General features: G+C 43.4%; 2 protein-coding genes across 5 annotated transcripts; one reads left to right on the top strand and one right to left on the bottom strand.

Annotated features, from left to right (window-relative positions):
• The first annotated feature begins 22723 nt into the window (after positions 1-22723).
• On the top strand, positions 22724-108960 carry SLC44A3 (solute carrier family 44 member 3). 4 transcript variants are annotated; one of them, XM_027536444.1, is made up of 15 exons: positions 22724-22830; positions 23286-23393; positions 26844-26986; positions 29451-29587; positions 30499-30592; positions 49709-49869; positions 51697-51786; positions 53608-53732; positions 57486-57672; positions 67617-67782; positions 79324-79480; positions 83247-83333; positions 104920-105057; positions 107418-107654; positions 108769-108960. In XM_027536444.1, exons 1-15 carry the CDS (start codon positions 22804-22806, stop codon positions 108862-108864), a joined length of 1953 nt encoding a protein of 650 aa, XP_027392245.1. In that variant the 5' UTR covers positions 22724-22803; the 3' UTR covers positions 108865-108960. The 4 variants fall into 4 exon arrangements, with proteins under 4 accessions (XP_027392245.1, XP_027392246.1, XP_027392247.1 ...); XM_027536445.1 differs by having other exon boundaries at positions 83250-83333; positions 108769-108949; XM_027536446.1 differs by lacking the exon at positions 22724-22830 and adding an exon at positions 22968-23078.
• A 1871-nt stretch (positions 108961-110831) lies between these two features.
• Positions 110832-141753, bottom strand: CNN3 (calponin 3). The gene is made up of 7 exons (XM_027536448.1): positions 140950-141753; positions 117397-117518; positions 117111-117177; positions 116183-116320; positions 115698-115814; positions 113460-113606; positions 110832-111941 (listed from the first exon to the last, which is right to left on the bottom strand). The coding sequence occupies exons 1-7, from the start codon at positions 141004-141006 to the stop codon at positions 111600-111602; spliced, it is 990 nt and encodes a 329-aa protein (XP_027392249.1). The 5' UTR covers positions 141007-141753; the 3' UTR covers positions 110832-111599.
• Between the last annotated feature and the right edge of the window lie 2426 nt (positions 141754-144179).

Here is a 144179-nt window from a genome sequence, read left to right as displayed (position 1 = left end):
CTGGAGGGACAAGGTGTGGGAAGGCTGGCTTTCTTGGGCTTTCAAGAGCTGGAACCTCAGTAGTCAGCCCCACAGACCACTTGCAACACACTAGCTTGGTTTCCATAGCTCTAACTTGAGCAGACTGCATTAGAAATGTAAAGAAACCTCTGTCCTACTGCAAAGCACACGACTGTCCACTGTGCCACAGTACCATTTTCCTAGATTCTCTATGTATGTTATTATGTGATATTTATTTTTCTCTTTCTGACTTACGTTACTCTGTGTAACAGACACTAGGTTCATCCCTCTTACTAGAACTGACTCAAATTTGTTCCCTTTTATGGCTGAGTAATATTCTATTGTGTATATGTACCACGGCTTCTTTATCCCATTCAATTGATGGATACCTAGGTTGCTTCCATGTCCTAGCTATTGTAAGTAGTGCTGCAATGAACATTGGGGTATATGTGTCTTTTTCGATGATGGTTTTCTCAGGGTATGTGCCCAGTAGTGGGATTGCTGAGTCATATGGTAGTTTTATTTCTAGTTTTTAAAGAAATCTCCATAGCAGCTGCATCAATTTACATTCCCAACTGTGCAAGAGGGTTCCCTTTTCTCCACATCCTCTCCAGTATTTATTTGTAGATTTTTTGATGATGGTCATTCTGACTGGTGTGAGGTGATACCTCATTGTAGTTTTGATTTGCATTTCTCTAATAATGAGCAACAATTGCACTCATGTCACATGCTAGTAAAGTAATACTCAAAATTCTCCAAGCCAGGCTTCAAGAGTACATGAACTGTGAACTTCCAGATGTTCAAGCTGGTTTTAGGAAAGGCAGAGGGACCAGAGATCAAATTGCCAACCTCTGCTGGATCATTGAAAAAGCAAGAGAGTCCCAGAAAAACATCCATTTCTGCTTTATTGACTATGCCAAAGCCTTTGACTGTGTGGATCACAATAAACTGTGGAAAATTCTGAAAGAGATTGGAAGACCAGACCACCTGACCTGCCTCTTCAAAAACCTGTATGCAGATCAGGAAGCAACAGTTAGAACTGGACATGGGAACAACAGACTGGTTCCAAATAGGAAAAGGAGTACGTCAAGGCTGTATATTGTCACCCTGTTTATTTAACTTATATGCAGAGTACATCATGAGAAACGCTGGGCTGGATGAAGCACAAGCTGGAATCAAGATTGCCAGGAGAAATATCAATAACCTCAGATATGCAGATGACACCACCCTTATGGCAGAAAGTGAAGAAGAACTAAAGAGCCTCTTGATGAAAGTGAAAGAGGAGAGTGAAAAAGTTGGCTTAAAGCTCAACATTCAGAAAACTAAGATCATGGCATCCAGTCCCATCACTTCATGGGAAATAGATGGGGAAACAGTGGAAATAGTGGCTGACTTTATTTTTCTGGGCTCCAAAATCACTGCAGATGGTGGCTGTAGCCATGAAATTAAAAGACACTTACTCCTTGGAAGAAAAGTTATGACCAACCTAGACAGCATATTAAAAAGCAGAGATATTACTTTGCCAACAAAGATTCATCTAGTCAAACTATGGTTTTTCCAGTAGTCATGTATGGATGTGAGAGTTGGACTAGAAAGAAAGCTGAGCACTGAAGAATTGATGCTTTTGAACTGTGGTGTTGGAGAAGACTCTTGAGAGTCCCCTGGACTGCAAGGAGGCCCAACCAGTTCATCCTAAAGGAAATCAGTCCTGAGTGTTCATTGCAAGGACTGATGCTGAAGCTGAAACTCCAATACTTTGGCCACCTGATACGAAGAGCTGACTCATTTGAAAAGACCCTGATGCTGGGAAAGATTAAAGGCAGGAAGAAAAGGGGACGACAGAGGATGAGATGGTTGGCTGGCATCACCAACTCAATGGACATGAGTTTGGGTAAACTCCGCAAGTTGGTGATGGACAGGGAGGTCTGGCATGCTGCAGTCCATGGGGTCTCAAAGAGCCGGACATGACTGAGTGACTGAACTGAACTGAATAAAGAGTGATGTTGAGCACTTTTTTCATGTATTTGTTGGCCATCTGTATGTCTTCCTTGGAGAAATGTCTTTTAGGTCTTCTGCCCAGTTTTTGATTGAGTTGTTTGTTTTTCTGATATTGAGCTTCATAAGCTGCTTGCATATTTTGGAGATTAATTCTTTGTCAGTTGCTTCATTTGCAATTATTTTCTCCCATTCTGAGGGTTGTCTTTTCATCTTGTTTATGGTTTCCTCTGCTGTGCAAAAGTTTTTAATTATGTCCCATTTGTTTATTTTTGTTATTTCCTTTACTCTTGCTGCAATATATGTCATAGAGTCTTCTGCCTATGTTTTCCTATAAGAGTTTTGTAGTTTCTGGTCTTACATTTAGGTCTTTAATCAATTTTGAGTTTATTTTTGTGTGTGGTGTTAGGAAGTGTTCTAATTTCATTCTTTTTATATGTAGCTGTCCAGTTTCCCCAACATCATTTATTAAAGAAACTGTCTTTCCTCCATTGTATATTCTTGCTTCCTTTGTCAAAGATAAGGTGCCCATAAGTGGGTGGGTTTATCTCTGGGATTTCTATCTTGCTCCATTGGTCTATATTTCTGTTTTTGTGCCAGTACCATACCATCTGATGACTTTAGCTTTGTAGTTGTAGTAAATCTGAAGTTAGGAAGGTTGATTCCTCCAGGTCCATTCTTCTTTCTCAAGATAGCTTTGGCTACTTGAGCGGGGTCTTTTGTATTTCCATACATACTGTGAATTTTTTTGTTCTAGTTCTTTGAAAAAATGCCATTGGTAATTCGATAGGATTGCATTGAATATGTAGATTTCTTTGGGTAGTATAGTCATTTTCATAATATTGAGTCTTCCAGTCCAAAAACATGATATATCTCTCAATTTCTGAGAGATATATCATATTCTTGTATGTATCTCTGTTTATATACAAGATGATATGTTTGTATCATCTCTGATTTCTTTCATGAGTGTCATAGTTTTCTATATATAGGTCTTTTGTCTTCTTGGGATTCCGTGGTGGCTCAGATGGTAAAGCATCTGCCCGCAATTCAGGAGACCCAGGTTCGATTGCTGTTGGGAAGATCCCCTGGAGAAGGAAATGGCAACCCACTTCAGTACTCTTGGGAAATTCCATGGATGGAGGAGCCTAGTGGGCTATAGTCCATGGGGTTGCAAAGAGTTGGACACGACTGAGTGACTTCACTTTTTCTTTGTCTTCTTAGGTAGGTTTATTCCTAGGTGTTTAATTCTTTTGTTGTAGTAGTAAATGAGATTGATTCTTTAATTTCTCTTTCTGATTTTTCATTGTCAGCGTATCAGAATGCAAGGGATTTCTGTGTATTGATTTTGTATCCTGTGACTTAATTCATTGATTAGTTCCAGTAGTTGTTCGATAGTATCTTCAGGGTAGAAACATATGTTTTTAATGGTATTATTTATAAATTCATATGATCATAAAATTTCCACTGTCTTCCAGGTATTATAGTTATTTGCATGTCTAGGTTAGGGTATGGGGATTTAAATTTAATTAAACAGTGACTCTTAGAAATGACATGTGCTTAATAGTCAGAACTCTTGCAATTGAACAAAACTGTTTAAAAAGTTAATCATATTTATTTGTTTAAATGCCTGTGGAGTAAATTTTGAAATAAGTATCAAGTTCAATGGAATATTAACCCAAGTGCAGTTTTATAAGGTAACAGTCTAGGTATCTTGTGAACAGCACCATCGCACAAACCTCTACTAGAACTATCTACAACACTTATTCTCAGCCTTGGCTATGAATTTTGATACCTGAGCTCAATCTCTAGAGATTATTTAGCACAGCAATTAATACAAGAATATAATTTTTTAATTCTAATATGCACTATAAGTTGAGAAATAGTGAATTATAGTTTACTCTGTTCAAAAACATGATTTTCCAAAATGTCAGCCTCTTGAGTAATTGAAGAAGTCAAGATAGAAACAATAGCTTACCATTATCTGAGATTACCAGACAGGCAAACACTAAAAAGAATGCTAGTATCGAAGCATTGAATAGTGTTTTTTTCAAACTGTTGTTACTACTCATTCATGGATCATGTAATTAACTTAATGAATCATGTCTGGCACTTAAGATAATTTTTAAAAGGAAAGGAAAGAGAGGAGAGAAAAAGAGGTCATTGCATCTAGTGAAGAAAATAGAAAACTTAATATGTGACTATTGAATCACTACATAAAAGGCTTTTCTTACACTCTCCTGTACTGTTAAGGGGGAATTTAAATGTGCACAACATTTCTTGAGGGCCTTCTGGCAACAGGGGTTTAAAGCCTTGAAAATTTTCACTTTGACCTACATGTTCCTTATCTATGAACTTGTCCTAGTGAAATACTCTCTCAAATGTACTTGTATGTGGGAATGTACATTCCTTTGCTGTTTACAGTAGGGAAAAATTTTTTAAATACCCAACCATATGGATTATGATTGAATACATTATGAGTTACCCATGTAATAAAATACAATGCCTCTATTAAAAATAACTGACTGTGGATTTATCTCTACTGATTTGGAATGATGTTCAGTTACATTAGAAAGAAAAAGCAGATTACAAGGTTAGGCACTGTATAACCCCACTGCGGTTAGTATGTATTTATAAAGATATTGGAGAGAGAGGTTAAATGCACACACTCAGAGCTAGACTGCCTGGCTTCCACATCCTGGCTCTACCGCATCCTAGTTGCATGGACAAGAAGCTCAACTTCACCAATGAAATGTAGATAATTATTGTACCTACTTCACTGAGAATGAGCCTAGTTAATAATTCTCCAAGCAGTGCCAAGCACTTGTTAATCACTCAAGGAATGTGAGCTCTATCTATACCAGGGAAAGAATGAAGAAACTCATGTTCTAAGTCCTAACTAACACTAGGATCACTAATGAACTTCATTCATTAATTTACACATTTTGTATACTTGAAATTTTTAATCAGAAAAGACAATTCATGGCATAAAATTAAAAGCATATAATTTTATCTTTGGATTCTACAATGTCTTTAATTTGATGACTTCAGACTAAAAGATGATAAGTATAACTAATATAGTAATGACAGTAACAACATGTTTCAATCAGATTTTGCTTACTTCTTTAAAGAAATGAGGTTTGAGTGATTTCATGCCCAATCAGGCAAAGAATTCTGCTCTGGAATTTCATTTTCCTGATTTTGGAATTTCTGTAACTTCTGTGACTGGTACCAAGAAATCTGCTTCTGCACTCCCTTCTCTACAGGTGCTCTGCTTTCTCTCATTTTATCAGTCCAAGCAAGGCCATGACAGGAATCCACACTAAATTGCCCCCTTATACAGCCCCCAGAGCTACTCCTCTGTCCCAAAAGCATACCTTAGGCAATTGCATTTTAGTGAAACAAAGATGACATCATGCCCAAAGAAAACAGCGCAAACTTAGCTGTCCTTGCGTTGATCCGTGAGTTATGAACACGGACCTTATATGGCATTGTGTGTGGGTGGGGAGATTCATTAGGAGAGAAAACCGGGAATTAACCAAAACAAATGGGAAAAAAAAAGAGAGAGATTTAGAAATTATCCATTGTTTCATCATTCAAAATCTACAGTGAACATACTAATATATTTCCTTCCAGGCATTTTCTTCATAAGTTTTCATAGGTTGCTGCAGTTATATTACAGACACAATTTAGTAAACTGCTTTTTCCTCTTGGTTTTATATCAAAAGCATTTACCATGATACCATGCAGTTTTCAAAAACAATGCCTGCATAAAGTTTTCTTGAGTGAAAAATTTAACCATGTCTTTTTTTAATGGCATTCAGATTCTTTTCAAGTTTTAGCTACTATAGAGAGAACTATGAAAAATTTTGTGAAGGAGCTTTTTATGTATACAAAATTGTTCAGCTTTTTTCCACATGTGCAGTCAAAAAGTGAAATTACTGTGTCAAAGTTAATGAGTATTTTAAGTCTTAGGATAGATGTTGGCATATTGCAGTTGACCTTATGTCTAATTACTCTCCTACATTGGAGGTGGCAGGATAAATTTACACAACTATTAAAGAAGGCACTGAAAATATAGATTACTAATTTATATGCAGCCTTGTTCCAAAGAGGATTTAAACCGTTTACAAAAGCAAACACATCTAATCAAGTATTTTTTAAAAGCGGGAGAGTGAGATAGAAGGGTAAAAATAAGAAAAGTAACAACCAGCATTTATTGAATACTTATTGTGATCAGGCACTGTATTAGGTCCATCACATATAATCTTATTTAATTCTCACAGCAAAGAGGAAGGTAATAATATGCCCACTCTACAGATAAGAAAACTGAGGCCTGGAAAGTTAGTAACTTGCCCCAGACCAGTAAGGCACAGAGTAGTTACTTTAAACTCCAAAATTTGAGCTCTTACACAATACTTCATTTAGGGCTACACAGAGATATCTTTATTAGGGGTGCTGCTGCTACTGCTAAGTCGCTTCAGTCGTGTCCGACTCTGTGCGACCCCATAGACGGCAGCCCACCAGGCTGTGCCGTCCCTGGGATTCTCCAGGCAAGAACACTGGAGTGGCTTGCCATTTCCTTCTCCAATGCATGAAAGTGAAAAGTGAAAGTGAAGTCGCTCAGTCGTGTCCGACTCTTAGCGACCCCATGGACTGCAGCCTACCAGGCTCCTCCGTCCACGGGATTTTCCAGGCAAGAGTACTGGAGTGGGTTGCCATTGCCTTCAAGCCAAAATAAAAGTCTGCTATCCAGGGGTCTATGCAGACAAGGAGACAGGAGACATTAGAAAATTCATAGTGTTCAAAAGACAAACACAAATCAATTTCTTCTAAGTGTGAACATACCTGTTATATCACCCTTTCTCCAGCAATGGATTGTTTTATTTTTAAAAGCATATATTTAAAGACTTCCCAGGTGGTACAGTGGATGGGAATCAGCCCACCAAGTCAGGAGACATGGGTTTGATCCCTGATCAGGGAAGATCCCACAGGCCAGTGGAGCAACTAAGTCCATGTACCACAAAGTTGTTCAGTCGTGTCCGACTCTGCGATCCTGTGGACTGTAGCCTACCAGGCTCCTCCGTCCATGGGATTGTCCAGGCAAGAATACTGGAGTGGGTTGCCATTTCATTCTCCAGGGGATCTTCCCGACCCAGGGATCGAACCCAGGTCTCCCACACTGCAGGCAGTCGCTTTAACCTCTGAGCCACCAGGGAAGCCCCACAACTACTGAAGCCATCATGCCTACAGCCTCTGCTCCACAGCAACTGGAGAAGCCACCACAATGAGAAGCTCATGCACTGCAACTAGAATTAGCCCCCGCTCTCCACAACCAGAGCAACAAAGAGCCAGTGCAATCAACAATTAATAAATTAATTTTTAAAATGCATATACTTAAAATGTTCACATCAGTGAATGGTCTATCCCTGCCGATTTTAATATCAAGATGTGGCATTTTTCCATATGTGTGCTTATTTCTACATTTCCATGTCTTCTGCTGTGAATTGGGTAATTTCTTTTTCCTTTTTTTCTCTACAGTCTTTATGATCATACCTTAGAATAAGGATACCAGGTTCTTTGCAGCAAATATGACAATTTATTTAATTTCTAACTCTGAAATTTTATATTACATTCTGTAGTCAAATATTTTTCATTATGATTTTCTTTCTACCACTTAGAAACAGTCTTTCATCTATTAGAAGTCTGACAAATATTAAAACTTACATCAATAAAGTTGTTCTGCAATATAGTATCTGTTTAATTTATCAAGAATGTATTTGGGGTCATGGTGTGAGGTGAGAACTTATACTCTTTATTTATGACTATTATTTATTTATTACATATATTCATTTATGTGCAGCCTTGTTCCAACAAGGATTAATTTTATTTATTATTATTTATTCCTTCTCTTTGTACTGCATATTGAATTCATGCACACATAACATGCACCATTGTTAGGCCATAGATTCTGCTCCAGGAACTGTATCCTTCCATCCCATTACTATTTCTGTGCTACCCTCTGATGATACCAGTGCTCCCTTAAGAAGGCAGTCTCATCCTCCCCCTTATCTTTAGAATATGAGGTGGTCTTGTCTGAATATATTTTTAGATCAATTTTGAGACTTTAAATTTGCCAAGACTTCTCCCCCACAGAAAATCCTACTGGGTTCAACTTGAAAATGCATCAAGCCTATGAATTATTTTTGCAAACAGTCTCATCTCCACAGTGGTTCCTTTTTTTCAACACGTGGGGGCCTTCCCTTTCTTCCATCCTGCTTTGCCTTGCTCAGTAAAACTGGTGCTTTGATCGCTGTCACATCTGGTCTCCTTCTTCCACCCCACTTCAGTTTCACTCCACGTTCTCCTGTTTCCTCATGCACATCCAAACATAACACAATAGGACTTTCATTTACTACAGATGAGAAATCCTGGATCAGGTCTCATTTACTTAAACAATTAGCTAACAATGTGTTGCCTAAGAGGCATGAGCTATACTAGAAGCGTAGCATTCTCTAAGCCATTTGTTTTTAATCTTATGAATAACCACTCAGAACAGGAGAGTCGTAAGTTCTTTTTAAAGTTACTTGGCTCCATCTTCGAGGTGGAATTCCAATTATTTGGAGTGAAGACATTTGGAGTCCCCAGAGCCGGGACAAGAATGAGGCAGGTGCGGTGCCCATGATGCAAAATTCAACATTTCTGGAGGTGCCTCCCTCTCCTCACCCTTGTCCTGGTTCCACCCCAGAAGTCCAGGTGCTGCGTGCCAGGTAGTGATGGCCTGCACCTGGGAGAGAAGACCACCCCCATAGCACTGCCAGGGGCCTGCAGGGGTGGGCCCGTCACCATCTGTGAAGAGCTCTTAGTCCTGCTTGACAGATGGCCCCCATCTTTGCTTATCCAGGTCACTTTTGCATTTTGATAGCAAACAAACAAACAAACAAACACTAGATCAGTGTGACAGCCTGACACCTACAGGAATGCTCTTACAGGGTCCATGACCATTTGTCTGAACCACTTTATAGGTCAATGGAGTTGTGATCTGCACTCTGGCCTTTGCCACCCTTAACTGTCCAGAACCACCACTCACTTGGAAGAACCAAATAATCCTTGAACACAGGAACGAGAGCCAGTTAAAAACCCAAGAAGAGTTGGAGATAAGCAGAGGAAATCAACTATGATCAAATGCACTGTAAAATGGACATCAGGAGGCTACATATATATGAGGCCTGATTCCATAGTCTTGGTATGCTATTCAAACACAACAAAATAGCTTTTGTTTGGGGCAAGGGGAAATTTATTTAACAATCTTAGCTATGCAGGACACATTCTCATTAATTAGAAAAGGCTCTAAAGTCTGAGATAAAATTCAGAATTAGAGAGGAAAGGAAAGAGAAAAGAGAAGATGGAAGAGGATGTCAGAGAGCAGAAAGCTACCAGGAGGGGCAAGAGGCTCACACAGTGAGAAGATCCTGGGACGGGGAGAGGGTCACGGCAGGACGAGGTGCCAGGCAAAAAGGGCAGGGCCACTCAGTTCAGTTCAGTTCAGTCGCATCTGACTCTTTGTGACCCCATGAACCACAGCACGCCAGGCCTCCCAGTCCATCATTAACTCCCGGAGTTCACCCAAACTCATGTCCATTGAGTTGGTGATGCCAGCCAACCATCTCATCCTCTGTCATCCCCTTCTCCTCCCACCTTCAATCTTTCCCAGCATCAGGGTCTTTTCAAATGAGTCAGCTCTTTGCATCAGGTGGCCAAAGTACTGGAGTTTCAGCTTCAACATCAGTCTTTCCAATGAACACCCAGGACCTATCTCCTTTAGGATGGACTGATTGGATCGCCTTGCAGTTCAAGGGACTCTCAAGAGTCTTCTCCAACACCACAGTTCAAAAGCATCAATTCTTCAGTGCTCAGCTTTCTTTCTAGTCCAACTCTCACATCCACACATGACCACTGGGAAAACCATAGCCTTGACTAGACAAACCTTTGTTGGCAAAGTAATGTCTTTGCTTTTTAATATGCTGTCTAGGTTGGTCATAACTTTCCTTCCAAGGAGTAAGCGTCTTTTAATTTCATAGCTGCAGTCACCATCTGCAGTGATTTTGAAGCCCAGAAAAATAAAGTCAGCCACTGTTTCCACTGTTTCCCCATCTATTTCCCATGAAGTGATGGGACCAGATGCCATGATCTTCGTTTTCAGAATGTTGAGTTTTAAGCCAACTCTTTCACTCTCCTCTTTCACTTTCATCAAGAGGTTGTTTAGTTCTTCTTCACTTTCTGCCATGAAGGTGGTATCATCTGCATATCTGAGGTTATTGATATTTCTCCTGGCAATCTTGATTCCAGCTTGTGCTTCCTCCAGCCCAGTGTTTCTCATGATATACTCTGCATGTAAGTTAAATAAACAGGGTGACAATATACAGCCTTGACGAACTCCTTTTCCTATTGGGAACCAGTCTGTTGTTCCATGTCCAGTTCTAACTGTTGCTTCCTGACCTGCATACAGATTTCTCAAGAGGCAGGTCAGATGGTCTGGTATTCCTATCTCTTTCAGAATTTTCCACAGTTTATTTTACAGTCAAAGGCTTTGGCATAGTCAAGAAAGCAGAAATAGATGTTTTTCTGGAAATTTCTTGCTTTTTCAATGATCCAGCGGACATTGGCAATTTGACCTCTGGTTCCTCTGCCTTTTCTAAAACCAGCTTGAACATCTGGAAGCTCATGGCAGGGCCACTCATTGCAGGGTAACCACACCAACCACACATATTGCTCACAAAGAGCCCCCAGGTGACCTCGCAGTACAATAATTTATGTACTCTTGCCTGGAGAATTCCATGGACAGAGGAGCTGGGCAGGCTACAGTCCATGGGGTCACAAAGAGTCAGACATGACTGAGAAACTAACACTCATGCAGCAATGACCTTCTGTCTGCAAGAAAGTTGAGACACACATGCCCCTGCTTGAAGGAGTCACGCTACTTTTTTTCAGTATACCATTTGTCTGTAAAATAGGAGGCTATTGAAGTAAGTAGAGATGTCAAGTCATACAAGAGACAGCAATCTACCTTCTCCCACACTCCAGGCTGTCATAAGCTCTGTGATGTGACAGCTATGCTCTCTGGCAGCCAACATTGACCCGCATCTCCAGAAGCTCTTGGCCAGGAGCACCCCCAGGATGCCTCATCCAGCCCTGTGTGTGGCTCACCCAGCTGTGACCTTGTCTTCTGTCATGTTACTTGAAAACCTCTTTGACCCATAGTAGTTGATCAAATGTGCAGAAGAGTGTGCTCGACCTGCCACACACATATGTATGTGTGTATACACGTCTACAGATAAGCAGAGAGCTGTATATTCAAGGTTTGGGGTACGCTGAGTTGCCTTCAGTGAAAACAGCAGAGGAGAAGAATGTTAAGTTCAGCAGGTAATCTGGTATTTGGAGGCACCCTGTAAGTCTGACCAACAACTTCATGAAGGGCAGCAGGAAGAACACCCATCCGACAGGTCCTGACGGAGGGAACGGACAGCCAGGGAGGCCCTCCTCACAGGAAGTTTGTTGTGTGTGGAGAGCTGGTCCAGCTGGGTCTCCCAGTTCCAAATACCATGTGCTCTATTCTGTGTGTTCAGTGTACAGACAAGGGAAACCTGTGCCTGGGACCAAGAGGTCATCAGCATGTATTTGCTGAATAAATAATTCCCATCAGGCATGTTAAAGTAGTGTTGACACTTAAAAAAGTTAAACTTCAGTTACCTAGACCTGTCATTCACCAATCCAGAATTATCCTTTTCTATTTCACACAATAGAGATGATACCTTATCACTGTCATGCCAACCCATTCACTTTTTAAAAATGGGTTATAGGTTTTTATCGAGAAATAATTGACATATAACACTGCCTAAGTTTAAGGTGTGCAACGTGCTGATTTGATTCATTTATATATTGCAGTATGATTACATTAGCTAACAACTCTGTCGAGTCACAAAATTATTTCTTTTAGGGGATAAGAATATTTAAAACCTAGCCTCTTAGCAACTTTGGAATATATAATGGCACCCCACTCCAGTATTCTTGCCTGGAAAATCCCATGGACGGAGGAGCCTGGTAGGCTACAGTCCATGGGGTTGCAAAGCGTCAGACATGACTGAGAGACTTCACTCACTCATAATCACTATGCTGTGCATTAGATCCCCAGGATCTATTCATCTTCTAGTTGCAAGTTCATGACCTATTTAAGTGTGATTGGCTTGTGAAAGATGAGCCACACATGGGGAAACAGAAAAAAACAGAGCTGCCCTTTCGTTTTGTTTTCCCAATACCCAGCAGACAAATTACAATCACATATCACTCAAGTACTACAGAAATTAAGCTAAGTTAGTACGATTCCAACACTAGTCTGTTGGAAATCATACTCTAGGTCAGAGCTATATTTTTATCTCCCTACAAACAATATGGAGAACTCAGGTATATATATATAGGCTATGCCATGCAACATGTGGGATCTTAGTTCCCCAACCAGGAACTGAATCTGCACTTCTTGCATTGGAAGTACAAACTCATAACCACTGGACCACCAGGGAGGTCCCAGGAACTTGTTTTAAAGACATATTATGCGCCCTACCTCCGAAGATTTTTAATTTAGTGGGTCTGGGTGGGCCCAGGAACTCCTCATTTGTTTAACAAACATCCCAGGGGATTCTGTTCTGGGAGCCACTGGAGATGATAAAGCAATGCCACCTGGGTTGAGTACCAAACAGTGGTCCAATACCCACAGTCCCCAAGTCCATTAGCTAATTCAAGGAATAGCACAGGTACACTCTCCTCAGTTGCTATAAAATAACAGAAGTCTGTTTCACATTTCATTGTTAACCTCGGCTTTTCAAAATTACATAATACTCGATGGAGGTTGGGGCTTCCCTAGTAGCTCAGATGGTAAAGCATCCATCTGCAATGCAGGAGACCCAGGTTCAATCCCTGGATCAGGAAGATCCCCTGGAGGAGGAAATGGCAACCCACTGTAGTATTCTCGCCTGAAGAATTCCATGCACACAGGAGCCTGGTGGGCTGCAGTCCATGGGGTCACAAAGAGTCGGAAACAATTGAACGACTAACACACACAGATGGAGGTTACTGAAACTGTCTTGAGCCAAGATATTTGGTAGGCATACAGTAACAATTTTTCAAATTAGCCACTGATATCACGATTTTAAAGATGAGGAAATAGGTTTACAGAAGATAAGAAATTTACCCAAGATAACATAGTGAGTAAGTGTCCAAGCTGGATTTCAAACTCCTAAGTCTGTCCAACCCCAAAGAAAAAGTTATTCCAGACAACTAAATAATGCATCATTTTCAATTCTTCTGTAAGAACTCATGTCCAGTGATTTCGGATATTCTTTACAGGTGATTCATTCATTCCAGTTTCATAGGCTCATAACATACTAAATGTCTTCCATTCTAAGAAAATATTAAGATTTAATAAGAAGAAACATCGTTTGAATAACAGTTTTCAGCGGCATAAAACTCTACAGTAAATCCGTACATTGAGTGTAAGAAGCCTCACAATTTTGGAAATGTGAAAATGCAAAACTAAATAACAACGAGGAAGAGAGGGTAGAATCTGTGGGGGAAAAAAAAACATACTACAATTTATGGCTAGTTTACTATGCAGCCTCTGGCTTACAGCGCCACCTGCTGTAAAAAAGTGGCAACTGCATGGGCCCTCAATGTCCACACTGGTCTGAGGGTTGTTATCTCTTTATCACCTCGTTTCTAACAGTAAGTGCCAGTATCAGATATAATATGTGGCTGTGGAACAAAGGTGAAAATAAGAATAAAAATAAAATTTTAAAGGAGGAAAACTAAAGAGAATGGAAAGAAAAAAGGAAACGAAAGTAGGGAGGCTGTGCCTCCTCACGAATCACTGTGTCATTAGTATCTCTTTTCTTATGCATCAGGTATTCTGCATGTTTGATCTCCAATCTATTTGATTTCTGATCTTACACCGTCTTGCCTTTTTCTTTTCTCAGTCTTTTCAAAGAACAAGCTTTGTTTTTATTGACCATCTCTATTACATTTTCATTTCTACTTCACTTATTTCTGCTCATCTTTGTCATTTGCTTCCTTCTACTTACTTTGGGTTCTTACTTTCCACACCTCTGCCATGTAATTTTAAAGTACAGAATTCCAAAGTGGAAGGAGATAAGACCTGGCCCTCCCCTCTCATTTTATAAAGAGGCCCAGAGGGAACGGGCATTTGCCTAAAATCCTCCAGCTGGGAACAGAGCTTCCACACTCTCCATTCACTGCTTCTCTTCTCACACCACCACTCTCCTTCCTTCTCTCTCTCCTCTCCCATACCTCTCCCTCAGCCCAGAAGAGAAAAAGATAAGATTTTTGGATTGATAAAATTCAGAAGAAATTGATAAATATCTTCCTCAAAAGAGTCGCATGTAAGAACTTAAAAATCAGAGCACATCTGTGTTGGTGGGTTTCCTGTTGTTATAACACAGCGCGTTCAGTTCAAAGGGTGTGTGCGTGCTCAGTCATGTCTGACCCTTTCCAACCCCACGGACCCTTTCCAACCCCATGACCCTTTCCAACCATGGAGCTCCCCAGGCTCCTAGAATACTGGAGTAGGTCACCATTTCCTTCTCCAGGGGATCTTCCTTACCCAGGGTTGAACCTGAGTCTCCTACAGCTCCTGCATTGGCAGGTGGATTCTTTACCACTGAGCCACCAGGGAAGCCCAATCCAAGGGGAGGGCTGCTGATTGAATAAGAAGACGGAAATGTCACAAGTAATCAAACACAGCACAATTTTATAAAACAAAATTCAATCTGCCTTCTAGAAGTTTATGCTGTATTTATAAAAATTCTGATACTTAGATTATTTGGAAAGAAGCAAAAATTGATGGTATCTTAATGAATCGGGTATCAGTGTCAAAATGCAAAGGTAGTCTTACATTCCAGGTTAAACAGATGAGCACTTCTAGCCATAAAACGTATTGAATTGTGGGTAAAAACACTGGTCCTGTAGGGTTAAAAGGGAGCTGAGGTTTTACTTCTGGGCTCACGTCCTGCTACCCCTGGAACTTCAGAAGCCCTGGTGGCCTCGAGGGCCAGGTATCTTCCTCCCTCTGCCAAGATCTTGGATAAGAAAGACTATGAGGTTAGTCATTTACATCTAGTAAGGCGATATTGCTCAAGTGCCCTCTCTAGGACTGTTTGTATTTGAAGTTCTCCTTCAGTGTGAGTTTTCTTGTCTAAGAAATATGAGGTAGCTTTGATCAAGGACGTAGGTATGGGGGGACAAGGGGTTTCCAGGTGCTCAGAAATAATTCCATCCAAGACCCTGAATATTTCAACACAAGTTTGCCATGTCCTCCAAAAATGTGTAGTCCCCAAAAGCACTTCCCAAAGTAGCATTAGAGTTGTTAACACACATACACACACGCACAGTGTGGTCTAGTCTCTAATATACTGGTACACAGTGTGATGCTCTGAGAGGGATATGGAGAATAATACTTCTAAAACATATTCAACCATGAGACATCTTCTTCAAGTAGCATCTGGAGGTCTGTAATGAGTTAAATAATGTCACTGCTCCCCCCAAAATAAAGATGCCTCAACCTGGAACCTCAGAATGTGACTTTACTTGGAATGAAGATAATTATGACATCAATCTTGAGATAAGATCATCCTGGATTGATTAGGGTGGGCCTTGAATCCAATGATGAGTGTCCTGTCAAGAGACAGAAAAAAAGACGCATGGCAACCCAGAAAATAAGGCCACATGAACACGGAGGCAGAGGTTGGAAAGATACAGCCACAAGCCAAGGGACGCTGAAGTCCAGAAGCTGAAAGGAAGGGCTCTCCCCTGCCAGGGCCTTTGGAGTGAGTATGGCCTAGCCAAAGCCTCGACTTCAGGCTTCTAGCCTCCATAACTGTGAGAGAATAAACTTCTGTTGTTTTAAGCCACCAAATGTGTGGTAATTTATTGCAGCAGCCTGGGGAAGTAACACAAGGCCTAACATTCCTCCAGAACATGCAAGAGGAATCAGTTCATAGACTTCCTTCTGCTCAGTCTCCAGCCCCATCAAAGAACCATTCTGAAGGCTTTCTGACGGTATTGCCATTAGAACTCGTTATTCACTGTAAGACAGAAAAAGAAGAAAATGGTTTCTGAAGACATACGTGGACATAATAGGCTTTGGCAAGAGGTATCCTAGAGACAGGAACAACTGCTTGGTAAGAGGAAGTAGGAAGTGTCTCAAAGTCATTCATGGGAAGGCTCTGCCTTGCACAAAAGCAGAAAACTGGGAGGTGAGAGATCTGATTAATATACAAATAACATTATAATTGGACTAAGTGAAAGTCAACAAATGAGAGCAGTCAGCCCCCAGCAGCACAAGCATTTTATCTTCCACAACATTTGAGAACCCTGGGATCTGATCCTTCTGCTCTTTCATATTACAGTCAGAAAGTCTGTGCTGAAATTGATTGTTATGAAGAACCAGTCTCAATTTTAAAACCAAGCATGAAAAAAAATTTTTATGAGTGAAAAAAGTTCCGAACAACTCTATATCATATACCACCATTTTTGTAACATCCCCTAAAAAGCAAAGTAAATTATACAAAGGAACAGGACAATGTGAAGTGAGTATGCTCAAGCAAGAGACTGATAAAATTCAGAGAAACAGTTACCTCTGAGATTGAAGGTTTGGCAGGGGTTGTGTTCAAGGAGGAAGAGCACAGTAATATTCTAACTCTGAGATTGGCTGGTGGGCTCAGAGTGTTCATGTTAACGTGCATTATAACTCATATATGTGACATATATAACATATGTGTTATATACAACTTTATTATGCAATACTTGATACATTTGAAAGAATATATTAACCTAAAATATAAGGGCTTCCTGGTGGCTCAGATGGTAAAGAATCTGCCTGCAATGTGGGAGACCTGGGTTCGATCCCTGGGTCGGGAAGATCCCCTAGAGAAGGGAATGGCTACCCACTCCAGTATTCTTGCCTGGCGAATTCCATGAACAGAGGAGCCTGGTGGGCTACAGTCCATAGTGTTGAAAAGAGTCAGACATGACTGAGCGACTAACACACACAAAATATATATAGCCTTTTACAAGAAAAAAATCAAACTGAAAGCCCCTCAGGGCTTGAGGACAACTGTGTTCCAAAGACCACATTTAGGGGGAAACCTGGCGGCTTGGCGGTCTCCATGGCTCACTTCCCCATAAGAGTTTTCTCACTTGATTCTTGCTGTCTCCACCAAGCCCGGCCGCAAACTTGTCACTCTTGCTCCCAGCTCTTCAGAGATACAAGGATAAAACCAGCCTCTCTTCCTTCCAGTCCTCAGAGCAGAGCAGGCAGGGGAGCATTCTCCAAAAGCTGTCCTAAGTGAGGGTGAATGGGAATGACAGAAGCATAGCAGGACAAGCAACAGCGTGCTGCAGCAAGCCCAGCCCCACACAGTCTGCCCTTAGTCACCACACCCCCTCTGCTTCCCTCCTTCTCTGGCTGGCACCCCTCCTTCAGTCTTGCTACACTGTTTGGGGTTGTCTGTGCAGGCCCATGCATCCAGCCTCTGTCGCTGCTGTGTCCTCTGCCTAGAATGCCCTCCTCACCTTTCCCCGCCTTGCCATATCTCGTTCATCCTTCGCCTCTCCATGCAGGCAGCCTTTTTCAGGAAGGCTTCAGGTAACGTCAACTGGGTGAAGAACCCTTATCATTTGTCTCATATCTCATCACCAACCCCAAGTGAGCATGACCTTGAAGGGGCAAATCTTCCTGCTTGGTGTCTGCACACCTGGAGTTGACCAAGTCCTGGTACAAAGCAAATGCTCAGTCAATCCTTGTTGAAAGGAGATGTGCTAAAATTAGTCAAGATCCCAGAGACCAGATGTCAGTGCAAAGCTCTCAAGGAGAAAAGAAAGACTTTTCTGAGCCTCCAACTTTTTTATCCTGAAACTACTTCAATCCAGCTCCAAAGGGCTGGGACTCCTTTACACACATACCTTTCTTGGCTCCCTTCCCCAATCCCCTTCCCAGCCCCCTGGCCAAATGGCCTTTTGCAACCCCCTTATCTAACAAGGGCATCTTGAATGATTCCCAGACAAACTAAAAAACCAAAGTTCAAACCCAAGACCCCCCGTATCCATCTTATTTCTGGCTTCTAATCTGAGGGATGTCTTCACAACTGATAGGAGAGGCAAGATGAAGAATGATCTGGACCCTCAAGCCTGAGTTGATGGTCACGGTCCCTCTGGAGCCTCTACTAACTGTCTCTTTAATTGAAGTGAAGTGAAAGTCGCTCAGTTGTGTCTGACTCTTTGCGACTCCATGCATTATATAGTCCATGGAATTCTCTAGGCCAGAATACTGGAATGGGTAGCCTTTCTCTTCTCCAGGGGATCGTCCCAACCCAGGGATCGAATCCAGGTCTCCCGCACTGCAGGCCTCTCTAAGGTGAGCCCTAAGTCCTAGAAAAGAAATTTCGTTATCATAGTCTAACACCACAGTATTTTAACAATAGGGTGTCAGACTATGGTTTAAAGGACGCTGGGAACTCGGCCACAGGAGCTGGTGAGGAGAGGGAGGAAGCTTGAGAAAGAGGAATGAAGGGTGGGAAACCAGACCTTTCCCCGGTGCTGGCCCCCAAGCACAGGATCACTAAGACACACCAGCTGAAGCTTAGCTCAAGCCTTAGTCGGCACCTGGAGACCTGACCTAAAGGGTCTCCTTTCAGGTCAGACACCTGAAAGTAAAGCAGGCTACTTGAGAGCTTCCAGTTGCATCTCTGGCTGACTGGGCAAGGAGCAAGAGCCCAGCATCTGTGGAGAGCAGCTAGAAGTTCAGGCAGGTGCCAAAGCCTTTGATAAGAAGCAGAATATCAGGAAAGACAATCATGAGAAACCTAGGATTAGATGGGTGAAGAGGCAGCGTGAGGGAGGGGATACATAGATTCACACAGAAGAGGAGAAAATGCTATGCCCAAAGTGCTACAGAAAAACTGGGGGTCCAAATGGAGTCGAAGAGGAGACTGAGGGGCAGGGGAGCCATGAGAGCTGGCACCTTGGCTATACTAATAGGTTGTGTCTGGAGATATAACTGTCTTAAAGGTCCAGCAGGGGATGTTGCTCCTGAGGAATGGAAGGGGTCAGGCTGAGCCTCGGGGCGAGGCAGTAGGGAGTTAAAATGGAGAGAAGGCAAGTATGTTCAAAAACAGGTACATGCATATAGTACATGTTAGAAGCTTCCTAACTGGAGGCTAGGATGTGGTGTGTGTGTGCACGTGTGTGTGTGTCAGTGTATAACATATAAAAGTAGAGAAAATAATGAACCTCCATCCATGGAGACTTCCCCCAACTTCTGCACAACTGCTGGTCAATCATCTTCCCCCCACACCTCCACCCACTGCCCTCTGCCCTGAATTTTTAGAAGCAAATCCCAGATATTGTATCATTTTGTTAAAGTTTCAGTATGTAAATCTACGAGATAAGGACTTCCCTTTTTTTATATAATTTTATTTATTCTTGGTTGCACTGGGTCTTCATTGCCACATGCGAGCCTTTCTCTAGTTGTGGCGGGTGGGGGCTACTCTCTGGTTGCAGTGCACAGGCTTCTCATTGGGGCGGCTTCTCTTGTTGCAGAGCACAGGCTCAATAGTTGTGGCGAAAGGGCTTAGTTGTTCCGCCACATATCGGATCTTCCTGGACCAGGGATCAAACCCCATGTCTCTGGCTTTGGCAGGTAGATCCTTTACCACTGAACCACCAGGGAAGCCCAGGACTTTCCTTTATGAATTAACCCCAATGACACCATCGACATCATCAGATCCCCAAATTCCTTAACAGAAATACAAGTTACCAAATATCCAATCAGGATTCACATTTCCCAGATGATCTTCCGAATGGTTGTCTTTCCTTTTATTTTTCCAGTTAGTTTAATCTGGGTCTAAATAATGTCCATACATCATTAGTTAAAATATTCCCCAAGTCTCTTTTAATTTACAGGTTTTCCTTCCCTGTCTTGTTTCTGAAAATTATTTTGCTGCTGCTGCTATTGTTGTTAAAACACTAGGTTGTGTGTATGCAGGAGGTCCCATTCTTGGTTTTGCTGATGGTATCCCTGTGGTGTCATCTGACTTGTTTTCTCTGTTCCCTATATTTCTTATGAATTATAGATTCACGCGAACTCCTCTGACACAACTCTTTCACAGGTGCAGTGTGTTCTTCACTGAGAGGATGCTGATGTCGGGTTGTACCTTTTTTTGTTTCAGAAAACTGTGAGGTCCTAAATTCTATCATTCCTTTGGCACTTAAAAGCCAGAATACTTCTATAAAGAGAAACCTCCTTCATCCGTTACATGATTACCCTGATGAATGGTTCAGGTAGAAGAGACAGGATATGTGCTTGATTCTTTCATTTACCAGTTTTTGATAATGAGTTAGTTCCCTAGAATCTTCTAAAGGCAATCAATGAGGCTTTATTTTTGTTGAGTATTACTGTGAATTTATGAACATGAATATATTTGATGTATTTTAAGGATAGGATGTTTGTAAGATCTTTAAGGTCTGGTATAAGACGGGCCTTTCAATGCAGGCAGCCTGATTAGACTGGCAGGTTTGTCCTTTAACAGTTGAGGATGGGTGGACCCAGCAGGGGGCAGGTTTGAAGTGAGCTGTGAATGGCACAGTCCTGTGAGCAACCAGTTGACTGATGTATGGTTCTGAGGAGAAGCTGTAATTCTGATGAGAATTACTTGAGTAGTCAATCTATTGCTCCAAAAAGTGGATTTTTAAGAAATTCCTAAAACAATAAAAATATTTGGCTTGAGACTTGCCCTTTAAATCTGAGGTTTATTTCCTTCTTTACACCTTGAAATTTATTCCCATTGTCTTCAAATATTTCTTCCCCTCTGTTTTTATATCATTCCCTTTCTATTCTAGTTCTATTCTTGATATTAATTAGAAATTTTAAAAATAGCTGCCTTATTTGCTGGCAAACTGCTGAAACTACTCTTTCCAATCACTGATTCCTCTTCAGCTACATCTGCTGCCGCTGCTGCTGCTAAGTCGCTTCAGTCGTGTCCGACTCTGTGGGACCCCATAGACGACAGCCCACCAGGCTCCCCCGTCCCTGGGATTCTCCAAGCAAGAACACTGGAGTGGGTTGCCATTTCCTCCTCCATCAGCTACATCTAGTCTATGGTTTATCCATATTATTGATAAAGAATATTCATTCTATTATCATATTCTTCATGTTTAATGTTTCTATTCATTTTAGTTTCATGATTTTTTCCTGACCTATATTGCTATTGTCATTCTCACTTTCTTAAATATATTTATCATGCTTATTTAAAAATCTTGGTCCATCCGTTTTAATTATTCAATTATTATTCAATTATTCAATGTATTTCAGATGGCATACATTGTCCAACTGTTGTCATTTTATGGTGGTGTACCATAGACTACCATATGGTAGTCTAGTTATTTGGCCTGTGAATTCATGTCCTCTTGGAATTTCAGCTCCTCTGATAAACAGGTATCCAGAAGGCCCAGGACTTAGGAGTGGGAGGCCGCTGATGAGCCCAGAACCAAAGTCTCAGGCACAGGAGAGCCACTGTGTGTCCCTCCCACTCCCTGGCTACACCAGATCACGCCCCAGCCAGGTTTCTGCCCTCAGGGAGAAGCAGGGCTGAAAAGAAACCCTAACCTGGCAGCCCTGGGTGTGTGCGTGGGGGGAGGAGAGAGTGAAAGGGGGGCAGAGGCCCACCTTCAGTGTTTAATGTCCCACCCCAACAGCACTTCTGTGTTGGTCAGCTATTCCCAGGGAGGACTCCCACCAGTGGCTTCTGAGTTGTTACCATTTCTTCTGTGAAGAGCGATCACTGGGACAGAGCGGCGAAAGCAGAACCTGAAGTCTGGTTCATCCCACCTAACTTTGTGGCGTCTCCTCCTGCCACCCACCTTCTACATGTTCACAGACTAAGGCAATCCTTAGATTCCCCAGCCTTTTAATTTCTTTTTTACTTCCCAGAACCTGCGGTTCCTCCAGCTGCTTTAGTTTCTCCACGCGTCGTGGGAGAGCAGCCCTGGGCCGCATCCTGGTGTTAAGAGAACCACCGTGACAACCCCTCGAGTCTCGGGGTTCAGCTCTCCTAGCTCTACAGTTTGCTGTCTGTGTGTCCCCGAGCAAATTACATGGCTACTGTCCGTGCCTCGTTTTGCCTCATCTGTAGATTGGGGCAATGGTAGTTTCTGCCTGGTTGACTCTTTAACAGTGCCTTTGAAAGCGGTTAGAACAGAACCCGGTACAGGGCAAGGGCACTCACCTGTTAGCTATGTAGATGTAATTCGGCATTCCACCGTGGCCCGCCCTCTGCAATGGTTTCCTGAGACTTTTCTTGCTCTCTGCGTAGCCGCAAGCTAATCAGGCCCCAGCGGGGGCGCGCGCAGGGTCGTGGCGGGGCCAGCGGGGCCCTCACACTTCAGCGGGCTACACGGGCAAGTCGGGAGTCGCACCGCGCGGTGGTTTAGGCGAGCGGCGAAGAGCCCCGGCCTCGGGGGAGGTGCGAGGGGACTCGCGAGGACCGCCGGGTGCACCCGAGCGGCTCCGGGTGCGCGCGGGGGCCGGGGGCCGCTCAGGATGGCGCACAGGGCGAAGTCCGTGGCGCCCGGAGGCTGCCGCGGGGCGGCGCTGCGCCCCTTCTCGCCGGTCAGCCGCCGGGCCCCGAGCCGGCCGGCCGCGGGCTCAGCGAGGGCTCCCAGTGCGCGGCCCCCGGCGCGAAGGGCAACATGCAGTGCCTCGGAGCGGAGCACCTGGTAAGGCCCGCACCTGGCCCCAGGGGAGGGATCGCGCGCGGGGAAGGCTCGGGCCCCTCCACGCACCTGCCCCGCGGGGACGCTTCCGCCTCCCGGGATCCCGCGGACCGACCTCCCGCCCCTGTGCCGCCGCGTTCCGGGGGCACCTAGCGGGGTAGACCTCGGACCCACTCGGCTGCTGGGGCGGAGGCTCGGGAGAGGCTGGCCTCCAGGCGCCAACTTGGGGCTGCCTCTAGGTGCGCCTCCAGGTAAGGACTCGGCGGCTGGGAACTTATCCGCTCCGCACACAGCAGGTGTTGCAAAGGCTTCGCGAACGCTTCAGGCGGCCACGTTTTAAAAAAAAAAAAAAGTTACTTTGAACAGTCTTCGAGTAAGTTTGGGCTCATTTTCTAGCTCGGGACCTAAATATATGATTATCCTCTTTTCCTAAACACTCTTCCTTCTTTTTCTGGAAGGATTCCGCAGAAAGAATCCCCACGCAAAGACAGTGGCGACCTCAGATTTATAGGAAATGCACAGATACGGCATGGTTGTTCCTGTTCTTTCTCTTCTGGACTGGTTTGGTAAGTGTGGGTGCCTGGCAGGGAAGAGGCCAGAGTGTGGGGTGTGTGTGTGTGTGTGTGTGTCCCGAAATAGCTGTGCCCCAAATATAAATCGCGTCCCTGGGCGGGGGTGAAGTGAGGTGGGGGTGAGGGTTCCAGGTGGTACCAGGTAACAGGTTGTGTCGCGGCTAGAGACGTTTGCCACAGAGCAAACAGCAGTTCTCAGAAGTACCAGTCAGGTATCTCTTAACCTTTTAGGCTCAGTAGATTGGAGAGGTGGGCTTATTACTATGGGCCACTTCTAACACAAGACGCCATTAGGAAATGAGAACCACCGTCTGCAGTGGGATTGCCATTCAATAGGCCTCTTAGTACCAGCCCACTGAGGGGGAAGTTCTTTTACCATCTGGTCTCAGTCCCCCGAATAAAATGTTCCTCTCACAAAGGGATATCCAGGTAAGCCTAGAAATAAATTCCTCTTACTTTAGCTGAGTGTAACATGCTCTTGGAATGTTGTGTTTAGCAGCTAATAGGTAAACAAGCCTTTGCTATAAACCCTCTAGTTGGATAGGTAATAAGGTTTTTGCCCACTCTAGTTACCAGGTGTGTGTGATTGCTGATAGACCTTCCATTTTAGTTCTGGAAGAGTCTCTTGGAAGCTGAACCTTGATGCTTTTATAACTTATTTTACAGTTGTATGTAACAGCAGAAAAAGGCTCACTCGAGTTCTTAAAAGATCATGTTCATGAAATCATCCATTTCAGATGGAGGCATGCTGTTTCTTCATGGTAAATGATTTTAAAGCCTGACGGTGGCTACCACGTAATTACCTTTGTTGAAAAGACTTAAATTTGAATAAACCCTAAAATATGAATCTCTTTCCAAGCTAGAAAGGCATTTACTCACTTGACTTACCGACTGGTTTCACACAGATAGGTGAATAATAGGCACAGTGGAAGGCTGGACCTTAAAGGCATAATCAAATGTTCTGTGTTGCCTCTATAATGACCCTTGGAGCTCTTCTCTAGGAGTTGGGAAAAACTATAACACCTCCTCTTAAACTTTCCACAGATGCTGGTGTTTCTTTCTGGGTCTGCTGTTGTATAAATGCAGGGAGCAGCTGTTCTGCCAGTTCCTGGCTACTTTGAACTTGGACTGTTAATGATCTTCCCTAGCCTCTCCACAGCTCAAACCCAGTGCCTAACTATCAAACCTTCAGCCAGCAGTTGTCTGGGGAAAGGATTTATAGATGGCCCATCACAGCCCAGAGAACTAAGAACCATCCGAGAGGTGGCACAAAGCTGGAAATGGCTTCAAATTTACATATCATTTGCAAAATAAATCTGAAAACTTCAATGTACCCATGTTCTCTTTGCTATATTAAATTTGAGTAATGATAGTTCTTCCTTAGGTGACTAGCTTTTATATCTTTTGCAATATTTTTTTAAACCACAGCCAAGAGGGCAAGGATGTTATTCTGCCTCTGCCGTTCGGCTTTCTGGTCTTTGTTATGACATCCTGACCAGGAACACAGCCCATGCTGGGTGGAATTATTGATGGTGCTGTCCTGAGCTGGGGCTGAACAAAGGAGGTTTGGGGTGAGGGACCAGAATTATGAACCGGGACAGTCTATTGCAAACAGAATGAGTGCCAGCCTTTCTTTATATGTGCATAGACAGAACAGAACCCGCTCAGTTCTGGGCCATCTCTGCCTGTGCTCCCTCCCCAGTGTCCTCTCCCACCTTGCCTTTTCTTACTCTTCCACCAAGACTCCTTTTTCCATATCTTCCCACAATTGACTGAAACCTCCTTGATAGCTCCACCGTAATTGGTATACCCACCTACTGTTTGGAATTGCAATTGTGTGTTTGAAGTTGAAAGAAAATTTTAATGGTTTAATGTGGTAGTGTGACAGGGACTCAGGATTATCCAAACCTCCCTCCAGCCACCAGCCCCTCCCACCAAAAAAACCCTTCGCCTCCTGGGCAGGAGCTCCCCTTTATTATTAGACCTCTGCTGATCTGGGTGGAAGACCAGGACCCCTGTCCTCGCTCTAAGTCTAAAACCAATCAGAATCTGACCACACTCCGAAAGGAAGAGCAGGAAGGGGACCAACTGAGGACTCGGTCAGCCGACAGTGCCAGCCACAGGGGCACACACCCACCCCCCACCTGAAGCCTGAGAGTAAAGGCTGAGGGACCTGTCCGCGTGCACAGGTGACGCACTCGTCCTGGAGTCTGACCTCAAGGTTGAGGAGGTGCTGGTAGAACAGGTGTGGCAGAGGCCCTCCTTCCCTGGGACATCAGAAGGTTCTCAGCCCTGAGCCCTGCCCATCTTCTAGGCTGAGTTCCCTGGGGGCTCGATTTTGTTTCCATACCCCTTAGTGGGCACTTTAAGACTGTTATTTTGATTCCTGAATTAGTAATGAATGTAAAGTATCTGACACGTAATTGACTTTGGGAATATGTACTTTTGGAACATCTGGTACCACAGTTATTTTTTCCAAATATTGAATGGTATTTTCTGTATTACAGATTGAGAAATTTATGGTACTAAGCTTATATTATGGGAAGATACAGATTCAATCTGAGTAGAGGGCCCATCAATGCATATTAAGGGACTAGTCACTTGAGCTGAAATTTTAAATATTCCACATTCATTACAAAATTGGACAAAAGTGACTACAGATTGCATGATGTTCTTGTCCAGCAAAATTCCTGAGATTCCTTCTGTATTTTAAGCACTTATGCCAAAGCACCATTCTCTCACTTGTTACAGACAGTATTTTGGTATTTTTCAACTGTGTTGCTTCTACCCCTGAAGATCAGAGTCCCCTAAATACAAGATAAAAATCAAAGTGGAAGAGGAAGTAGGAGGAGAGAGAGGTGGAAGGGAGGAAAGGTGCATGGCTGGATAGAACCTCAGGGAAAGAAGCAGAGCCCCAGTGCCTTAGATAAAACAAGGGGCAAACGTTTGAGTTATCCTGGTGATCTTAGGCAAAAAGAGAAAATGACAGACTCTTGGGGAAGAAGGGGAGAAGGCAGAGAGGAATCTGCTTCAGAGTTTTAGAATAGTGTCCCTCCGTAACCTGTTAAAGCAAGTACTAGAGAAGCAGCACCCTCATCGGCGGTCCTCAACCTTATTGGCACCAGGAACTGGTTTCATGGAAAACAGTGTTTCCACGGACAGGGATGGAGATGGTTAGGGGATGATGCAAGCATAGTATATTTATTGTGCACCTTATTTCTCTTATTACATCAGCTCCGTCACAGGTCATCAGGCATTAGATCATGGAGGCTGGGGACCCCTAATTGATCTGACTTGCTGGTGTCACTGCTGAAGGAGGGAAGTGCATTCGTGCTGGGGAGATTTGATTTTACCAGGTTCCATTTTATATCAGCATTCAAGGATGTGGGGGGCTGCTTTCCAGCCCTTTGGCCAGGCTTTCACGTGCCACTTGGGTTTTGCCAGGTGTTCATCATGGGCTACTCAGTGGCGGCTGGAGCCACAGGAAGACTCCTCTTCGGCTACGACAGCTTTGGGAATGTGTGTGGCAAGAAGAACTCCCCAGTAGAAGGGGCTCCTCTTTCAGGGCAGGATATGACTCAAAAAAAGTAAGTGTTGAAGTAAGTCCTCAACCTACAGAGGGGCTAGGTTTCACAACTTCGTATAAATTAGTCATTTTGAGCCTGGAAACTGTTTTCCTGCTCAAAACTCTATCAACCCAACTCATAAAAGGAAATTTTGAAGTGGTAGTAAGGACACAGGTTTTAGTACCAGCCAGTCCCAAGTTCAAATTCAATCCTTGCTGCTTTTCAGCTGTGTGACCTTGAGCAGGGTACTTAACTTCTCTGAGCTGAATTTTTAGCTTTTAAAACCAGTTATTATACCTATCTCATAAGGCTGTTTTCAGGATCCACTGAGACACTGTATGAGCTAAGGCTTAATAAGTGTTAATTGTCACTATTATTATCCATTATGTGTGTGTGTGTGTGTGTGTGTGCTTAGTCATGCAGTCGTGTCTAACTCTTTGCAGCCCCATGAACTGTAATCCACAAGGCTCATCTGTTCGTGGAGTTTTCCAGGCAAGAATACTGGAGCAGGTTGCCATTTCCTCTTCCAGGGGATCTTCCCAACCCAGGGATTGAACTTGCATCTCTTAAAGTCTGCTGCATTGGAAGGCAGATTCTTTAGCACTAGCACCACCTAGGAAGCATTATTATCTACAATGTATCAGAATCATGTTACTAACTATACACCAAACACAGTATTGTTTCTATGTGGAATACCTCTCAGTCCCACCTGGGGATGCTGAGAACCTGTGTCCCACTCCCTCCCCAGCCTACACGCTCAGCTGTGTGGCTCTGTGGTGCCTACTCTTATACCCCAGACTCCAAAAGGGAAACCAAAAGGGGAGAGAAGAGACAGGAATCCCCCAAGGGGAGAGAAATCCCTGGCCTTGATTTTCTAAGATGGGTAAGGCCTTATAATAACTTCAAGACTTGATAATCAAAAGCAGCTCCTAGGAAAGACATCTTAAGTGTGTAAGGTCCTGGGTATAAGTTTGGAGTCACCAAATACAGATCCCAGAGCAGGCCTCTTCTACCCCTGAATGTTGCTTTCGAGTAAGGGGCTTTGGATTGCTGGAAATGGATTGCCCCGGGGCCATTTCCCCCCACATTTGTGGGTGTCATTCACAAAGAACACAGGGAGGATGGGGCTTCCCAGATACACCTGTGCTTCTCTTTGGACACTATTCATAGTGCAGTGCTGGAAATAGTCATCCTCTTTGAAATGAAAAGTATATATTTTATTAATAGCCAAAAGGTAGAAGCAACCAAGTGTCCAGCAGATGAATAGTAAACAAAATGTATGTACATATAATGGGATATTTTTTAGCCTTTTTAAGGAAAGAAATTCTGACACATGCTACAACATAGATAAATCTTGAGGATATTATGATAAGTGACATAAGTCAATCGCAAAAAGATAAATATTTTGATTGCACTTATATGAGCTGTCTAGAGTAGTCACATTCATAGAGACTGAAAGTATAATGGTGGTTGCCAAGATTTGGGGATGATGAATTATTATTAGTGGGTACAGAGCTTATTTTACAAGATGAAAAGATTCTTGTGGGACGGTGGGTGGGGTGGGTGGTAGTGATGGTTGTACAACAATGTGAATGTAGTTCATGCCACTGCACACATAAAATCTTTAAGATGGTAAAATTTCATGTGTATTTTACTGCAATTTTTAAAACTTAATAAAATAAGTAGAATAAAGTGTATAGTTATCATACACTTGAGAAATCTGCTCCCCCATCTCCTGTTACACCACCCCCCCAACCCCAGTTGAGGGAAAAGAAGCTTCTGGGAACCCTTCTCCAGGTCTCTATGCTGGGGGGACTGCCTACAGGGCTCTTGACCTGACATTGCTCTGATCTCAGCAGCCCGGATAAGTGTAGGGCATGGGTCTGGGAGCTGCCGCTGCCTGCCCTCACGTGACCTCGTTAATGGCAACAAGCAGTTTTGTTCTTGTGCCCAGTGGCTGGGCAGCTGCAGCAGGAAGGGTCTCGAGTTTCCTGGCTCAAACTGGGAGGCGGGGGAGGGGTAAGCCTTTAATTCACAGCCTCGGCCTCCTCCTCTCCCCTTCTCACTTCCCTGGGTTGAGCTGTTCTCTGAGATATAGTTGAATACACTATGCTTTCTGTGGACGTCACAAGTCATTCATGCACTGGCCTCACCTAGCAAAGCCGGGGTAGTGTTATCAGTCCTTTCTGTTTCTCAGCGACTTCCTCGGAGAATGCCCTAGTGTTATCAGCATCCCAGAAAATGCTGAATCTGAAAGAGGGAAGTTTTGTTAACATTTGAATACAGCTCCCAAACTGTACAACTCCATAGATGACCCCAGGTGGGCATAATACTTGTTAAATTATGCAGGAAGTATTTGATGATGAAAGTTGGCCTTAATTATTCCCATGTTTGATAGCGTGTGGGTATCATTTAAGTCCCACAATTAAACTCAACGACAGGAAATGCTCTACGACATTCTCCTTCTGTTTCATCTACCTCCTAGGCACGTGTTTTTTATGAATTCCTGCAACCTGGAAGTCAAGGATGTGAGGCTCAGTTCCACCGTTCTCTGTGTATCCAGTTGTCCTGAAGAGCAGCTTGATACCCTGGAAGAGGTCCAGCTCTTTGCAAACACCAGTGGTGGGTACCAAAGGATGGGGCCTCTATTCCCCCTAAGGCTGGGGATCGTGGCAGGGTAACCTGTATAGACATAGATGAGATCATCTGCCTTGCCTCTGCTTCTCTGCGAAGTGGGAAATTGTCCTTCCTTGTGGGTGCCTCTCCTTGTGTAGAAAGGGCCATAAACATTTTCTCCTGAGCTTAATTGCATTCAGGTTTATCTGGAATTCATCTGAAACCCTAGCTGTTCTCTGCTCACTGCCAGGGTCTGGTCTGCTGTTGAAAGTGGGAGGAAACAGCAGACATTGAGGGCCTGAAGGCAGGGTCAGACGGAGGTCAGAGAAGTGCGCTTGGCAGGTCGAGTCCTAGAGAGGCACCCACAGGCTTCAGGTTGAATTGCCGACAAGTATGTTCTTTCATTAAAATATTTGGGCTGTGGGTAGTTTCACTGACCAGTGGGACAGTTGTACGTTGTTGCAAAAGCACTTATGTAACTTGCTCTGAGCCTGCTTTTCAGATTTATATTTTAAGGATTAAACAAGCAAAGGGAAGTAAGAAATTCGAGGCAGCCCACTGCAAATTTCATCTGCCTGAGAAGTGGGGTGCCAGATTTTTAAAAATTATTTGCAAGACTGGGTTAAAAATATCAAGCCTATATAATAAATCATCTTCAAATCATTTTGTTACCAATCATTTTATAACTTTTGAATTTGGCATTTTGGGGAGAGGAAAGGAGAGAACCTGATTTGATCTTAACTGGATGCTTATTGTTTTTGTCTCTAGGACACCCAGAGACCTGTTTTCTAAATCTGAGTGGTTTATTCTATCTTTTCCAAAGTTGGGTAAAATGACTATGGTTTCTTTACTAGCTCCCCTAAAGAGATAAGTACAATGTAGGAAAATGGTATAGGCTGTGTGTTTTCTGCTTCCAGGGTCCTTCCTGTGTGTTTATAATTTGAATTCCTTCAACTACACCCAGATTCCAAATGCAGACTTGCTGTGCCCCAGGCTACCAGTTCCCCCAAGGTAAGAGCTTTCAAACGTTTTCCTTATCCATTAACAAAACTTATTGGGTACTTGGTGAGAGTCTCTTACTCTTCTCCATAAGAAGCAGGCCTTGGGGGGCAAGGCCAGATGGTCAACACACCTTTTTTCTCAGTGAGAATAGAAAACAGGTCCTTCTCGAGAACATCACTCAGCAAGCTGCTTTCACAGTCTTATTCATCCCTATCGACTAGGGCAATCCCTGGCACAGAGGAGGGCTCCTGTAATTAAAGCTCTCAGGGTGAAGCAGTAGTTGCCCTGCCGTGATTAATGGCTCACATGTGAGCCATGGAGAAGGCTGAGGGGGGAAATGCAATTAATTACCACCACCACCATCGGGATGCTGAGAGGTACTGAAGGAGGACTTGGGTTTATTTTGCATTACCATTCTTTTGAAAATTATATGTTTACAGTGAATGAGACCTTTGTGCAAAATCCCTTCAAGATAATCACAATTTAAGTAGAACCAAGGCATTATGCCAGCTCCCTCGGATAATGTTCATCAATTGTGGTCAGGATTCCCGGTAAGAAATGTATTACATCACAACTCCAGTATACACATATCTTCATACATACTGATGTATATGGAAACAAACAAAGTCTCACAAAACAAGACTTCTTCCTTACTAATAGTTCCTAGTCTGTTTCAGTTTTTTAAAAAGTAATATATTTTATAATCTTCTAACAGCTTGAAAAATGCTGAGATAGCAGGTTCTAAGACAAATGAGTAGATTTTAACCGAACAGGGGGAAGAATATAGGTAACCGTCCTTGTGTCCTTTTCCAAAATACTTTGTGTTATAAGGAATTGAAAGAGGAGAGAATTATTTCCAGAGGAGAATACCTGTAATACCTTATTTTTAAAAATCTGATTTCTTATTAGATGTCATAAACATATCTCAATGAAACATAACTAAATCCAGAAAAAACTAACATATTCCAGTAACTCAAACAAAAATGATTTAATATATGGAGAGAAGGTTTTTTTCAACTTTATACCCTTTGCCCACATCTCCCCTTCCACCCCCACCCTGTGGGTACTGCATTCTGTTCTCTGCTTCTGTGAGATAAACTATTTTAAATTCCACATATAAATGAGGTCATGCAGTGTTTGTCTTTTGAGAAGGATTTTTTAAAGAACACTATTTGTGTTCTGGGCCTGAAGAAGGAATTGAAAGCGAATAGAATATTTAAGGCTGTAATTTAACCATAGTTGAATAAAGCCTCCTCCTACTATCAATGGGATGATTACTGTAATTCCCTGGGAAGCTTATATCTTGATATTGGTGATAATAACAAACATTTATTGAGTCTGATGCTTGCCCAAAAATTACCATATACTTTTCTAAGCTCTTAACCTGTGTTAATGTACTGGGACCTCATAAAACTTGTGTGTTGTAGATATTTCCATCCCTATTTTATGGCTGAGAAAGCTGTTGCAGAGGCAGGTTGAAGTTATACAAGTGGAAGAGCTGGCATTCAAACCCAGACTGCATCCACATTGGTTCCTGTAACTCTAAGCAAACAGGTCTTTGTTGGTTGTATTTTGTCTGGCAAATAGCCTAAAGGGCTCACAGCAAGCTGGGGAGGGGATGGCGGGGTTGGTCCTGTACCTGTGTCCCCGGAACACCATCTTTTCTACGTCCCAAGCCAGTCTTAGTCCTTTCACCCCTTAAGTGCAGACCTTTCCAACGCTTAGCTTTTCAAGTGAAGACAAAACTGCTGATGACTGGTTTTTCTTGGATGGAGTTAGGGAGATAAAAAGTAGCCTTGAGGGCTCCATTTCCTTTTCCTACACAAGCAAGTAGTTGTTTTAAGATGGAAATTATCATATTTTATCATGGAAGAGCAGTGCCAAGAGTGAAAAGCTTGAAAACATGAGAAGTGTGACCATACAGCCAAAGAACGTTTTCTAAATACTTCTCTCTGACTAAACCAATTGTTTCTTCTTTCTGGGTTGATCATGTGAGGTATAACATACCCTTTTAGAGCAATGACTGAGTATTGAGAAGGTTTGTATACCTAGGAACAAGCTGCTAAGAGCAGTGAAAAAATACTGCAGATAACAAGCAAGCATATCTTTTTCCTTTTGGTGTCCAATGTAATATTGTATTTTGAGTCCCCACCCCCCATTAGATTTTAGATTTAAAATCTAAAAGGCTTGGGTTTTTCCCTCTAGTAAATTCTATTTCTAGCCTCTCACATAGGAGCCTGTGCATGTCACTGCATTGTTTGCTTGAATAAATTCCATGTATAGGGTCATCTAAATACACAATCAGCTTTCTAGATAGTTCCCTGTGTATTTGAGTGGCTTTCCTGGTTGGGGAGGAAAAACAGAAGCAGGGAAAAAACCAGCGTTTGTGGACCAATAGACACACCCCCTGCCCCAGCCAATGACGTACTCATTAATATGCATCTGGCTGGTCCGCAACCTACCAGGGATGATCCACACTTTACATGCCTCCCTCCATCATTCTCAGAACTAAGATGGAATCAGCATAGGGCAATTAAATGCCTAAAAAGCACAATAGTTAACAAGCCACGTTGTCAAAATTAGGGTCTTATGGAGAATTCTGTTTGGGGAAAAACAAATAAAATGACATGAAATCTTTATCTGATCTTATTTTTTGAAAACACTAAATAAAAATTCAGAAAGCATTTTCTTTCAAAACAATTCAGATTCTTTGGTGTTAAGACTGTTTAGTAACAGAAAAGAAAAAAATTCAAAATTTAAACACTGGAAAGCAGGAGTTAAAATTTATATGTGGTAAGATATACATACTGCTATATATGCCCTAGGTCCCAAGGGTTGCAAAGAGTCAGATGTGACTTAGCAAATGAAGAACAATGTGGTAAGAAAATTAATTGAAAAACAACAAATGATAAGAACTGAGGTAGCAGGGAACAAGATTAATATACTGAAATCTGTAGCATTCATATGTTTTTTGAGAAGTCTGCTTTTATCACAGCAAGAAAAAGTATATACAAAAAAATGCCTAGAAATTAACAAGACCGTATAAGAACCACAGGATGAAAGCTTACATGTGTTTCTGAGGTACAAAGTAATCTTGAACAAATAGGAAGATAGAATGGCTTCTTGATGGTATGGCTCAACTTGATAAAAATGTTACTTCCCTCTACAGTATTTAAGATGTTATTTCTAAGTTGAAAAATACAGGTTTATCATTGATTAAAATAAATATAATAGAATTTTTTCAGTAGCTAGATAAGCTGATTTGAATGTCTGTAAGGAAAAAAATTCTCTTAAATGACCATGAAAAATCTGAAGAAAACAATGAAGGAAAACCAGTCCTTCCAGTTTTTAAAACATAATGTTTAATAATTGAAATACTGTGGTACTAGTTCATACGTAGAAAGGTCAGTGAAAGATATTATATAATCCAAGAATAGGAATTCTTACAAGAATTTAGTACATGATAAAAAATGGCATCTCAAATCAGTGACAGAAACTTGGACTATTCAACAAGTGGTATTGGGACAGCTGGGTAGGAATCCAGAGGGAAAAACTGGATCTATACCTCATGGCTTATATGGATAAATTCCAAATAGATTAAAGATCATAACTTACAAAGTGAAATCAGGAAGTACTAGAAGACAGGGGAGAATTCTCTTATAACCTGGAAGTAAAGAAGGCTTCTCACTATGACTTAAAATTCAGGAGACATAAAACTAAAAAGTCAGTAAATTTGGCTACATTAAAAAGAAACATTTCTGCATGACAAAATAGTAGAAGCAAAATTAACAGGCAGATAAGTTACAATTCATATAAAAAAAGATTGATCTCTAATTTATGAAAGGTCTTACTAATCAACTTTTAAAACACCAGTATCACAATATAAAACTGAAAATGAGAATATGAATAGATGCTTCAAAGAAAAGTGCTGGTGCTGCTAAGTCGCTTCAGTCGTGTCCGACTCTGTGCGACCCCATAGACGGCAGCCCACCAGGCTCCCCGTCCCTGGGATTCTCCAGGCAAGAACACTGGAGTGGGCTGCCATTTCCTTTTCCAATACATGAAAGTGAAAAGTGAAAGGGAAGTGGCTCAGTCGTGTCCGACTCCCAGCGACCCCATGGACTGTAGCCCACCAGGCTCCTCCATTCATGGGATTTTCCAGGCAAGAGTACTAGAGTGGGGTGCCATTGCCTTGCAGTATTTTTTAAAGATACTAAAAAAGACTGAACCTCCATTATGATAGGGAAAATTCCATTTAAGACTCTGATGTTTTCACCTCATAGACTCAGTTCAGTTGCTTAGTCATGTCTGACTCTTTGTGACACCATGGACTGCTGCACACCAGGCTTAGACTGGCAACAGGTTTTTGTTTTTGTTTTTAAAAAAGCACCCTTTGCAAAAGGGTAGGGAAATAGGCACTTTTATACAATCCTGAAGCAGGATTCTAAGGAGGGTAATTCATCAGTATTCATCAGTCATTAATGTATAATACACACATTCATTAATATGGTTGATTTACAGTATTGTGTTAGTTTCAGGTGTACAGCATAGTGATTCCGTTGTTTTTTTTTTCTGATTATAGCTTATTTCAAAATATTGAAAATAATGACTGGTATAATATAGTAAATTCTTGTTGCTTATCTATTTTATGTGGAGTAGTTTTTATCTGTTAACCCCATACTCCCTCCCTCTTCCCTTTGGTAGTCACAAGTTTGTTTTCTATGTCTGTGCATCTGTTTCTGTTTTGTATACAGATTCACCTGCATTACTTTTTAGATTCTGCATTATAAATGATATAATATTTGTTTTTATCTGCCTGGCTTACTTTACTAAATATAACGTTCTCTGAGCCTCTCCATGTTGCTGCAAATGGGAATATTTCATTCTTTCTCATGATTGAATAATATTCCATTATATGCATATACAACATTATCCATTCATCTATTGATGGACATGGGTTGCTTCCATGACTTGGTTATTATAAATAGTGCTGCTATGAACACTGAAGTGCCTCTGTCTTTTCAAATTAGAGTTTTCATTTTTTTATGGCATGTACCCAGGAGTGGTATTGCTGGATCATATGATAGCACTGTTTCTAGTTTTTTAAAGGAATCTCCATACTGTGTTCTCTAGAGGCTGCACCAATTTATATTTCCACCAATGGTTTACAAAGTGGTGTAAAAGGAACATAAGTGCTCCCCTGTTGGGTGTATATATATATCAATGAGTATAATATCCTCTTCTTGTATTGATCCCCTTTTCATCATTTAATGCTCTTCTTTATCTTCCTTTATGGCCTTTATTTTACCTCTTCTTTCCTCTTGTTTTCATTTGCATTAAATTTTTCCATACCCTCACTTTCAGTATGTGTGTGCCTTTTGCCCTGAAGTGAACCTCTTGTAGGCAGCATATTGTAGATTCTTGTTTCTTTTATCCAGTCTACCATGCTGTGTCTTTTGTTTGGAGCCTTTGGCCCATTGACATGTAAAGTAATAATTGATAAGTATGTACTTACTGCCATTTTTAACCATCTTTTTCAAGTTCCTTTAATTTTGTGTTTATTATTTGTAAATATTTACTTATTTTTTTGGCTGTCCTGGGTCCTGGTTGTAGAATGCGGAATCTTTGAACTTTGTCGCAGCATATGGGATCTTTTAGTTTCAGCATGTGAAATCTAGTTCCCTGACCAGGGATCAAACCCGGGCCGCCTGCACTGGGAGTGCAGTCTTAGCCACTGGACCAACAGGGGAGTTGCCTTCCTGCCATTTTAATCTTTGTTTTCTAGTTGTTTTGTAGTTCCTCTTTGCTTTTTTCTTCTTTTTATTTTTCCTTTTGTGATTTGATGAATCTCTGTTGTAGTATGTTTGAATTCCTTTCCTTTTGTTTTTTGTGAACATAGTCTATATTTTTGATTTATGGTTGCCATGAAGTTCAAGCATATTAACTCACGACTGTATCTACTCGTTTTAAACTAGCAATCATTAAGGTCAAACACATTGTAAAAGATTTACATTTTTATACTCCTTTCCCTCACGTTGTGTTTTCTTGATGTTGTATTTTGTATCTTCATGTTTATCGTTTTACTATTTGTGCTTTGCTTAGTCATTTAGTTGTATCCGACTCTTTGCAGCCCCATGAACTGTAGTGTGCCAGTCTCCTCTATCCATGGGATTCTCCAGTGGGTTGCCATGCCCTCCTCTAGGGGATCTTCCCCACCCAGGAATCGAACCAAGGTCTCCTGTATTGCAGGCAGATTCTTCATCAGTTAAGCTATCAGGGAAGCCCTCTTTTACTATTTAATGTAGTTATAATTTTTTTTTACATTTTTTAATTGTTGTTTAGTCTATATACTGGCTATGTATAAGTCTATGTATTTAAGTGATCTTCAATCCTTTTATGATTAGCCTTTCCTATTATAATTTTTCCCTTTCCTATAGATTCTTGCTACCTTTCTGTTTAGAGAAGACTCTTCAATATTTCTTTCAGGGTAGGTTTAATATTGCTGAATTCTTTTTGCTTTTGCAAATTCTTTTTGCTTTTGTCTGGGAAATTCTTTATCTCTCCTTCTAAGTGATGATCATGTTGGATAGAGCATCCTAGGTTCCAAGTTTTTTCCTTTTAGGATTTTGAATTTATCTTGCCACTCCCTTCTGGCCTGCCGTTTCTATAGAGAAATCAACTGATAGCTTAAAGGAGATTCCCTTGTAACTGACTCTTTGTTTTTCTCTCACTACCTTTGGAATCCTCTTTATCTTTAACATTTGCCATCTTAATTATGAGATGTCTTGGTGTGAATATGCATGGGTTCTTATTGTTTGGGACCCTCTGGGCTTCCTATACCTGAATATATGTTCCCTTCTTTAGGTTTGGGAATTTTTCAGCTATAATTTCTTCAAATACATTTTCAACAACCCACCACCTTCTCCTTCTGGAATGTCTATTTTGTGTAGGTTGGCACATTTCACATTATCCCATAGGTATTGTATGTTGCTTTCATTTGTTTTCATTTGTATGTCCACCTGCTGTTCTAACTGGATGATTGCCATCATGCTATCTTCCAGATCACTTATTTATTCTTCTATAACATTTATTCTGCTATTAATTACCTCTAGGTTGGTTTTTATCTTGGCAGTTGAATTGTCCTTTTTTGATCAGTTCATCTTTATAGTTTCTAGTTCCTTGTTTGGAGAAGGCAATGGCACCCCACTCCAGTACTCTTGCCTGGAAAATCCCATGGATGGAGGAGCCTGGTAGGCTGTAGTCCATGGGGTCGCTAAGAGTCGGGCACGACTGAGCGACTTCACTTTCATGCATTGGAGAAGGAACTGGCAACCCACTCCATTGTTCTTGCCTAGAGAATCCCAGGGACAGAGGAGCCTAGTGGGCTGCTGTCCATGGGGTCGCACAGAGTCGGACACGACTGAAGCGACTTAGCAGCAGCAGCAGCAGCAGCAGCAGTTCCTTGTTACAATGATCTCTGTTTCTGTCAATAATCTTTCTTAATTCAGTTAGCATTTTTATGCCACCTTTTTGAACTTGGGGTCTAGTGGATTAGAAAGGCCTGTTTAATTATTCATTATTTGTTCTTTCGGGGGATTTCTCTTGTTCATTTAATTGGGAGTAGTTCCGCTGCCTTTTTATTCTATTTAACTTTCTTTTTCTTTATAAATTTAGGAGAAACAATTATCTACTATGGTCTTGAAGAGAAGTTTTTATGTGGGGGCATCCCTGTGTAGCCTCTGCATGTCCAATGTCTTTGGTGTAAGTTGCTGGTTTCCATATGGCTGCCAGCCAGGTCTTTCCTCAGAGTTTGCTGGTCATTTTGCCCTTCATGGGGAGGGTTGTTTCTAGAACCTGTGCAGGATATGAGGTGGGGCTTCCCTTTTGCTCCGTGGCTGCTGTCACTCTGTTAGGAGCAGTGTCAGCTCCTCAGCTGTTGAATTAGAAACCCTAAAGGTCAGGATCAGTGAGGCTGCATTGCCCTTGAGAGTGTGCCCCTGCCCCTACGGAGGTGATTGCTGAAGCAAGTGCGGCCTCTGTGGTCACAAAGGACCTACGGGCCCCCTGGCTCTGCTTGGAAGCAGCCCAAGGTCACATCCCTCTCTCTGTTGTGTTCGTCCCAGATCTAATGCAAGGCTGTGGCGTGGAGTGGGCTGGGGCTAGGGGTCGGATGTTGTGGCTGCACAAGTTTATGTGGCTGGCGCCGCCCCCCCCGCCAGGATCTATGCTGCCTCTGTGCCAGTCTTCTCCAGGACCTGTCTGCCCCAGATCCAGGGCGAGGCTGTGGTGTGATGTGGGCGAAGCTGAGGAGCTCTCACTGGGAGAGGACTTGCTACTTCTGAATGCACTGACAATGGTCATCGCTGCCCCACCCAGACCACATTCCAGGCCCTCTGGACTCTTTCTGTGTAGCTAGATGAGTCCCAGGGCCTGTCTGCCCAGCCCTTGGCCTCTATGTACTTTTGTGGCACCTCCCTGTGCTCACCCTGCCAATGGCCAATGTGGTTGCACTCGCCCCATGCATGACTAGACAGTATCCTGCGTGGCTTCACCTGGATCACACCACAGGTGCTCTGGTCTGTTTCTGCATAGTTGAACTGAATCTGTGCCCTGATCTCGCACCAGGCTGTGGTTTGGAGTGAGCAGGGCCAGGGTGTTTGCCCTTTCTGAGTGCGGCGAGGTGGCAGCCACCAGTGCATGGCTCTCTCCACCCTGATTGTCAGCAAGCCAGCATGCACACACTCTGTGCAAGTGGAATCTAGGCTTCTCTAGTCCTTCTGTCTGTCTCTGCAGATTTTCTAGCAGTCAAGGGGGCTAGTCTCCTCCACACAGGAGTCCAGGATGTTGATGCCCAGATTGTGGCTTGACAGCTTGCTTTTCAGGGGCACAGGTCCCAATGCGATGCCTTTTTGTCCCAGCCAGTTACATGGAACCACTTTTTCTTGCAGGTTTGGTTGTATAGGAGTTCTTCTGCTGGTTTCCAGTTAGTTTTCTAAGAGAATTGTTCCACATGTAGATGTATTTTTGATGTGTTTGTGGGGGTGGGATGTGTTCCACATTCTCTTGATCCCACTCCCTACTTCTCACAGGGGACTATCTAGCCATTTTGAAGCTACATACTACAGCTGATTATAAGAGGACCTAGGATCAGTGATTCTCCAGTAGCAATAAACATACCCAATGTCCAGAGCTTTGTTTCTAAGTACTGTTCTCCAGAAGGTCTGATTTTAGGCCTTGAATGAGAGAAATACCAGATAAGCCTGGCATCATCTTGTCAAATTAGAAAGTAAGGAAGTGCTTAAGGGGAAAAAAAGGGATTGGCCATGTCAAAAGGACACAGGGGCCAACCTGAAATACCTCCCAGTGGACAAAGATGGAACAATTTGAGCAACTGACTAAATAACAATCATACTGGATTATAACCCAAAGAATATATATCCATGAGTCCATACTTACGTAAATAAGAGACTAAGTAATAAAGGGGAGGAAAGGGATAAATCTTTACAGAGGGATCTCTGATAATGTGTGTTGATATTCATCCTCCAGGATGTGGAAGTTAATTTCCTTCCTCTTGAGAGCAGGCTGGACTCACTTTTAAGAACAGAGTGTAGAAAGAGAAAAAATACTCACATTCCAGTGGAGAAATCTGGCAGGGCCCAGCCACCTTAACTGAGTGATTGTGGTCTAATTCAGCAGTGAAGTCAGGCTGCTGCCATGTCCCCAATGTAGTCCTCTGAGAGCACCCCCCCTCGGTGACGTTCTTCCCCTAAACCCGTTCAGCTCAGTTGTGTCTGACTCTCTGTGACCACATGGACTGCAGCACACCAGGCCTCCCCATCCATCACCAACTCTCGGAGTTTACTCAAACTCATGTCCATTGAGTTGGTGATGCCATCCAACCATCTCATCCTCTGTCATCCCCTTCTCTTCCCGTCTTCAATCTTTCCCAGCATCAGGGTCTTTTCCAATGAGTCAGCTTTTCACATCAGGTGGCCAAAGTATTGGAGTTACAGCTTTAACATCAGTCCTTCCAATGAATATTCAAGACAGATTTCCTTTAGGATAGACTGGTTGGATCTCCTTACAGTCCAGGGGACTCTCAAGAGTCTTCTCCAACACCACAGTTGAAAAATACCAATTCTTTGGCACTCAGCTTTCTTTATACTCCCAACTCTCAAATCCATATATGACTACTGGAAAAATCATAGCCTTGACTAGATGGACCTTTGTTGCAAAGTAATGTCTCTGCTTTCTAATATGCTGTCTAGGTTGGTCATAACTTTTCTTCCAAGGAGGAAGTGTCTTTTAATTTCGTGGCTGCAGTCACCATCTGCAGTGATTTTGGAGCCCCAAAAAATAAAGTCAGCCACTGTTTCCACTGTTTCCCTATCTATTTGCCATGAAATGATGGGACCGGCTGCCATGATATTAGTTTTCTGAATGCTAAGCTTTAAGTTAACTTTTCACTCCTCTCTTTCATTTTTATCAAGAGGCTTTTTAGTTCTTCGCTTTCTGCCATAAGGGTGGTGTCATTTGCATATCTGAGGTTATTGACATTTCTCCTGGCAATCTTGATTCCAGCTTGTGCTTCTTCCACCCCAGCATTTCTCATGATATACTCTGCATATAAGTAAAATAAGCATGGTGACAATATACAGCCTGACATACTCCTGTCCCAATTTGAAACTAGTCTGTTGTTCCATGTCCAGTTCTGACTGTTGCTTCCTGACCTGCATACAGATTTCTCAAGAGGCAGGTCAGGTGGCCTGGTATTCCCATCTCTTGAATTTCCACAGTTTGTTTTGATCCACACAGTCAAAGGCTTTGACATAGTCAATAAAGCAGAAATAGATGTTTGCTATTCTTTGGAACTCTGTATTCAGATGCTTATATCTTTCCTTTTCTCCTTTGCTTTTCACTTCTCTTCTTTTCAAAGCTATTTGTAAGGCCTCCCCAGACAGCCATTTTGCTTTTTTGCACTTCTTTTTCTTGGGGATGGTCTTGATCCCTGTCTCCTGTACAATGTCACAAACCTCATTCCATAGTTCATCAGGCACTCTATCTATCAGATCTAGGCCCTTAAATCTATTTCTCACTTCCACTGTATAATCATAAAGGATTTGATTTAGGTCATACCTGAATGGTCTAGTGGTTTTCCCTACTTTCTTCAATTTAAATCTGAATTTGACAATAAGGAGTTCATGATCTGAGTCACAGTCAGCTCCTGGTCTTGTTTTTGCTGACTGTATAGAGCTTCTCCATCTTTGACTGCAAAGAATATAATCAGTCTGATTTTGGCGTTGACCATCTGATGATGTCCTTGTGTAGAGTCTTCTCTTGTGTTGTTGGAAGAGGGACTTTGTTATGACCAGTGTGTTCTCTTGAAAAAACTATTAGCCTTCGCCCTGCTTCATTCCGTATTCCAAGGCCAAATTTGCCTGTTAGTCCAGGTGTTTCTTGATTCCTACTTTTGCATTCCAGACTCCTATAATGAAAAGGACATCTTTTTTGGGTGTTAGTTCTAGAAGGTCTTGTGGTCTTCATAGAACCATTCAACTTCAGCTTCTTCAGCATTACTGGTTGCAGCATAGACTTGGATTACCGTGATATTGAATGGTTTGCCTTGGAAATGAACAGAGATCATTCTGTCGTTTGGGAGATTGCATCCAAGTACTGCATTTCAGACTCTCTTGTTGACTATGATGGCTACTCCATTTCTTCTAAGGGATTCTTGCCCACAATAGTAGATATAATGGTCATCTGAGTTAAATTCCCCCATTCCAGTCCATTTTTGCTCGCTGATTCCTAACATGTCGATGTTCACTCTTGCCATCTCCTGTTTGACCACTTCCAATTTGCCTTGATTCATGGACCTGACATTCCAGGTTCCTATGCAATATTGCTCTTTACAGCATCAGACCTTGCTTCCATCATCAGTTGCATCCACAGCTGGGTGTTGTTTTTGCTTTGGCTCTGTCTCTTTATTCTTTCTGGAGTTATTTCTCCACTGATCTCCAGTAGCATACTGGGCACCTACCGACCTGGGGAGTTCCTCTGTCAGTATCCTATCTTTTTGCCTTTTCATACTGTTCATGGGGTTCTCAAGGCAAGAATACTGAGGTAGTTTGCCATTCCCTTCTCCAGTGGACCACTTTCTGTCAGACCTCTCCACCACGACCCATCCGTCTTGGGTGGCCCTACATAGCGTGGCTCATAGTTTCATTGAGTTAGACAAGGCTGTGGTCCATGTGATTAGATTGGTTGGTTTTCTGTGATTGTGGTTTTCAGTGTTTCTGCCTTCTGATGGAGAAGGATAAGAGGCTTATGGAAGCTTCCATAAGCCTGACTGAGGGGGAAACTGAGTCTTATTCTGATGGGCAGGGCCATGCTCAGTAAATCTTTAATCCAATTTTCTGTAGCTGTGTTCCTCTCTGCTATTTACCTGGGGCCCAACCATGGTGGAAATAATGAAGATAATGGTGACCTCCTTCGAAAGATCCCATGCATGTACTGCTACACTCAGTGCTCCCAACCCTATACCAGGCCACCTCCCTAAACCTGTAACTGCATCTAATCATGAGAGAACATGAGGGTCATTCTTCAGCTTGCAGGACATTTTATAAAATACCTGACCATGAATCTTCAAAAGTGTCAAGGTAATGACAAATAGGGAAAAACTAAGAAATTGTCCCGGACCAAGGGAGACACAACAAATAAATGCACTGTGGTAGGGTGGTGGTGAGGAGATACCCCTCGTCCAAGGTAAGGAGCAATGGCTGTGCTTCGCTGGAGCAGCCGTAAAGAGATACCCTACACCCAAGGTAAGAGAAACCCAAGTAAGATGGTAGGTGTTGCAAGAGGGCATCAGAGGGCAGACACACTGAAACCATACTCACAAAAAACTAGTCAATCTAATCACACTAGGACCACAGCCATGTCTAACTCAATGAAACTAAGCCATGCCTGTGGGGCAACCCAAGATGGGCGAGTCATAGTGGAGAGATCTGACAAAATGTGGTTCACTGGAGAAGGGAATGTCAAACGACCTCAGTATTCTTGCCTTGAGAACCCCATGAACAGTATGAAAAGGCAAAATGATAGGATACTGACAGAGGAACTCCCCAGGTCAGTAGGTGCCCAATATGCTACTGGAGATCAGTGGAGAAATAACTCCAGAAAGAATAAAGAGACAGAGCCAAAGCAAAAACAACACCCAGCTGTGGATGTGACTGGTGGTAGAAGCAAGGTCCAATGCTGTAAAGAGCAATATTGCATAGGAACCTGGAATGTCAGGTCCATGAATCAAGGCAAATTGGAAGTGGTCAAACAGGAGATGGCAAGAGTGAACGTCGACATTCTAGGAATCAGAGAGCTAAAATGGACTGGAATGGGTGAATTTAACTCAGATGACCATTATATCTACTACTGCGGGCAGGAATCACTCAGAAGAAATGGAGTAGCCATCTGGTCAACAAAAGAGTCCGAAATGCAGTACTTGGATGCAATCTCAAAAATGACAGAATGATCTCTGTTCATTTCCAAAGCAAACCATTCAATATCACAGTAATCCAAGTCTATGCCCCAACCAGTAACACTGAAGAAGCTGAAGTTGAACGGTTCTATGAAGACCACAAGACCTTCTAGAACTAACACCCAAAAAAGATGTCCTTTTCATTATAGGGGACTGGAATGCAAAAGTAGGAAGTCAAGAAACACCTGGAGTAACAGGCAAATTTGGCCTTGGAATACGGAATGAAGCAGGGCAAAGACAAGTTTTGCCAAGAAAATGCACTGGTCATAACAAACACCCTCTTCCAACAACACAAGAGAAGACTCTACACGTGGACATCACCAGATGGTCAACACCAAAATCAGATTGATTATATTCTTTGCAGCCAAAGATGGAGAAGCTCTATACAGTCAGCAAAAGCAAGACCGGGAGCTGACTATGGCTCAGACCATGAACTCCTTATTGCCAAATTCAGACTGAAATTGAAGAAAGTAGGGAAAACCACTAGACCATTCAGGTATGACCTAAATCAAATCCCTTATGATTATACAGTGGAAGTGAGAAATAGATTTAAGGGCCTAGATCTGATAGATAGAGTGCCTGATGAACTATGGAATGAGGTTAGTGACATTGTACAGGAGACAGGGATCAAGACCATCCCCATGGAAAAGAAGTGCAAAAAAGCAAAATGGCTGTCTGGGGAGGCCTTACAAATAGCTTTGAAAAGCAGAGAAGCAAAAAGCAAAGGAGAAAAGGAAAGATATAAGCATCTAAATGCAGAGTTCCAAAGAATAGCAAGAAGAGATAAGAAAGCCTTTTTCAGTGATCAATGCAAAGAAATAGAGGAAAACAACAGAATGGGAAAGACTAGAGATCTCTTCAAGAAAATCAGAGATACCAAAGGAACATTTCATGCAAAGATGGGCTCGATAAAGGACAGAAATGGTATGGACCTAACAGAAGCAGAAGATATTAAGAAGAGATGGCAAGAATACACAGAAGAGCTGTACAAAAAAGATCTTCACGACCCAGATAATCACAATGGTGTGATCACTGACCTAGAGCCAGACATCCTGGAATGTGAAGTCAAGTGGGCCTTAGGAAGCATCACTACAAACAAAGCTAGTGGAGGTGATAGAATTCCAATTGAGCTATTCCAAATCCTGAAAGATGATGCTGTGAAAGTGCTGCACTCAATATGCCAGCACATTTGGAAAACTCAGCAGTGGCCACAGGACTGGAAATGGTCAGTTTTCATTCCAATCCCAAAGAAAGGCAATGCCAAAGAACGCTCAAACTACCGCACAATTGCACTCATCTCACGTGCTAGTAAAGTAATGCTCAAAATTCTCCAAGCCAGGCTTCAGCAATATGTGAACCGTGAACTTCCTGATGTTCAAGGTGGTTTTAGAAAAGGCAGAGGAACCAGAGATCAAATTGCCAACATCCACTGGATCATGGAAAAAGCAAGAGAGTTCCAGAAAAACATCTGTTTCTGTTTTATTGAGTATGCCAAAGCCTTTGACTGTGTGGATCACAATAAACTGGAAAATTCTTCAAGAGATGGGAATACCAGACCACCTGACCTGCCTCTTGAGAAATTTGTATGCAGGTCAGGAAGCAACAGTTAGAACTGGACATGGAACAACAGACTTGTTCCAAATAGGAAAAGGAGCTCGTCAAGGCTGTATATTGTCACCCTGCTTATTTAACTTATATGCAGAGTACATCATGAGAAACGCTGGACTGGAAGAAACACAAGCTGGAATCAAGATTGCCAGGAGAAATATCAATAACCTCAGATATGCAGACGACACCACCCTTATGGCAGAAAGTGAAGAGGAACTCAAAAGCCTCTTGATGAAAGTGAAAGTGGAGAGTGAAAAAGTTGGCTTAAAGCTCAACGTTCAGAAAACAAAGATCATGGCATCCAGTCCCATCACTTCATGGGAAATAGATGGGGAAACAGTGGAAACAGTGTCAGACTTTATTTTGGGGGGCTCCAAAATCACTGCAGATGGTGACTGCAGCCATGAAATTAACAGATGCTTACTCCTTGAAAGGAAAGTTATGACCAACCTAGATAGCATATTCAAAAGCAGAGACATTACTTTGCCAACAAAGGTTCGTCTAGTCAAGGCTATGGTTTTTCCTGTGGTCATGTATGGATGTGAGAGTTGGACTGGGAAGAAGGCTGAGCACCGAAGAATTGATGCTTTTGAACTGTGATGTTGGAGAAGACTCTTGAGAGTCCCTTGGACTGCAAGGAGATCCAACCAGTCCATTCTGAAGGAGATCAGCCCTGGGATTTCTTTGGAAGGAATGCTGCTAAAGCTGAAACTCCAGTACTTTGGCCACCTCATGCGAAGGGTTGACTCATTGGAAAAGACTCTGATGCTGGGAGGGATTGGGGGCAAGAGGAGAAGGGGACGACACAGGATGAGATGGCTGGGTGGCATCACTGACTCGATGGATGTGAGTCTGGGTGAACTCTGGGAGTCGGTAATGGACAGGGAGGCCTGGCGTGCTTCGATTCATGGGGTCGCAAAGAGTCGAACATGACTGAGCGACTGATCTGATCTGATGCTGGAACAGAAAAAGTAATTGGTGGAAAATGGTGATCCAAATAAAGGCTGTGGTTTAGTATATAATGTAGTACCAGCATTGATTTCTTAATTTTCACAAATGTACTGTGGTTATGTTGGATGTTACACAAGGTGGAGGTGAGGGAAGGTATGTGGGAGCTCTCTGTACCTTTTTTGTGATTTTTCAGTAATGCTAAAGATATTCCAGAATGAAAGTTTCTATTTTAAAATGCTTTACTGTTCTCCAGCCTCAAATACTCTTATAATGTGTTGTTATTGTTTAGTCATTGAGTCGTGTCCAACTCTTTTGCGACCCCATGGACTGTAGCTTGCCAGGCTCCACTGACCATGGAATTCTTCAGCCAAGAATACTGGAGTTGGTTGCAGTTTCCTTCTCTAGGAGATTTTCCTGACCCAGGGATCAAACCTGAGTCCCCTGCCTTAGCAGGCAGATTCTTTACCACTGAGCCACCAGGAAAGCCCCTTATAATGTGTAGGTAAAAGATTTATGAGAGTAACAGTTTTATTTCCTACCTCTTTTTTGAAAATCCCAGCTTGGTGGGGTCTGGTATCTCATTTAGGGATGTAATTTTTACTATTTTTGACACTCAGCTGCAGACTGCTATTTAAATTTCCTGTTATGTTCATATATGCTAACAAATATCTCTATGGTGATGTACAAGAAACTAAAACCTAATGGCCTGTGGACAAATGTACTTCAGTGGCTCAAGGAGAAGAAAGAGCAATTTCTTACGGTTTATTCTGATATACTTCTGGAATCTGAGCCATGTCAATGTATCACATCTGTAAAATTTTTAATTTAAAAAAATGGCTTGGTTGTATTACTCTTGAATCAATATTTGATGACTCAGGAACTGTTTTTCTACTCTTGTGCCTCCTGAGAAAGATCCTTCTGTATGTTCTATGTTGAGATTCATTGGGTGTTTTGAAGCCATTTTTCCTTCATAATGCTGTAATGTCATTTGCATTTAGGTTCCCTGCCGGGGTCCTGCCCCGGCTGATCCAGGGTATTCGAAGCGGGGACGGCGTCGGCGACCTATTTATTTAAATATTTTATCAAAGATATAAAGAGTAATAGAATAAGGATAGCTCAGTAGGAAAATTCAGTGGAGAAAAGAGGCTGAGTAGCTTGGTTTACACGGGAGACCAAAAAAACTTCAAGACAAGAAGTTTGCACCACTTACGTAGGCCGCAGGCGTCCTTCCGTTCTCCCGAAGGAGAGGAGACACTGAGGCCTCCCCGGTTGGATCTTAGAAGCCCAGGCATAATTAGTAAGCATGGTGGGTTCCGTGCTCCAGATGGAGACTCAGCCAGAGTGAAAGAGAGAGAGACATGGGGAGACCAGTATTTCGAGAAACTGATCCCAATTCTTTATTTTCCATGGTCTACTTTTATACACTGAGATGTTATGCAAAAGTCACGTGGGGTCAGCAGTCCTGACTTTTATCAAAGTCAGGTGCTTCATACAAATATATACAGAGGTCTTAGGGGTGTTACATCATCTTCTGGCCAGGGGGGCCTGCTGACAATTTATGACCCTCTCCTTGTGACAACGGTCAGTCAACCAGGACACTTATTTCTCCAGGGGTGATTATTTTTAAAACAGACACCACCCAAATAGAGTTACATTCCTATAGGGTGAGGGTGTAGTGGGTTTTAGTTAAGGAAAGAATTTACTTAGCCTAAGGTATAACGTGATTAATATCAAAGGTTAATACTTATTTCTTCTATATATTCATTAATGTGTGTAAGGGCAGGGGATGTGGAGACTTAGCAACAAACATTGGCTCAACAAATGAAAAACCCTTCACCAATACAATTTCTAATCAGCCCATTATACTTATACTAATAGTTTTCTAACTTTTCTAAGGAACCTGTTTTTAGAAGGTTTAAAGCATCTCATGTCTCTCATGGTTGGGAGGCTGTGAGCAATCACATGTGGCCGAACAAGCCTGTCAGGCAGGCTAGAGAACCTTCAGAGGAGTTTGTAGGTTAAAACACTCTTATCACGCCCAGGAATTATTATTAACTGGAGCTCTAGGTTAACTCCTTCTCCGAAAGAGGTCGTGGGGTACAGCCCCCCTTAAAGTCAGAGATATAGGTGAGAGCACAAAGTAGTAAAATAGGCAGGCTCTGGTAATGGGGGTAGATGCTCGAGGAGTTCCAGGGGGACTCCTGAGGCTCGATCCCGCCTTTGCGTATGTCAAGCCTCCTTCCTCATGACCTTTGTCACGGGCGGAGTACCTCACTCTGGCCCCCAACAGTTCCCCTTGCTTCATCTTCACACATTTCACAAAATATTCGGTAACTGCCTAATACTTTAGCAATTTGTCAGATAATTAGGGACTTCATGGGTTGGGATTATTTCCACTCTTTGGGGCCCACAGAAGGAAAGAAGAGCGCGATGCTGTGAAGATATTTGTGGGTACATTAAATTCATTAGGAGGAACATTCCTGGGCATTTTTCCATTTCAGGAAGGGCTCTAAAAGAGGTCAGCTTTCTCAACTACCTAAGACAGGTACCACCCACAGTTTCACTCATATATTTATCACTCATTTCTAAAGCACTCATTCTGTTCATAACAAAACTCTCAAGCTTTATATGTCTTCATAAAGAGGATAGAAATAAAGCTTGTGGTTTCATTAGTACACCTTCTGACTGAGCCAGTCTTTAGCTGTAAAAGTTCCCTAAAGAAATGTGATTCTTGTGTTGGAGTTGGTTGTTGTTATCCAGGAAGGGCCAAGATATGAGACTCAGCAATGTCACTCCCCGAGTTTAGGCTTTGGGTGTCTGTGGGTCCCTATAATCAGTTTCCCAGCCAGGCATTAGCTAAACACTGACAGCACAGATGCTTGGCTTTGTAAGGTGTACATTGCAAACAGGGCTTTAACCTTCTTTTTATTACTTTAGATCTTATACATTTTGGTTGCTGAGAATTTTAAATAAGTATCTTTTTTAAGATAAATGAAATCAACATCTTTGCCACTTATTCTATCTTTTCTTTTTAGCAAGTCTTTTCCCTTGTTTAATCGATGCATCCCTCAAACTCCTGAGTGTTATTCTCTGTTTGCATCTGTTCTGATCAATGATGTGGACTCCCTCCATCGAATTCTAAGTGGAATAATGTCAGGAAGAGACACAGTCCTCGGCCTCTGTATCCTCGCCTTTGGTAATTTTTCATTAATTTTTCTTCAGTGACTATTTATACCAAAATTTCTAGCACTTATGTGTGCTGTACAATGAAAAACTTCACTTCATGTCTTTTCTTTGTAGATATTGTCAGTGTTTCAAGTTCAAGTGGGGGAGGGGTAGTAAGACTGGGAAAAGGCCAGCTGATCCTGCCTAGAGGCCTCACTAGGTGGAGGTTGCCTTAGACATTGATGATGTTCCAGGGTCTGCTCCTCAGCTCTGCCTGAAGATGGATGTGCAGAGCACATTGCCACTTTGTGAACTGGCCATGGAAAGTGCCAGAAATGCAGGTCCAGCAAGTGTGGACATTCTGTAGCGCCTCTTCCTGCAGGCAAGCCAGGTCAGAGCCTACTGAGGAGGAGAAGGAGGGTGTGTCCATTATGTTAGCGCCAGAGGACACTGAGCCGGTGGACCCAGCTCCTCCTAGGAACAGGCTTGCTGGGTTGCAGGCAAGTCAAGGCTTTGCGCCGGATCCTGCCTTTTCCGGGTCTTTCTGGAAGCAGCCACTTCTCCACTCCTGATGGTTTAACTTCCCTTTTGCTATTTTAGCTTGATGAGTCCTTTTAGGAGTCAGCCTTCTCTTTGAATGAGTTAATACTCTCTGTTGCTCTAGGCAATAGTAGTTAGTGGCCTGTTATTTACCCCTGTCGTTTACAATGGCTGCCTCCCAACCTTGGAAGGTTGAAAGAAGCTCTTTGATCATCCATTAACATCATGTTTCCAGTCTATAAATTGAGGTTTCCATAATTTCATTACCCAAAGGTTACTAATTCCTGAGTGCTTGGGGATGCTTAACTAGCCACCATTGTGTAACTTCCAGACTTCTTATGACCCACATGCGCCAGGCATTGTGCTTATTGTTAACTCTTTAAACTTCGTCAGAATCCTGTCACCATTTGTATGAGAGGAAACTGAGGCCTAGAGAGGTCTGAGGCTTGACCAAGGTTACACATCTAGTGGAGGTGGCAGAGCTGGGACTCGGCCCAGATCTGTCTGATTTCAAACCCATGATCTTAATCACTACACTGAAATACCTATATGTAATCTTGAATTCTGGTTTGGAAAAAAAGTAAAATAGTATCTATAAATTCACTGAAGTTCCCTGGTGACTCTGATGGTAAAGAATCTGCCTGCAATACAGGAGACCCAGGTTTAATCCCTGGGTTGGGAGGATACCCTGGAGAAGTATTTTTGCCTAGGAAATCCCATGGACAGAGGAGCCTGGTGGGCTACAGTCCATAGGTCACAGAGTCAGACAGAACTGAGTGGCTAACAGTTTCATTTTCAATAAATTCATAAGCTTAAAAAACCCCAAAGTGGAAACAGATATGCAAAATTTTATACATATATCTTATCATATAATTATCTTAAATTTTTCATTTTTAAAGACATTCATCTTTCATATTTAGTGAGGATATCTGAGAACACAAAATTAGAACTCTTAAGTTATGAAATCAAAAGAGTTAATTTTAATAAAAAAATTTTAGATGTTTCATTTGGACATAAAAGAAAAAAAGAGTTTAGGGTATTTGGGAATAATACCTGCTTTGAAAACATTTTTATAATTCAAGAAGCATGCTAGCGCTTTCAGGACATGGCTTACTGTCACAGGCTGAACTTGTACGTGCTTCAGAGGGTGGCCTGGGTATGTCTTGTTTTTCTGTTTGATAGAGGTCCAAGATATTTTGAGATTGAAGAAAGTCCTCAGCCTTCACTCTTTCAGAAGGTTTAGTCATTCCAGCCCCATCGTCATCACCTTCATGCCTTGATTGTCGTTAGAATTTGTATGTTTTGCTTAATTTTCTAGCCTTGTCTTTGGCCATGATGTTCACCTTCCGCTTCATCACCACCCTTCTGGTTCACATTTTCATTGCACTGATTGTTTTGGGATTGTTGTGTAAGTATTTCCACTTGATTGGTTTCTTCTTGATCAAATGAAAAACCTTTCTGTTACATGTAGAACTTAAAAGCTGGCATTTTTGAGCTACATGGGATCTTAGAGAAGCTCTTGTCCATCCCCCTCATTTTATGTAAGAGGAAATACAGGCCCAAAGAGGACAGGGAGGACTGCAGGACTGCTTCTGTCTCACAGCTAACAGCAAAGTTCCTGCCTGGCCTGCCATCTCTTCTGCACTCTCAGATGAGCCAGCCCAGTGAGTGATACTGGTTTTATCCATTATAAGCCAATTCTAGTGCCTGTTGCTAAGTTGCTTCAGTCATGTCCAACTCTGTGTGACCCCAGAGATGGCAGCCCACCAGGCTCCCCTGTCCCTGGGATTCTCCAGGCAAGAACACTGGAGTGGGTTGCCAGTGCCTGTTGGAAGCCCTTTAAAGAATTTTTTCTGAATTTTCATATCCCCCATTGGCACGTAGGGGCCCATATTGCCCTGCAAAGGCTCAGGCCAGTCTGAAGAGACACAGCCCTTGAGCTGGGCAGGGTACCAGAGACATGTCCCATGCCCACTGTTTTCCTTTTCAGTGCTGCACCCTGGGTCCATCCAGTTGTCAGGGAAGAAGATCTGAGGGACAGGCGCAGGCAGGAAGATCAAGGCAGCAGTATAGTATCCTGGTATAGGATATTTTAATTTTTATTAATTGGTATGACCAAATAAATACTTGGCATGACCATAGTGTTTCATCTTCTGAACAATCAGTTCTGTCCTCAGCACCTCCCAGCCCTGCAGCTCACAGGTGCCTGGCGTGCCTGTGCTGGAGGACATGCAGGACGGCTTGTGAGGGATGCCCTTTCCCACCTACAAGTGGTAAAGATGCCCTCCCTGAAGCCACTGTGGAGGTGGTGCAGGTGTCACCAGGTCCCTAAATGCAGAGCGTTTGTGATGTTAGGACATCTGCCAGTTTTGTAGGTGTCAAGCCAGTATCCATATAGTCAAAGGTATGGTCATTCCAGTACAGATGTGAGAGTTGAGCCATAAGGAAGGCTGAGTGCCAAAGAATGGATGCTTTTGAATTATGATGCTGGAGAAGACTCTTGAAAGTCCCTTGGACAGCAAGGAGATCAAACCAGTCAGTCCTAAAGGAAATTCACTCTGACTATTCTTTATAAAGACTGATGCTAAAATTGAAACTCAATATTTTTGCCACCTGATATGAAGAGCCAACTCATTGGGAAAAGACCCTAATGCTGGGAAAGACTGAAGGCAAAAGGAGAAGGGGGCAACAGAGGATGAGATGTTTAGATAGCATCACAGACTCAGTGGACATGAATTTGAGCAAACTCCTTTGAGATAGTGGAAGCCAGAGGAACCTGGCATGCTGAAGTTAATGGGGTCACAAAGAGTCGGACATGACTTGGCAATGGAACAAGAGCAAGGCCGATATCCAGGCTCCTCTGGAGTTGTCACCCGCAGAGCTGGTTTGGAAATTTTAGCCTTTGGACTCTAATGTTCCTCTCACCATCCTGTCTGTAAGGTTTCCTCCAATGCTCACACCCAGCCCCACCTGTGGGCTAGGCTCACAGGACACACCTGTGTTTTGGAGTCACCTTCCTACATCTCCCAGAGATCCACAGCCACCCTAGGCCTGGCAGCTCCTCGATGGACCGCCATGGCCCTGCCTAGCTGCTTCAGAGGGTTGGTCATTGCCTGTAAAGCCCAAGGGATTTGGGACCCACTGCCTGAGCAGGGCCACCCAGTGTCAGGGGGCAGGGTGGTTACCTCGTGGCATGTGTGCTGAGTTCCACTGCTGTTTCGCTTTCCAGTTGTCTGCAGTGTCTTGTGGTGGCTGTACTATGACTATACCAATGACCTCAGCATAGAACTGGACACAGAAAGGGAAAATATGAAGTGTCTGCTGGGATTTGCTATTGTATCTACAGTAATCACGGTAAGAAGCACTCTTCTAGCAGTAGATCAGGTAGCCTGCCAGAACTCTGAAGTCCAAACAGTTGCATTTTAACCCCAAACAATGAGCATTTGTTTTTTTTTTCACTGCAGAAGGTGCGTACGTAGTAATGTAGTGAGTGTACATACACATTTAGTGCCTTCACATTTCATTTGAGATACCTGTGTAGGAATGCACTGCAGCCTCAAAAAGTGAAAAAACAATCTTACCTCTTTCCAAGTTATTTCTGCCATCTCAGCAGTTGATTCGTTACCCTTGCTGATCCGTCACCCTTGCTATAGTGGGACTGCTTTCACCCCCAGGCAGCTGTAGGGTGAACACTACTGTGTGGAGAGGGAGGCAGACTTGTAACAGTTCCTACTTCCTGGTTTGAGAAGAGCCCCGCCACCTCCTCCAGCCAGTGGATGCTTTGCTCCCAAAGGCGTGACAGTTCCCACTGCCCTTGAACACAGAGAGCCCTTTGTCTCCAAACCTGCCGGCCACTAGGTTCATCTGGTTTGCAGGGAGCCTGCTGCCTCCCCAGTGAATTCTCTGGCTGAGAGCGGGCAAACAGAATATTGAGCCTGGAGATATAGGTTGTTGGGGGAGGATGGTTGGCAACTGAGAATCATTCAGGCCACTTCCTGGATGCCGATCGTGGTGCTGACATCACAGGCCTGGACAGGCCCTGGGGTTGGCTTCAGGCGGCCCATGGGCATCCTTTAGTGTGTTGCTTCCTAAGCATTATGTCATGGAGGCATGACGGGGGGGTGTTTCAAATGCCCATTAAATGTTTCAGCAACTCAGTTCTCATAAGAGCCTCAAACTCTCTCACTGACTCAGCTCTCTCCTTTAAGGAAATACTTGAGTTCTCATATATGACACAGGCCTCACATTTTCTCTTCTCTAGGGAAGGAAATGGCAACCCACTCCAGTGTTCTTGCCAGGAGAATCCCAGGGACGGGGGAGCCTGGTGGGCTGCCGTCTATGGGGTCGCACAGAGTCAGACACGACTGAAGCAACTTAGCAGTAGCAGCAGCAGGGAGGTGTCAGGTTTGTGTTCCTCACATGAACTGCATCTCAGGGAGCAAGTATCCGATACAGCAAAGCTCCTGGTTTGTCCTGGGTCCAGGCCCATGGCTGAGCCGGGGCCTGGACAGGAGGCTGGAGAAGAAAGGGCTCCCACACCCCAGGCCAGGTGCTGGGCTGTCGGGCACAAGAGGCAGGGAGAAGCAGGGCTGGGAGCCAGGGGCGCTCACCTCCTTCCACTTCCCCCACGACCATTATCCTTCCCAGCCCTCCATAGGGCTCCCTTTGTCTTCTCACACTGAACCATCAGTGGCCGTCAGATGCCAGGTCAGGGGATTCTCTTCATTGAGTGTAAGGATAGAGGCAGCGGAGGCTGCGAGAGGAGAGGGAGGAACCGCACCACAGCTCACACACCATTCATTGACACGTGTGTCACTGCTACTTCATTTCTGCCAGGTACCAGTTTCTGGTGAGCTTGTTCTGATAAGATCCCTAGGACTCTCTGTCACCATCACCATTTCTGAGCACCTGTTTTGCACAGGGCCCTGCCCTAGACAATGGAGCTGGCCAGAAAAAACACACAGCCAGCACACACCCCACCATAAGATGAACTACAAAGCCAGCAAGGCCATGACGTGATGCACAGGGCAAGATTCCCGCCGTGAGGAGAGCTGCCTAGGAATATCATTTCAGTGGTTTCAATATACCCAGTAGCAGCAAGAAGAAAAGGGGATGAATGGCATTGGCTGCCCACCTCAGGGTGTCAGCCTAGGGCCGCAGGCTGAGATGCAGCAGTTTGCAGCCTAGAGCCCAGAAAGGGGAGTAGAGGCTTGACCCCTGTGGTGACTTAGCTCTGCTGCCCACCCCACACCCCAGCACTGTCCCCAGTGGGTAACGCTGATCTCCCTGAGACTAGGGAATAATGGGATAGTTAACTCTTCAGTTCTGGTCAGTACCCTCGTGGTGTACTTTGAACATGAGGAGAGTCTTTTATATACACACACACATATTTAAGTTGAAAAGCACACACATATTAAATACACACATTTTAGCATTCCATTCAGGAGCTACCAGCCACTCAGGAGATCCCAGTTTATTTGCCTAAAGATTCTATCATCTTGCTTCATTAAAATTTTTAGTAAAAAACGAAGTCCCTCTTCCTTGTTGATTGTGCTAGGCATTGAGGACACAGAAATGGAAATTCCTACTCAGCTTTCACAAGTCTCACGTCTCCTCCAGGCATCTCTCCCTGGGTCCTCAGGCCAGTCCCCACAGCTGGGTCACAGCTGGGCCCTTCAGGCCCCGGGAGCAGTTTTGCACATTTTATCCCTCTGTCCCTTGAGTTCCCTCCACTTGACTATGAGATCCACATGGGCAGCAACACCCGAGTCCAGCGGGAAGAGGAATGGCATCTTGGGCTCCAGGAGTGGTGTGCTGGGTCACGTGGACAAGAGAGGAGCCTGTAGGATGTTCCCTTGTTAGGAAGGGACCGGACCGGGGAGGTCCTGATTTGCGGTGGTGATGATTTCAGTCTTTATCCAGGAGCTCTGGGGAAAGGTCGAAGGATTCTGATCTGGGAGATGACATCCTTGACTGCACGTTTTACAAAGATCCCTTTAGCTTGTGTTGGAGCAGGGATGAGGTCAGGAGTAGGGGGTTAAGGGAATTAAAAGCAGAAGGTAATGAGGAGGTTATTAGGGGTCTAGGAGAGAGAAGATGAGATTTGAGCTGTGGCATCAACGTGGGGAGGAGAGAATAGACTGGGAGCTCTGCCAGCAAACTGAGATTGTGCTATGGCTGTCGCTTTGCCAGCCCTTGACAGTAAGGGATGGCCCTGCCCTCAAGAAGCTTGACGTCAAGTAATGTGCCACGCAGGCAATAAACATCCACAGCAGAGGGTGCTGAGTGCTACAGTAGGGGAGGATGGAAGCCCGCAAGAGAGGAACCTAACTTTTTCTTGGAGAGTGCAGAAAAATTAGGACTGCTGGAGTAGGGAATATGGGGAAATAGATTTTTGTGTGAAGATGATGGAGTCAGTTCTGGACACGTTGAGTTTGGCACACTGGAGGATGCCCACTGCCTGGTCAGTAACTGATGTGCTTACTCATCCATCATGTAGAGAAAGGTGAGGTTGGAGATTTTTGTTTTAAATTGACAGCATTGCATAGCTTGTAGGATCTTAGTTCCCTGATCAGGGATTGAACCTGTGCCCTCTGCAGTGGGGGCATGGCGTTCTAACCAGGGAACTCCCTGGAGGTTTTTAATTGAAAGTTTCAAGCATCTAAGAAGGATGCTATAACCACAAAAGAGCAGGAAGGACTACCCAAAAGATCCCAAGGAGCAGCAACTGAAGAAGAAGGAGACCCAAAGGAAAGAGCGTTGTTCTGTGGTCCCTTGCCCTTCTGCAGTCCTTCAGCATTCTCTGGCATGTGAGGTGCTATTGGGAAAAAGAAATAGTTCCCTGATGCCAAAGGACCTTATTCTCTCTCTCTCTGACCAGACTGCAAGCTCATTTAGGGCAGAGGCTCTATCGTGTCCACTGTTGTAGCAGCAGAATCTAGCATGAATATCAGCACATAGTAGATGCTCAATTAGTACTTGAGACCATGTCTATTCCATTATAATAAAAGTAGGAAGAACTGTTTGCTGAGATGTCAGTAAAATATTAGGGTTTAAGTTCGTCTCAGTTCTTCATTATTTTGAATAATTTAATCCCTTTTTCATCAGGCAGTTCTACTCATCTTGATTTATGTCCTCAGAAAGAGGATCAAATTGACAGTTGAACTTCTCCAAGTCACCAATAAAGCCATCAGCAGCTCTCCCTTCCTGCTGTTCCAGCCGCTGTGGACGTTTGCCATCCTCATTTTCTTCTGGGTCCTCTGGGTGGCTGTGCTCCTGAGCCTGGGGACTGCAGGTAAGGGCCGTGGGGATGGGGTCCACGATGCTGGAGTCAGGCACAGAGGCCCCAGCATTCTGGAACCACTGGCCTGTTTTTGTAGGGACCAGACTTCCCATGCAGCTCAAGGCCTCTGGTGGCAGCCGTGATAGTGTTTGAGGCTCTGTCATGGGGGGATGCAGGAAATTCTTTTCCCTCTACTGTATCAATATGTGAAAAAAAAAAGACCCTTCTGAAATGTTGTTGCTATCTCAGAAGAACCAGTTTAAGTTTAACAGGAGTGCACACAGACCTATGCATTGCCTTGCTCCTGAGAAGACAAGGCTGTTTCATTTGGGGGCAGCCGTGCACAGTTTAAAAATAAAAGGTTCTGTTACCAAGAAAAGATGAAAGAACAGAAATCATGAGACAGTTGGAAGTCTCAACTGGGGCAACATTGAACAATCACGTTCTAGCTCATTTCCTCGATGCAGTCTTAGTCCTGGTTGGATAGGAAGGCAGTGGCCTCGGTGCCTGCAGGAAAGTGAACGCTTGTTGAAAATTTCCTGAATTCTGAGCTCTGTACTAGGTGCTTCCTTGTGTTCTCTTCTTTAAGCTTCGCAACCCCCTTTTTATGCCAGTGTTGTTATGTTCGAGTTATAGGCAAGAACACTGAGGTTCTAGTAAGTAATTTGCTGAAGGCCATCCAGCTAGCTGACACCAGCGCTCTAGAACAGCTCTAGCTCTAGAACCTGAGCTCTTTCCACTGCCTCACATGTCGCTGTGTCTCAGATACGGGGCTAGGAAATCAAACTAGGCCTCCTGAGCTTTGTCCGTTCAAGTCGAAGCAGTGTTGTGACCACAAAGACTGGCTGGCAGATGCGGGCTACGCCCATACTGTGGTGTTTGCAGCCTGTGACTAGAGGGCAACGTGGCAGGCTAGGGGCTGAAGCCAGAGCGGGCTGGGAGTGAGGTGTGGCAGGGGGTGGCAGGACTTGACGCCCTGGGTGGTAGACTGTGGTGCTGAGCCCTCGTCCTCCAGAACCACAGGGACGAGGTGGGGCCTTGGGAAGCATGACTTGGGACCAGGGAGGGACTTCCTCCTCCAGCCTCCAGGGCACAGTTGCCCACTCTGCTGTCATTATGGGCTGTGAGTCTGGGTGGAGGGAATTGTCTCTGTGGTTTGGAGCAGGACACATTCTTCAGTTCTTTCTTTAATGCACAAATGTTAGGTGAGGGCTGTGGGGCAGGGTCCTGGCAAGGCACTGGGGAAGAGAGGTGGCCTCTGCCCACAGTGAGGATGGCAAAGGTAGAGGAACATCACTAGAGGAGAAATTTGGGGAGCTGTGAGAGTACCATGGCGAGGCTCCAGCCGACTTGGTGAGACAGGGAAGGCTTCTCAGAGGATGGGCTGGAAATCACCAGATGATCAGAAAGTACGGAAAGAAGCAAAGGGGTTTAGTGCGGTCATGTCCAAGCATAGGAGAGAACCTGGTCATAGAGGACAGGCGAGAGCTGGTCCTGAGAGTTGGGGGCCCAGTCGGAAAGGAACATGCCCCAAGGCCAATTCTGGCAGGGGGTGACTTGATCTGCTAGCAGGGTGCCCCTCCAGTTCTCCTTCGTAGGCCCCAGTTGGGTCCAAGGCCTGGGAAGCATTAAACAGCCTGGGCCCCAGGGCTGAGAAGAGGGTGGGGACAGTGGGCTGCTCTGTAGGGTAGAAGGCAGCATGTTGGAAAGTTATGTATTAAAGCATGGCCATTTTGGAAGGAGATAAATGAGCAAAAGTGAGATGAATTGAAGAGCAGGAGGGACTTCCCTGGTGGTCTAGTGGCTGAGACTCTGCTCCCAAGGCAGGGGCCAGGGTTTAATCCCTAGTTGGGGAGCTAGACCCCACATGACCACAACCAAGAGTTTGCGTGCTGTAGTTACAAGATCCCGCAACCAAGACCAGACCAAATAAATAAAAATAAATATGAAGGGCAAGAAAGGAAACTGGGTGCCCAGGACGTGCTGCAGGAATCTGTGAGCAGGTCGATACCAGGCTTCCAGGAGGCCTGGCGTTGACAGAGCTCCTGCCTTCCCTTCTCCCCAGGGTTGGGCAGCATAGAAACCAGGCCACCTGCCTCTCCTTTCCACTCACCTGTGGGCCAGCGTGGTACACAGAGGTCCCTTTGTCTTCAAAGGCCTTTTCATGCAGTGCCAGGATGACAAGCCCCAGGCCTGGGCGGGTCATCTGCTGCTGTTTGGATCCTCAGCAGATGCCCATGTGATAGGCGGGTGAGGGACGCCCGCACAGCACCTGTCTCATTTCACTTTCCCTCAGCAGATGCCCAGGTGGGGGGTGGTGAGGGACGCCCGCGCAGCACCTGTCTCATCTCATGTCCCCTCAGGCAGTCACAGAGCCCTCAGCCCCTTCTCCAGTCTCCGCCCAAGGTCCCCAGTGTTGTGGGGGTGTCCTCAGTGGTACCTACTATGAGATTTTTATTGTGTCACATGACTGAATAGTTAATACTTTATTGTGTAAAACAGAAAAAATGCATAAAAAGTCAACTTAGGTTGATAAGTTTTTGCCATTTTTTGCTGAGCTGTTTATCTAGTGACTGTTAATAAGTCCCTTAACTAGTTGACAAACTTGGGCTTGTTTGGGGATTCCTTCAGTGGAGCAGAAGAAATGACAGGCCCCCCAGAAATGACAGTAATTAGTCAGTTGGGACTTGTATGCTACCAGCAATGTGACAGTGATTACTAGAATCCAGTGGAAGAAGTAGCTACAGGAACACAGTAATAGTAGGTGCGGTTGGCAGGTTGGAAAGAGCCCAGATGACCTGATGGCCCTCAGTTATCATTAGGTGGTCAGGAAGCCTCAGAGTTGAAACAGTAGAAGAAAGGGGCCTGTTTGGGCTGGGGGTGGCTTTCTCTCCCAGTGGTACTACAGTCAGAAGAGATCTGTCATCACAGGAATGTGCCTAGCGTGCTGAAAGGCAAAGGACTGCTTGGAAAGGAAGAAGCAGGGTCAGCTAGAGGGACTCCCGTCAAGGGACCTGGGATCTAGGCTGGCTCTGGCCTTCCTTGAATGTTAATCTGGGCTTCCTTTTTCCCATTTTTGCAGTAGATAAATTGTGCTTTCCCCAGGCTGCCTCATAAAGAAGTTAGGAGGCTGAGATGGGACCTGAGCTTTGCTTTGCAAATAGGGGGCTTGTATGTGTTTCTTATATTAGGAACTAATGTCAACCAAGGAATGTCTAGTACTAACTTCAGGTTTGTGGTTTGTTCTCTGCCTGGCATATTTGAGAACACAGTCTAAAAGAAAACTGTCCTCTTTTTAGGTTATCAGAGATCTAGAAGATAATTGAAGTTATTTCACAAAAGCTTCCTAGTAGCCCAGCCCTGTCCTAGGAACAGGGGGAAGAGAGGTAGCTCTGGAGAGATTTGAAACAGCTCCTGCTTTTCCGAAGTTTATGTACCCGTGGGGAAGTGTGAAGGGAGACAGCCTCCATGAACATCTAGTTGTCTTTGCACATGCTGTGATCTTAGTCTAGAATCCTCTCCCCTTCCTAAGCCTCACCCCAACTTTCTGCCCATCACTGCTTGGAAAACGAGTCATTATTCAAGATTTGTTTTGAGTAATATATTTCTTGGAACTATCCCTGGCGGCTCAGACGGTAAAGAATCTGCCTGCAATGCAGGAGACCTGGGTTCAATACCTGGGTCAGAAAGATCCCCTGGAGAAGGAAATGGCAACCCACTGCAGTATTCTTGCCTGGATAATTCCATGGACAGAGAAGCCTGGCGGGCTACAGTCCATGGGGTTGCAAAGAGTTGGACATAACTGAGTGATTAATACTTTCACTTTCAATATATTTCTTGGAAACTCTCTTATAAATTGCCTAAGCATGCTGAGCTATTTCTTCTTTTTTTTTCTTACATTTTGTATATGCTTCATTCTTTTAAGAACTATTCATTGAATGCCTATTGGGAACTAGAGATACAGCAGTGAACCAGACACAGGGAATGGGGAAAGGAGCATAAATGTGCTATGTCAGGCGATGACAAAGCCTCTAAACAATCACACAAGATAATGACTTGTGTGCTGTCCCCCCTCAGGAGAATGAGCATCTGGAGGGCAGGGACTGTGTCTTTTTCTTTCTGTCTCTAAGGTCCCTGCACAGCCCTCGAGTGAGTTCAGCGTGTGCCGAGTCAGGGAGTGAATTCACATCCATGTTGTATTGAGTGTGATGTATACACAGAAAGACCTAGGTAAGCTCCAGGCATGATGGCCATGCGATTTTCTTCTCTTTTTCCCTGATCCCCGTGCTGTCAGAGCAGAAGCTGAGCCAGTGGGAGGCACAGGCAGGCTGGGTGTCAGCAGGACACCAAGCCAGTTGGCTGGAAGAGGCCAAGTGCACAGAATGTGGTAGAACATCGGACTGTTTTAAGTTGGGCCTGCATCATTTGGGAGATTATCCCAATCAGCTGCACTGCCTTCCTTGAGAAACTGCCATTCACACTAATCATTAGTAACATGTCAGTCTTTCAAACTGCTTTAAAACTTGCTTGTAATACCCAAATTTACAGCTAGCTGCATGATGCATTTCCTCCAGGTTATGACGATGATCTCTAGGAAGACTTCCTGAAAGTTGTCTCAAATCTCTTTGATTGGATGTATTATTTGAGGAAGATTGGTTCATTCATTCAAGCAGTCGTTCATTGAACAAGTATTTATCGAACATTTACTATATCAGATCCTGTTATAGATGCTGGAGATACAGCTTTTCTTCCAGTTTGAAGGCTACAGGGAGATAAGCATTAAATAAAATGAGTAAGTGAATTTTATGGTATATTCAAATTTGATAGGTGGTAAGGAAAAAAATAGAGCAGAGAAGAATAATAAATGCTTGTGTTGTACTGTGTGTGCTCAATCATGTCTGACTCTTTTGCAACCCCATGGACTGTAGCCTGCCAGTCTCCTTTGTCCATGGAATTTTCCAGGCAAAAATACGAGCGTGGGTTGCCATTTCCTACTCCAGAATAAATGCTTAAGGAGCCCCAATTAACCTGTTCTACTTTTTGCCATAACACTTATCAGATTAACTTATCATAACACTTTAAATCAGATTCGAGACAAGTTTACCTTCAAGCCCCTAAAGCTTAAACTTCAGGGTCTTTCATTTGCAAGGACTCTTGCAAGGTTCAGTACCTAACTACCTAACTTTGTATTCTTCATCTTATCAAGGGACCCTCAAACTGTGTAAAATTCAGACATCTTAAATGTATTCTAGCATTTATTATATTTCCATAGTATATTTTTAAAACAAGAAATGCTTGAGGAGGGGGCTCCAATTTTTAATTTAATGATTGGGGAAGGCCTTATTGAGAAGATAATTGTGAGCAAAGATTTGAAGGAGGTGAGGGCGGAGCCCTGAGACTATGTGAAGGAAGGGGAAGTGTTCTAGGCAAAGGGGCCAGCAAAGGCAGCGGCTCTGGGGACACAGGAGGGCCGCTCCCCAGAGTAGGGTGGTTGAGGGGGAGCATGGTTCAGGCTGGGGTCAGAGGGTCAGATACTGGGCCTCGTGGGCCATTACAGAACTTTGTTTCTGAGACAGGAAGTCATTGCAGCATTTTAAGCAGCAGAGTGGCGTGGTCTGACTCACATTTTCATGGCAGTGATTCAAGGAGGAGGTGTTAGTGACTTAGAACAGGGTTGTAATGGTGGAAATGCCGTGACATACAGGTTCTGTGTCTATTTTGAAGAATTTCCTAATATTACATTAAGGATGTGAAAGAGGAGTTGGGGATGACACTGAGGTTTTTTAGCTTGAGCAACTGGAAGATGAGATGGCCATCAGCTGAGACAGGACAGGACTTTGAGTGGAACATCTTCCAGGAAGAGCAAAAATTCATTTTTAGTTGTGTTTATTGAAATATCTTTTAGACATCCAGGTGGACATGTCGGGCAGGGAGTTAATGGTTTGAGTCTGAAGTTTCTGGAGAGGCCCAGCTAGAGGTCTACATTTGGGAATTGGGGAATACATGAATAGTGTTTAAAGCCATGAGATTTGAATGAGTGCAGATAGAAAAGAAATCCAAGGACTGTGCTTTGGGCCATGTAAATGTTAAGAGGTCTTGGAGATGAGGAAGAAAAAGGAAAGGAAATTGAAAGGGAGCAACCAATGAGCAGGAGAATAATGTGCTGAACGGAACTGGGGTGAAATGTTGAATGTGTCATAAGCTGCTGATCAGATAAGAGCTAAGGATTGACCATTGAAGTTAGCAGCATGGAAGTGAAACAGAACCGTTTCAGAGCAGTGTGGGGGAGTGGATCACAATTAGAGCGGGTTTAAGAGAAAGAGAAAAAGAATTGGAAAGAGTAAGAGACAACCTCGAGAAATTTGGCTGTGAAGAGGAACAGAGAAGTAGGAAGGAAGCTGGAGGAGTAAAGGGAGTTCAAAAGTAGGGGGTTTTAAGATAGGAAATTATTAAAAATGATTCAGTAAAGAAGAATATTTTAAGGAAGCAAGAAAGAGAGGGAAATTTTCTGAAGTGGTATCTTCAAGCAGATGAGAAAGGGGATCTAGTGCAGGGGCTCCCCTTAGAACCACGGACACTTTATTGTATTAAGGTGGGGTGTCCAGTTATGGACACACGCAGCTGAGGGGTAGAGATGGGGTAGATGCTCCCAGAGACTTTCCCATGGCTTCAGTTTTCTCAGAGAAACCAAAAATGAGGTCACTGACTGAGCATGAGGATAGGAAAAAAACTCTTAGACGATTGGAGGAGCAATTATAAACAGTCCAGAAGAAGGGGAGGTGAATAAACTAATGTAGCAGCATGTGAGTTCCTGATATTCACTCTGACTGTATCTTCTTTCTGATTTTTTTTTTGCTTGCCTTTTTTCATTTTTTTCCCGTAATAGCTGACGTCCAGCATAAATCTAGAATACTGAATAAATATTTCTTAACTTCACAACTGAAATCATATCTACTTATACCTCAATTACAGCTAAGCAACTGCCTGTTTAATCCTTATAACAGCTATACGTATGGCATTTAGAGCCACGAGACTGGTTGGAATCAACAAGGAAATGAAAAGTAGGTATTAGTATCTTCAGATTTTAAAAGGCCCTGCAACCTCATAACCTGCCTGAGGTTGTTCAGCTGTTAGGAGACAGAAGAGATATATGAATTTCAGTCTGTGTGACTCAGACTCTGTAACCCCTGCTCCGAGTTCATCTTGTCTTCCCTCTTCATGTTTACAGTTAGAGAACGGAGGCCCAGGTGGCTTATCACAAATGTCAAGGCCGAGATTGGACCAGGCCTTCATCCTGTTCAGTGCCCTTTTCACTACCATTCCAGATCAAATCTCATCTTGGGATCCAGTTCCCTAGCATCTGTTAGCTACACATGGTGGTAACAGTATTGTAATGTGTTAGTATTAACAAAGCAACTGATACTTTGATGAGAGGCTCTTGCCTGCACTAACCTAGCTATCCAGGAGAGGGCAGTCGTGTGTGCATAAACACATCTGCCCCACCCACAGTCGTGTTCTAAGCTTCTCCCTGAAGCCAGAGCTCCTTCACAGATTCTTCACAGAACGTTTGCTTAAAGCTGTGGTTATCAAGCAGCAGTTTGTTTACAGACATTTGGGTTGTCTTAACTGGAGGAGGGGAGGGAAGATGCTTCTGGCATCTAATGGGTAGAGGCCAAGAAAGCTGCTTAATGTCCTGCAATGCATAGGGCAACTCCCCCACTTCGCACCCCTAACACTCATGTGATCCAAAATGCCAATTGCTATGTTGAGAGGTTGAAAAACCCTGCCCTAAAGGAAAGTCTGTAAATAGCCTGGTTATTACTGAACCAGAAGAATAAATAGTTGATGGTTTCAGTAAAGATGGTCAAAAACAGTCAAGTGGTTAGTGAATAATATCTTTACCCATTGTGCTTCTTTGAGGAATGCCAGCAGTGTGGTGGCCTGTATGGGTCCTGATGTATCCCTTTTAGCCATCCTCTACTTGCTGACTGCTGCCATCAGTGTGCCAAGCTGGGGTGTGTGTGAATGTGCCATTGGCAGCCCCACGGAGACACAATCCCTCCTTAGCACCCAAGGCCTTTGTATTTACTTGCCTTTTGTCTGTTGAGGAAATCATCTCTCCTCTTCTTTGGAAACTTCATCCATCCCCAAATCACGTGTGATATGGTAGTCCTGTGCTTGCAAACGCCAGTGTGTCCCCGTCACTGGTGACCCCATGCTTGTTGACTGGGCCCATCACTTCTGCTGTTCCAGAAGCGGCTCTCCAAGTCTCCACTCACCTGATCTACTACATACGTGTGCCTGTCAGTCATGAGGGGCCACCTCCTTTGGGACTGGGAATGCTTTTCTAAAACACATCCATTTTGGAAATGCGTAAGCATTTATTAGCGCCTTACCTGAAATAGAGATTGCCTCCAAGCCAGAATGAATCCAGTGTTCAATAAAATATTAACTTCTGTCTGAACCAAGCTGATCTAGTATTTCTCACAATGTGACTCTTGTTCGGCAGAACACAGAGCAGGAGTTACTAAGAGCAGCCTTCATCTGTGGAATCAGTTTCTTCTACAGCATGATTATCTTTCCCACCTCCTTTGCCCAGACCCTATTGTGAATGTCTAAAGACACGAATTATGAACCTGAGAGCAATTTATAGCTATGAAAGGAAATATTAGTATGAAACTCTCTTTAAATGTTCTTCAAGTTGTAGGTTTTGCCAGAGACTAAAGTGCATCTTCTTTCTTGCAGTTTGTTTAAAACATACAGCAGGGAACTTCCTTGGTGGTCCAGTGTTTAAGACTGCCTTCCAGTGCCGGGGGTATGGGTTCAATCCCTGATTGGGGAGCTAAGATCCCATATGCCTCACAGCCAAAAACCCAAAGCGTAAAACAGAAGCAATATTGGAACAAATTCAATAAAGGTTTTTTAAATGGTCCATATAAAAAAATCTAATAATAATAAAATGAAACAGAGCAGAGAACATCTAGAAATCAAGTATAGTTGCAGAACTGAAATTTGGTATGGAATTGAGTTGAATTGCAGAGCCAGTTCAAGGGCTTCTTTAGATGAGAGCAAATAAAGCGGGACATAGTCAGTGACTGGCAGAGCATTGCTGGGGTGATCGCACTGGCCTCAGTTTAATATAATATTGTGCTCCTGAAATTTAAGTAATAATCGTCTTCACTTGTGGACTGATATTTCTATGGGCCAGTACTCACCAGGTAATCCCATTCTACTCTTTCTTGAATGACCATCAGGAAATGAGTATTACAGATAAGGATACTAACACTCCAAGAGGCCAAATAACTTGCCCCAGGCTACCCAAAAAAGGATAAAGCTGACATCTGAATCTAGGAGATTAACACTTAGGCCCACTAGCCATTTTAAATGTACTAGGAGAGTTTGCTCTTGAAATCTGAAATTAATCCTTTTGAACAAATGAAGATTCTTGTCTTTATTGAGTCTAAATTTTTGGTGAAGCATGATTCTATAACATAGGGTTCTATAACACAGCTTTCATCAACATAAGTTTTGTTTGCATCACAGAGTGTTGTGATAGAAAAACCATGGGTTTTAGAGTCCACTGTGTCCAGGTTTATATTCTCCCTCCGCTAATTATGAGCAGTGAGACTTTGCAAAAGTTACTTGACTCTTCCAAACCTGTTTTCATATCTGCAAAGTGGGGTGGCCGTTAGAAGATAGATCAAGTGTCATCTTATACAAGTTGCCTACCAGTTATCATAATTATCACTATTAATATTATTCATAAGTTAAATGTGGGTTCTCAATTTTAGTTTTGCTATGAAGATCTTAAGTTATGGTGGGAACTTCAAACTTGACGTTGACATCTGTGTTTTGTGTGATGCCAAAGTCTAGAACTGAGGAAGAATGGCCTCTTGAACTTTCTTCCATACTTAGGAAAACACAGATATAAAGCATGTTTGTGTTTTAAACTTTAGGAGCTGCACAGGTCGTTGAAGGTGGCCAAGTGGAATATAAGCCTCTTTCAGGCATTCGGTATATGTGGTGGTACCATTTAATTGGCCTCATCTGGACTAGTGAATTCATCCTTGCATGCCAGCAAATGGCTGTAGCTGGGACGGTGGTGACGTGTTATTTTAACAGGTAGGTCTAGCATGTTACTGCTATTGATTTGCCTATGTGCTTCATGTTGTGTGTCTCAAAAGATATTTTGGAATTTTGACATGATCTCTCAAAAGAGATTGGCAAGAGAAAAAGACTAAGCTCAAAGTTAGGCAGAATGGTGGGATGAATTGAGAGACTGAAATTGAGATATGTACACTATTGATACTATGATAAAATAGATAACGAGAACCTACTGTATAGCTCAGGGGACTCTACTCAGTGCTCTGTGGTGATCTAAATAGGAAGAAAATCCAGCAAAAGAGGGGATAAATGTATACATATAGCTGATTCACTTTGCTGTACAATAGAAAATAACACAGCATTGTAAAGGAATTATACTCCAATAGAAATTAATTTTAAAAAGTTAGGCAAAAAAAATTTGGCAGGATGTTTATTTAGTAGCAAAAAGAAATACTATATCTTGAATCTGTCACATTTCCAACCTCTTTTGCTTTAAGCTAGAAAACCCAAAAAGAAGCCAAACACAGAAGTAATCAAACTGCTTAGAACTGAAAGATATTCAAAAGAAAGGGTTGATTTCTCCTGTAAATATCCATTCTTACTGACTTCAAACTTTAAAAAAATTACTGATCTATTTGGAACACACTTCAGTAAGTCCTATGAGCATCATTTCATCCTATGTAAAATGAGAATGTTTTCTTTGAAAGCAGTTTTAAATCCTAAGGGAATTGTACGTGACTATAAAATACAATTCATGTTCTTATAGTTAAATGCTAGTGAATTCATTACTTGCTTTTCTGTTCACTATGATGCTTGTTTAAGTGTTTATCCTCCGTTACCTCATCAAAATACTTGAGGACACATGCACGTACGTCCCGACTCTCTACCTCTTTTGTGTTTGTGAGATTCTCCGTGAGGTTCTCCGTGAGGTTCTCCGTGAGGCAGATAAAACCACAGGCAAGAAGGACACAGCCAGTGCAATGACAGGCTTGGACTCAGAACAGGAAGTTTACTTCTGATGGGGCTGGTCCTCCTCTAATGTCGCAGACTAAATGCGCAGAAAAACATGAGAGTTCCTGGGGGCAAGAAAGTCATCTAGGGATGATTCATGCTGTAGAACAATTACCTCCCAACGATAAGCAGTGCTATGGGTTTTATTACAGTGGTGCTGTTGGGAGCCTCCTTCTTTAGAGACCCCGTCAGACACACGAAAGGCTGTAGCCCTTGGCACTGAGAGCCTTTGCGCCTTCGGAGGAGGTGGCGTGTGCTGCTTGCTCCTGAGTACATGAGCAGAGATTATTTAACCAAATTGGCCAGCAGCATGTCACATCTCTCTGACAGCAGTGATTTTGTTCTATTTTAGTAACACAAAATCAAAACATTTTCAGTGAGGACTTTTTATTTAACCTCCAGTGAAGTGTATGTATGTATCTCCTAATGCCTTCCCAACTCTAACTCCCCTCCCCCAAAATCATGAAAAAATGAAGAAAGCATAAACACACAAGGGCAGCAGGAAGCAGGCAATGACAGCAGCTGAGAAATGTGATGGCAATCCAGGCCAGTATTCCTGCCGGGATAATCCCATGAACAGAGGAGCCCGCGGGGTGGTAAAGAGTAGGACATGACTGAGCGCGAACGAATGAACGAAGAAACATCAGTCAAATTTTGAAAACTCAAGACAGGATGAATGAGCGGTGAGCAGATTGGAGAAGCCTCAAAAAACCTATCTCTGTGCATTTGGTGGGAGAGGAGGCTAATTTGAGCCATGAAAATCTAGAGAGATTCAGGAATTCAGGTGTAAAACATGCTTGCAAAGATTAGTTAAAGGTCTTACTAAGGAGCAGTTAAGCCCCACGGCCCATCCTTCATACCAGCAGATATAAGTTGGGAGCTTTGCTCGCTGGAGAAGTCATCAGAGAGGGCCTGGATGTAGGGTATCTGGCACAGCCAAGGCTGGGACAAAGCTCTACCCTGAAAGAAGGGAGAGCAAGTGGAAGTCTAAGAATCTGCCTGCAATGCAGGAGACCTGGGTTTGATCCCTAGGTTGGAAAAATCCCCTGGAGAAGGAAATGACTACCCTCTCTAGTGTATTCTTGCCTGGAGAATTCCATGGATGGAGGAGCCTGGCAGGCTGCAGTCCATGGGATCACAAAGAGTCAGACACGACTGAGCGACTGACGCTTCACTTTCATTCTACTTGCTACCAATCCACACTCCACAGCTCAGTCTCCAGGATGTTGACAGCCAGGCTGATATTTCTTAGGCATGAGATTATCGGATTCTTCTTTGGAGAAACTATAACCCAAAGCAAAGACTTGCAGATAGTACCACGTGGGGATCCCCCAATGAAATGACCTGATGCCCTGACTCTGAAGCAGATGGTGAAACTCACCAGTCAGCAGTCAGCCTTGTATAGAACCTCCAACTCACTCTTTGGTTCCTCATGCTTAAATGTAAACCTATAGCCAGTGATTATTAAAAATTTGAAGAAGCCTGTTGTGAAAGAAAAAGATCAAAATGAACAAAACAAGCAACCAAAAAAATTTAGGAAAAATAGGGGCAATGCAGGCAGCAAAAGAAAACTGCAACAGCAACTCTAATAATATCTTCAGAAAGAACCAAAAAATGTTGCTTTCATAAAATAAGAACCAAGAAAAAAAGAATAGTGAGAGAACAGAAAGACCTCTTTGTTGTTAAAAATATGATTGCAAAAGTGAAAGTTTTCTACTGATGGATTAAAATATAAAGTTGAACTCCTCCAGAAGATAGAACAAAAAGATAAAGAGATGGAAAATAGGAGAAAAAAGATAAAATTTAGGACACCCATCACCTGACTAATATGAGTTCTAGAAATAGAGAACAAAGAAAAAAGGGAGGAAATTGTCAAAATTTCCCAGAGCTGGAGGACATGAGTAAAGAGAAGATCCCAGAAGCTTTAGAGAGAAAGACCACAGGTAAAATATCAAGAACTAGAACCAGTACAAGGTCTATACTCTGAAAACTATAGAACACGAATGAAGGAAATTGAAAATGATACAAATAAATGGAAAGATAACCAGTGTTCATGGATTGGAAGAACTAATATTGTAAAAATATCCATACTATCCAAAGCAATCTACATATTTAATGCAAAACACCCATGACATTTTTTACAGCACTAAAAAAGTCCTAAAATTTATACAAAATTACAGAAGACCCTGACTAGCCAGAGTAATCTTGAAAAAAAGGACAAGTCTGGGGGTTTCACATGCCCTGACTTCAGAATGTACTACAAAGCTGAAGTAATCAAAACTGCAAAGCTACAGTGGCATAAAAACAGACACAGAGATCAATGGAACAGAATAGAAAACCCAGAAATAAACTCATGCGCTTATGTTCAGTTAACTTACAGTGAAGGAGGCAAAAATATACAGTGGGGAAAAGAAAGTCTTTTTAATAAGTGTTGCCAGGAAATGGACACCTATGTGTAAAAGAATGAAATTACAACATTTTCTCATACCAAAATAAACTCAAAATGGATTACAGACCTAAATGTTAGTCCAGAAACCATAAAACTCCCAGAAGGAAACAAGCAGGACACTCTTTGACATAAGTTGTAGTAGTGTATTTTTGGATCTATTGCTTCAGGCAAAGGAAAGAAAAGCAGAAATAAACAAATTAAGCTTAAAATCTTTTGCACAGCAAAGGAAACCATCAACAAAATGAAAAGACAGCCTACTGAATGGGGAAAATGCTTGTAATTGATACGAGCAATAAGGGGTTAATATCCAAACTATTTATTAATGAAGTCATACAACTCAGTATAAAAAAAGAGAACCCAATTTAACAATGAGAAGAACAGATATTCTTCCAAAGAAAGCATACAGATGGCCAACAAACACATGAAAAGATGCTCAACATTGCTAATCATCAGAGAAATGCATATCGAAACCATGAGATATCCCCTCACGCCTGTCAGAATGGCTACTGTCACAAGGACCACAAATGTTGGCAAGGACATGAAAAAAAGGGAGCCCGAGTACACTGTTGGTGGGAGTGTAAATTGATGCAGCCCCCTGTGGAAAATAGTGTGGAGGTTCCTTAAAAATTGAAAATAGAATTGCTGTTTGAATGAATGCCACTGCTGGGTATACAGCCAAAGGAAATGAAAACACTAATTCAAAAAGATATATACTGCCCCCCCCCCACCCCGCAGTGTTCAGGCAGCTTTATTTACAATAGTCAAGTCATGGAAGCTACCTAAGTGTCCATCAGTAGATGAATAGATAAAGAAGATGTGGTATATTTATACAATGGAATATTAACCATAGAAAAAGGATGAAATTTTGCTATTTTGCAACAATATGGTTGGACCTGGAGGGCATTAGACTTAGTGAAATAAATTAGAGAACTACAAATACTATATGTTATCCTTTAAATGTGGAATCTAAAAAATAATATGACAAAATGGAAACAGAATCACAGATTTAGAGAATAAACTAGTGATTTCCATCTGGGAGAGGAAAGTGGACAGAGTCAAGGAAAGGATAGGAAACCAAGAGGCACAACTACTGTGTGTACTATAATAAGCTGTATATTGACCACCGTGTGTACTATAAATAAGCTGTATATTGACTACCGTGCATACTGTAATAAGCTGTGTATTGACTACTGTGTACACTATAAATAAGCTGTATATTGTACAATACAGGGGATACAGCCAATATTTTAAAATAACTCAAGTGAAGTATGATCTTTAAAAATATTGAAACACTGTGTCATACATCTGAAACCAGTATTATAAATCAACTACACTTCAATAAAAAAATAAAATTTAAAAAGAACTAGAATGGAATCTGATGTTCAACAGCAACTCTGAACCAGGGAGATAGTAGGACAAAACTACCAAAATCCTGAGAAATGATTATTTCCAACGTAGAATTCTATACCTATTTGTACTATCAGTCAAAGATAAAGGAAGATAAAGTCCTATTCAGGCATGCAATATCTCAAAAGATTTCCTCCCCATATCCTTTCTCCTCTGAAACTAGTGAGTAAACGAGGTGGGAAAAAACATGAGTTTCAGGAAATGGGCTCCAACACTGTGAGGAAGAGAAGGGAATTTCCAGGAGGGTAGGTATTTAGCAGGTATAGAAAACGTCCAGTCCAAGGAGCAGCAAGAGAGCAGTGGGCTCCAGGAGGGATGTCTCCAGGAAAAAATAAAAAGAAACGTAGAGAATATCAGATATGTTGTTTGAATATGTGGAGAAAAAGAATTATACTTTGATGAAGCATTTGGTGAAGCATGTGGAAAACCACGCAAATAAAAAATGTGAATTTTTTTTTTTTTAAATAGAAAGTACTTTTATTCAGTATTACTTCCTCCCAGGTAGTGTTGTATTATAGGAGCTAAGAATAAAATGATAGAGAAACAAAATCCCTGCTCTGAGTAGGTTACATTCTGATGTGAAAACACTGTAGTTCTTTTATATATATATATATATATATATATATATATATATATATATATTTAATTTTATTTTATTTTGTGAAATATTAACTTAAAAGTCAAAGGCTATAAAGAAAATATAATCAGAATACACTGTTTCAAACAGTTGTGAATGTTATTTATGTACTGATAATGTAAGCCCTAAACATTAATTAAAACATACTCAGTGGTGAAAGACTGAAAATTTTTTCTCTAAGATCAGGAACAAGACAGGAGTGCCCACCCTTACCATTCCTATTCAACATAGCACTGGAAGACCTAGCCAGAGCAATCAGGCAAGAAAACGAGGAAAAAATACATACAAATCACAAAGAAAGAAGTAAAATTGCCTTTGTTTGCAGGTAATATGACTTTATTAATATATAAAGAAAATTCTAAAAACTTCATCAAAAAAACTGTTAGACTAATCAATGAATTCAGTAAAGGTACAGGATACAAAGCATTCAGAAAACAGTTGCATTTCTCTAACAGCAAAATATCTGAAAAAGAAATAAAGAAGACAGTCTCATTCACACTGGCATTGAAAACAATAAAATACTTAGGAATGAATTTAAGGAGATGAAAGCTCTGTATACTGAAAAGTGTAAGACTCTGATGAAAGACACAAACAAATGGAAATATATCCTGTGTTCATGGATCAGAAGAATTAATATTGTTAAAATATCCTTATTACCCAAAGCCATGTATAAATTCAGTGCATTCCCTGTCAACCTTTCAGTTATATTTTCCACAGAAATAGAAAAATTCTAAAATTTGTATCACAAAAGAGCCCAAATAGCCAAAGCAATTCTAAGAAAGAAGAACACACCTGGAGGCATCGTCTGTCCTGATTTCAAACTATACCACAAAACAGTATGGGACTGGCATAAAAATAGACCCATAGATCATTGGAAGAGAACCGAGATCCTAGAGAGGGGAAAGGATAATCTCTTCAATAAACAGTTCTGGAAAAACTGGATAACAACATGAAGAATAAAATTAAACCCCTTTATTACACGGTTCACAAGAATTAATTCAAAACGGTTTAAAGACTCAAACATAAGAACTGAAGTCCCTAAACTCCTCTGAGAAAACATAAGGGAAAAGCTCCTTTACATCAGTCTTAGAAATGATTTTTCACATATGACACCAAAAGCACAAGCCACAACAGCAAAAATTAGTGAGATTACATCAAACTAAAAAGTTCTACACAATAAAAGAACCAATCAACAAAATGAAAAGACAGCTTATGAAATGGGAGAAAATATTTGCAAACCATTTGTCTGATAAGGAGTTAATACCAAAATATATATAACTCATATAACTCCACAGTAAAAAAAAAAAAAAAAAATTCAGTTAAAAAAGGGCAGAGAAGCAGAACTTCCTTTCCAAAGAAGATACAAAAAACAGGCACATGAAAATGTGCTCGACATCACTAATCATCAGGGAATACATATCAAAACCACGATTAGATCCCACCTTATGCCAGTTAGAATGGCTGTCATCAAAAAGACAAGAGGTGCCTAAAGTTGGCAAGGATGTAGAGAAGAGGGAACCCTCCTTCACTGTGGGGTGGGGTGTGCAAATTTGGTATACAGCAATTATGGAAACTGACAGTATGGAGGCTCCTCAAAAAATTAAAATCAGAACCATAGGATCCAACAATCCCACTTCTTAGGTATATATAGAAAGGAAATGAAAAAAGAATCTTGAAGAAATGTCTTCACGCCTGTGTTCATTGCAGCAGTATTCACAATAGCCAAGACACGGGAACAACCTCAGTGTCCATCGAAGGGTGAATAGATGAAGAAGATTTGGTGTATATAATGGAATGTCATTTAGCCGTGAGAAAGAAGGACATCGTGCCATTTAAAATAACACGAATGGACCTTGAGTCCAATATGCCAAGGGATACGTCATAGAAAAACAAAAAGGGATGATACCACTTACATGTCGAATCTAAAAAAGCTGAACTAATGGAAACAGGTAGAATGGTGGTTGCCCGGGAGTGGGGTAGGAGAGAAGGGGAGGTAGGGATTACGGACACAAACTTCTAGTTAGAGGATGAGTAGTTCTGGGGATCTAACTACAGCATGATAATTGTGGTTAACAATACTGTGTTATATACTTGAAAGCTGCTAAAAGAAGAGACCTTAAATGTTCTCACCACAAAAAGAAGAAATGGTTAATTATATGAGGTGATGGAGGCATAAGCTAATGCTAAGATAGTAATCATTTTGCGAAATATATGTGGATCAAATCAACACATTGTACACCTTGGACTTACATGCTGTTACATGTCGATTATATCTCAGTAAAACTGGGGAGAAATCTTTTAGAGCTTCAGTATAATTATACTGAGAAAAAGAGGAGTGGGAAAATGAGTGTACTTGGGAGTTTAAGCTGCCAAGGAGAATGAAACCTGTGTCTTCTGTAGTGGGAAGTCAGTAGACATTCTCTGAGAATGAAAAAAATGAAGAAATTTCAGTAAGAACAAGTAATTTAGGAGTGTGAAGGTGGGTTCCAGAAGAAACAGCTAAAATATTGCCTCTAGGGAGAGACAATTAGTGGTGGAGGAAAAAAACTGCTGTTTTTCCTGTTACACCTAGCAGTGCTATTTGACTTTTTAAGATATTTCACATATTTGATAAAAATAAACTAATTTAAAATAAAGTGCATACTGACTTATTTTTAGCACTGCTATTTCATTTATTAAAGAGTTCTGCATTCTTTTTGACTGTGTGCTAATTTTGAAACCTCAAGGTTTTCCCTTATCTCAGGGCTTATAATTCTTTAATCTCATGTTCCAGTCTGCATGCAGGGTGAGAATTAAATATAGCCAGAGTGCATTCATCTCTGTCATTCATTTAAGCAGTAAGAGGGATGAAGAGGTCATCCAGGGAGCATCAAGTACCAGGACATGGGCATCCTGTGTAATTTCCCTTTTACCACCATTTGCTTGAATTTCAGAGAGGTCAACTGAGAGCCATAAAGATGGGGCTGGGGTGGATAGGAAGGAGCCAGCACTGCTCAGTTTGGAGAAGGGACGCTTGAGTCATGACTTCATCGCTTGCAAGTATACAGAAGATGGTTTCCAGCTGCTTTGGATTTGCTGAGGAGGAAGTGAGGAAGTGGATTCACAGCTGAGCCTAAGGAATTTCGGTAGGAGACACATGAGTTTGCTAACCCTGACAAGAGCTGCTGAGGACCTGTTCTTCATAACAAAGAGTTTCCCTTTTCTTTGGGATTGGATAAATGGACCTCACAGCTTCCCCCACAGTCCTCCCAACTCCATCTTGCAGTGATTCTGCTGAAAGAAATGTCAGGAAAGGACGAGGTCTCTTCAGGGACACACCACGCTCCTTTGCCCAGGACCAGACTGACAGTGGAGGCCAAGCATCCTGTGCAGCCTGATCCTTGTCCAGGAGCCGCAACACAGAGTGAATTATCCATGCTGTTGAAGAGTTCTCAGTGAGCACTCGACTGGATCTAACCAGAGCTAAAACGTGCCTCCAAGATTCCTAAGTTTCTGGAGTAAGTTATGTTGAAGCAAATCATAGCTGCAAAATAGCACTTAGATACCATGACCCAAAGGCGTTACAGACATAGGTGAACAAGAGCATTAAACGCTTTGCACAGGACTTCCCTGATGGTCCAAGGGTTAAGAATCCGCTGGCCAGTGCAGGGGACGTGGGTTTGATCCCTGGTCCAGGAAGATCCCCACGTACCACAGAGGAGTCGAGCCCTGTGTGCCACAGCTAATGAGCCTGGGTGCCTAGAGCTTGTGCTCTGCAACAAGAGAAGCCGCCGCAATGAAGAGTGGTCCCTTCATAGTCGCTCGTCGCAACTAGAGAAAGCCTGCGTGCTGCTCTGAAGATCCAACACAGCCATAAATAAATAAAAATGTTTAAAAAGTAGTGCTTAAAAAAAAAATGGTTTGCCCAGGGACTTGAGCTGATACTGTGTCCTGGGACCTCCTGGCTCCATCACACAGAGCCAGGCACCTTCAGCACTCAGAGCAGCCACAAGTTTAAACCTAGAGGAGCTGGGCGTGTCGGGGACATCCTGGAGTCTCCTGCTCTCCCCAACTGCCCGGGGCCTTCCTAGTGCCGCCACCCACAGAACCCAGCGAAAGGTGCCCAGCATGCAGTACTCCCTGTAGACAGAAGCGGAAGCCCACCAGGAGACTGTGGCATCCTCATACGCCCATCACTGAGCTGCTCAGTAATGTCCCTCGCGGCACTGTGGTCCCAAACTCCAGTTCTCAAAATGTGGTGAAGTATTAGTTTAAGCTTCACTAGGTGTAACCAAAGCCTCTTCCTGAAGGCAGGTTTTGCTGCTTGTGAAGAGATGAAGGCCCCAGGGACATGCACAGCAGAGAAGGGGTGACAGGGTAATATAACCTTTGAATGTGGATAAGAGTCTAGGGCAGGAAGATGGTGTCTCCGAGAGCCCCCAATGATTGACCCTTTCCTGTAAGGTGGTATTTAGTTCTTAGGGTGGGGTGTTGAGTGAGTTCTGGCTCCACAGGCTGGCCTGGTTTGTGAGCTGGCCCTCTTTTCAGATTTTCTCTCCCAAGTGGTAAGTCAGCTTCTGGAACATCTACGTCTTCTTCCAGCCAAGCCCAAAAGCGTCTGGAGCCATCACCGGGATGTGACACGGATGAGCGCCATCCAGACAGTGCAGACACCACCCTGCCTTAAGTGGTCAATTCCATCCCTGTGAAACCTCAGAAAACGGATGCCTAAGCCCAAACTTCAGTACCTGGAGGACCAGCCCTTGAGGCCTGTGAATCACTTGTTTCTGTATCAGATGGAGAGCAAGCACTGCCCTCGTCTGCCTGCATCCCTGCTTGAGAACCAGTCAGTTCTAAGGCACATGGATCTCCTCAATGGGAAAGTAAACAGTCTTCCTCTTAAAAAAAAAAAAAAAAAGGACTGAGGAAAGGGAAAAAAAATGTGTCAGATTTTCCTGGCTGTGCTACTTTTCTAGTTTATCAGATCTAAGTGAATTCATATCAGCAATAGCTTCCCTGGCATTTCCTATTTTCAACAATATTGAGTTGAAACACACATCGCCCTTTTTGTGGGACGACTGGATTGCAGCTACTCTGCTCCCAATATTACTTTCATGTTCTCTCTTCCTTCCTGGATGATTTAAATAACAGCAAAATGTGGCCATTGCCAGCTCTTGAAACATTTCTGGCTGCATTCCTTTTCCTCCCTGAAAACCTAGGCTCTGGTCAAAACCTTAATTCATAGTGACTTATTAGCAACCAGAGCGAGCTGTAGAATAATCCATTATGAAGAAAGCAAGCCTCCCTTGGAGCTTCTCGGAAAGGGCCTCACTTTCTAGAACTGGCCTCAGTGGGCCAGGGGAGGGGTGACATCAGCCCTCAGGCCTTTGTTTTATCTTTCAGGTGTGGGGGAGGGGGGAGAAAGATGTGCCCATTCTGTTCTTTTTCACTTTTTTTCCCTGCCTGTGAAACTGACTTTTGCATTCTTGAGAGCTGTGTCATGACAAGTCCCGTAAATGATTCACAGTGAGGTGACCTTTACAGAACGGAGGAGAAATCAGCTGGGTTTCAGGAGCTGGAGAAGCCAGAACTCTTCCTCCCTCTGCTGTGAGCCGGATACTCTCTGGCTGCCAATCCTGGTCATGTGATGTGGTAGTGATTTTCATCACCAAGCTAATACTGGCAATATTTACAGATGAAAGTGTGTAATTTAAACCTAGGGGATTATTATATAATTAAACTTCTGAAACTGAAAATGGGATCAATACCCAATTTAATGTATTGGTGGAAGTGGTTAGGTGTTGTAAAGAGGAAAACTTGTTCACCTCATCAGTATGTTTTAAAATTTTCTCTTCTTTGTTTGTAACATTGAATACCACCAGAAATATTTCTTAACTTAGTCCAAGAAAAAATTTAGCCTTAGCTAGCAAGGAGTATAAAAATTTTGCCAAATGCAGATGGCGTCACTGCTTTCTAAATTGTTAGTACCATAGATGATTTGAACCAGAGAGAAGTTTTTTTGTTTCTTTCTAAATAGTGTTTTTTAAAATGCTGTCTTTTTTCCTCCTGTTCCCAGAAATAAAAGTGACCCTCCTGATCGCCCGATCCTTTCATCTCTCTCCATTCTTTTCTGCTACCATCAGGGAACAGTTGTCAAAGGGTCATTTTTAATCACTGTGGTGAGGATTCCAAGAGCCGTTCTCATGTACGTGTATAACACTCTGAAAGAGAAGGTAAGGCAACACGTTAAAACAGAGTGTGCTCTGTGTTTGGGTCACAGAAAAGTGAATCACTGGAGAATTGCACTGGGTCCCAGGACAGGAATGTGACCTGTGCCAGGGGCCATTCAGAAAGCTCCAATGGGCTTCAGGTCCCATCCGCACCCCACCCCCAGCAACCTTCCTGTCCAGCTCCCTGTTTTGTTTAAGTTTGTTGGATTTTCTCCAACATGGTGGCACAGGTGGTGTAGGGAGGACATAGTTCTTAGCTTGCTGGGTTTTCTTCCTATTTAAATGCTGAACAAATGGGAGAAATTCTTAAGATGAAATTTAAGCAAGGTTTTATGGATATTTATCATGCTTTTTTAAAGAAAGAAAAATATACCGTAAGATGAGGAGATTTCCCCAGCTTCTGTGTCTCCTGGATGGTGTCAGGGGAAGTTAGTTGCATGTGCCTGTGTGTGCATTCATGCTTAATAGTGAGAAACGGGCAAACTGACCTAAATCTCAGCTCAAAAGACAGAAAACTGTGGGGCTTTTGTGCCTCGGGGTTTTTCTTCTCCCTGGTTTTTATTTCCATGCACATTTGGTTATGAATGCCAGTGGAAACCAAAACACCAGGAAAACAGCTGTTCTCGTGGTATTTCTGGCCTGCCAAATAAGGAAAGGTTGGATTTTTCCCAACTTTTCTGTTCTCACACAATGTTAGTTTCCCCACCCTCCCATTCCCACCTCTGTGTTGGTGACTTGGTCAGAGTTTGACAGAGTCCAGCCATTTGGGCATAGGTATGTGCTTTTAGTAAACGGGGAAAGTTTTACATGTGGATTCGTAATGATACTTTAGAATTGTTTTTGTTGCTCTTTTGAGCAGAAATCTGAATTGTTGAAGATTTCAGTCAGTCAGTGTTAGTTGCTCAGCTGTATTCGATTCTTTGTGACCCCATGGACTGTAGCCTGTCAGGCTCCTCTGTCCATGTTCTCCAGGCAAGAATATTGGAGTGGATTGCCATTTCCTTCTCCAGAGATTCTTCCCAACCCATGGATCAAACCCAGGTCTCCTGCATTGCAGGCAGATTCTTTACCATCTGAGCCACCAGGGAAGCCCAATCAAGATTTAATTGTAAATCAAGATTTAAGATTAGTATATTAATTAAGAACAGTTGATTGGCTTTCATATAAAATTATCTAGCTTCCTTACCTTGAAATGCACACTAAGCCATCACCCCTGATCAGAGAGTATTTTCTGTTAAATATTGCTTAACTACATGTTTGTGACTTAAAGAGACATTTCACCATCCAGGATAAATCTATCTACTCTGGCTGTTGCATTTTGAAATCAATCCTTCAATTTTAGGAAACTTGGAGAAAGATTTCTTGAAGAACAGAGCAACTTTTTATTTCAAGTAGATTCATATAGTTTATATATATTAAATATATTCATATATGTATATCATGCTCTGCTTAGTCGCTCAGCATCTGCCAACAATGTGGGAGACCTGGGTTCAATCCCTGGATCGGGAAGATCTCCTGAAGAAGGAAATGGCAACCCACTCCAGTATTCTTGCCTGGAAAATCCCATGGATGGAGGAGCCTGGTAGGCTACAGTCCATGGGGTTGCAGAGTCGGACACAACTAAGCAACTTCACTCACTCACTCATGGACTATAGCCCAACAGGCTCCTCTGTGTATGGGATTTCCCAGGCAAGAATACCAGAGTGGGTTGCCATTTCCTCCTCCGGGGGATCTTCCTGACCCAGGGATCAAACCTGCATCTCCTGTGGCTCCTGCATTGCAGGTGGATTCTTTACCTCTGAGCCATCAGGGAAGCCCTCATATATGTATATATGCATGTGTTATGGCATAAAGTGAAGAGGAACTAAAAAGCCTCTTGATGAAAGTGAAAGTGGAGAGTGAAAAAGTTGGCTTAAAGTTCAACATTCAGAAAACGAAGATCATGGCATCCAGTTCCATCACTTCATGGGAAATAGATGGGGAAACAGTGGAAACAGTGTCAGACTTTATTTTTCTGGCTCCAAAATCATTGCAGATGGTGACTGCAGCCATGAAATTAAAAGACGCTTACTCCTTGAAAGGAAAGTTATGACCAACCTAGATAGCATATTCAAAAGCAAAGACATTACTTTGCCAACAAAGGTTCGTCTAGTCAAGGCTATGGTTTTTCCTGTGGTCATGTATGGATGTGAGAGTTGGACTGGGAAGGAGGCTGAGTGCCAAAGAATTGATGCTTTTGAACTGTGGCATTGGAGAAGACTCTTGAGAGTCCCTTGGACTGCAAGGAGATCCAACCAGTCCATTCTGAAGGAGATCAGCCCTGGGATTTCTTTGGAAGGAATGATGCTAAAGCTGAAACTCCAGTACTTTGGCCACCTCATGCAAAGAGTTGACTCATTGGAAAAGACTCTGATGTTGGGAGGGATTGGGGGCAAGAGGAGAAGGGGACGACAGAGGATGAGATGGCTGGATGGCATCACTGACTCAATGAACGTGAGTCTGAGTGAACTCCGGGAGTTGGTGATGGACAGGGAGGCCTGGCGTGCTGCGATTCATGGGGTCGCAAAGAGTCGGACACGACTGAGTGACTGATCTGATCTGATCTGATGCATTAGTACTAGATAATCATAAGTTAATAAACATCAGGGAACTCACTGTACCCCCCAGAGCTAGGCACCTTAAACTCTTTGGGGAAACAGCTTCCATAAATCTAACAGTCAATGGGTCAGCCTCTCTGGCAGAAGTCTAAGAGGTTATTTATCACTTCCTAGATCCCATAAGGACTAAGGGGTCAAACTCCCTTTTAGTGATGTCACTGTTGGAGAAATGTGTCCTTTCTTAGGTTAAAAAAAATAGTCTTCCTCAGCAGCCATACAGCCCAATACTGTACCTGCAGTATAAGCATTTCATACAGCCACTCTGAGATCCTTCTTACATTAAATGGCTCATTCACAACCATAGCCAGGCTAAAAAGGATGCAGGTCAGATTTCATCCAGTGGAATTAACACTGGGACAAGAAAATGTCTATATAAGGCTAAGTTGTCCCTGGGGTCCTAATAGAAAACTATTTCAGGATTGTTTTCAGGGATTCTCCCCTACCCCCACCCCAGTCTGGGCAGTAAGATACATTTAATCACCCCTTTCCCCAACAAGTTTTATTAATTCATCCATTCTTGAGTTATACACAAGTTCAAGTTATATTTCAAAGGACTAACTTATCCCCCAAAATTTAACCCTGAAAGTCTTAATATGGGATGTTTTTCCAAAAAATTAAACCTGATTTTTGTGTGTGTGTGGACACATAACTAGTATCTACAATACATTAGTTTTATTGTCTGTGGGATGTGAATTTCTCATGAATATAAACTATGGTTTGAAAAAGCAGAGTTTATGATTGAAGACACTTAGGAAAACATGAAGAAAGAGAGGTTTGTTTGTTTGTTTGTTTTTTACTAGAACCAAAAGGTCTGGTTCACCTTTGCTAGTAAAAACAGGCTAATCCATTTCCCTTTCTGCTGAACTCAACAGCACTCCTAACAGGTAAGCCCACAGAAGAGAACCCTTGCTCATCAGTATAGTAATGATAGTAATTAGTAGTAGCAGTAGCATATACAGAATAGAAGAACTTCTGTACCTATGAGAATTGCTGTGGTGCTTCTCCAGGTACACAGATCTCCAAGTAGGAACAGGGTGTGCTGGAAGACACTTCTGTTTGCCTCTTTCCTGTGCTGTTGGTGACACTGTTCCTTTCTTTCTGAACTGACCCAGCAGGACGGTGCCTTGTCCAGGTGCGTGTCCCAGTGCTGCTGCTGCTGTTTCTGGTGTCTGGACAAGTGCTTGCGCCATCTCAACCAGGTACGTCTCCTGCGCCGGGGACATGGTGTGAGGGCCTGCCAGTGGGCACTGTCTCTTAGGCCAGGGGTTAGCCAGTTATTCTGTAAAGGCCAAATTGTGTAAAAGTTTTCAGGTTTTGGGTCATTTGGGTCTCGGTCACAGCTACTCAGCTCTGGTGCCGCAGCAGAAAAGCAACCACAGACAGGATGTAACTGGATGGGCCTGAGTGTGTTCTAGCAGAACTTATGGGCGCTGAAATCTGAATTTTATTTTTTGTTTTTGCTCCCCTGTGTCTTTGTTGTAGTGCCAGGGCTTAGTTGCCCTGCAGCATGTGGAATCTTAGTTCCTTGACCAGGGATCAAACCCACATCCCCTGCATTGGAAGGTAGATTCTTAACTGCTGGATCACCAGGGAAGTGCCTGAAATCTGAATTTTATATTTTTTATGTGTCAAGACATATTCTCCTTATTTTTAATTTCTCCAACTTTTTTAACAGAATTATTCTTAGCTCTGACCTGAGGGAAGCAGAGATGGATGGATGGATCTGGTTCCTTGGCTGTCATCTGCAGTCCTTTACCTTAGAACCTTAGGTCGTTAATACAAGTCTTCAAATTCTGAAAGAAATGTGTCTCTCTTTCAAAAAAAAAAAAAAAAAAGGAGGCTTTAGAAACTCTAATACAATGCATATGTGTCAACTGAGAGCTAATTTTCAATGTCTTCTCCAAGAACTATAATTTTCCTGAAATAGGAAAAGGACTGCCTCCCTAATTTTTATGTATTTCACCAGCCTTTCACTTTCAAGCTATAAATATTCCTTTAAAAATCAGAAAAATTATATACTGTGATTGTTTGAATTTCAGATTTTTTTCCTCCTGAGTCTTTCAAACCGGTGGAAAACTAGATATGTATTTTATTTTTCTGTCGATAATTTAGGAAATTTTAATAACCCTTAGTCAAATTTACACAAAGCAGTATTTTTGTAAGTCAGCAGGCTGTTTTATAATTTAAATGTTCACAGTACTCGCTTAGAAAAGTACTTCTTATTTTTGCCCCTCTTCCTAATAAATGTACCAGTAGAAGTAAAGGGACTAATTAGACCATCTATGTTTAATGTCTTATAAATGGTGTTAAGAATACCTTTCATTATTCGGGGGAGATTGTAGTCTTCTTGTAGTAAACCCTATATTTAAAGCTCTTCTTAAGACACTCGGCATACATTTTAGAGTGTGTTTAGCTTTCACTTGGATCACATCAAGCAAGCATGTATAAAGCACAGTAAAATACTATTGCACCTTTCAGAATGGTAGGTCCCGTAGCAAGTCAAGCCAGACCCTGTGAATGTCTTGTCACAGTGTAATGTACAAGCCTGTCTCCCCTAGAACTCTGTGTACACATCCAGACACCAACTTATTCTATGAAGATGCTATTGAGATGCATTACAAATATTTACTGTGATAAAATACATATACATGAAAATCAAGCTAAGATACACATAGACGGACTAGAAAGACGAAAGCAGTGGAACCTTTGATATACCGATGTGTTGGCCACATGGTCCTTTAGGGCCCTAAAGCTGAGTTGCTGTTCCCTCACAGTGTTAGTAAATTCAGGTTCTTTCCATGTCCCTCTTTCACTGCTTCATAGACCCCCACCCTGGGGCTCTATGAATACTGCAGGGACCACCACTTCAGGAGAGGAGAGAAATGGGTGAGGAGGAGGAAGGATGGGCTCTGGGCTCATATCAACATCACCACCTCCCGCTCCTGCCTTCCAACCAGAGCAGCTCCACTTTTATCTGGTTGAGGAGTGAGATTCCACTGAAGGTTTCATTTAAAGACAGGCTCTGCTGCTTGAACACACTTGAAAGCCACTGTCTCAAACTATGTCCTTGCTTGTTTTCTCTGCCCTCTTATCCTAAGGGATATACTTTCTGCATTCTGATGTTACAGCATCTTATATTAACCCTGTACCTTTACTTTTGGGATTTCAAAATGTTTCCAAAATCATAAGCAGTGTTAGTATTAATCGCAGTATAATTATTATAAATTGTTGAAATCCTTTTAACAGATGTACAATGGGAATGATTGTCCCTGAATCACAAAAAGACTCAGCTAGCCTCGAGGATCCAGCTCATGGTGAATCAGTGTTGCAAACAGGGATGGGTCTTTGAATTTTGATCTTGGTGCCAGTGATTGTGCCTGGGCCTAAACCAGCTGCCAGAGCAGGTTTTTTAAAAAAACATGTATACATATGTATTTTTTCCATTCACTTATTTGGCTATGGGATCTTCAGTCTTTGTTGTGGCATGTGAGATCTTTAGTTGTGTTACTTGAACTGTTTAGTTATAGCACATGGGATCTGTATCCCTAACCAGGGGTGGAACCTAGGCCCCCTGAATTGGGAACTCAGAGTCTCAGCCCCTGGACCACAAGGGAAGTCCCTAGAGCAGCTTTAACGTGGGGTGACTCCTATAGGACTGGGCACTGCCAGGTGATGTGGGCACTGCCAGGTGATGTGGGCACTGCTGGGACGTCTCAGGTTTAGGAGATTGAGAAAGAAGAGGAGGAAGAATAAAAGAGAAAGAAGCAAAGCGAATACTGATGAGGAGGGAAAGGTCACCTGTTGTCTAAACAACTCCTGGAAAGCAGAGTGAAATAAAGATTTGTAGGGACTTCCCTAGCAGTCCAATGGTTTAGACTCTGTGCTTCCAATGCAGGGGGTACGGGTTTGATCCCTGATTGGGGAACCAAGATCCCATATGCCATGCAGCATGGTAAGGAAAAAAAAAAAAGATTTGTAAGAATAAAGATGATTGTTGTGGAGTCGTGGCCAGAGCTATTGTCGATCTTATTTGGCAGTGGACAAAGGAAAGGGAGCTTAAAGTGAGAGAAGGAGTTTAGATTAGCCTTTGAAAAATTTCCTGGCACTGGATTGAGTTGCTAGGAAAAGATTTTCTCTGGAAATCCGATTTAAAAGAGTTGAGGCTTTTTTTTTTTTTTTTTTTTAATTTTGCTAGTTTTGTGCAGAAAGAGCCGGGAAATGCTAAAGGGGAATGAGATCCATTTGTTACCATCAGAACCCAGATGCTCTTCTTTACTTAACATCAAGGAGCGGGCTGTGTTTCAGCTTTGGTGCTTAAAAGCCTAATCCGTCTTCCACAGCCCTGGGAGGGAGGCTAGTGGCAGTTGCCGCATTTTGTTGATACCCAGCCTAAGAGTACGAGGTAATTCACCTGCAGGGTAGGGAATGAAATTCCACATCTCATCGTTTCTCATTACTTGCCTCTCTACATTGTAAATCCCAAGTGTGTGTACACCCACACATTTATTTATCCAACATCTATTTATGCTGTATTCAAACCACTAAGGTGTAACAAGGGGGGGACTGTGATGAAACAGAGTCTATATAAAGCAGGTCAGGGCTTCAAGGAGCAGACAAACTAGTGTGGGGAATGGGGGCACTGTGAAACACTTGCATGAGATATTTATATAACTGTATGTGCTGGAATGCGGAGAAGGCAATGGCACCCCACTCGAGTACTCTTGCCTGGAAAATCCCGTGGACAGAGGAGCCTGGTGGGCTGCAGTCCATGGGGTTGCTAAGAGTCGGGCACAACTGAGTGACTTCCCTTTCACTTTTCACTTTCATGCACTGGAGAAGGAAATGGCAACCCACTCCAGTGTTCTTGCCTGGAGAATCCCAGGGACGGGGGAGCCTGATGGGCTGCCATCTATGGGGTCGCACAGAGGCGGACACGACTGAAGCGACTTAGCAGCAGCAGCATGTGCTGGAATGAGGTCTTTGAAGTTCAGGAAAGGGAGTCTTGGTATGGGGAGGTGCTTTGACTTGATGATTAGGAGAGCTTGCACTGAAGAGGTAGGATTTGTCAGGCATGAGCATAGAGCATCACCGGAGGTCACAGCTGATAGCAACAACAGTAGCCGCGGCTTCTTGGCACTCACGGGCTTCCCAGGTGGCGCAGTGGTAAAGAATCCACCTGCCAATACAGGAGATGCAAAAGACACGGGTTCAATCCCTGGTTTGAGAAGATACCCTGAAGTAGGACAGGACAACTGCTCCAGTATTCTTGCCTGGAAAATTCCATGGCAGGCTACAGTCCATGGGGTCACCAAGAGTCAGACATGACTAAGCACATAACACATGCACTTGACCCTCACTGTATGGCTAGTTGTGTGCTCAGCACTTTCCTGCAGTAGATCAATTGTGAGTTTTCACTGAAGTCCCCTGAGATAGTTATCTCCAACATAGAGGTGAGGAAACCGAGGCTTAGAGAGGGCCTGTAGTTAGTTAGTGGCAGAACTAGGAGTTGAATCCCTATCCATGTTGCCTCTGGGACCCAAGCCCTGAACACTGTGCATTTTAAAACAGCCAGAGAGGGAGTCACAGCCACTGCCTAGGGTGGGTCTCTTGAGCACCTGCTTGAGCCAGAGTCCAGACTGGCTGTGAAGCAAGGCTGATTTCAAGGCAGATTTTTGTGGAGGAGGACAGGAAAGGTATGGGAACAATGAAGGGGGTGAAGGCTGGATCAGGCAATTATAAACCCAGAAAAGGCCAGTCAGGGTGGTCTAAGCCCACCTCCTCCCCTCAGGCATGCCTGTGTCAGAGCTTCTGGGAGGCTGACTGGCCAGGCTGTTCTTAGAGTTTTTCAGATGAGATCCTGCAGCCTCCCCCTCCCTTCTAGCACTTTGCAGGAGCCCAACTGAGAAGGCCCCAAGTGGGACCTTGCAGGCTAGCCCATCAGCAGGAGGCCTGCCCTTATTCTTATGGTCCACACATGGTTCCCCATGGAAATGCCTTCCTGAGTGCACATCTTGTCCACGGACGACACAGACATCTGAACTAGTGCTGATGGTGGCTTTAGATCAGTGTTCCTCTAGGTTTGACACCAACTGGCGGGCTCACTGGTTTTGGACCTCATCTTCCTGAGGGTTCCAAACTGGTTAAACGTTCCAGAATGTTCTCTCTTCAATTCTTATAGGCAAATGGTAGAATTTCATGGATTTTCATTTTCACGTTACAACTAAAGGCTTTTTACCAATCAGTAAAGTGCCTGGTATGTTTGCACATGCATGGTCGGTCACTCAGTTGTGTCCAGCTGTTTGGGACCCTATGGACCATAGCCCACCAGGCCCTTCTGTCTGTGAGATTTCCCAGGCAAGAATACTGGAGTGGATTAAGAAAAAAATAATGCTGGAGTGGGTTGCCATACCCTTCTTCAGGGGATCTTCCCAACCCAGGGATCAAACCCACATCTCCTGCATCTCCTGAATTGCAGGCAGATTCTTTGCTGTGGAACCACCTTAAAGCTTATTCAAGTGTGTCATTTGGGAATCAGAAGTGGTGTTTTACTTAATTTCCTGAGGTCTCAAATTCAGAATTCTATTGAGATGTCTGACTGCCAAAGTGAAGCCTGATGAGCATTCAAGGCTTGTGAGTGAGCCCAGGCAGAGATGGGATTTTGCAGACTGGGGAAGGAACCTTCACTGTGGGTACCACCAGAGTCCCCTTGGTGTGGCTGTGTTGTTCAACTACAGTCCTACTTGTCTTGTTTCCCACTTCATTTCTGGTGAGTATTGGCTGTTGTTTAATGCATTGTATGTTTATCATGTTGAGCATTGCCTTCCTTTTCAATTCTTTGCTCTTCCAGAAGAAGTGGGAATGGCTGTAGAAAGTGAGCTATGGGCTGAGGTCAAACAGGTTTGAAAACGATTTCCAACCTGTTTCCTGGAAGGAGCTCTTAAGTAAAGGCAGCCCCTGGCCAAGTATGGCAGCAGTTGGTTTCTGCCTTCTTGCTGGAACTTGGGTGAATCCCTCCACCTCACTGAGCTTCTGCAGAAGAAGAGAGTCAGTTTGAATGACCTGAGGTCCTCGTTGGGAGTGCTCAGCCTTGTCCTGGTGGCTTGCGGAGAGCTGGGGCACACAGGTACCATGTTAGCACATTGCAGCTGTGACACGCTTTGTGTGGAATGTGGGGCAGGTTGGAAAACCTGAACTGCGTGTCTTCCCATTGTGTCCAGAACAGCAGGATCATTTTCTTTTTAATATTTATTTATTTACTTATTCAGCTGCACTGGGTCTTAGTTGCAGCATGTGGAATCTAGTTCCCTGACCAGTTCTAGAACCCAGGACCCCTGCATGGGAGCATGGAGTCTTAGCCACTGGACCACCAGGACAGTCCTGAATCTTTTTTTTTCATGTTGTTATTCTTATCTATAGTGAGGACTTACCCTGGGATCACAAAGGTGAGTGACGCTTTATGTTGCCTGGATCTCAAGCCTCCAGAATCTTGTCAGGTGGATTGAGGATGTGAGTGAACTGCTATCTTCATCCCCTTATGGCAGTTCTCCCAACACTGCTGCTGTAATGACAGCAACAAGTACATCCAACTGGTGACTGGATGCGGTAAAGTGCCAGTCACTTCAGTCATTCTCAACAGTGGAGGGTAGTGTCCAGAAGCTATTACTCCCCATTTCTACTGTGGGCCACTATGCAGGGTAGCTGGGTGAATCTTCTGCCGTATCTCCTGGTCAGTGACTTGAGAGGATGGAGTGACTCAGATCTGCTTTAATGCAGCCCATCAAGCTGCCAGCCCACTTTACTGTGACGTCTGTCTAGATATGAAATATCAAGAAATGCATGCAGAGATTATTGCCTCTTAGCATTTGACTGGAAATGCCCATAGCTTCCTGACTTCTGACTAACAAATATACTGGTCAGAAAAACTCCAGATAATCCTGTCGAATCCAATACGGAGAAAAACTTGCTGCTACTTGGCAAACATACACATCTCTCCCCTCCCTGCTTCATACCCCAGCCCACACTGCCTGCCACTGCTTGTCTTTCAGGGCACAGAAAGTTGGTCTTTGTCTTCTAAGGCTTTGTGGCAGACTTAACTCTGTAATACCCCAAAAACCTTCTCTCCCCCCGCCACCTCCCTTGAAGTTAGCTCAATTTCAAATGCTTCTCTTTCTCACAGTCCATCAAGAGCGAAGGCACTCTGTGACTTTTCTGTGTCTGGTTTTGGTTCATCCTTAGCCAGCTGGCAAACCTCCAGGGACTCCTCTCTACTCCCCAGAGCAGCATGTGCAGCTCAGAAAAGAAAAGTAATGAATATTGTGCAATTCCTCTGCGTTGATTATGAAAATGATGTAAAGGTTCTTAAGAGGACGTGGTTCTTGGGGTAATTGACATTGCCTCATCACAGAGCGTCCAGACAGCTGTCCTTTCCGTGACAGTGGCGGTTCCGAATCCTGCCACCCCCCGCCGACTGGCTTAGAGCTATTCTGGGGTGGCCAGCTGACGGCGAGAGCCCTGGAGAGATTCCTCTGTGTGAGCATGGTGTAGAAGGAAACACACACGTGTGTCAATATGATCATTTACATTAAGGCCCATTTATAGATGATGGTAATCCTCACAGCCCAGCTGTTTTGTGCCAAATGCTACTGTTCTGACTTTAGATAGAAAGGAATTGAGACACCTATCTATCAGAGGCCCCAGACTGTCTGGGAGAAAACTGACTGTGTCCTCATGTTTCCTGATGTGTGGCTCAGAACCTGCTGGGCTGAGGGCCCTGGCTTTATGTGGCTTCCTGGGGAGCAGCCTTGCTGGAGCCCGGCTCCCACCTGCCGTGGGTGTGTTGCAAGGCTCAGACATCAAGAGGGTGTGGCCCTAAAGCCTTCTGCCCCAAGTGGGCCTCAGCAGCCTCTATCCTCCTGGGGAAAGGCCCAGTACACAGTTGCCATCTGTCTTTCCTAACTTGAAATTCTTCTACCTTCTCAGAGAAGCAGTTACTGTTTGTTGAATGAAAGATGGCCTTATTATAGGGAAGGAAGGGTGAGTTATGTAGGGGGCCCTCAGCTAATCAGAAAATGCTCCTGGGAGACAACTGTTGGGCTCCCTCCAAGGTATGCAGCAATTTCCCAGGTGGCTCAGTGGTAAAGAATCCACCTGACAATGCAGAAGACACGGGTTCTATCCCTGTGTCAGGAACATCCCCTGGAGGAGGAGATGGAAACTCACTCCAGTATTCTTGCCTGAAGAATTCCATGGATAGACAAGCCTGGCAGGCTACTATCCATGGAGTCACAAAGAATTAGACACGACTGAAATATCAATAACCTCAAATATGCAGATGACATCACCCTTATGGCAGAAAGTGAAGAGGAACTAAAAAGCCTCTTGATGAAAGTGAAAGAGGAGAGTGAAAAAGTTGGCTTAAAGCTCAACATTCAGAAAATGAAGATCATGGCATCTGGTCCCATCACTTCATGGGAAATAGATGGGGAAACAGTGGAAACAGTGTCAGACTTTATTTTTTTGGGCTCCAAAATCATTGCAGATGGTGATTGCAGCCATGAAATTAAAAGACACTTACTCCTTGGAAGGAAAGTTATGACCAACCTAGATAGCATATTCAAAAGCAGAGACATTACTTTGCCAACAGAGGTCTGTCTAGTCAAGGCTATGGTTTTTCCTGTGGTCATGTATGGATGTGAGAGTTGGACTGTGAAGAAGGGTGAGTGCCGAAGAATTGATGCTTTTGAACTGTGGTGTTGGAGAAGACTCTTGAGAGTCCCTTGGTCTGCAAGGAGATCCAACTAGTCCATTCTGAAGGAGATCAGCCCTGGGATTTCTTTGGAAGGAATGATGCTAAAGCTGAAACTCCAGTACTTTGGCCACCTCATGCGAAGAGTTGACTCATTGGAAAAGACTCTGATGCTGGGAGGGATTGGGGGCAGGAGGAGAAGGGGAAGACAGGATGAGATGGCTGGATGGCATCACCGACTCGATGGACGTGAGTCTGAGTGAACTCCAGGAGTTGGTGATGGACAGGGAGGCCTGGCATGCTGCGATTCATGGGGTCGCAAAGAATCGGACATGACTGAGTGACTGAACTGAACTGAACTCACACACATGTGCACACACACACGTGCACATACAAGGTGTGCCGCTCCTCAAGACAGGAATACCTCCCACTTATCAGGCACTGTGTGTGCCAAGCACCAAGCTGTAACTGCTTCACATGTATTAACTTCCTTCATCCTCACAAATAATCCTATGAGAAAGGTACAATTATCACCCTTTTTCTTTTTCTAGTAGAAGATGACACTTAGATTCAGAGAGGTTAAGTAGCAACTTGCTCCAGGTTCAGTTCAGTTCAGTTCAGTCTCTCAGTCGTGTCCAACTCTTTCCTACCCCAAGGATGGCAGCACGCTATGCTTCCCTCTCCATCACCAACTCCTGGAGTTTACTCAAACTCATGTCCATTGAGTCGGTGATGCCATCCAACCATCTTATTCTCTGTCATCCCCTTCTCCTCCTGCCTTTAATCCTTCCCAGCATCAGGGTCTTTTCCAGTGAGTCAGTTCTTCACATCAGGTGGCCAAAGTATTGGAGTTTTAGCTTCAGCATCAGTCCTTCCGATGAATATTCAGGACTGATTTCCTTTAGGATGGACTGGTTGGATCTCCTAGCTGTCCAAGGGACTCTCAAGAGTCTTTTCCAACACAGCAGTTCAAAAGCATCAGTTCTTCGGCACTCAGCTTTCTTCACAGTCCAACTCTCGCATCCATACATGACTACTGGAAAAGCCATAGCTTTGACTAGACGGACCTTTGTTGGCAAAGTAATGTCTCTGCTTTTTAATAAGCTGTCTAGGTTGGTCATAACTTTTCTTCCAAGGAGCAAGCGTTTTTAAATTTCATGGCTGCAGTCACCATCTGCAGAGATTTTAGAGCCCAAGAAAATAAAGTCTGTCACTGTTTCCACTGTTTCCCCATCTATTTGCCATGAAGTGATGGGACAAGATGCCATGATCTTAGTTTTCTGAATGTTGAGTTTTAAGCCAACTTTTTCACTCTCTGCTTTTTCACTTTGATCAAGAGGCTCCAGGTTACACAGAAGGAAAGTACGAGAGTTGAGTGTTAAGGTTTTGGGGACCTAATCAGTCACCCCCTCATCCTAATAAAGTTCTGAACAGAGAGATCCAAGAGACAGCAGATGAAGATTAAACATACCACCTTGAATATCTAATGGCTGGGGGTGGAAAGTGCACTGTAAAAGCAGGTTATTAATGTTTCACCCTTGAGACGAAGAGACCAAACCATTCTCTCCCAGGTCCAGCCAACAGCGTACCCCAGCTCCTGAAGTCTCCCCTGTAAACTCAGTGGGTGAGCTGAGAAGGTGTGTTCCCAGGGTTAGGTGGATCCCAAAGTGCTGAGCCAGCCTGTGCTCTGCCCCTCCCTCCAAACTCTCAGGACATGTTGCCTTATTGTTCTTTGTCCCTTCCCGTCATGGCATGTTCTAGGTATGCTGCAAATATGCTGAGGGAGATGGCCTGTGGTTTTAACTTTGATCTATGGAAACTGACTTTTGAGTCAGCAAAATCCAGTTTTCCTATAAATAAGGAAGCAGGTGACCCATGAAAACACTGAGCTCCAGGGAACAGTGTGTGACCTGAGGTGGAGGCAGTCGCCCGTTGACTCCTTCTGTGTTCCTCACGCCCGCAGTCTAGTGCCTGTGGTGGGCACCACACTTACAACTGAGGCTGGGTCATCATCTGTGGTGGTGGCCCGGGTAGAGGCCGGGCAGGGGGATGGTTCAGATGGAAGACAGAACTTCCACAATCCAAGTTTGCAACATTATCCAAGTGCTTAAACGGAAAGATTATAGATTAGCTTTGACATTTCCCAAATTCATTTAGTGTGGGAAATGAAATTAAACCATCAACTAGCTCCTACCTCAAATCTAATCTTCCTTATGATGGAGAGCAGGTGTCTTCATGTCATTTCTCTTTATCTGCATCTGCTTCTGGAACAGAGTTGTTGTCCAAGGCTCAGACTGCTCACCTCTGAAACCACGCCCTCTCCTCCTCACTGCCAGACCCTTCTAAGGGACTGAATATGGTCTTCAGCTGTCGCTCCCCAACTGTTTTTGTCTTAGGCATTAGGCTTGTTGGGAGAAGGTGTTGATTGTTGGCCAGAGACTAGAGAATGCATTCATAAATTTTTTTTTTTTTTTAAAAGGAAAGTGGTGTGAGTCACAGTGGTGGAGGGAGTAACAGCCACTTTGATGTGGCAGGTACTGATTTCACATTCTGCTACAAGCTAGAGCCTGACGGTGTTCTGGGCTGCCGCTGCCACCATGTGAGTCTCAGCTTTGACTGACTTCCACACAGTCAAAGATGAACCACAACCACAATCTCAGATGTGCAAGAAATATTATATCATGACTCTCAACCTAATTTCTGGCTGTGAACTCCCATTCCACTGAACTGGCAGAAAGTTAATCCGTTATTCTTGGGCTATCCCTCCATGGGGTTATACAAAGTATCAGGTAGCCCCGGGCATTAGTACACACAGTTTGCCCTTGATTCATCCATCCTCCTATACTCATGGCTCCTTCAGGCCCTGCTGGGGAAGCAGGAGTCTTCTGGAAGGCCATTTATTGCCCTGTCTGCCTAGATGTGCCTGTGGGTAGGGTAACCAACCCTCTTGCTTTCCCTGAGATTGTTCTGATTTTAGTTCTGAAAGCCGCAGGTCTCTGAAACCCCCTCCCGCCCAGCAAACCCAGACCTAGGAATGGACACTTCCATTTAGAGTCCTGCCACTTCTCCATGCTCTGTTAAAAAGAAAAAAAGCAGACCTGGACATGTGTTTGGAACCCACAGATCTCTCCCTCTCCTTTCCCAGTTCAAGGAGGGGTCTCATTTTCTAACTGGGGGATAGAGGAAGACCACGACCACCTTTTGTTCCCAGACACTGGGGTCATGTTGGGAACCCCCTTCCTTCACCTTCTTCACTGGTAGGAAAGGTTTAGAGAGCTAAAATTTTGGAAATCAAAAGCCAGTAAGAATTTTACGCTGAGTGTCTTCTTAGTATCCTACCCTCAGCTCCCTCCCCTCACCTGCAGGAATGAGCCACAGATTGAGTCCTGTGGGAATGAAGCAGACAGAGAGACCAAAAACAAGAAAACAGATGCAGGAAGAGAAACACAAGTCGAGAACAGAGTGAACCATCACACACATTGGGGACCACTAGACAGTCCTCCTTCCATTTAAGGTTTCATCTCTACCAACATTTCAGAAAAATAGGAGAGGAAGTGACTAAGAGCATTTTGGCACAGTTAGCATTTTTATCTAGGCAGGGCTAGAAAATTCCTTAAAGTTTTGTCAAGTGGATCCAGTCTTTGAAGTTCTTCAAGTTTTGTCTTCTCCCTCCTTTTGTCTTTTCCAGAAGACCTCAGCTGGCACAGGGGTGGGACAGGGAGAAGCATTTGCTAGACTTGCGTTCATCCAAGGAGTGAGACAGCTGAGGCTGGATGACTTCATCAGGAAGCATCTTGGTGGGGGCAAGAAGGGCCCTCAGGGACTGTTGGCCCTGCCAACATCTTGCCTCCATCAAGACAGCAATAAATAAACTTCGTGAGGTCCAAGAACACAAACCTGTCAGCCTGGCTCAGTGCCCGGTGCCCAGCCCTGAGCCAGCAGAGGCACACCCTCCATACTTGTCTTTGGATGGAAGGATGAGCCCGTGCTTTCTCAGCACCAGCCCTGGTTTGTGCTGCCGTCACACAGCCTAGAGCATCTGCTAGGGATATCAGGGAGACAATAAAGAAAAATGCAAGCTCATAAGAGGTGCCCTCGCTTGTTGGAGCTGCCCTGACAGCACCTAGGACTGACTGCAAGGCAATCTGCTTTCTGAGCAGAAGTGCTGGTGGTTAGAGGAGGCCAGAATGGAAGAGCAAGTAGTCTTTGGAGCTTCAGGAAGAAGAGATCTGTTATAACAGCCAGTGTCTTTAAACAGATACATTTTTCTTATAAGAGAGTTTCCATTGCATGCTGGGCCACGCCATGCACAGAGCAGTGATTACCCCCAGCAACCTCTCAATCGATTACCAGGCTCTCTGTCAGCAGGCCTCATAGGTCAACTGTTGCTTTGCCCGCCCCACTCCCATCAATAGCATGTTCATGAAAGGACAAGCACCTGACTTAGAAATTATTCCCCCCATATGTGCAATCTATGAAAACATGTAAACATTCCCATTTATTTTCCCCATCTCCCTCTTGCCATTTCCTCAGGCCTGAGCTTCAAATCAGAGATGTTTGACATTCTCTTAAGAACCAATCTTCTTGGGTCTGTGAAAAACATAGCCATTTCAGCTCAGACAGTTGCTCAGTCATGTCTAACTCTTTGCAGCCCCATGGTATAGTCCGCCAGGCTCCTCTATCCATGGGATTCTCCAGGCAAGAATGCTGGAGTGGGTTGCCATTTCCTCCTCCAGGGGATCTTCCCAACCCAGGGATCGAACCTGTGTCTTTTGTGTCTCCTGCATTGGCAGGCAGATTCGTTACCACTGTGCCACCTAAGAAGCCATTTATTGAGTTTTTATGGTCTGTCAGGCACCCTGGTAAACATTTATATACATGGTCTAAGTTTGTCCTCTCAAGGACACCGTGCAGGCGTTACTGCCACTGTACAAATGAGGAAGCTGAGGCCAGAGGCTGAAGAGCTTACCCAGGTTGCTAGCTGCTATGTGGGGATCCTATGACTTCAAGTCTGTAGCCCTACTGGCTTCACCGAGCTGCCTGTCAAGGGTAAGAGTAAGGAGGAGGAGATCAATGGTCTTCACTCACCAGAGACAGCCAATCCATTTAGTCTTCTTTCTAATAAAGCCTAAAGTCAAAAAATAGTAAGAGCATTTCCCATCCCCTGTATTTCCCTTTGCACAGATCCACAACTTTAATTTTGCCATATGGACACCCAGGCCTGCCTTTGCCTCCCTCTTTTCTACCACCAATGATTTCCAGGTCAGATGAGGTTGACGCGGGGAGAGCCCTCCGAAAGGGCCTGGGGGAGGCAGATGGCGCTCCTGTGCAGCCCTGTATCCAGGGCCTGCTCACCACTGAGCACTGCATCCTTGTCCTGGCGGGTTCCCTGGAGGGGCGCAGAACTCTGCTAGCATATCAGTGATGGCCAAGTTCGGCAAGAGGCAGGGCCTGACTAGGCTTTTTCTGGATTTGAGGAGAGGAGAGGGCATGACTGTGAATATCCGATTCGTGTCCATTTTTTATCACCTCTGCCTGGTCATTTAGCCTCTTGAGACTTCTGCTTCCTCATTAGTTAAATGAGAGGGTTTTCCAGGGTGGCGTCTGGGATAACCTTTTAATCCTAACATTCTACTGAAGGAACAAATGTACCAATGAATTGAATTTGACTTTGGATGAAGTATTATTTGGAGGCCATTCTTGGTTTGCAGAAAGCATCTTCCTTTATGCATTCAGTGTGCATAAAGCCTCACAGAGAGGGCGTTTCAGCTGCGGGCCTCCCCCCACCCCCCTACTCCGTGCCCTGCCCGACAGAGTCAGAGCAGCTGGCCCAGAGCTGAGTGTCACGCAGCAGAGACAGTGGCTGCGCTGCGTACATGCCACTCAGTAACTAAGACCGTCACTATGGAAGAAGCTGTATGTGTTCAAACTTCTGATAAAGTCACGGCAATAACGAAACACACTAAACTCGGGAGGCAGGGAAAAAACGGGGGAGGATTCATCTTTAACCATCTGTGCTGCTGAAACTTAAGCCATGGTGTTAAAAAATAAGCACTCTAACCTCTTAACGTTTTTCACAATAATTTTAGAAAGATTGTTTTTTGTTAGAAACCTAAGTCTTGTGTGTGAAGATACGTTTGTCTGACATTCAAATAGTCCAGTTTCAGTTTCGTTTTGTTGAAGTCGAATTCACATTCGTGCTTTCATTTTACAGTACTTTTTGTTTCCAGTTTTAGGACCCATGCTTCCCTGCCCATCCATCCTCTTTTCTGTCTGTCTCCCTGCTGTGTAGCTTTGTGGGGAAACACTGGGGTGAAGTCCACGTGATATTAGCAAGGGTTATTTCTGAGGGGAGGCGTCAGAGTAACTTTTTCTTGCTTTCTTGTTTGTCTCTGTGTTGATTGATCTTTTTTTAAAGACGAGCATGGAAATGATAGAGCCATTCTTCTAAATAAGCAAAAGGAAAATGCATTTTAAAGGAGCAAACAGGACCACACTGCCTGTGTGTGTGTGTGTGTGTGTTAGTTGCTCAGTCGTGTCCGACTCTTTGCAACCCCACAGACTATAGCCCGCCAGGCTCCTCTGTCCACGGAATTCTCCAGGCAAGAATACTAGCACCCGGCTTTACTGGCAGTATCAGGCCCCAGCCAAGGCAAGTTTCTTCCTCTCCCGCCTCCCGATCCCAACCCCGAAGGGTCTGGCAGGTTTCCCCACTCCCCTTCTCCCTGGACTTGGGTAACTGGTGAGCGGTGAACTCTTGGATCCGAGCGGCAGATGCCAGGCCTGGAGGCTGTGCCCCTTCTTCCTCAGCATGTGTTTGTGGTAAAAATGGAGCTGAGATGAAAGTCGCTGGTGATGGTTCCTGCAAGTCTTACCAGAAAAGACCCCTGGATGTACCAGGATGGCTCTGGGCACAGATTTCACTGTATTTCTTTCAGTCCCTAGGAAAGTATGAACACCAGTGTTATTTATTCATCATCCAGTGTCTCAGGTTTGTTTTCATAGTTCTTGTTTTATTTTGAGTTAATAAATATCAGGATTTTGTGAGGAAGGCACTCCAGAAATAAAGCTGACTATTCACGGCAGGGCTTTTGGCAAACGCCTTTCCTCCTGTGCAGAGGGAAACTGTTTACCTTTCTGAAGAGTCAACAGAAGCTCGGGTTCACAGTTCCGCCACCAGAAGAAGGGCCCGCTTCAGTTTCATAGGTGGACTAATAGCTGCCCTTCGCTGATGAAGGACGTGGAGTGGACTGGGCTGGCTTCCGGCTTGAGTTAAGGAGGGAAAATATGCTTTCTGTGTAAAAGCTGCAATTAACATTCTTGGACAACTCTCAGAGTAAATCAAAGAAATAATCCAACTTTTCTGTTGCCTAAAATTACACTTTAATCTCTTTCCTTTCTCTGCAAAAAATAAGAATTCTCTGTGAAATGGGAATAATGTACCCATGGTGATTATTTCACTGAGTTGAGGTGAGAAGCACATCAAGTAAGATGATAGCAGGAGGGTGCCTGGTTCACTCTGAAGTACTGCACAAACATGAAGCATCTCTAGCGAGAACCTGAGAGCGGGTGTTAGTGTGAAGTGACATTACTCAGTGGGGCTGTTGAGCCAGTCTGTGGGGGCAGCGTTAACAGGAACCCAGCCTCTTTCTACTAACCCATCCTGCCACATCCTTGGGTCTTTTTAATGATACGTCTCCTGAGAGCACCACTTTATTATTTTGAATCTTTTGGAAGGAAGCACAAAGTATAGCTCAAAGTAAATGTTTTCCTGATGGGCCTGAATGAGTCAGAGGTCCATTTCTTGTAAGTGACGCAATGTTGGTTGCATGCCTGTGTCGGGGGTATGCTACCCAACATCTCTGCGCTCTAGTTCGCATCATCCACTTGTGGTTGTTAAGAGGATTAAATGTTTTCAGGGGAATATAGAACAAGGTCTAGCACATAGTATGTATTCCGTGAGTGCTTGCCATTTTCAATTATTTATTTACACACAGAAGTTGCACACCTGCCTACTGATAGCAAAACAAAAAAAAAGGCCACAGGAACAAATTAGGAAGCTGCTTCCAGGTTTCTGGCAAGCAGACATATCCCTAAGGCATCTCTTGAAGTGGGGTATAGGGGAGTAGAGTACCTGGCATGAGTTTAATTCCTCATACTCTTATTTTCTTCCCACAGAAGAGTTCTTTTTGGGGGAATCTGGCCCCTGGCTTCTGATAGCTAATGATACCAATGTGCTCAGTTCCAGGGCCTGAAACTGGGCTCTTGTCTAACACTCGGAAATGAATTGTCCAAGGAGACACATGTGCTGACAAAGCAAGGGATTTTATTGGGAAAGGGTGCCCGGGCGGAGAGCAGGAGGGTAAGGGAACCCAGGAGAGCAGCTCTGTCACATGGCTTGCAGTCTCGGGTTTTACGGTGATGGGCTTAGTTTCTGGGTTGTCTTTAGCCAACCATTCTGACTCAGAGTCCTTCCTGGTGGTACATGCCTTGTTCAGCCAAGTTGGATGCCAGAGAGAAGGATTCTGGGAGGTGGTCAGACATGTGGTGTCTTGCACACGTGAACAAGGTACACGCCTTGTTCAGCCAAGATGGATACCAGAGAGGATTCTGGGAGGTGGTTGGACATGTGTCTTGCACGTGTGAACAAGGTACACGCCTTGTTCAGCCAAGATGGATACCAGAGAGGATTCTGGGAGGTGGTTGGACATGTTGGTGTATCCTTTTGTTCAAAAGGACAGGACCTCCTGTCATAAAACAACTCGTGCAAATGGTTACTATGGTGCCTGGCCAGGGTGGGCGGTTTCAATCAGTGTGCTTCCCCTAACAACTGGGCATTAGGTACAACTCAAGCAGAGCCCAGGAGGCACAGTGGAGGTGTCTGGGGGGCCCCCAAAGGCTTTGGTGAGAATGAGCTTTGGGAGGTGCAGGACTTTCTGGCTCAACAGAAGACGGTGAGAAGAGATCTGCCCTGAGCCTTCACGGGGCAGCCTGGGGGAGCTTCCAGAAGCACAGACTGTGCCTTCCTGTCATCCCCCTTGCTACACAGCATGATGTTTCAGCCCTGCTGAAGTCCGGGTCTGGGGGAGTCCCACCACACTTCTCTGCTTGACCCCTGAGTCTCACTTCACTGTCTCCTGCTGCCGCCTGGCCCCATCTACCCCCGTTCCCTGCAGGAAGCCAGCCCAATGCCAGTTCTATGACATCTTCCATCCCTTCCCCTCCCACATGAGCCCTCCTCCCCTGACCCCCGGCTGGGTTTCCACTCTACTATGCTGCTCTCTCACTGGAGCTTGAGTTGTAGCTCATAATTCACGAGTCCTCCCAGCCATACAAGCCCCCACACACACCCTCCCCTGCAGCTTGTGACAGACCCTGGTGGACCGTCCAAGAGTCTGAAAGCTGATCCACCTGTACCTGCAGGGAGTCCTCAGTCCCAGGCAAGAGAGTGACAATAGGACCTAGTGTTGAGGTGTCAAGTGGGTAAACCTGCCTTGTATCGATTTTGGGTTTTCGTGGGTTCCATCTCAAGGCATAGACATGTCCACTTGTTTAGTCATGCTAAAGAAACATGCACACTGAATTTTGTCTGGTAATAAAAGCCCGGTGCGGCTACCTCCTTTTTTCTTGTTTCAGGATCCCATGATTAATCTTGACCACCAACACAATCTATTCTCAGTTCCTTATCATATCAGTTCTTTCCTAATGTGGTGTTAGGGTCTGCAGATCACTTTAGCGTTCTGTCATCCCAGGAAGATGCCAGTGCTCCACGCCCAGACTTACAGCACTGGACACTTACTGCCGTCCATCTTCCAGCTGCCTGACAAGGAAGCACTTCTCCTCAGAATAAGTATAAGTTAGCTAATGCTGAAACTGCAGAAATGTTCGATCCATATCCTGTGTCGTGAGTGATTCTTCCCTCCCCCAGCTCCTCATTCAGACATTAATTCTAGGTCTCTCTGCAGCACGCAGGGTTGAACCTTGTGGTAAAATGCTAGCGGTGCAGTAGCGGCAGGAAGGCATATATATAATTTCCCTGTCAGAGTGGTTTTAATGCTCTCTTTCATGGAGCATGAAACATTAAAGAAAAGATAAATGGTTACGGGCCCCCAAGATCTGTGGAGTCAACACATGTGTGAGAAAGTACCATTTTAACACTTAATTATTTTAGCCAAGGAATAAAATCTATTTTTATTGCTTATGAGCAGTGGTGCTAAACTGACTATGAGGTTGTGATCTGTAGGAAAAGGAAATCTTCACAGAAATTGTATACCCAGCCTGAAACAGGGAGACCACCAAGGACCGCAGTTTAAGAGGAGACGTGGAGGGGTGGGGGCTGGGGACAGAACCCAAAGAAAGAGGCCGAGTGGCATGTGGCCCTGCTGCTGAGCAAGATCACGCGGGGACCTGGGGTGTCACCTGGGAAGCAGGTCCTGCCTCTCCTGGGTCCCTGCGAACGTGAGGGATTAAAGCCTGCAGAGGAAAAAACCGCCAGTCCTTTCCGCACCTCCTCAGTGCTTAAAGAATGGCCTCTGTGTTTCCCAGTTGTAAATGAGATCATCATTGGTGAGGTCTGGAGGGAAATAACCACCCTCTATTACATGTTTTCTATGTGCCTGTGCTTTGCTAAATGCTTTATAGGGAAAATGTTCTTTAATCCTCCCAATGTCCCTTTGCAGTAGGTGCTATAATTCATTTTATAGATCAGGACACTGAAGTCTGACAAGGGGGTAAATCAACCAAAACTGACAGCCAGTCAGTGGTGAAGACTCTGGGACTTGAACCCAGAGATTACCTGCCGACGGGGCCTGTGCTTACCTTAAGCACCATGCTTTTAAATAGCCTTTTGATAGTGTCATACCCAGAAAGTTAGAATGAAAAAAAAAAAGCTCCCTGATGTTCCAGAGCACTTGGGACAATGCCCTTGACCTTGGTTTTCAGTCTGTAAAAGACTGATTCCGTCATTTACCTACCTGCCCTGCACATATGTCTTCAGGACGTTGAGTTGGTGGTGAGGGCTCTGAGAACCTTAGATGATCAAAGATGCTTAATCAGATAATAAGCAATGAGTTTTCACATCACTTCTCAAGACTTAAGTCCTCAAACTAGTGGACTTAAGTCTGCCAACAGCCAGTTTGAGATTTTAAAAGTGAATTTTACATGCATTCGTTGTAAGTCGGAAATCCAAAGTTCTTGTGGAATACCATTAAGGCACTTCTGCAGGGACCTCATCTGACATCTGACGGAGAATATCCTGCTGAGGCAGGCAGGGTGCCCTCCCCGGGGAGGTGAATACCCAATCTTTCATCTTTGAGAACCAAATATTCCTTTCTAGTTGACCGTGGGGAAGAGGGAATTACCAAGAGAGGGTGAGTTAGGTTTCAGGTGTGCAGCAAGGTGATTCTGTTGTGCATGTACATGGACTTACTCTTTTTCAAATCTTTTCCCATTGGGTTGTTACATAATATTGAATGGAGTTCCATATGCTATACAGTGAGTCTTTGTTGCTTGTCCATTTTAAATATAGCAATGTGTACATAGCCAAAAAATAAAAGATAATTCTACGGCCTTACTCCCCTTCTCCTCTGTAACTCACTCTGATTAAGACGTGCACCACTGGGAGCTGGATTACTGCAGTAGACTCCAAGTTGGTTTCTTTACAGTGTTTTTGAATGGGTGTATGAAAGGATTAGCTTTATGTCATGAAATAAAACTTTCATCCTTTAAGCCAAAAGGAAAGGCAAAACCGAAGCAGGTAGCATTCCAGTGTATTTTCCAAGAGAGATTATAAATTATTGTAAACTGACAGTGCAAGTAGCATTTTAAAGATTTCAGGGGAAATGTAAATAGATGGCTTTGAAATTATCATATAGTTATAAGGAAAAGGTATTTTGGAAAAATGGCCCAAGAAATCTCATATGAACACATACACCCACTTGTCCTCTTCGATTTAGTAATCCCATTTCTGGAAATTTATCCTTAAAAAATGATCCAAAATCATGAAATTAAGATGTTTATTACATAGTTATTTATAATAGCAAATATTTGAAATAGTTTAAATATGTCCTAGCTACATATGTGCATGCATATACACACTCCTGATACAATATGTATTTATTAAAAATTGAATAATAAAAGTCAGGGAGCAACATGAAGATGCTTATTTCCTATGTAAAGTAAGTCAGATATATAACAATGACACTGTACCATTTAAATTGTATATCTTTTCACTTCTAGAATTTCTGTTCCATTTCCTCTTCATTTTTCATATCATGCTGTTCATTCTTTATGGTCACTCTTCCTTCTCTCATCGTCTTAACATCTTAAACATACTTCTTCAAATGCTTTATTTCAGATTGTTCTCAAGGTGCAGATTCTCTTGGTTGATGCGCTGTTCATTTCCTTGAGTCTCCTGTAAATTTTTCCTACGAACACTTCAACTTCTTCAAGTAGGGTTATCTGTGGGGCTCCACCACTCCCTGCCCTGGGGGATATGGTTTCCTCTGCCTCTGCCCAGACCCTAGTCATTTCAGGGCTCCCAGGCGGAAGTTGCAGTTCTTGACCAATTTCCTTGAATGACTGAGTATAAATTCTGTGATTGTACAGTTCAGTTTCCTGGCATGGGCCTGAGCAGTTTCTTACCCACAAGGGGTCCAACCCCCAGCCCCTCACTCCTAAAGCCCTTACTGATTCCCTGCCCCTTGAGTCTTTGTGGTTCAGTGGTCACCATTAGGTAGGGTCTGCTTTGTTTCTAGTACCTAAACTTCTTTGGCCTCAAACTCTGCTGTGTATTAAGATAGTTATGCAGTACTGGTCATTTAACCCATTGTATTGACCAGAAATATTTCTTTTCCATTTACTACAATTATGTGAAAATGTATGTGCATATATTCCAGAGACTGAAAGGGACTTTGAAATGACTTTTATGGGTAGAGATAGTGGGTTTATAGTAACTATTTTGCAAATATTCTGTACTGGCATTGTATTATCTTTAAAACAGTAAAACTCATCATGTTTTTAACCATTGTCTTTTATTTCAGAATGCATACACTACAACTGCCATTAATGGGACAGATTTTTGTACATCAGCAAAAGATGCACTCAAACTCTTATCCAAGAATTCAAGTCATTTTACATCTGTTAACTGCTTTGGAGACTTCATAATTTTTCTAGGAAAGGTAGGATGTCTTAACTAAAATAATAAAGTAACTTGGAATCCAAAAAGTAAACCATACAACAAGACTTTGACAGAGAACTGTTTCCTAAGCAAAAAATTTACTCCGTGCTGGGCCTCATCCTCTCATTTAATCACCAATCCTGTGAAGCATCTCTGTTTCACAGGTGAAGAAACTAGGGCTTAATAATTTGGCTAGGATTCCACAGTAGGTTGAGTCAGGATTCAAATCTTGGTTTTATTCTTAGCAATGATCTATTCTACCATTGTGATCCCACTTTTTCATATCTAGAATGAAGACTCCATGACTTCAGAGAATAAATGTTTTATAGGGGTTGTCATAAAAATATGAAAATTGGAACTTCCCTGGTGGTCCAGTGGCTAAGACTCCATGCTCCCAATGAAGGAGGCCTGAGTTCAATCCCTGGTTAGGAAACTAAATCCCACATGCTACAACTAAGACCCAGAAGAGCCAAATAAATATAAATGAATAAATATTTTTTAAAAAATGTATGGGCATAGTGTTAAAACCTGATGAAATGTCTACATTATTAAGAGCATTAATTTCCTAAATATACAGAATTATTGATATCTCAGATGGAGCCAGTTGCATTCCTGCTGTCATCTTTTTCTAAGGAGTTGTATGTCATCTTGTGAAAACCTCATTTTTCCTACCTACGAACTAAAAATAACATCCCCTTTCCGGGTTGTAGGTTAGAGTCCCTGAAGTAGCAGTACTCCAGCCCCTTCTTAAATGTGCCTCAGGTTGAAGGTTCTTTATACTGGCTGGTGTCTCTCTCCGTGGAGTTGTCACTCACTGGGCTTCATTCTGCACACCTCAGTTTGCTTCATCCTACTTCCACCGGACTGCCTTTCAAATTCTTGAAATTTCACAGACAGTTTCACAGACATCCTGACCCTCCTTCCACATCTTCACTTTTCTAAGCTAGACGTCCTTGCTTCCTCCAGCCATGCCTCCTCACAGGACACGAATGCTGGTGGCTTTCACGGAGCCCCAGAGTGAACAAGCTCTAGTCTCCACTTGTGCCAGTGTCAAATACAGGGACTCATGACTCCTTGTTTAGCACTGTGTGCTCCGGCGGCATTTGGTGTATGTCTCCAGGGCGTCACTGTCATGATGCTGTCAGGAACAAGTTAGAACACGCTTGGATTGCACAGATGTGTGCTAATTGCACATATATTTTAAGGCACAGCTGGGTCCCAGAGACTTTTCGTGTGACAGTAGCTCTAGAAGCACAAACTGATTATGCCTTTTAAAACAGCCTAATAATCCAAGTTGTAGTTATATCTAAATGGATAATATTGTTTACATTAGCTTGGTAGGGTTGTGGGTGATACATTTTGTAGTAACTACTTCCAAAAATTTTTATTAAGAGGTTTCATTTTTATAACAGACTTGTGTTTTATTTTAGGCAGTAATTCATTTTCTTGTATTTCTCAAAAGGAACACATAATTACTGATGGTTTTTTTTTTTTGAATGAAGTGGCATGCAGATTCACATCCATCTTTATGGATATCCAAGCACGATGAGGGCTCTGGGGGGTTCCATTTTGTCTGGTAAAGAATTAGGTTCCTCACGGCCTATAATCATTTCCTGGAAATATAGTAATTACATATAGCAAAAGCCTATTATCCTATTATCCCTACAGCAGCACTGGAAAGCCCATCCACTTTAATCCCCAGGATAAAAGCAATCACATGTTTAAATGCAGTACATCCACTCAATGGATTGATGCATCATTGTTTTTAAAAATAAGGATGTATAAAAAAAAACTGTTCTAATGAAGATGCTTGTTGTAGTTTTTAGTAAAAGAAAAAACAGACAAAAAATTTTGTGAGGTACCATTGCTTAGTTGCTCAGTTGAGTCCGACTTTTTTGTGACCCCATGGACTGTGGCCTGCCAGGCTCCTCTGTCCATGGGAATTCTGCAGGCCAGAATACTGGAGTGGGTGGCCATTTCCTTCTCCAGGGGATCTTCCCGACCCAGGAATCAAACGTGCATCTCCTGCAATGGCAGATGGATTCTTTACCACTGAGCCACCAGGGAAGCCCTGAGGTACCATTACATCTACATAAATAAAAAAATTAGGCATAAATAAAATGAAAGTATATATACTCTTCCCATTCTCCAGATTAACTGGGTTTTCTTTTGGTATCATCATAGCTTTTCATTTTTTCTTCATATATTACTGTATCCAGTTTTCTGACAAGTACTCATTATAGTAAGGCATATACACCCCCACATATGCACATATATGAAACTATTATACCTGACAAAAATCTTTTCTACAATATCCTAACTAATTTATAGACATTTTCAACAAACTCTTGTTTTGGACAGGTGTTGGTGGTGTGTTTCACAGTTTTTGGAGGATTGATGGCATTTAACTACCACCGTGTGCTTCAGGTGTGGGCAGTCCCACTGCTCTTGGTCGCTTTTTTTGCCTACTTAGTAGCCCACAGTTTTTTATCTGTGTTTGAAACTGTGCTGGATGCACTTTTCCTGTGTTTTGCTGTTGACCTAGAAACAAATGATGGATCCTCAGAAAAGCCCTACTTTATGGACCAAGAGTTTTTGGTAAGTAAACATCTCATTTCCTTTTTCAACCTCCATCCTCATAATCTCAAAAGTGTTGAAGACTCACACATAAAGGAGGCTGGCACCCAGCTTATTTTCTCTCCCGGGTAGGCAGGCTCTGTGAACTTCTACCACAAGACCCAAGTGTCCTGAGAGTGAGATTTGCCTTGTATTTTCTGAGGCTGATCCCACCTCCCTTATTGAAACCTTCTTCTTGGAGAAAAGTGAAGCTGAACGATTAACACTTAGTAAATGACCCAGGGTAGGAGGTATTTTGGATGCAGTAGCCATCCAAGTCCCTAATGGTCTTAATGGCTTATTTTGGCCTGTTGTGTGGTCCGGAGCTTTCACAGTTGATCTTTTTTCTAAGGCATTTTTGCATCCCCAAATATCATGTCATACCAGTTGTATTTTAGGGAACGCCCACTCCCATGGAGACCAGTCACCTTCAAGGCCACTATTGACAGATCTCTGATTGTGAGGCCCTTTGTTAACCAGGGCACAACAAGGCTGAGAAAAGCCACACCCTCAGTAGAGCCCCCACCCTATCTGGAAATAGCAGGCAGCTGTTCCCAACAGCTTTTGCAACACAGTTGTTGCATATTTGCCTTATCCTGTGTAGACAGGGATATTTTAACAGCTGAATGAATCTTCTCATCTTTTTCCCTTGTCTCTGTCAAGTAACATTTTAACAATTTTCTTTCACTTGATTACCATAAAATCTAGGCATTAAGGCCCTTCTGCTTTGAAATAGAGAATGCAAAGCACTCCTTAGTCCAACCAGGCACTGAAGTTTAAAAACACTTCTATAGTTTTATAAATAAGTGTATCCTTCTCCCAAAAGAACATAAAAATACAATAACACTTTAACATATTTGGTATGTATTCCAAAGAACATGTTTCTTATGGTTCTTATGGTATTAGGAAGTTAACTAGGTCTCTACAATTTACACTTTTTTGATTAAAAACCCACTTTGAAATCTACCCCGCAAGATATCTTAGTTCAACAGGGAAAACTTTAAGGATTAAATTCCCAAAATGATATGGCCAAGTAAATGACTGCCAATCAGTGTGGACACAGAACACTGGTCTAACTCATTCTTTTATTTTTCAGAATTTTGTAAAAAGGATCAACAAATTAAACACAAGGGCACAGAGAAACAAGAACTCATTAACAAGCGAAGAGGGAACAGAACTCCGGCCATTGTGAGACAAGTGCCCGTCAGGTATTTGTACCTGAAAAAGTTTCCTTCTCCTACGAGCCGTGTGCAGAATAAACGATAAGGCCCAGTGCGGTCCCATTGTGGTCCCAGTTCTTCGCCGCTGTTTTTGTCCCCATTGTTTGACCACATTACAATACTAGAACCAGAGAAAAAGTATGCAACCTTTTTGTACCAAATGAGACTGAAAAATCTTTTAAGACTTTGTTTATGCGGTCAATTAAAAAAAAAAGCACATTATGTAAAAACTCATTTCAGGGCACCCTGAAAAGGACTTCCTCACTCACAATCAATAAACCTTAGCAGAAATCTCTGGAATATTGCCCTACTACAGAGAACTTTTTCCTAATCCTCCACTCCTGGAAATGAGCTATTTATGTTACAGCTTTTCAAAGTACAATTCTTCAATTTAGGGACAATTAAAACCAAAAGTATAACTGGAAATACCACCTGATGGGCATGGCATAGAATAGGCACAAGCTTAATCAGATGTGAAGTTAAATTTTGTTCAAAGTACAAGGCTACCTCGTAGAAATGAGCAAACGTTCTGCATAAGTGGTTTTCAAGCACGGCCCCACCTGAGAACTGCCTGGAGGAAGATTTCAAGTTCTTCTGCCTGGACCCCATTCCCAGGTTTAGATTCAGTGGTGGGTCAGAGAAATGGGGGGAGGGGAGTCCTTGGGCTGCTGCTGCTAAGTCGCTTCAGTCGTGTCCAACTCTGCAACCCCATAGACGGCAGCCCACCAGGCTCCCCTGTCCCTGGGATTCTCCAGGCAAGAACACTGGAGTGGGTTGCCATTTCTTTCTCCAGTGCATAAAAGTCAAAGTGAAGTCGCTCAGTCCTGTCCGACTCTTCTCGACCCCATGGACTGCAGCCTACCAGGCTCCTCCGTCCATGGGATTTTCTAGGCAAGAGTACTGGAGTGGGGTGCCATGTTTTTCCTTTTTAAAGCTTTAAACAAATAGAAACATCTAACATGTTAATTGTCAGCCTTGCTTCAACTAGATGAACAGGTGAACAGAATTACCCACTCTCCTAAAAGGACAGCCAGTCTGGCTTATTTGGCAGGACAAACAGTGAATATGTTTCCCTAAACCCCTCTTCACGCAGGGCAGAAAACTCCGTGCAGGCTCAGGTCTCCTGTAACAGATGCAGATTACGACTTTTCTCTTAAACAGCACCATTGAATTAGCTGAACTCATCTCCTTTTAAGAAAAGGATTTACAAAGCAGTTTCTCTAAAGCATAAAACTTGGTCATTGTTGTGTGATGAGCAAGTCAACTGGGCTGGTTTTGTGGGTGCAGACACCCCTATGTCCTCATTATCTGCCTCAGCGAAAAACAAGCAGGCACGGTTCACCCCCAAGGCCTGAGAGAGCCAGTGCTATCGGATGAAATCACTTGGCTGAGAACACATCCGCAAGTATGTTAACCACTTGTCTCTTCTTCATGATTGGATTTTTTTTTATCATTATAACACTTAGATGTTTGACCTCCATGTCATACCCAAAGGTTAGGTTTTGCTAACACTATAAATCCTCATCTGTTATCAAACAGCATGTCCTATCCCTGATCCAGATGTTTCTTAGTATCTATTCATCCTAGAATATGACATAAAATCACCCTACCCCATCCCTAATGTTTCCCAAGATGATTTTAAGATTATTCCAAATTGGATTTTAGAATGAGGTAGAGGCAGCTGAAGCACAATGGGATAAGCAAAGGGTCAAGTGATAGTTTGAATCCTGGCTGGCATTTCCTGTGTGCAGTGGGCAGGTCCCTTCATTTTTCTAAGCTTCGTCTAGAGCATTCAGTCCCAGTGTAATGGTGTGTAGATTCAGTAAAGAAATGTTAAAGTACCTTGTAACAATAGCTGGGAAAGAATACTTAAAAAAAAAAAAAGTCTGACTCTACCCATCTGAAGTTAGCCAGAAAAATAATCAGCCTGTGGCTCGTATCAATGTTCAAAAAAAATATTTATTTATAAAAAATACAATGGGATAGGTTTATGCTGAGAAATGCAGCAATAAATACAGTGGAAGAAAACAGAGCAATTCTACATCGATACATTGGCACAAACAGGAAGAGCAAAGGCACCCCCAGACTTTGATGTCTGCAGGCCAGTTTTGTACATGCTCCTTTTGAAACACCACTCAGAAAAGATCTCGTCGCCTTAGGTAAAAAATAAGTACACATATAATCACAAATGCACACTGATCAGGACTTTATTTAAAAATTAGCAAACAATACTGTAGAAACATTGATATGTAAATTTCTAAAACGCTGCATCTTAAATTTAGTTGGCAAAGACCACATTTAGCTATAAGCATGTTTAGTCTTCCATGTAGAAACAAGATACTAAACTGTAAAAAAAAAAAAAAGCTTCCTATTGTTTGAAAATACCAGTTTAAGTAGAGGACTGTAAAAATGCATAGATTTTTAATGAAAGAATTGACTGTACAAGAGTACTCCCCTTTCACAGTATTCCTTTTTACTTCATATGTGAGTTATTGGTTATGCTGTAGGATTTAACTGTCACAGCACTAAAAGGCAACTATTTAGGGAAGAGGCAGAAAAAGGTAAAAGGAATGTATGTAAGGCAATAGTTCCTTTAGGTACAATAAGCATAATAGTGTTTTAGGAAGACAAGATAAAAATTACTCAAGGCTAGCTTGGTTCTCACTGAATAAAAACAATGGGCTAAATACTGAGCTCCTCTGTGAATCTAATAATCAATGCCTTGGTCACCATACTGGTAATCTCTGGGGTAGTCATCTTGGTACTCGCCATGATATTCATCGGGGTATTCTGCCTGATAATCACTATCACTGATTTCTGACCCATTGGTTCCTGTTCCTTGGCTTCCGTTGTGAATGACAGGTTCTGTGGGAGCAGCACAGTATTTGGGATCATACACTTGCCGCCCAAGCCCATACACACTCATTCCTTTCTGGGAAGCGACTTTGTTGGTACCCATCTGTAGGGAAATCGTCGAGTTGTCCACGGGTTGTAATGTTAGCTTCTGATCGTAGATGTCTCTTCGGGTACCCGGTGCTAACATTCCCGCCTAGTATTAAAACATAGCAAAGTTAAAACAGCAGCTAAAATCTTTTCCTGTGAATTGTCTCTAAATGATGAAATGCACATTGAACATGAACACTAGTAACTTTCATTCGGTTCAGGGGTAAAGCTAGCTTACCAAAATATCTTAATGCTGAATCTCTCTTACAAAGTACTATTCATTGGCTTTCAAGCTAGGTCAGTCCTTCCCTTCAAGTCCTTGCTCTGCTATAACGTTGCTCTGTGGCCTCAGACAACTTAATTTACTTTCAGTTTTAGGTTTCTCATGTACAAGGTGGAGACAATACCACCTCCTTTGGATTAGGGAGGAGACTGGACACAAAGACTAGAGAAACAAGGCCGAGTGCTGGCATAGCTGAAAGTTATAGCTGAATGCCTACTATGACCATACACGCTCTCCAGGTTGCCAACTTCAAAAGTCTGTAATACATTTAACAAAAACCACACTGATGGAACAGGAAATGGCAACCCACTCCAGTATTCTTGCCTGGAGAATTCCATGGATAGAAGTTCAATGGGCTATAGTCCTTGGGGTCGCAAAGAGTCAAGACACAACTGAGCACGCACATACGCAATGTATAATATAAAATTTTTACTGCTGTGTAAAGCAAATAAAGATCTTTCTCAAAATATTATAACTTAAAAAAAAAAAATTTCACTCTGAGCAGTCCTTAAGGACTTGAGGCTCTGAGGTGCCAAAGAGCTAGCCATCTCAGAACATCTACTCCCCTCCTTTTCACAGGCCGGTAACTCACCTCATCTCTTCCTTTATGCCAAGCACATGCTTCAGATTTAATCGGTAAAAAATACCTGAGTGGCAGCCCTGAGACAGAGCCCATGTGACAGGACAAGCTCCATAAAGGGCAACAACACGCCTCATGAGGTCATGACGAAACGCTTTCTCAAAACTTATCCCCACTCCTGCTGGATATAAGACGTATTCTGCTATGATGTAGTCATGGGTGCACCTCCTTGCGAGGCACTGGTGATCTGTTTTTCACAGGAAATACCTCCATCGTGCATCGTGTTAGAATACTATTCATAGCATTCTCCTTGTGCTGATTTCCATCCACTTATGCACACATTTACCAGGCTGCTAGCTAGAGTTCTTTGTAAAACACCAGATAATTTTACCTACCAAGTTTGTTGAGGGCTCCTTTAAAACTAAGAAGCATTAGAAATAAGTAAAAAGTCAGAGCAATTCACTTGGATTCGGAGCAAGAACACTGTAATAAACGTATCTTTTTCTTCCGGTTCGGTAGAAACGCCAGCTGTTCTTACTGCCAATAACAGCCGTGGCCACACGGTACTTGTGTGGCTGCAGAAAAGGTCCTTTGATCCTTTTGCTTTCTCAGCAAATCTTACTTTCCTCAAGGAGTATACTCTATATATATATCGCACAAAAATAACCACTTTGAACTTGGTTAATAAGAATAAGGTTAAGTGTGAATTTAAATGGCCCTTTTGTACTCTCTGAAACAAGTATAATCAAGGTATCACTTACCTGGCTGGCTCCTTTGTTGGTGCCCATTTGCAGGCTAATTGTGGTCTGATCAAAAGGTTTGTCAGTTTGCATTTTGGGATCATAAAGGTGCCTCCTCGTCCCATAGGCTGTCATACCTGCTTGGCTGGCGCATTTGTTGGTTCCCATCTTTTAAGTTAAAAATAAAATCACTAATTATCAGAAGTCAACAATCTATAGGACACAACCAAACTTTCTGTTCTGCTAAAAAAGATTTAGCAAAAAGTCGGACACGACTAAGCAACTGAACTAAAAAAAGATTTCTTAGAAGGGACGCCATTGACAAGTCCACTCCAGAGCTGAGGTTGCCATTAACTAAATACAAAACCTTTATGCTTTTACAAATAAAATTTTAAGGTGCTCATTTGCAAAAGAAAAATTTCAAAGACTTCATTGGATATAAAACCTCACAACATAATCAGATAAAAATGTGCACACAGGAAGAGAAGGACAGACACACACAAAATTACGACACTGGCAGAATTGTGACTAATTTCCTATGCTACTCTTTCTCCCATACTCTGTAGCACAGGCAACCAAATTAAGGGGTACCTGCTTCAGCCACTTAAAGGGACAGAGCAATCTCTAGCTCAACAACATGTTTTTCTACTCCAGATGTGTTTTGTATAAAATGTGATAGTAAATGTCAGGTGTCTTGTCTGGCAGCTTAGCAAGGGCTTAAGTTTCATTAAAATCAACATTTTTAGGGGAAAAAAGCTACATTTTATATCTCTAATTCACGTATCATTAGACACAGAGAGGCAGAATGAAGAATTTAAATTCAACCACATTGAGAGAAAATTTTAACTTTTCTTCTCCACTGTGAGTAACATGGCTTCAGGGGTAACCAGCATACCCTGTTCCAGTTGGGGACACATTTCTACTGTTGGTCTTTTGTCCTTAAAAACAAAGATCTATTAAAGGAAAACTGTATCATTACAAGTTAAACCTGTGTATTGGAGAAGATAAAAAATATAGTAAGCAAAAAGCAAGGGGGGGAATCACTATAGTTCTAACATTTAGACACTCACTCGTGTATTACCATTCAGTTTTACCTTGTTTCTGTGTATATACACAGACACATGTACCTACAAATACACACACACACACAAAAATATGCACGCGCATTTTAAACATAAAACTGGGATCACGCTGACAACAGTATTTTATAATCCTGATTTGTTTTCTTTAATCTTTGAACTCTTGTATTATCATCTTTTCATTACTAGTTCCATTTATGGAGTTACCGTATTTTTTTTGAGTAATCAGTTATCATAATTTAAATAACTGATTACTGGAAATTCATATTTGTAATCTCTCGCCATCAGTACAATTTTGTACTGTGTAAAAAACAAATTCATCTGTCAGTTATACTCCAATAAAGCTGAAATTAATGAACAGATCCACCTCATTTGACTCAATCAACAGAGGCGCATTGTATCCAAAAGGATCAGATAGTAAAGCCCTTAGCATACTAGGCATTTAGCAGTGGTGTTTTTGTGACATTCTCTAAGAGAACAACATAAAGGAAAAAAATACCTGAATGAACAACTCCCCAGTACTGACAAACCATGCTTTAGGGTAAATAAATGACTGGCTTTGAGGTTTTATAAAATTGCTTCATTTGGTCAATAACATTTAGGAATTTATAAAATATGTTTTCTTGGAAACTAGGACAACGTAATTAGGACTAAAAAAACATTTCCTGGAGAAACAATGACTAAGTCAGAGGGCATGTCTGAGGTTTCTTCTAAAACCATCATTGTCTAATGGGCTTTAAATGGAGATAAATTGTATAAGCCACATATCCATTGCAAAATGTATATATATATATATATATTCCTTAGACACTTTGGATGGTGAAAAATAATAAGCAATACCACATCATTGTTGTCTAGTCACTAAGTCAGCTCTGACTCTTTTGCAACACCACGGTCTTTAGCCCGCCAGGCTCTACTGTCCATAGGATTCTCCAGGCAAGAATGAAAAAGTGAAAGTATTAGTCACTCAGTTGTGTCCAGCTCTTTGCGACCCCATGGACTGTAGCCCTCCAGGCTCCTCTGTCCGTGGAATTCTCCAGGCAAGAATACTGGAGTGGGTTGCCATTTCCTTCTCCAGGGGATCTTCTTGATCCAGGGATTGAACCCAAATCTCCTGCATTGGCAGGCGGATTCTTTACCATTGAAGCCACCAGGGAAGCCCCAATACCACATTACTTACCTGCAAACCAATTACACTCTGGCCAGCTTTTAATTTTCCTTCATCAAAACGTCTTGTTTGTTTTTCTGCATACTTAACTCCAATGTCAATGGTTGTATGGAATCCTTTTGTTTTGGCCTACACAGAAATATGCACACTAACTGAAAAGGAACACTTACACAGATTCTGCCAACAGAGTTTTACAGAAGGAACAGCAAAGAAATTATAGGGTCCACAGATAAAGGTTTCATTCGGTAAGACCAAGCTCGTGGTGAAAAAAATATCTAAGGCCATTCAAACTACACTAGAGACCTCTGAAACGTGAGTACTCTAATTAAGCTATCCAGTATGAGGCAGCTGATGTCAGCAGCCTTTCTCCAAAGCTAATAATTACCACAGAGACAGGCTTCTCCCTGCCTAGCCTGAATTCCCATGAGGGCAAAGACGCAATTAATCACCAATGTAGTAGGGATTTCTTTAACCAGCCATTAAAGACATATACGTACCAGACCTGCTAGGGCCACCAACGTAGTCTGAACCTGGGTCATGTTTCCATTCTCAAAAAGATCATTTGCTTCAAATATGTCATGTGGCTTCATGCCATAAGCCTGAATAGCTTTAATAAAGTTGCCGATATTCTCCAACTATTAAAAAAAAAAAGCATATAACTTTTGGAGCTAAACACTGACATTCATATTATCTAGGAATTCTAAGTCTTTATGACTAAATACAAGATGCAAGGCAGAAAGCTACTTGGCAAGGATTCTTAACCAGATACATAGTAAGTGTAGCTCTCTCAGAAAAAGGGAAAGAGTATTTCATAGTGGATTACATAATGGTCTTTTTAAGCAGTCAGGTTTTTTCTTTAAAGTCAAGACCTTCCTTACATGTTTTAAAGAATTCAGTGTCTGAGCTATCCAAGACTGGAATTTTCTTTCTCAAATGGTACAAAATTACATTAATGCACAATTTATTGTGTTTAAATTTTAATTTTTAAAAAATGTGTGGTTACTAAATGGTTATTCTGTCTCAAAACATGCTCAAGACAAAAGATTCAATTTTACTTAATCATACACATTCATAAACTAAGACTAAGGTTAATACCATGTTCTACAGTCAACCCTTGGTTATGTTAAATTCCTTGATTTTCCCCTTATTCATCTTGTGGTCTAGGTTGTCTTTCTCTGTGTAAGCTGTGTCGACTCCTGAGAGTACACAGACTAAATACAGAATAGGAAAACTTCTAAGCTAAATATCTAAGAGTCACAGAACTAATTCTAAGTAATTATGGAAACATTTGAAAAGTAACACTATCAGAGAACTAAATATAGTCATGTACACAGATTTCCACTAAAATGTCTAAAAACTGTAATCAAGTTCTTGCTGCATAAAGAGTAACCAACTAGAATCAGGGGTTGCTGGTTTGGCTGTTACCTGAGGCCAGTTTAATGAGGACTCGTTGACCTTCTTCACTGAGCCTGGCTGTAGCTTGTTGATGAGTCTGAAAAGAAAAGCATTAAGTGACAGCATACTTATTGGAACAAACCAGGACTGGAATGTAAAGTTGGTCCTTTCAACATCAGTAAAGGAAAGCATTAAAAACATTTGCAGAATATCAAGGTTTGCCACCCTGGACTGGGAAAGAGGGCATGACAGAGGTGACCCTGGGAGGTGACCCTGGGAGGACTGGAAGAGCAGCCACGTCAGGGCCAAGACTTACTCGCAGAGGATAATGCCATCTTTCAAGCCCAGCTGGAAGTTGGCGCCAATGCTCATGCCTGTCACCTCTTCTATCCAATTGCGGAGATCTTCTTCTGCCTGATGATCATACTTGGAAGCAATCTGAAATACAAGTTACCTAACTTTAGAAGTTTCACACTAAAGCACCCAAAGCTGCTGGTTCCTTCTTATTAATTATTCATTCAGACCATATCTGTGACCTGCAGTAAATTACCTTCACTGGAGCTCACTGACAAACCTAACCATTTGAGCTTCAGTAACTAATAAAACTGTTGTGATTAAGGAGGTGTCATACAAAACGATGAACAACACATGGAGGGAAGCTGGGACTGAGAGGGAGAAAATATGGATCAAGCTAAAACAGATTCCCGTTCATGACACACAGGAAGTGAAAGGCTAACAGTGTATTTCGATATGGCACTGGCAACTTTAAACGTCGAAGATTAAGTCATCAGCTACCACATGAAGTGAGAGTACGGGTGGCAGCATTCTGATACGTGCAACTGTTTTACACAGTACTGCAACTGGCCAATGCCCAACAGTCTAACAGTTTTGTTGCCTAGAAAGTTTGGGTGTTTCTGTGTCTATCTGGCCAAATACACAGCACCCTACGCATATACACACACCTTCCTCACAATAATTATTGTACTTACACTAGAACATTGAAATTCTGCTTAAGCATAGTCTGTATCATATTAGACTCCTCACAGGAAGGAAAAGCATTTAATTCACTTTTGGACTCTTAGTACCCAGCACTGCCTCCAACACCCAACCATTTAATAAGTAAAAGAAAAGTTTACTCTCTACTTACAGAATTCAACAATAAATGCAACATTACCAACAAAGATATCTGCTTTACTATCATACATGCTAAAAATACCTGCTACGAACAGGTTTTAAAAGATCCCTTCATAATAAAACCATAAACCTCAATTACAAAAAATAATAATTAAATGTAAATATTGTTAAAGATCACATGCTCAAGTACTTAAGCTGTTCCTTATCCCAGGGTCAGTCCTTAAACAGGCTGATCAGAGTTATTAAGGAGAACACAGCTGGGAAGAAGGGAAGATTAGGTCATTTTTCTGCTCATTAGCACAGGTGAAAAGTGCCCCCAGCACACAGACAATGCCCAGGGGGATGGCCATCACAGTAAGCTTGGGAGTGAGCTGCAGCATTGATGGAAATGGAAAGAATTGGTAGAAATGTTTGCTTCTATAACATATGACTGAAAGAAATGAGATGGCATGATGACATTTTTGTCATGGAGAGGCCCTTCAAGTTCCAGTCTATCCCAGACACAGAGGAAACCTTTCCCCTCTCCCCACCAAGTTGGGCTTCTGCTCCAGTAATTACTGTGCCTTTAGGAAGACAGGAGCTTCCCAGGTGGTGCCAGTGTCAATGCAGGAGACAACAAGAGATGCAGGCTCGATCCCTGGGTCAGGAAGATCCCCCGGAGAAGGGCGTGGCAGCCCATGCCAGCATCCTTGACCGCAGAATCCCATGGACAGAGGAGCCTGATGGGCTACAGTCCATAGGGTCACAAAAGAGTTAGACACGACTGAAGCTACTTAGCATGCACACATGTTGAGACAGCAGTCCTTATCATCTGCATTGCTCCCCAAACTAGAGAAAGAGCTCAACAGCCTTTGACAAAATAGTAACTTATTTAAGCTGCAGATTTACTTGACCAGCTATTGAAAATGGAAATTCAATGAGTTTATATTTTCATGTTAAGGTAAGTTAACACTGTGCAGTGTTTCCTGGATTAAGGTTTGGCTTGGAGATTAGTTTATATGAGATAGTTCAGGCACAACACTGTGTGTTAACTTCCTGCATGAGGACCCCCAATCCCCCCAAATCACACATCTATCTATTCTGACTTCCTGCCAGTCTGAGTTACATGGGCATCTAGAGGTGTGAACAGGGAGAAGGAGGTAGTGATGCTCAAAGATTCTGCCATGGGAACACACAGCCTCTGGTGTGAAGGAAGGAGCCATCTCCTATTATATATACCTCAGACAAATATTCCTGGATAATGCATCTCCTCCAACATACCAAACATACCTATTTATGCATGGCACCTTTAGAAAATGGAATAAATAACAAATTGGGAAAATTTTAAGACTTGGCTCTATTTTCACACTGAAATCCTGTTCTAGGTGGCTAGAAAAGAAGTCCTCTCTATATAAATTTGGGAGTAAGGGGAAAATGGACAGAAAAGGACAAGCAAAGAAGAAAGCTAGACAGTAGTACTCCTTAAGCACAGCTATGACAAACAATATCTAAGAGTGAGTTGAATTTTTTTCAAAAGCAAAGCGCTCTCAACTGGGAGAGGCATTTCAATGAATCAAAGAAACACAATATCCTCGGCTATGATGGGCTCTACCTTGGCTAAAGCCTGGCTCTACCCATTTTGCTAGGGACCACTGGTTAATTCATCTCACTTCCAAACCATTTCCTGTCCATACAACAGGAAGGCTGAATAAGTGAACCAGGTCTGCTCCCATGCTAAGCTTTCTGATAAATAATTTGATCAATCAGCAAAATTTGTAAAGAAATTCTTTCTCTTATGTGAAAATGAATAGATACACGTACTGATATAACTGAATCACTTTGCCATACAAGTGAAACTAACAATATTGTTAACTATATGTACTCCAAAATAAAATTTAAAAAGAAATTCTTTCTCTTCATATTTTCAATTGTAGAGATGGAATTATGTTGGAGGGGTTTTGTTTTTCTTGTGGGGTGGTGGTGGTAATTCTTAACCAAATCAGACCAATTATTATTCAACCAAAAAAACATAAAAGCATATTTACATTTCCTGCGTTCAAAATGTTTCTGACAGGTTTGGTGCCATGTCCCAAACCACAGAGTGGTTACAGATGTAACATGAAATATCCCAGAAGGAACACCAGAGAGAAATTTTTATCTCCTCTGTTCACTCCAGTACTCTTGCCTGGAAAATCCCATGGATGGAGGAGCCTGGTGGGCTGCAGTCCATGGGGTCGCTAAGAGTTGGACACGACTGAGCGACTTCACTTTCACTTTTTCACTTTCATGCATTGGAGAAGGAAATGGCAACCCACTCCAGTTTTCTTGCCTGGAGAATCCCAGGGGCAGGAGAGCCTGGTGGGCTGACGTCTATGGGGTCACACAGAGTCGGACACGACTGAAGTGACTTAGCAGCAGCAGTCAGTGTTCTTATCAAGCGAGTGATGAGAGAAAAATCAAGGACTGGACTTAGAGGGACCTGGGTTCAAACCCTTACTCTGACTAGTTACAGGTGGGGCTCTAGACCACTTGCTGACTGTCTCTGAGACACAGACTTAATGTAATAATAGCACATGCAAAGAAAAAAATCATAAGCTCATATGTGCAAAGCTCAACACCCCAAGTGATAAACTAAAAAAGAAAACTAGGTATGCTTCCGCATCATGTAATGATTGGTTTTCACTTAAGAGTTTTCCTTTAAGTGAAGGAGTAGCAAGGATTTTTCTGCCCAAATACTGCTAATAAGTGACTGCTTTCTGCAGTCATGTCAGCTTAATAGAGTTCAAAACTTAGGAATGTGCACTTTTTTTTTAAGTTTAAAATAACAAATTTATGAAATCATCCAGGGAGAAAAATCTATTTCAATTTGTCTCTTAGCTTGCAGCCTGCAGCTCTGTTCCACTGGATGCAGAAATCATACATTTCCTTTAAAAGTATACTAGAATACGCCTCAAACTAATGTTTATGTTGTTTAACTACACAGGTTATTTTTAAACTATTATATACATCTTTTAAAATCAAGGGACTGAGAGCAATTAAAAATAAAAAGTAAGCTTTGGCCAATAAAATTTACTTACTATTTTTGTCTAAAAATCTTTCATTTCTAAATGTCAGGGAGTAAGCAAATGCTGACATTCTTTTCCCTTGCACCAAAAAAGTTACCTTGAAAAATTACTTAATCTTATCTCATTAATACCTTATGGAAATTTTATTTTAGTCTGTTTAAAAATCACTCCTCTAACTTGGTTATAAACATTGACTTCTGTACTAGTCTTTAAGATTTATTTTATTTGACCTTCCTAGGCAGCTTTCAGAATTTCTGCCTGGTCCTTTCAAGTCCACAGCAGTCCCTGGTTCCTCATATGGCCCTGCCTCCTTCCCTAAACACCTATCCTTCCCTAAACACCCAGGAATTCCCTATAGCTGCTGCTGCTAAGTCGCTTCAGTCATGTCTGACTCTGTGTGACCCCATAGACGGCAGTCCACCAGGCTCCCGTCTATGGGATTCTCCAGGCAAGAACACTGGAGTGGGCTGCCATTTCCTTCTCCAATGCATGAAAGTGAAAAGTGAAAGTGAAGTCGCTCAGTCGTGTCCAACTCTTAGCGACCCCATGGACCGCAGCACACCAGGCTCCTCCGTCCATGGGATTTTCCAGGCAACAGTACTGGAGTGGGGTGCCATTGCCTTCTCCGATTCTCTATAGCAGGGCCTACAAACTCTTCTCACACCAAGACACTCTTGCAAATGACTTTCCTACAACTGCAGAGAACACCTGTTGGAGGCTTCTCTCAGGAGCTCACCAAACACCCCCACCTTGCCAAATACAATCAAAAAGCAGAAATGAAGACTGGGAAAAAGCCTCCGGGGCATCTGATGGTGTAGACCATCCTCCTGTTACAGTGCTTCTGAGCCAGGCCAGGCCCACAGTGGCTCCAGCCCCTGCTCCTTCCCACGCTCTCCACAGAGCAGCCAAGAGCTCCAGTGTGGAGTCACCCTACAGTTCAAAGGCAGCACAGCCCTCCAGCTGTGTGAGCTTTCTTTTGGATTTCTAAAATAACTTGTTTAAAAAAATTAAGTATGTAGAGCAATGCATTCTCTTAAATATTACAATAATTTGTGACCCTCCCTCAACAAACTCTGTTCCTTTATATTAAATTTGGGGGAGGTTAGGAGGCAATTAGGAAAAACATCTAAAAAGACTCCTTGGGAAAGAGATGAGGAGAACAAATTGTTGGCTCAGTGGATAAAGAATCTGCCTGCAGTGCAGGAGACACAGGATATTCAGGTTCGATCCCTGGGTTGGGAAGATCCCCCGGAGAAGGAAATGGCAACCAACTCTAGTATCCTTATCTGGGAAATGCCATGGACAGAGGAGCCTGGTGGGTTACAGCCTGAAGGGTTGCAAAGAGTTGAACTTGACTGAACAACTAAGTGCAAACACACACACACAGAATTAAAAGTACAGGTCTCTCTTCACTCCTCCCCCAAATCCCACATCCTTCCCACCTCCCCAGGGGTAAGCGCCTGTCCTGTCTGCAAGTCTTCTTCCAGATCGCATTTATCTTACAATAAATAGTGTGCAAAACAGCACTAGAAAAAGAGCCCCTTCAAAAACACAGGCCCTGAGGGCCTACACTTCCTAATAGTAAAGGGAGACAGAAGATCAGATAAACGCCTGCTCCTGCCGGCTGTCACGAATTGCCCAGCCCTTCCTGGCACTGAAGTCTGAGAAGTTTCCCTCGGAATCCCTACAAGGGGACAATGAGTAACAAGGGAAACCAAGCCTCAAAAGCATCTCAACAACTGACCTGCAAGTGCTGTTCCCACACTGCACTATGGAGCATTCAGCCAAGAGGCGATTTAGTAGAAAGATGGAGCAGTAGCTGGCATGAGGAAGAGTGATGATTATATATGTACAAGAAGTGTCTGAGGGCCCACTTACACCCAGGATATCCTAGAATCGACTACAGAATAAGGGCGTGTCTTTCCCATATATTCCTTCTCACAATATATATATATATATTTTTGGAAACTCCTATTTTTCTGTACAGTTTCTTCTTTATTTTTAAATTGGAGTATATTTGCTTTACAATATTGTGTTAGTTTCTGCTGTACAATGAAATGAATCAGCGATATGTATACATATATCCCCTCCCTCTTGGGGCTTCCCTGGTGGCACAGATGGCAAAGAATCTGCCCGCAATGCGGGAGAGCTGGGTTCAATCCCTGGGTCAGGAAGATCCCCTGGAGAAGGGAATGGCAACCCACTCCAGTATTCTTGCCTGGAGAATTCCATGGCAGAGGAGCCTGGCACACTACAGTCCACGGGGGTGCAAAGAGTTAGACTAGACTAAGCGACCAACACTTTCCTTCCTCTTGAGCTTCACTCCCACCACCCCACATCCTACCCCCTCTAGGTCATCACAGAGCACTGAGCTGAGCTCCCTGTGCTCCACAGCTGCTTCCCACTAGCTATGTATTTTACACATGGTAGTGTAAATATATCAAAAAGACTCTGATGCTGGGAGGGATTGGGGGCAGGAGGAGAAGGGGACGAGAGAGGATGAGATGGCTGGATGGCATCACTGACTCGATGGCCGTGAGTCTGGGTGAACTCCGGGAGTTGGTGATGGACAGGGAGGCCTGGCGTGCTGCAATTCATGGGGTCACAAAGAGTTGGACACGACTGAGCAACTGAACTGAACTGAACTGAATTCCCCAAATCACAACCCCCTCGTCCGTGCCCACATGTCAGTTTCTCTATGTCTGCATCTCTATTCTTTCCCTGTTGTTAAAACCTGAAGTAGACAGACAGGTTTCTATCTCTGGTAGTTACAATAGCATCCCCCAAATTTCAGCTATTCCTGAACTCTCACTAGACTGTTTCAAGCCACCAGGACAATCCAGCATTACCCCAAACTCTCTATGTAAAATCACATTCAATGTCAGCTTCCCTCTTTAAAGTGATCCAAGTGTGTGTCAGATTCTTCCTTCAATTTCCTTCTGTATTCCTTTTTCCTTTCACTCAAATGGTGACTGTATAACAGGCATGATTCAAAGGCAGAGACTCTGCCCTAAAAGCTTAAGTTCTAGTTGCTGCTACTGCTGCTAAGTCGCTTCAGTCGTGTCTGACTCTGTGCGACTAAACAAGGTGTATTGAGACATTCACCAAAAAAAGAATTATTGTTATTCAGTCGCTAAGTTGTGTCTGACTCACTGCGCCCCCATGGAGAATAAAGAAGGGTATTTTAAAAGAATAGAGTATTTAAACTAAAGGGAGAATAGAAAGACGGGGACCACCAGCCTCAAAACAAGAAACAAATAGTCGATTTCCACCTTCCAACTTCCACCTGAAGTATCAAGATGCCGCTTCCCTTCCTTTGCTTTTCACTTGTTCTGATCGATACCTCATGCAACACAATGAACAGGCTTTAACAGGGTTTACCTACCTTAAACCCCTCCCCCAACAGATCCTCCAAGCATGTAAAACACCTTGGTAAATTTTTTATTCACGTCGGGGATACAACAGACCAAAGATCACATGCTTTAAAAGTCCAACTTCCAAAAACTGTGTTTCCAATTCCAGAGTGACCTAAGTAACTTAACTCTGGCGACCTCATTTCTTACAAGTAGTCTTCTTCCTTCCAAGATCACTGTGAGAAGGAAGCCCATCTCAATGCCTCACACACACACATCTCCTAATTAACACTAGCCATTTATATCAGCTTGAAACTGTGCAACTCAGATGGCGACTCAAATTGATCTTTTAACTGAGATCACATCTGGTCTCAGGAGTTAATGAAGCTCAGGTTCTTGATGTCCCATCACAGAAAAAATTCAGCGAGAGACAAAATGATAGGTAAGAAGTGATTTAGAAACTCACTCGACAGAGTGTGAGCTATCTCAGAAGGTGAAGAGTGGCCCCAGGATATGGGGTTGTCAGTTTTTATAGAGGTGGGTAATTTCATAAGGCGGGCTTCCCAGGCAGCTCAGTGGTAAAGAATCCACCTGCCCATGCAGGAGATGCAGGTTTGATCCCTGGGTTTGGAAGATCGCCTGGAGAAGGAAATGGCATAACCTACTCTAGTATTCTTGCCTGGGAAACCCCATGGACAGAGGAGCCAGGCAGGTTACAGGCCATGGGGAAGCAAAAGAGTCAGATACAGCTCTGTAACTAAACAACAATTACATAGGGTAATGAGTGGATGTAGAGTTGGACTGTGAAGAAAGCTGAGCGACGAAGAATTGATGCTTTTGAACTGTGGTGTTGGAGAAGACTCTTGAGAGTCCCTTGGACTGCAAGGAGATCCAACCAGTCCATTCTAAAGAGATCAGTCCTGGGTGTTCTTTGGAAGGACTGATGTTAAAGCTGAAACTCTAATATTTTGGCCACCTCGTGTGAAGAGCTGACTCACTGGAAAAGACTCTGATGCTGGGAGGAATTGGGGGCAGGAGGAGAAGGGGACGACAGAGGATGAGATGGCTGGATGGCATCACCGACTCGATGGACATGAGTTTGGGTGAACTCTGGGATTTGGTGATGGACAGGGAGGCCTGGCGTGCTGCGATTCATGGGGTCGCAAAGAGTCGGACATGACTGAGTCGGAGCAACTGAACTGAACTGAACTGAACTGAACTAGTGGAAAGAGTATTCTAGCTCTTTTGGGGAAGGGGTGGGGATTTCCAGGAATCGGGCCACTGCCACTTTTGACCTTTATTGCGGGACTGCAGGCCTGTAAGTCATGGCACCTGTGGGTGTATCATCTAGCTTGCTGATGTGTTACAATGAACACACCCTAAGGCTCAAGATCTAGCGGAAGTCAACCCCATTTGGTTCTAGTCAGTTTAGGTAGTGTCCTCGGGCCACGTCATTCTTTTAAAGGTGTGCCCTGCCCCCTTCCTTCCGGTTTCAAGCTTGAGTACAGACCTGTATGAACCAAATCCCACACTAACCTGTTCTCTTTACCGTTCACAATTCAAAAACAACATGCCACTGCAGACAGGCTCATCCCACACACTGCCCATGGCTCCTGTCCATTCCCATCACCACACATCTCCACTCTTCTTCCTGCCTGTCTTTGCATTCCAAATTCTCATTCTTTTCAGATTACTGCTGGTGAAAAGGGATAAAGTATTTTTTTAAGTGGGTTTGTCAGAAAAGAAGCAGACTCATAAACACAGAGAACAAAACTAGTAGTTAACACCTTGGGGGGAGCAATTTAAGAGTTTAGGGATGGGGCAGTGGCAGGTACAAACTGTTGGTTGTATAGTAGGTTCAAGCATGTATTGTACAACATGGGGATTATAGCCAAGATTCTGTAACAATTATAAATGGAACATAACCTTTAAAGTTATATAAAAAATTTTTTTAATTTCTTGAATAAATAGTAAAAAGTATAAAATTGAAGGAAAAAAAAAAGAAGTAGCTAGTACAAATGTTCAGTCTACTATCCTCAGCTTTAAACACTGGATTAAAATTGGCTCCTGTGGGAATGATAAATACCAAGTGCAAGACAACAGCTTCTCCAGCGAAGAGAGAAGCATGGGATCAGGGGCTCAACTGTACTTTTAACATACTTTTTTTAAACGGGAAAAGAAGTTTTTTTTTTACTTAAATTAAAGGCAAGTTTATATCTTATGGAGAGTAGGGGGTAGGAATTCTAGAGAAAATCACTTTACACTGATATCAAGGTAGACTGCAACTTCCTCAAGTTCACTATAGAATCTGAGACTCATCCTATGGCCTGAAGTTACTAAATATTTACAGGAAATGACTATATATTCCCCAGCTATGGAAATCCACATCTGCCTGGGGTAAACCAGAGCAACATCTAAGGGCGTTTTAAATGTGGGCCCATCTCTGAGAGGTACAGCTGAACCTTCAGATCAAGGTAGCAACATATGGCACCAGCACAAAATTTCCCCTCCAAATATGTACAGTCAAACAAATACAAAAATACTATGACTCAACATATGAATACTGTGAAATTAACAAAAAATTAGAGATTTTAAAATAAGAGGACCTGATCCAGGGCCTAAAGCAAACAGTATAACTAGGGAATGGCAGGAAAATGCAGAAACAACAGAATGTCAACTTTGTCTTCTCTATCTAGAAAATGACCATCAGACTACAGAATTTAGAATATACACAGTTAAAAAGTAGATTTAGAAAGTTAAAACTTAAAACAAGGAGGAAGTAATCATAGAGGCTGGATTCCCAGAAAAATCCAGAGTCAAAAATAATGATGAGTAAAGATGTGCATACTGAATAGCTTCCCATGTAAGGAATCTTGGCAAACAGTTAATAGGAACCTAGAGAGGAGCCCACTCCTCCCCACTCTCACCCAGAGACAAGGGCCTCTCCTTTACAGGCTGAAGAGCCTGACTGTCATGCTTGAGTGGACTCCAGAAAAGGTGTGTTGGCACTTAGGGGGCAGGACAGTCGCCACCAGGAGCCAGTGTCAGCATGCAAGGCACATCTAAGAACACCTGCCTGTGTCTTCTTGATGGCAGAACAGGCTTCACTCATCTGCAGCCCGTGCCTGCCCATAGTGGATACTCAGCAAATTGGTTTTTTATTCACCAAGAGTATTACCGGACTAGGGAAATGCCACAGATTAAAAAATCTCTCTTGTTACCAAAAGGCATCAGCATTTGAATGGCTGGCTCTTATGGGCATCACATCTCCTTGATCTACCAATCTAGTCATCTTAGATGGATCGCTAGGGACGTATCTGTTTTACTTTCTGATAAAAAGTCCCTTATGTCTATGGCACTCCTGAAACCCAGTTTTGTAACCCTAGAAGTAGGGCCAGGTCAGAAGCAACAAACGTGCCCACTGTGCTGATCTACGTCAAGGCGGGAGGGGCTCCCAGGGATAGGCAACCAGAGGCTAAGAGTGAGATCTCTGCTCTTCTGTTTTGGTAATTAATGATTTGAAACTATTAGACACACTTATTAAACTTACAAAACATAAATCAGGAATAGTTAAAATTCTTTTGAATTCTGAAAGATCCTAACTTAATAAACAAATTCTTTAAGATATATGTAAAATCCTGCCCCCAAATTCTAGAACTAACTAGTAATGCTTACTCAGTGATCCTAAGAAAAGTGAATGCTATTTTGGTCTGCAGAGGTCTACAATTATTTATAAAATACACACTATTGCTCATCTTATTTGTTTGATGAAAGCAGCCTCATGAGGTAAATCAAGGAAAGGATTATTTAAATGAAACAAATGTGAGAGGAGTATGTGAACTATAAAGCCTCAGGCAATTATCATCACCCCTACTTTAGAGACTGAAAAAAATCAACCTGCCAAAGCACGGATTGGAATCTTCCTTCAAACCACCTCATCAGGTGATGACATTGATCAAAACAGAATGAGTTAGTGCTCTGTAGGCAAACAAAAGAGTTAGTTAATAATCCCACTGTGCCCTGGTAGTCAGTTCTGTGTGCCACACTCTAAAAGAAGACATTGACAAACCAGGATCAGTTTCTAGAAGGAGCAAACTAGGTGGGGAAAAGATTAGGAAAACCGCATATAGCCTATCATGAGACCCGTCAGCTGGGAGCGGCTACGTTTGACCTAGAAGGGTCTCTGGGGGCCCACGAACAGACTAGTACCGTCTAACTATGTAGATGGACGTCGTATAGAAGAGGGAGTGATTTACTCTGAACGCCACACAGACCCTGGATTAAGCACAGAAATCCTGGGGAGCCGACTAGAGGCACACAGGAGGGGAGGAGACGGGCACCAATGCAGCACAGGTGGCAAGGACACAACTCAGAGACCAAACAAGATTTTCAGGCACTTGTCTCCTCATAGGACTCTGTGTGTGTGTGTGTGTGCATACACACGTACTCAGCCACTCAGTTGTGTCCGACTCTTTGCAACCCCATGGACTGTAGCCCTCCAGGCTCCTCTGTCTATGGAATTTTCCAGGCAAGAATACTGGATCGGGTTGCCATTTCCTACTCCAGGGGATCTCACGGACCCAGAGATTGAACCTACATCTCCTGCATTGGCAGGCAGATTCTCTACCACTGTGCTACCCAAGAAGCCTCTTAAATAATCTGAGTCGGGCATGTGAACAGTACTGAAGATGATTCCTTTCTTTTTCTGTAATTACAAGGAGTATCATTGGCAGTAGTCTTTTTGTAGCTTGAGAATGTCTATTCATTGGCAAGTTTGCTTCATAGGATAAGTTTCGGAGTCCATTATGACCTGAGGCAGAAAGCATGAAATCCACCCTCACATCCCAAGTGTCAACTGTAAACTCGTCCCTCCCCAGCTTGGAAGCCCTCTCCACTTCCAGACCACTGACCACGCACACCCAAGTGTTCCCAGCTGCCTACCCTGGCACAGAGTCAGAACACACACACTGCCCCTACTCTGAGCTTCTGATGGACAACAGTGGAAAGTAGACCAAGGAGAAACAGACCCCACCATCTCATTAGCTCTCAGGAGAGCTCCTCCTGGGGGTCCCTTTCTGCTTACTATGATAGAGTCTGCCCATTGGAGAAATGGCTTTATACAATCAGCACAGAATAGGATTGACACATCTTATTTTACATGTAGTATAGATGCTGGCTAGAGATATGTCTTGAGAGTCTTAAGATGTATTGTCTGTGCAAGCTATCACTGCCTTTTTTTCCCCCATGAAAACTAGAGGGAAGGAATTTTCCATGAGGGCACTCTTGCATCTCAACAGTAAAAACTAACTTCACATTGTACCTGATTGTAATGCAATCTGAGAGCACAGAAAGGGAGGGAGAAAGAGAGTTTCTCTGGAAGCACGGAAGCCTCCATCAGATGGCTGCACCCAAACACCAAGGTATCCTGGATGCTGTGTCAGGAAGCTTGCAGGTCACCCAGGCACAAATAACAAAATCAGCCCAACTTCGCATCCTTTCCAATCAAGGGCCAAGGAAGGGAATGAAGAGACAGCAGTGCCCAGGCTGCAAACGGGGCTCCAGGAGGACTGAGCAGAGAAGCGGCTGAATCAACAGTGTTTTCCACATGTAGGCCTTGGCCTGGACCCTCTTCTCCTGCTACTGCTGTGTATGCCATCAGATATCAGGGGGTCTGTGAGAAGAGCAACACAGCACTCGCAACAGAAAAAGGGATGTCTTATCCACCTCGGTTCTGTTTCTCTGGTCCTCATCCTTTATATTGGGTTGGCCGAAAAGTTCATTCGGGAAAATCTGAAAAAACTTTTTGGCCAACCCAATACCTTCCCCGTTTTTCATGGCAAAGCTTCTTCTCTGTGCTGCTTTGCTCCCACCCGCCATGTGTATTGAGCCCTGGCCTTTATCTAGTCCATCAATGGGGAAGCGCAATGAAACAAGTGCATCTTCAGTTGAACCTGCTGCCAGCCTCGAACACTGTCTTGTTTCTCTTCTTATCAAGACAACCCTCCCCATTTCCTCACTTATTCCTAAACTCCACTCCACTCCCATCAGAAATTTGCTCTACTGAAAATGATCTCTTAAAAGCTCACCAGTGGTCTCTCCGTGGCCAAGTCCGGTGGCCTGTTTCCTTTTCCGGGCCTCTCTGCAGCACTCCTGGGGCCCCCTCCCACCTCTCTTCCTTCTGACTTCTTGTTAAAAGATCTGGAGCTTCCCCCTCTGGTCTGCCTTCTCCTCCTCCCCTGAGAGATGCCAATTTGCCCTGAGTTCTGACCTCAAATTAAAATGGTTAGGAGCATGCGCCCCGGAAACTGAATGCTCTATTTAGAATCCCATCTCCGCCATGCCCATTTCCTCACCTGTAAATCAGAGATCATTAATAACACTCACATCAGAAGGTGCTGAGAAGAATCAATGACTTCATTTACATAAATCTTAAGAACCCAATAAATGTTAACCCTTCACTTTCTATCTACATTTTGCTGGCCATTCCTGTCCAGGTACTCTTTGGTAGGTATTTTGATAAGGTTATCATTTTGATGCCAACTGAGCTATTTAAAAAAAAAATTACAGTCAAATAATTTATAAAAAGAGATGCCCTCACTCCATTCTTTAGCCTCATCTCATTGCCAACTCCTACTTGAGTCTGGTGGAAGTGACAGATGGAGTAGGGGCCACAAATGTCACTGACTTAAGACTTGAAAATAAAGAACTAAAGCAAGAGACTTGAATTTCGACAAGGTTTCTCTGATAGTTTTGTTTGTTTTTAACATCAAGAGGAGATCTCCCTTCTTTTTTGAACCATTAGTGAGAACTAGTCAACTGTTTTTTAAGGCAGCAAGTTGGCAATATCCATAAGCACATTTAAATGTTGGATCAGAAGTTACACACTTTTCCACACAAGTGCCTTTTTAAGGAAATATCCACCAGTAGGGAAGTAATGAATAAATACATAATTGAAGTCCACACGATAGACTATAATTCAATTTCTAAAATGTCCAAATGATATTTAAAGTTGTACAAGCAGTTGGGTGGGGGTAAGGGATACAGAATACTTTTGCTTCTTTACTTTCATATTTTGGTAGTTTGCATTCTTCCTGACAAATATTTCATTCATAAAATAAGGATCAAAAAAGAAAAGAGTTTCTCATAGGCAAAGAGGATGGCATCCCAAGGTAGGTGCATCGTATTCACGAAGTGATGACTTGGCCAAGGTCACCGGCTTGGCAGGGATTCATCTGGACCACGTGTGGCTCCAAAGTCTGAGTCTTTTCCACCCCTGAATGTTCTCCCACTCCCACCCTTCTAACTAAGCTGAGACAGGAACTCTCTAAGCTAGCACAGGCAACTCTGCGGCCTGCAGACAAAGGATTAAGAACCGAGAACAGGGTGGTGGCTTAGACTCTGTGGCTTAAAAGTCCTTCCAACTCAGGGAGATGTGAGAAGGCATGCAACAACAACCAGCACCATCACTGCAGCAGATTGGTGCGCCGTGAACTTGCTGCGGCTTCGATTCAAAACAGCCCCGGAATCTGCAGTCTCGAAGGGTGTTGCCAGCGTGGTTCAAAAGTTCATAATGAGAGATTTGGCAGAGATGCCTCAGACTAAAAACATTTCAGTTCTTCCACTGGCCCCTATAAAAAGTAGCTTCCTTCCACATGCATGTTTTAGAAAATGCTGGAAAGGGTGTCAACAGCAGAGTTGTCACTGAAAGGAGAAACAGAAAATGAAAAAAACAAAGCCCAGAGAGGAAGAAATTTAGGAACAAAACCTGGCAGGCAAAGTGTGTGTGTGTGTGTGTGTGCGCGCGCGCGTGCGTGCGTGTGTCCGAGGTGAGGTTGGGGGAGGGGGTTTTATCCACATCTAGGCCTCTGAAGAAAGAGAAAGACAGAGACGAATGCATGTCCATTCAGGGGAAGAGATCTGGCTGTGGGAACACTCTGAAGAGCAGCCCTAAGGTTCCAGCTCAGCTCCTAAGGGCCAAGGACTCCAACAAGCTCAAAATGTGCTATTTCATATAAGTAGAGTTTCTATACTCAATTAGAAGTATGATTGCTGTTGCTATTTTTGCTTCCAAAGTAGAATCACATGTTGGAGTTATGAGAGACTCACTACACATGGTATTGATTATTTTCTCTATTTCCTCCCACGTGAAACAAAAGGAGGGAGGGAAAACTGCAATCATAAAGCACTCTCCCCATCCAATTGAGGCGCCTTCTGCAGCACTAGGTAGGCAGAGAGGCTTAAGATAATGATGAAAGATTAGTGTGCAAACATCTGAGAAGAGGAAAGAAGAAACAACAATGATATCATAGCAGTGTGCCTAGCCACTTAGCAGCCGGGATCCCCTGGAAGACGTGTGGGCGAAGAGAGGAAAGGGCCATAAATGCTTGACTATGACTTGCCCAGAAGGCCTCCTCTCTATACTAGCATCCCTAATTCCTGACCTTCCCAGGGCGGATATGCCTGCCTCACACTCACACCCTGAAGCTTCCTGGTCCTGGGAGGGAAGAGCTTCCCTCCCTATAGACCTGGGGGAAGCTAGTAATTAAGTCTTTTCTCCTCTCGGACTTGCTTCACACAGGTCTAGGGAGAGCCTTCCTAAAACCATTTAGGACTCAAGGCCTCCAGCGACAATGCTACAAGATAAATATGTTTAGCAGTCCATGCAGAGGAATACCCACCCTGTCTGAAATCCAGAAATGAAAGGTGTATCTTGTCTAACAGAAATCGATTTCTTAGGAAGAAAAAACAAAGTACTGGTACACCCAGAAAGTGAGGCCTTTAGCTCTACACATAAGTCTACGGCCCTGAGGGCAGTGTGAACAGAGACAGCCCAGGGTTCACTGCAGGACTCCATTACAGGCTGCCGGGGGAGAAGGTGTGATTCAGGACTCAGGGAGCAGAGCACAGTCCTGAGTTAGAAATAGGGAGGTACTGCTTGGCTCTGTAGCCCCCTATCTGCCAGAAGCCTCATTCAGACACAGACTGGTGCATGAATGTTCAAGTGCTCAAGATAATCTCAAAATCTAGAAGGTAAAAGCAGCACAGATTGGTGCATGAATGTTCGAGTTCTCGAGATAATCTCAAAATCCAGAAGGTAAAAGAAGCTGGGGAGAACACAGGACTGAATCTAACCAGCAGAGCAAAATGGAATAATTGCTAACATGTACATAATGTGTACTTTGGGTTCTAGGTATTATTTGAAACATATTACATAGATTATCTTGCTTATTTTACCCCAAACACTACAGATAGGTACTAGCATACCCACACTTTACAGATGAGACACTGAGAGGTTATTTGCCCAAAGTCGCAGGGTAAGAGGCAGAACCAAGATTAGGAGCCAGTCAGAGCCTCCAGGGCCACCAGGTTCTACTTTCTCATGGAGAAGAACTTAGAGGACAACTTGACAACTTCAAGTTCACAAAGATTCCCATGGTCATGTTTTCATAAAATGTGCAAAATACTTTTTTTTTGTACTGATGAACTCTAAATTGTATAAGCTTCAGGCCCCACAAACAGCGTGAATCAACTGCAGGCTCAAAAAACCCTTAACAAAAACCTGAGCACAGGTACATATGAGTAACAGTTAAGAGCCCACATGGCTAGAGCTCAGAGTTCAGGAAAGCCAAGGCACATAGTATACACCATAGAAGGATGCCTAGAAGAAAATCAAACCTGTGAAAAAATTTTAACAAGTTCCTTCCCATGACCTAGTCATATTGAGATGAAAAATAAGCATTTCCCCTCTCTCTTGGATATAATGGTCATGACTGGCTGAAAAACCAAAACCACCCAACTGTCCTTTTTTTTTTTAATGTAATATATAATATTAACTGGGGTCCCTGATACATTGTTCAGTGAAAAGAAAACAATTACTGATCTCATAATCCCACCTGGAAAGGGAAAACACCTACAGAAATAGAGGATCTGACTCTTGATGATGGTTGCAGCAAGGTCTTCACTGTCAAGCTCACTTTGGGAATTTTAAAGGACAGAGGTAGACAAATAGCACTATTTCCACAAAGAAAAGAATGTAAATAGCTATAGATCATAGGATAGTGAGTTTGATAATGATCCTCATTAATATTCCAGAGTAAACAAGTCTGAGTACTTTAAATGGGTAACAGGTACCTCTTCTCAGTTCAGCAAACTGTGTTTTCTTTGGGTTTCCCTCATAGCTCAATCAGTAAAGAATCTGCCTGCAATGCAGGAGACCTGGGTTTGATCCTTGGGTTGGGAAGATCCCCTGGAGAAGGAAATGGCAACCCACTCCAGTATTCTTGTCTGAAGAATCCCATGGACAGAGGCACCTAGCAGGCTACAGTCCATGGGGTTGCAAGAGTCAGACACGACTTAGCAACTAAACCACCAACCACCATTTTAAATGGGTAGTAGGTACCTCTTCTCAATTCAGCAAAAGGTTTTTCCTTTAATTGTTTTGGTCAAGACAGGAAAACAAACCCCCAAAGCAGGCAAATTGCAATGGTACACCCCTACCAGGACTGGCACATATCCAGTGGGCTTAAGGGCCACTTCACAGGAGGCCTTTTGGGAGATGACCGACAGAGTCTTGCAGAGGGGATCTCTACTGTTCCTCCCTAACCTTGGAGCCTAAGAAAGAACTTCAACAAGAAGGAATTATCTCAGTGATAAATTTTCAGTGTAGTATTAACAATGAAAACAAACTGAAGAAAAATGAACTATAAAAATCTCCACGTCCTTCAAAAACTTCACACTTGTACCACAGAATTTCTTTACATAGATTTCTCAAACACTGCTACTTTCCAGTTTCTAGAGACAGTAAAATCTATTCCTGACGAATAAATTCATTAAATCAATAAATACTTATTGGGCATCCATTTATGTGCCAAGTTGTATTCTAAAAGATAGATTTTTGAGATATCTCACCAATGAATAAGACAGAGATCCTACTGCTGGTATAAAGAGATAATAAACAAAAAGTTCTAAATTAAAAAGCTATTACTGAACTGTAAAGTCAAAAAAAAGCTAAAGCTAAACCTATCCATACATTTTTATCAGGATTCTCTAGCAGCAAAACGAGGCAGACTACGTTACAGCACAATTTACAGCAGGAGTCCACTATCACCCTGGGGTTACTCTGATCGGTGGAGCAACCTGCTTGTCCAAATGGCACTGGGCTGGCAGGCCAGCAGGGTCTCAATGGGACATTTGGTAATAATATTTAACTGGACATGGAACAGCAGACTGGTTCCAAATAGGAAAAGGAGTACGTCAAGGCTGTATATTGTCACCCTGCTTATTTAACTTCTATGCAGAGTACATCATGAGAAATGCTGGGCTGGAAGAAGCACAAGCTGGAATCAAGATTGCCGGGAGAAATATCAATAACCTCAGATATGCAGATGACACCACCCTTATGGCAGAAAGCGAAGAGGAACTAAAGAGCCTCTTGATGAAAGTGAAAGAGGAGCGTGAAAAAGTTGGCTTAAAGCTCAACATTCAGAAAACTAAGATCATGGCATCTAGTCCCATCACTTCATGGGAAATAGATGGGGAAACAGTGGAAACAGTGTCAGACTTTATTTTTGGGGGCTCCAAAATCACTGCAGATGGTGATTGCAGCCATGAAATTAAAAGACGCTTACTCCTGGGAAGGAAAGTTATGACCAACCTAGACAGCATATTCAAAAGCAGAGACATTACTTTGCCAACAAAGGTCCATCTAGTCAAGGCCATGGTTTTTCCAGTGGTCATGTATGAATGTGAGAGTTGGACTGTGAAGAAAGCTGAGCGCTGAAGAATTGATGCTTTTGAACTGTGGTGTTGGAGAAGACTCTTGAGAGTCCCTTGGACTGCAAGGAGATCCAACCGGTCCATCCTAAAGGAGATCAGTCCTGGGTGTTCATTGGAAGGACTGATGCTGAAGCTGCAACGCCAATACTTTGGCCACCTGATGCGAAAAGCTGACTCATTGGAAAAGACCCTGATGCTGGGAGGGATTGGGGGCAAGAGGAGAAGGGGACGACAGAGGATAGATGGCTGGATGCCATCACCGACTTGATGGACATGAGTTTGGGTGGACTCCAGGAGTTGGTGATGGACAGGGAGGCCTGGTGTGCTGCGATTGGGTTGCAAAGAGTCAGACACGACTGAGCGACTGAACTGAACTGATATTTAATTATTACTCTATGATTGGTTAATTTACTTTTTAAAGCCTTACAATTTTAGTAGTAAATCATCCAAAGTGGTTTTTGTCTGTTGAGGGATACCATCTTGAAACCAAAAAGACTGTGTGAGAAGCTACTTTGCTCAAATCAGACATTCCTTGGGAGCAGAAACTGTGAGAATGTACATTCCAATTCCATTCTTCTTAATATCTCAATTAGACCCCTCCCCAAAAACATACCCAGGTAAGATCACTGCATCTCCACTCACTCCTGCCCCACAGCTAACTCCTCCCCCACAGCTAACTCCTCCCTTTCCCTGAGAACTGTAAGTGCCCCCTGCAGCACTTGCTCTAAGACTGGTGAGGGCATACTTCACTAAATCCTCAGCTTTACAAGAAAGTACCCTGGATTCCCAGGTGGCGTGGTGGTAAAGAATCCGCCTGCCGGTGAAGGGGCTGCTGGAGACCAAGCAAGGTTCAATCCCTGGGTCGGGAAGATCCCCTGGAGGAGGAAATGGCAACGCACTCCAGTATTCTTGCCTGGGAAATCCCATGGACAGAGAAGCCTGGCAGGCTACAGTCTATGGGGGTCAGAGTTGGACACGACTGAGCATGCATGCATGCACCCTGACTCCAACATCAGAACCAAGTGTCGGAAATGCTGTGCTTCCCTTTGGGGCCTGTCATGTTTCCATGGTTCATAAGGCACAGGGGTATTTACCTCTGGTCCCTTAGATGCAGCCAAGGGCCTGGCTCAACTTGTATGATCCATGTAAGACCTTTCTACTTTATGTTTCCGTCTCTCACTGAACTATCTACAGCAGCTTCTATGTTTTCCTGGACCTTCTACTACATATAGTCTTTGTAGATTGCAAGTTATAATCCTTTTCTTGTTATTAGAGAGAGACTGTTATACTGCAGGCTAAAGGATTCTACTTTTTTTAGGCTGTTTTCAAACATCTTTTAGCCAATTAAAAACAAAAAAAAAAATTGTATATTCTGCCATGTATTATCTTCTCAAACAAGTATCTTAAATTGACTGAAATTTTATTATTTAAAATTAAAATTTAAATTTTCCCTTGAAATTTTATTAATTAAAGCTGCTGCTGCTGCTAAGTCGCTTCAGTCGTGTCCGACTCTGTGCGACCCCAAAGACAGCAGCCCACCAGGCTTCCCCATCCTATCTAAGATCAAAGGCTTCCTCAATTCATTGATGAACTGCTTTCGCAGCTCAAATATAAATAGACTAAAGGCTTTTTAAAATAAAATGGAATATTTAAAGAGGCAGTGACATACAAGTCTAAGACATATAATACCAATGCTAATTTTCTATTATAAGAATTAATATCCACAACATACTCATTGAGTACTTACTACAAGCCAGACACATCTCAGTAACACAGAGTTTAGAGGTGATAACTATTACTCCCCCATTTACCGATTAGGAAACTAGGACAGAAATGTCAAATAACTTGCCCAACATCATTCAAGGCAGGTAAGTGGCAGGGGGGGATTAGAACCCACATCTGCCTCACTCCAAGGTCCATACCACACTCCCACTCCCCACATGGTTAAATGAGGTTTTAAGGAAAAAAAAAAAAAAACTGACATTTAAGCAACCTATCATAGAGAAAAAGCAAGTTATGTTATGCAATACATTGAGAAAAAAGCAAGAAGAAATCAAAAGCTATCCAAATGAAGCAGTGTCAAGGTTCAAGTTCCACAGACCCACTCATCAGGTGGTTATGAGCCCTCAGCTGAAATGCATTATCTCATACCAAGAATTAGCAAACAGGGATATTTGATTTCCAAGCCCAATTAAAACAGCATTAAATGAATAATCATGATGCCAGGAAGTGACAGGTGGACAGCAAAAATAGCGGGGAGGGGGATAGACAATAGTGACTGGTAACAGAACAGCCTTAAGTACTGCACTGAACTAAGACATCACTCTTCGAATTTAAATTCTTAGAATATTCCAACTTTCTCCTGTGATCTTGAGCAAATCACACCTCTCTGAGCTTCAGCATCCTGATCTGTAAATGATGTTGGATAATCCCAGGAATCCTCCCCATCTCAGAGGGCTGCTCTGCTATGGAGATCAAAAGACTTCCTATGAAAGGATACAGTCTGAAAGAACCATATAAATGAAAGGGGTTATTAAAGGTTGGTTTGATGCTTAAAGGGATAAACCCACAGTTATACAAACCAAAAGTGAAAACCAACTTTCCAAAGATCCTGAAAGCTGAGGTTTTACTATTTTTAAAAATGTATAATAATTACAGTTATTAATGATCTAGCCTCAGTCTATGCACTTCCTTCAGTCTACTCAATAATAAGTAGGAAAGGGGCAGAAGTTGCTTCATTAATCAGCAAAAAGATGATATTAACAGCCAAGAAAAGTCAGTCACTTGAAGGACTGCCAAGGTCAGTACCTCATTTACAACGGAAAAGGTAGAGACTTAAGGTTTGCCATACAAGTATCTCAAGGGCAAATTAAAATTAACGTGCACAAAGCCAGGCCAGGCTATTACATCCAGTAAATTGGACACGCTGATTCCACTGAAAGGATTCCTAAAGGTCCACTTGCAAACCTTGGAAAGAACAGCACAATAGTCTAGGGGTTTTCAGTTGGTGGGGTTTGTACTCACAAACCACTCACTTTTCTGTTCTTCAGTGTTCAGGAAACCGCTTTCTAATACAGGCAACACACTTGACAAGGTAAAAGATCTAGATTTCAATTTTAGATACACAAACTAAAATCAACTACTTGCTTCAGAGATTGTTTAGAATTTAGTAACAACTGAATTAATAATATGATGTGGAGACTATATCAGGGATTGGGCAGAGCCACAATTCTCCCTTGGGGTGTGACAATGGTGCGCTTCATAGTCCCTGGGTAATTCCCTCCACACTTCCTACACCCCCAACGCTGGGATGTTACAGTTCTGACAATGCCGGTGAATTCTACCAGAGGTAGGACGGTTCGGGGGCAATCCTAACATGCTTCGGCTCCCGGGAGGTTAATGGGAATTAAACCACAGCAGCCCTCCTTTGTGGCGCTTTGGCCAGAACAGCAGAAAGGAGACAATGAGCGTTCTGTGCGCAGTTCCGCGCGGATTGGCTGTTCTCTCCCCCCAGAAACCCCTGATGTCATGGGCTTGGAATGCAGGGAGGGAGGAAGGAAGGAGAGGGTTTGGGGAGGGGGACGCCTCTCATCTCTTTCCCAGACCGAAAGTCCCAAAGATAAACTCAACGCATTCTTATGCTGGGCAAAGTGGCAAAACCGAGGGTTACCAAAGCCCAATCACTCCAAACTACAGTCCACCTCGGCAAATAAACCCTGAACAAAAGCAACGCACGAAGATTTCCTTGATACCGTTAAAGTCTAACGTACTACAAACTTTAGTGTTTTGGTTTTGTTTTCTTTTAAGGAAAAAAAAAAAAAAAGCTCAAGTCTACAGCAGATATTCCCGAAGCGGCGCGCTCAGGCTTTGTTTCCTCTTGCCGCAAAAGCAGCAGCAACTGGCACCGGGATTCGAAAACCAGGAAGGGTTCTGGCCGGCTCCCGTCCTTCCGGTGGTCCTAGGGCCCTTGCCTCAGGCCGCTTAGCGGTCTCCCACCCCGCAAGAGGCGAGGAACAATGGGGACCCAGTTTGCCCACTAACCGCCTAACTTTATTCGCGGCTTTGAATTCCGCCCGGGGGTAGAGTGGGTGAAGGTCCAGGGTCTGCCAGGGGCCCGGGCCGGGGTGGATGGCGGAGGCTGCTCGCTGGGTCCCCAGCCGTGCCGACGGGCCCCACCTAAGGGCGAATGACCAGGCAGGAGCGCCCCCTTGCCGGAGGGGTGCGTCCTGCAGCCGCGGACCCGCTCCTGGAACCAAGGGACGGCGCTGAGGGATTCCAAGAGCCTGGGAACCCACCGCCCGTCGCTAGCCTCGGCCCGCGGCGCTGGAACAAAGCCAGCTGAGCGCCCGGGAGCCTGCGCTTGCAGCCGGGGACAGGACGGGGACGCGCAGAAACTGTCGCGCACCCCCTTCCCCGCCCCGACATCTACTATCCGCGAAGCCCGCCAGCAAAGGCGCGCGGGGAGAAGCGCGGCCCCAGCCACCCGGGTCTCAGGGTCCCGGGGCGGCGCCCTGCATCCCACCTCTGGCCCCAGGGTCCCGCCCCATCCGAGCCCAGGCGTACCTTGTTCTTGACCTCGGCCGAGAGCCCATAGGAAGGGCCCTTGTTGAAGTGGGTCATGATGATTCGCGCGGCGGGAAGAGGCTGAGTTCGGGTCCGGGGGTTTCTTGCACTCGGTTTCCCCGCTCCTGGCCCCGAAGAGTGGCCGCACTACAAGATGCTCGGAGCTCGCTCTCCTGGGCGGCGCAGGAGTCGCCGGGACGCGGCGGCGGGACGCGGGCGGTGCCTCGGCTACTCGATCGGACGAGGTCCCCCAGACGCTCCCGCTCGGCTCCGGAGTCCCGCACGAACTGCCCCCCACCGCCTCCCCCGGACTTCCAGGGATTGGCCGACTAGCCCGACCAATGGAGGGCCGCCGCCTCCCGCGTCTCTGGAGAGGGGGCGGCGCGGCCAATTGAAGGGCGGCGGGCGCAGCGCTCCCTCCCGGCGCGGATCTCTGGCCCCGGTCCCCGCCCTCACGCCTTGCAGGGTCGAAGCGGCCCCTCCTCCAGGCCCGGCGGAGCCGGCAGCGCCGGCGGAGGCCTGCCCCGCAATGGGAGTCGCCCTGGCTCCCGGGGGCTTCGCAGAGGCTCGGAGTTCGCGTCAACTTCCAGGCATCCGCTTGCGGCCAGCAAAGGGGAGGGAAGCCCACCAGGGTTGACCCGTGGCTGATCCACCGCCTCCTTCTGCCTCCTCCCTGGCTGCAGACCCCACGCGCGCAGGTGGCGGGCAGGACCCCTCCATTCGATGCGGGGGGCAGCCTTGGAGCCCCTGTGCCCGAGAAAGGGGGGCCCCCTCCTCCGACACCTGCTTCTTCCTCCCTTACCCTGCAGCTTCCCACACCTGTTGGTCTGACCTCTCCACTGCTGCCGTCCTGGGAACAGTCAAGGCTTCCGGCCAAATTCGAGCTCACTCTGGGTGTGCTGTACGGAAAAAAGTGGGGAATGTGCCATGGCAGAGCCTGGGCATTTTAAATAATTTTCTGGATTCGCACCAACTCCTTTTTACAAGCATCTTTTATACGGGGTTCAGCTAATCCAAAAACCCAGGTGACTGTTGTCTCTCTCTCTCTCTCTCTCTCTCTCTCTCTCTCTCTCTCTCTCTCTCATCCGTAGGCTTCTTTGAGCCAGATCTTTTGTGTAGAGCTAAGTAAACTTGTATCCTTTAGGCCAGAAGGGCCTCCATCCTTTCATGGTCCCGCTTCCAACGCATCACTTTCTTTCCCTCAGATCTCAAATAACTTCATAGAGAGGAGGAAGGGAACAGAACTCTCCTCATTCATCAGTGCCTGGCACCGTTCTAGACACCTCCCAAACACGTTCTCATTTTCTCCTCTCAAACAACCCCGTAGGTAGACATTACATCCATTTTAGGGGTGAGAAAGCCAAAACTCAGAGACCGAAGTGTACTGACCCAGGTCTGCCAGCCTCTTAAGCTTTGCCTCTTGCCGGAACTTTCTCGTGCACGCTTAGGATATGTTTCTATCCCTGAGAGTCTAGTGTAAGAGTTCTGTTTAGCAAACACCAGTTACCGTGCCAGAACAGATCATGGAACCAGGTGTGGCAAACTGCTTGAGAGGAGGAGTCAAACTTTTTCCCGTAGTTGAGCCCGCTTGGAACAGAAATGAACAGGGCAACTTTGAAAGAAAATGCACACAAAGTGCTATTAGCTTTTCAAGGGCTTCTGACTGATTTGGTGGAGGGAGGGTAGAAGGTGCAGGAGACTAGTAGGGAGGAAGGGAGGAAAGTGAGTGATTTATATGTGATTTGCTAATTTAGTCAGGAGGTAGGAATGATAATTAGGTCAGTCGTCCCACACAGAAATGACACAGTTGACCCAGGATTGGTGAGGCAAGCAGTTTAGGCTGCTTTTCCAGTAGTGTGATAGCGGCTGAGTGTCATGAACAAGACTTCACCTACTTTTCTTTCAGACTAAAGAGTGAGAGGTGGTGGCCAAATTTGAGGTACAAGTCACAGTTCTATCACATGCTGTTCCTGCTGTGATGTAAGCTTGTCTGACTACAGTAAGATGGAGAACATAGAGTCAAAATCACTTTCATCTACTTCAAGGTCATTCCTTGTATCATAGAATATACAAGAATCATATTCAATTTCATCATGGAAACAAAGACAAAAATGTGACTTTTTTGTAATGGGGGTTATTGTTTAATGGGTACAAAGGTTAGCTTGGAATGAACAGAATTCTGGAAATGGATAGTGGCAATAGTCATAAAACAATGAAAATGTACTTAATGCCACTATATACTTTAAAATGGGTCTTTTTAAATCCCTCCCTTTCTCTTCCTTGCTACCCAACCTGATCAAACAACCATGGATACATTTTCTGTCTCTGCATGTCAGTTTGTGTTTCCTAGAATTTTATATAAATGAGACCATACAATGTTTCCATTTCAAATGGCTTCTTTCACTCAGCAAAATCATTTTGAGATTTGTTAACATTGTAGCATATATCAGTAGTTCATCCTAGTTTTATTACTGAGTAGCAGGCAATGGCACCCCACTCCAGTACTCTTGCCTGGAAAATCCCATGGATGGAGGAGCCTGGTAGGCTGCAGTCCATGGGGTGGCTACCACTGAGCAACTTCACTTTCACTTTTCACTTTCATGCATTGGAGAAGGAAATGGCAACCCACTCCAGTGTTCTTGCCTAGAGAATCCCAGGGACAGGGGAGCCTGGTGGGCTGCCGTCTGTGGGGTCACATAGAGTCAGACACGACTGAAGTGACTTAGCAGCAGCAGCAGCAGCATTCCATTGTAAGGTTATACCACACCATGCTGTGCTGTGCTAGGTCACTCAGTCGTGTCCGACTCCTGTGACCGCATGGACTGCAGTCCACCAGGCTCCTCTGTCCATGGGGATTCTCCAGACAAGAATACTGGAGTGAGTTGCCATGCCTTCCTCCAGGGGATCTTCCCAACCCTGAGATCGAACCCAGGTCTCCCCTATTGTGTGTGTATATCTATCTCTCTCTCTCTCTCCATCCTCTTGTTGATGGACATTTATGTTGTTTCCAGTTTTTAGCTATTGCAAATAAAGCTATATGAAAAGTCATGTACAAGTCTTTTTATGGACATATGCTATCATTTTTCTTGGATAAATACCTATGAGTGGAATGACTGGATCATAAGAAAGGTATAGGTTTCACTTTTCAAGAAATTGCCAATCTTTTCCAAAATAATTGTACCACTTTATATTCCCACCAGCAGTGTACAAGAGTTCCAGCTTCTCTGCAT

The sequence above is a fragment of the Bos indicus x Bos taurus genome, chromosome 3, assembly GCF_003369695.1.
Source record: "Bos indicus x Bos taurus breed Angus x Brahman F1 hybrid chromosome 3, Bos_hybrid_MaternalHap_v2.0, whole genome shotgun sequence".
Taxonomy (NCBI): Eukaryota; Metazoa; Chordata; class Mammalia; order Artiodactyla; family Bovidae; genus Bos; species Bos indicus x Bos taurus.
The sequence above is the reverse complement of the archived record's forward strand: the minus strand, read 5'-3'. Positions and strand labels throughout refer to the sequence as shown.

Excerpts from the sequence above, each read along its gene's own strand:
- SLC44A3 (XM_027536444.1), top strand. The coding sequence starts at position 22,804 with ATGCAGTGCCTCGGAGCGGAGCACCTG. Across the intron at positions 22,831-23,285 it reads GCCTCGGAGCGGAGCACCTG|GATTCCGCAGAAAGAATCCC; the intron begins GTAAGGCCCGCA and ends TTTTTCTGGAAG. Across the intron at positions 30,593-49,708 it reads AGGCTACCAGTTCCCCCAAG|CAAGTCTTTTCCCTTGTTTA; the intron begins GTAAGAGCTTTC and ends TTTTCTTTTTAG.
- CNN3 (XM_027536448.1), bottom strand. The coding sequence starts at position 141,006 with ATGACCCACTTCAACAAGGGCCCTTCCTATGGGCTCTCGGCCGAGGTC. Across the intron at positions 117,178-117,396 it reads GATGGCATTATCCTCTGCGA|ACTCATCAACAAGCTACAGC; the intron begins GTAAGTCTTGGC and ends TTTTCTTTTCAG. Across the intron at positions 111,942-113,459 it reads CCAACAAAGGAGCCAGCCAG|GCGGGAATGTTAGCACCGGG; the intron begins GTAAGTGATACC and ends TTTTAATACTAG.